The sequence below is a fragment of the Eurosta solidaginis genome, chromosome 4, assembly GCF_040869045.1.
Source record: "Eurosta solidaginis isolate ZX-2024a chromosome 4, ASM4086904v1, whole genome shotgun sequence".
Taxonomy (NCBI): domain Eukaryota; kingdom Metazoa; phylum Arthropoda; class Insecta; order Diptera; family Tephritidae; genus Eurosta; species Eurosta solidaginis.
The window spans coordinates 168,202,495-168,320,418 of NC_090322.1; the positions used below are offsets into that span (position 1 = coordinate 168,202,495).

The following is a 117,924-nucleotide window of genomic DNA, read 5'->3' on the forward strand; positions in this document are numbered from 1 at the left end:
ACGGTTGCAGCTTAAGCTATTCTCTTCCAGGTTTTCTACTGCTTTGGTTACGGCTAATATTTCCGCTTGGAAAACGCTACAGTAATCCGGCAGCCTGTAGGATCTGTTTATTTCCGGATCAGCACAGTATACCGCAGACCCTACTCCTTCCACTACTTTGGAACCATCTGTGTACACATGTATCGCCCGTCCGCCATTTGAGCACCCTTGCGCCAACCGTCCACCTCTATTGTGGCCTTAATATCGCCCTCGAAGCGCAGATAGGGAATCATGTAGTCTGTTCGTCTTGTGATTGATGACGCTATGCTACTATGGCCATATGGTCGGCGCTCAAGCTGCCCCGAAGCACCGAGCCTGGTTGCGGTCGTTAACGCTTTGTTCTTTGCTACCAGGTCTACAGGTGGGATGTGCAGAATGGCATACAGTGCAGCCGTCGGGGTTGTTTTCAGGGCTCCCGTAATGCTAAGCATCGATAGTCTGCATACCCCCTCTAATTTTTTTAGGTATGTTGTTTTTTGTGTGGCTTTCCACCAAACAAGAACTCCATAGTATAGAATAGAGCTTACAACCGCTGTAAAAACCCAATGAGAAAGAGAGGGCGATAGGCCCCACCTACACCCCAGCATTCTTTTACATGCATAGAGTGCCGTTGGGGCCTTCTTGACCCTCTCCTCCACGTTGAGCTTCCATGACGGCTTACTGTCTAGGATGATTCCTAGATATTTTGTGCAAGGTTTCTCCTGTAAGGTCACCCCTCCTAACTTAGGCCTGGTCCAATTTGGGACCTTGTACCTCTTTGTAAACAAGACCATATCTGTCTTCTCCGCATTGATTTTCAACCCGACATTAGATGCCCAGGTATGAATATCCCGAAGCGCCCGATCCATCAAAGAACTAATCATTGGAGGCACTTTACACTTATGACAATTGCAACATCATCTGCGTAAGCCGTAAGTTTTACGGGTCCCTCATCGAATTGCCTGGGCAGTTGGTTGATGACCAGCGTCCACAGCAGAGGTGATAGCACCCCTCCCTGCGGCGTGCCCCTGTCCACTGATTTCTTGGCCTCCTACAAACCGTATTGTGATGTAATCTTTCTGCAATTTAACATGCAGCCGATCCATCTAATTAAGGCAGGATGTACTTTAGTGTAATTAAGACCATCCATAATCGCCCATTTTGCAACATTATTGAAAGCCCCGGTAATGTCCAAGAAGACTCCTATAGCATACTCCTTATATTCGAGGGATTTCTCTATGCTTATTACCAACCTATGCAATGCGGTGTCTACCGACTTGCCTTTGGTATACGCATGCTGTGTTCTGGAGAGCAGCTTTTCATCCACGTTGGACTTTATGTACACATCTATCAGCCTCTCGAAGGTTTTGAGCAGAAATTATGTTAAGCTATTGGGTCTATAGTCTTTGGGATACACGTGACCGATCTTCCCCGCCTTTGGTAGAAAAGCTACACGAGCAGTTCTTCAAGAGTGCGGTACATGATTCAGTCTTATGCACCCATCGAATATTATTTTAAGCCATTCCACGACCGCCCTACTTGAGACTTGTAGCATGGCCGGGAATATACCATCTGGGCCCGGCGATTTAAACTTAGAAAATGTCCTCAGTAGATCCCTGTACTCGTCCCGACACGATCCGCTTTCCGCGGTCTTTGCGAGCTTAAACATTTCTTTTACCTGTCTTCTTAGAAGACTCAGCTCATTGCTCCACCATGGCGGCTTTGCTTTTCCTCTGAATCTTCTTAGAGCAGTCATAACCGTCCTTCCGTTTGCGCGTAGTAAACGCCAAACCCGCGAGCGCTAAGTCCAGAAACCTTTACTCCCGATGAGAGGCATGGCTCCTGGATAAGCGCCACGTCAAACGAACCCTCCTCAAGGGTTAGGAGGAGTTCGCTCGACGCCACTTTACTGTGTTGGAGGTTTATCTGTAGGACTCGCAGCACCATTGAGCTGTTTGTCCCACTCCAGCACCTTCGTCTTGGCGTCGTCGTCCCCCCCCCCCCTTGCCCTTTTGGTTTAGAGTATTCGAGGCCCCCTTCAGCCTCTCGTGACTCTTGTGCCGGGTGTTCCTCTGTGCGAGTCACAGCACCATTTAGCGGTTGGTCCTCTTCTAGCACCTTCGTGGTGACGTCGGGGACCTCCACCTGTCTTTTTCATCTTAGGCTTTTGAGGTCCTTTTCGACTTCGCCCACCTCTAGCGTCTTAGGGTTTTTATCCTCGGGACTTCTTTTCCTGAGTCGCATGTAAATTCTGCCAACGCCAAAGGACATTTTACCAAGCTGCGTGTACAAAATATCCTCCGCCTGCTTGTTTATTTGGAAGATGTAGAACTGACCATCCTCGGTAGGCCGAGATACAGTAAGTACCTTCCAATCCTGTCTCGGTATGTTCGGATTCTGATTCTGCAGAAGTCGCAGTGTATCCTCCAACTTCATTACGCATGGTATCCATACCTTAACTTTTGGTACCGTGGGGATTTGCGCTTTATCCACCACCTCAAACCGCGCGTTCGTGCCTTGCCTTTGGAGGTTTGGAACCACTTCCTCCAGCCACCGCAAGCTCGCGATGTTGTCGCACGCTATCATCTTCACACCATTATACCATCCCCCCGAATCAAAGGTTGGAAGGGGCTTACTTGGTTGTTCATGCATCATCTTAAGCATTAAGCTAATAAGCTCCGTTTCCACAGATCTCCACCTTTCAATAGTCATTTGTCCTAAAGGACTGCTACGATCAACCAGCGCCACAGTCAGTGACTGCTTTGCCACATCACTCAACTTCTCGGGAAAGCAGGAGTCTTAGTGTTATCTCCCTTTGGCACCTCCGAGAAAGCCAGAGTCTTAGCGTTAACTCCCTTTAGCGCCTCCGAGAAAGCCGGAGTCTTAGCGTTATCTCCCTTTGGCTGATCTCCTACTTCCGTAATTGGAACTTCCCTCTGACTCGCAGCTTTCGAGGTAGTTGCTACCTCGCTATTGGAACCCATCTGTCTTACAGCTTTGGGCCTACTTGTCTTGTCTATGCGAATGCCCTGCCACGCGGCTCTAGGACTGGGTCCTTTCTGCCTCTAGAAAGCAGGCTTGTCGCCTTCCGCCGAACGTTGCCTCTTCATTCTGCCTTTCGACGCTTCTTCCCCCTCGTACCGGTTGCAGAACAGAGGGTTTCTCACAGCAAACCTTTTGAACTGCCTTCGACCTACTTCTACCGCAACACTAAGGGATACTATCATCGCTAGGCCGATGCTAAGCAGTGACTTGTATGCACATCATTAAATCAATCTGTCTACCCATATGTCCATACGAGCACCGGAGAAGAGACGGACAAACACATGCATATATGTTATCTGAGATGCTCACAAAAGAAGGCAATAATTTATGCAAGTATTACTCACATATACACGCGTATATGAGAAGCTATAAACGTAGTAGCTGATAACTAACTAGTAAATTCTAGAATAGAAAATCCTAGAAATATGCAACGAGGAAACCAGACAGTATAAAAGGCAGCAACAGTAGAGGCATGACAATCAGTTTGATTTAAGAAGATATCTCGCGAGCAATAGTAGTGTTATTGTGAAGTACTTTAATAAAGGCCATTTTGCATTATTGAAAAGTGGAATTATTTATTCAACAGTTTAGTGATTCGAACGTTAGCAGAAGGTTGCAAATAAGAGGAATTGCGCTAAATTCGTTACAATATGTATATATATTGATGCGACAGCAGCTCAAGCACACTTGCTCAATAATTTCTGCTGTTTTCTTTACTGCGGCTACAATTTCCACCTCAAAGACACTGCAGTGTTCTGGCAGCACGTAGGATCTACTTATTTCTCGGTTGACACTTCCGTTAATTTGGAACCATCGGCATACACATGCATAGTGTATTTCGCTATTTCCTCATCCTTGCGCCAACCCTCCGGCTCTATTGTGGCCCCAAAGATCTCTTTCGAAGCTCTTCCGCGGGACTGTCTAGTCCGCCATAGTGCCATGACTATACGGCCAGCACTCAAACTAACCCGAAGCCTAAGCCTTGAGGCAGTTAAAAGAAATAATAATTGACTCGATTAACCTCCGAGAAGGTTTAGGCCAAGCTTCTCTCCCAATCCTCGCCGTGCTCCCTTCAATTTTCCCTACAAATTGGAGGTATGGGACTCTCACCCGTCACGGACGTGAAATTTGGTAGACATCTGTCGCTTATGATGATTGAAACGTTATCTGTATACGCCGTGAGTATGAGTAGTCCTCTAGTCCTCAAAACGCCTAAGCAATTGGTTGATGAACAGCCTCCACAGCATTGGTGATAATACGCCACCCTGTGGTGTTCCTTTGTTTTAAAATTTTGTGTCCTCGCATAGACCTCATTACGATGAAACTTTTTTACAATTTAATATGGAGCCTTATGTACTTCAACCAAGTTGACATTGATTACTCGTTTGAGATATTTTTAAAAGCTCCAGCAATATGCAAAAAAAAAAACATGTAGGGCATATTCCTGGTGTTTCAGGGTTTTCTGTATATTCATGAATACCATATGCTATGCAATACAATATCGCCTGACTTGCTCTTGGTGTAAGTAGATTGTGTTGAAGAGAATAATGCTTTATTCATATTTGATTTATATTTACATGTCAATATTCTCTCTTGTGTTTGCGGCAGAAAAGATGTCAAACTAATAGGCCTGTAGTCTCCCGGGTGTACATGACAACTTCTTCCTTCTTTCGGTTTGAAGACTACTTGAGCATTTCTCCAAGATTGCTGGACGTGGTTCAAGTTAATGCAACACTTAAATATTCAACAATCGTTATACGTGTAATCTGCAACATAGCAGGTAATGTCCCGTCTGGGCCCCACGATCTGAACTTGGCAAAATCTTTTTTCGGTATCTGTCGTCAATCCTTGTACTGCTCGCTCAGTATTTGGAGGGTAGATGTTGTTACACAACTCTTCCCCATCATCTAATGTGAGGTGTTTGTTAAGTAGCGCGACATTATCTGATCATGAAGACATAGGGATAAGTGTAGTGATATGTATTAGCACGATGAGATAGAATTTGAACGAGACAATGGTAAGTGGTTAATTTTAAAAATAATGGTCCTCTTTTCTGTACTTTGGGCCGGAATAAAAACACGGTGTGGCAACGTGCCTGCAATGTAATGTGGATTATACAATTACAACTTGTCGTCAACAGATGGCACGCGCAATTTAGTGAATAACGCAACCAATACTACCCTGCAGTCAAAAGCCAAAGTAGTCAGCAAACATTCTAGTTCATTGACTAGAATTTTGTGGGTTTATTCATACTAGGCAGCTTTTGATTAGTTCATTGACTATAATTTTGTGGTGTTATTCATACTAGTTAGTGTATGAGTAGTTAATTGACTAGAATTGTGTGGCGTTCATCATACTGGTCAGTTTTAGAATGGTTCATTGTAGAGTTGTGCTTTTTCAGAGATTCGAATCTTTCGTTCTTTTTCTGATGAACGAACAAGTTGGTCTTTTTGTTCATTTGTTTTTTTTTTTTTCAAGCAAATTTGTTCACCGCTGCTCGCCCCCGCGGAAAAAGCCCACAAGTATAGATTGGGGTGTGTATGCAGCAATGCTTTGTGTAGGTATATTTGAATGTGCATGTAGCAGTGCCACACACAAAGGTGACCACACATATCTTTAGTGTAAGTGGCATCATCGACATTCGTGCTCACTGTGAATTTCTGCGTATGTATGTATGAATTTACGTATGCATGTTCGCGAACGATATGAAAGAAAGAATAACATTAGATAAAACGAACTAAAAGAACAAATGAACTAAAAGAACAAATGAACTAAAAGAACAAATAGAACCGAAATCAAAGATCTAGTTCACTTGTTCAGTTGAGAGACCCGGTCAATTGAACAAGTTCAGAACGAAACGACCCAACTCTAGTTCATTGGCTATAATTTTGTGGTGTTATTAATACTAGTTAGTATTTAAATAATTCATTTGACTATAATTTCGTCTGTCGGCTCGAGGAAATGCGCGAGTGCTTTCTGTAGCCAATTTGCAATGCATACTTCAGTTGACAATGCTAGATATCGTCCAAATCAACGGGCACATAAACACAAGCATGACGAGTCAACCCTCACCGTTACCTCAACAGAAGTTAAAGAAGATATTGAAAAAAGCCAAGCCATCCATATCAATAGTCCCAGACGGAAGACCTATACCGATGCCAAAACACCTGTGCCATGAGGGCATCAGTAGCCTAGGACATTTTTCTACTTGTCGTTACAAGCCTATGCCTTTCCAGAATAACAGAGAAAGACCGGAAACCCAGCCAGTATCTACCGATATTATCCCTTTAGTCAGTAACGAAAACGTTTAAAGCCGTCATGATTCCCTCAATTAAATGAAATTGTTCGGTTATCCAGCCATAAGCATGACTTCCGTAAAGTGCATATCACTACCACCATTCTGAACTCCATTAACACTCATAACAGGACGGCGCTAGTGCAGCTTGGCCTGTTTTTACACAGTCAACCACTACTGGTTCGTCCCTTCTCCGTTAGATAGATAGATAATTTATTGAGGATTGCACTGCGACCTTTGGTCAGCACCTCATCCCATCCGACTTCCATGATGAACCCTAGCAGTTCTCTTGGCTTGAGGGATTTAATGTGGGAAAACGGAGATATTACTTTGTTTACTTAAGCCTCAATCTCTACAAAAAAGTGGGTTTTGTCCAATACCCAGAAAAAAAGTTGATTTTGCGCATAACGTTATTATTATAAATACGAAACTACAGGTTTGACTCACTTATTTACTTAGACTTCCCCTATTCCTGATATTTGGCATATCTTTATTAACTTTTCAATCCAAACCCTGCAATTTTTCCTACAAAAATATCATGAGTTTCAGGTCTAAGTATAATAAGAATCAGGTAAAATAACAGTTGCAATAAATATTGAAAGTGCTATAACTTCTTTGTTTATTATTTTAGTAATATGGTTTCAAAGCAACATTTTCTTGAATTTTTACGTACTTTCGTTTTAGGAAAAAAACATACATTAGGGGGGGGGGGGGGGGTAAAATTTTTTTAGCTGACCTAATCATGTGAAAACGAGTTCACAGCTTAACAGGGCATTAAACGGAAATGTGGAGCTTCTCAAGGCCAAAATAATGACATATCAATTTTAAAAATCGGTCGTCAAATAACCAAGTTACAACGAAAAAACCTTTTTGGCTGTATTTCGAAGTATCAAAACAAATTTAAAAACATTTTTCGAAACCCTCTCAACATAATCTTCAAATTTAGGGGCGGACATTAGCAACTTTTTTTTTTGCATGGGGACCAACCCAGTCTACTGACTAGTATGTCAATTGGTATGATATTGGTGTATATAATAACTAGTATGCCATCTGGTATAATGATGGCGCAAAGGCTGACTAGTATGTTAATTGGTATGAGTCTGATGGGTATGCTGACTAGTATGTCATCTGGTATGATGTTGGTGTATATAATGACTAGTTTGTCATTTGGTATGATGCTGATGCAGAGGCTGACAATTGATATTTCGTAGGACATCGCCGTGTTAAAAATACCAGTTGGTAATATGGAAAAAAGACAGAACTCATACTAGTATAGTTTTTTGGCAAACTAGTATTCTTCTAGTATACAACTAGTTGGTTTGACTGCAGGGTATTGCGCGCTAGAGTTTATGGAAAATTTCCGGTGAAGTACTTTGTTATTGAAAGAATTACCAAAGCTATGTTGATACCAGGGATGTAACGGAAGTGAGTTTAACGAAACCGGAATCGGAGCTTACAAAATTTATTTATATTCTGATTAAACAGGGTTCAAAGTACATGCATATATGTAACTGTCTCTGTTAAAATCTGTTAGCTCTCAATACGTAAAAAAAAAACGTACCGAAAAGAAGTTTTGTTTACATATTTTCGGTTTTGACGAGCCAAATTAAAAGAAAAAAGTTTTCACGGAACAACCAAATACATGTGTACTTGTTTAAGTTCCCAATAAATAATATATGTTTTCAAACTCATTATTTCTGCTGATTGGCTTCCGTTATACATCCGATTCCAAGCATTCCAAACGGAAGTCCAAATCAATCGGAAACACCGGCGATTCGTAATCAGTACAGTTACATCCCTTTTTAATACTAAATGAACCGACTTCGACCGATATTTTGCTGAACCGACCGTTTGATTTTTAAAATATAAATTGGATTTTTACAAACAACTAACAGCTTCAATAGGGTGGAGGGTTTGAGAAGGTTATTTTGAAAAGATGGTTTGCGTCAGCGAGCACCTAAATTTCGCATTTCAGGCTTTCATCTAAATCTAAGGTGTTCCGGTTCAGACCTGGACATCTAATGTCGGGTTGAAAGTCAATGCGGAGAAGACGGATATGGTATTGTTTACAAGGTACCCGGTTAGTTCGGTTACGGGTCTGCTCATGTTTTTTTTTTTGGATTAAAATGCTGAGTTATGTTTCCAGACCTCATCATTTTCGTCCGGGAGTTGTGAAAGGTAATTTCTATATATAGAAGGTAATACAATGAGGGAATATATCATCAAACTATAACACTTGCCCCTTTAGTTCTTCTAGACCAGTCTGCTATTCATTTAATTTGCGATCCACCTTTTAAGACTAGACCCTCCTTCATCTAGCATTGTGTATTTTAATTATGAAATTAGAGAAGTTGATGATAGAATTGAGTGAAGCCACAATTTATTCGGTTTTAGTTGTACCAGGGCTCCTGCTTAAAATCGATTATTCGAATTTCTGATTTGTCTAGTAGCAACTTTTGCATTCACTGAAAATCGACTAGCTAGTATTCGATTTCATCATACTCGACTAACTATCAGCCGGCAGTGGCGTAACTATACCATCTGGGGCAGTGGCAACGTCACGTCACGTTGTACCAGTTTAATTTTAGTAAGCTTCGAGATTTTCAGCGTACTCAATTACACGTTGTATATGTCCCACTAATGGCCATAGAGCTACTCTCTTAGGCAAGAGAACGGTCTGTAAACCATGCTAGTCCAATGCGGAAACCTGAATGCATTTGCAGTGAAATTAAAATATCAATTAAATTTCAATAAGATATTTATTAAGAAATATTTTTTTCGAGATTTCTGTTCCGCAAAAGTGTCTTTAACATCATTCGATGTCTTTTGTCATAGAGTTTCTTAAGTAGGGTTTTATCAATTTTAGTTTTGAAAATTATCGTTCAGCACTAGCCGTGGTCACAGGAATTGTTAAAAATAACAGTAATGCAGTGCATACTCCAGGAAAGCTGCAAGACATAAAATAATTTCAATAAATCAGCGAGGTCTCTAATACACGACGATTTTTCTATTTCATCTCTGAAAGTGGGTCAAAAACTGAGAATTTCTCTGGCAAATGATTCAGACATGTCATTTATTATATTTCAACAAATTCTAGAGCTTTTTTTAAAAGACCAATGCCATTTAAAAATTTTAAAGTGGAAGGCTGCAAAACACTGGAATTTGAAACAATTTCATTCATTGGAATAAAATGCGATTTCAGTTGGTTTATAATAATATCCAATACTCGATAAAATATGTTCACTTTGAACAAACTTTGCGGATCCTAGAGACACTCATCTTCGCGAAGCTCATCTAAATGGCGTTTTACCATCTCCTCGCGAGTTTTAAAAAAATTCAGGAATGATGGACTATTTTTCTGCTACACTATTCGCTTTCAGTTTTAAACTTCCAAATTCATGTCGATACCTTTCCAATTCTTCTAGACAATTTTTTAAACGTTTAAGGCATTTGAAAGTAGGATCTTGCAATGGAAAACCAATAACATAACAAAATTGTAATTTTCGATCTTCTTTTTGATTGAAACAGCTTCATTTTTTTTTAATCTAATATGCATTTTAAGAGAATGTTTTCGTTTGCGCTTTTTGGACCACAACAAACCGAGCTTTTAAAGCAAAAACAAGTAATGGTGTCTAAGTTCGGGTGTAACCGAACATTATATACTCAGCGTGAGCTTCAATTGTACACATCATTTCAGATAAATTACTATTCTACATAACACGTGGCACCGCCCGTTTAAAAAAAATGTCTCCCCATTTCCTCATACAATAAAACTTTATAAGTGAAATATCATTGATTCAAAACTATTGTTTGCTAAGTTATAGCGTATTATTCTAGTCTACGAATCTTTTAAACTTGTTTTATATCTAAGTTGCCGTGGTCTTTAACCGATCCCGTCCATTTTTACTAGAAATATTTTCTGCTATAGGGAAAATTTGTGTACCAAATTTTTTTACGATCCTTTAATTTTTCTTCGAGTTATTACTCCCGAAACATAGAAAATTTCTTAGTCATAAAAGGGGCGGTGCCACACCCATTTTCAAAAATTTTAGTGTTTTCCAATTTAATGTTATAATTCACTTTAGAAAGTAAAATTGACACAAAGCTTTTTTTCGCTAAGTTATAGCTTATTATTTTCGTCTACGACCCTTTTAAAAATCTTTTATATAAAAGTGGGCGTGGCCTTTAATCGATCTCGTCCATTTTTTCTAGAAATATTTCCTGCTATAGGGAAAATTTGTGTACCAACTCACAAGAAAAAAATTTCAATTCAAAAATGTTGTTTATTTTATAAATATCTTGAAATATTTGACAAAATATGCACCGCTTTGACAATAGCGGTGGGAAAAACCGGTGATGAACGAGTTTCTACCGTCATGTCAGCAGGGTTGTTTTATGCCCGGCCGCTATATTACGTTACGGCGAACTTCACCATCTTCTTAGTTTCCACATAATTACTTTTACATTGCAATATTTTTGACAGCGTACTCTACCGCTATGTAACGGCCGCTATGTAACGGCCGCTATATAGCGGCACCGCTTTCGAGGAAACCAATCCTTTAGTCATAAAAGGGGCCAGGCCAACGACCATTTTTTAAAATTTGAAGTTTTTCCTATTTATTATTATAAATACATTTGGGAAATGAAATACCATTGATATAAAGCTCTTTTTGGAAAAGATATAGCTTATTTTATTCGTCCACGACCCTTTTAAAAATCTTTTATATAAAAGTGGACGTGGTCCTTAACCGATTTCGTTAATTTTTCTTCAAAGCAATCCTTATAGTAAAGGCAACTTCTCTGCCGAATTTTGTTACGAACGGTTTACCGATTTTTGATTTAAGATTAATTATGTTTAAAATTTTTTTTTTAATTTTTATTAAGAGTCTCAATATCAGCACACACGTCAAATTTCAACATTCTAGGTGTATTATTTACTAAATAATCAGGCTTTTTGTTTTTCCAAAATGTTATATATATAAAAAGTGGGCGTGGTTATCTTCCGATTTCGCTCATTTTCAATACCAATATATTCTGAGTCCAGATAAGCTCGTGTACCAAATTTGGTGAAAATATATCAATATTTACTCAAGTTATCGTGTTAACGGACAGACGGACGGACGGACATGGCTCAACCAAATTTTTTTTCGATACTGATGATTTTGATATATGGAAGTCTATATATATCTCGATTTCTTTACACCTGTACAACCAACCGTTACCCAATCAAAGTTAATATACTCTGTGTGCAAAGCACTCTGAGTATAATGACATCACAACGTCCTGTCCATCTAGTACGGTTTAATTTTTTTAATATAATTGACTTTCTTTATTAGAAATAAAAAATATTCCGTCTTTTGATACTATGCCCCTATGTGTTATGGTCTTTACTTGTCTCACTTTGGATTTTAAGCAGAACTATAAAAATATACTTTTCAAATAAAATAAAATTCTCAGGTATAATGTAAAAAATATTTTTGAGTTCGTGGTCTGCCACCATGATTCAATCAGAAGAGGTTTGCTCGACAGACGAATTTTTTGACAATTGCAGCCATTTTGCTCCCAAATCGAATTGACATTCGTTAACTGTGTTGTTTCTTTGCAATTTTTCGGAAAATATTAGTAGTAGAAATAGGAAGCAATCAGTTTACAAATCCCCGATAAGTACTGAAGTGCATAATTCCTTAGAACATTTATTTTAATTTTATGATGAATTTATTAACTATGCCATGATTAGCGTGGCTGAACATAGGTAATTTTTTGAAAAGTACGGACATCAAGGAATCGTGCACTTTCGTAAACCTATGAACAGACGAAACCTAAACCACTTCACAATTCATCGTTCAACGTCAAAAACTCGACTAGTAAATCAATTTACGTAAAAATGTAATTAGTAAATATCGGAGATGCCAAAACGATATGTACTCATTGAGCATGTTAACTTATTCATTCCGTATGTTCGGAAAATTCGTCCCCATTTAAGAATTTGGGGAATCGGTTTATATTTGGAATATTATGTAGTATATACTTATTTGAGGTAGTATGAAACGAACGTGTTCCGAATATTCTAAATTAACGGAAGACTTCCATGAATACTCAACGTAAAGGAGCTTTCCGAAATTTCAGAGTAAAAAGGTGAATACTCCCTGTGTAGCAGGACCGCATAAAAGCTGAACTCTTCTGTCAAAGTCAAGACCGGAATATAAAGTTCTAAGACAATAAGCCATTTTCTTTTACATTTTTTTTTTGGCAGATCATGTCGGCTGCCTTTTCAATATAGTCCTATCTCAAAACATTTTTCAAAAGCTTCCTATTTCATGATTTGTCACAAAAACGCCCTATATTAGAATTAGATTGAAGAACGCCTCAGAATGCTTTTCATTAACTCCCCCTTATGACAAAATGCAATAAACTTATGCTCATATAGGGAGTTTTTGAAACAAATTGTGATAGTGTATTTTTGAATAAAATTCTAAATCAACATAGCTCTTTATAAATTCATGAAATATTTAGTAGAAAATGAATTATTTCCTCCAAAACCTGTTGCCATTTACAAATTTATTATCACTACTAATATACTACTAAAGATACTTTTCTACTACAATTTTCGCTAAAGGGGATTGAATTATTACCCGTTTTCCTTACTTCGTAAAAGCAACCCGTCCAGATTTTTCAATTTGGGAGTGTCACAGTTCTGCCGTCATTGAAGAACAAACCTTTAGTAATTGAATCATGGTCTGCCACCTACTGTTACGCCACTGACTGGCGGTTTCATAAATACAATTTTTATATTAAAAAAAAAAAAATTTATTCCAGAAATTAAATTTTTTGTTATAAAAGTGAAAAAAATTTGCTACGAATTTAGTTGCGTGAAACGTGCAAATAAGTGCAACATGGTGTGGAACTTCTTTTCTAGTTCCGAAGTAGCCAAAGAAGCAAATTGCAAAATAGGTATATGAGCTACAGATGGCTTAGAATAACTCGGAAACATCTTTACAAATAGCAGAATTCATTTAAAATTACAAAGAAATCACGAATAGAAATATGTCAGTAATCGAAAATAAACAACTATTGTTAATCGACTAATCGCTTATCAAGAGCCCCAAGTTCTACGTATATTAAATATATTTAAAACGAACCATACTGATGATTGACTAGTGCCAGACATGTATGTGTTTTAGCAAGGAGTTGGACGAATTCACTATGACTCGAGTTTTATCCAAACAAGGGCTGTTATATCAGGGCCCGTATTACGTGTTACGATCGTTGATCGAAACTCATTTTTTAAATCACAATAGCTCTGAAATGGTGGATCGGATTAATGGCATATACGAATTAGTGAAAAATAGTACTCGTTAGTATATAACTTATTATAATTTTTAGAAATAGTTTGACAGGTGCATAGTTATCCCTTGAGTGAAAATGGTTTTCAGTCATTGATCTTAGCACGTAATACGGGCCCAGTATAACCCTGATTGATCGATCATGAATGAATGTACCGACTAAATTATTCTGAAATATTGTTGCGAAGTCTGCAGATATCTCTTCATATAGTTTCCTTTTATTGCCGTTTTTTCCAAAGCTTAGTAATGAACCGAATGTGAAATACTGACTATTAACCAAAATTCAACGATCGCTTGGTACCTAATTCTTACCTATGTGAGTTCTTTCAACTTGTTGTTTTTTTGTAACAATTGTTTTGTTGTTTCAGCAATATATTTAATATGCCTTCATTGCATACAACAAACGTACATATCTACATTAGGGTGGCCCTTATTTTCCAAAGTGTTCCGATTCTCGATCTCAGCCCCTAGAAATATGCGAATAGGCTAAAAACTAGAATATACAAAGCTTTAGGTCAATCGAAAAAGGTTTAGATGTGGCGCAAAGAGCTTGAATTCCTGAAAAATTACGAATTTTTACTATTTCTTAAATTTGGTCAACCCTACTTCATTTGTTATGGGTGAAACGTAATTTATCGTGTCATTGGTAAGTTCTAGAGATATTTGGCTTTCAAATAAATCTAAAACAATAAAAATTGGTCAAATAATAATAAAGTAAAGTAATAAAGTATAGTAAAGTATAAAATAAATTAAGCCTTAAACACCGTGTCATTACTTCAAGAATGTATATATAATGAGTAGTTTGTTTCAAATATTTTATTATAAATTTTTTTGAAAATACATTTTTAAAACATATACATATATATAGCAGAGCTCACAGAGTATATTAACTTTGATTGGATAACGGTTGGTTGTACAGGTATAAAGGAATCGAGATAGATATAGACTTCCATATATCAAAATCATCAGTATCGAAAAAAATTTGATTGAGCCATGTCCGTCCGTCCGTCTGTCCGTTAACACGATAACTTGAGTAAATTTTGAGGTATCTTGACGAAATTTGGTATATAGATTCCTGGGCACTCATCTCAGATCGCTATTTAAAATGAACGATATCGGACCATAACCACGCCCACTTTTTCGATATCGAAAATTTCGAAAAATCGAAAAAGTGCGATAATTCATTGCCAAAGGCGGTTAAAGCGATGAAACTTGGTAGATGGGTTAACGTTATAACGCAGAATAGAAAATTAGGAAGATTTTGGACAATGGACGTGGCACCGCCCACTTTTACAAGAAGGTAATTTAAAAGTTTTGCAAGCTGTGATTTGGCAGTCGTTGAAGATATCATGATGAAATTTGGCAGGAACGTTACTACTATTACTATATATGTGCTAAATAAAAATTAGCAAAATTGAATTTTTAATTCAAATTTTAACAAAAAATTTAATATCTTTACTGTATATAAGTAAATTAAGTCAAAATTCAACTCCAGTAATGATATGATGCAACAAAATACAAAAATAAAAGAAATTTTCAAAATGGGTGTGGCTCCGCCCATTTTCATTTAGTTTGTCTAGAATACTTTTAATGCCATAGATTCTATGACAGTAACTGTTCTCTGTGAAAATGGGCGAAATCGGTGGAAGCCACGCCCAGTTTTTATACACAGTCCACCGTCTGTCCTTCCACTCGGCCGTTAACACAATAACTTGAGCAAAAACCGATATATCTTTACTAAACTTAGCCCACGTACTTATCTGAACTCACTTTATCTTGGTATAAAAAATGGCCGAAATTCGACCATAACCACGCCCACTTTATCGATATCGAAAATTACGAAAAATGAAAAAAATGCCATAATTCTATACCAAATACGAAAAAAGGGATGAAACATGGTAACTGGATTGGTTTATTGACACAAAATATAACTTTGGAAAAAACTTTGTAAAATGGGTGAGGCACCTACCATATTAAGTAGAAGAAAATGAAAAAGTTCTACAAGGCGAAATCAACAGCCCTTGGAATCTTGGCAGGAATACTGTTAGTGGTATTGCATATATAAATAAATTAGCAGTACCCGACAGATGATTTTCTGGATCACCTGGTCCACATTTTGGTCGATATCGCGAGAACGCCTTCACATATACATCTAAGGGCAACTCGCTTTTAAAACCCTCATTAATACCTTTAATTTGATATCCATATCGTACAAACACATTCTAGAGCCACCCCTGGCCCACCCTAATGGCGATATCTCGAAAAGGCGTCCACCTATAGACCTAATGCCCACTCCCTCTTAAAATGCTCAGTAACACCTTTCGTTTGATACCCATATCGTACAAACATTCTAGAGTCACCCCTGGCCCACCCTAAGGCGATATCTCGAAAAGGCGTCCACCTATAGACCTAATGTCCACTTCCTCTAAAAATGCTCAGTAACACCTTTCGTTTGATACCCATATCGTACAAACATTCTAGAGTCACCCCTGGCCCACCCTAATGGCGATATCTCGAAAAGGCGTCCACCTATAGACCTAATGCCCACTCCCTCTTAAAATGCTCAGTAACACCTTTCGTTTGATACCCATATCGCACAAACATTCTAGAGTCACCCCTGGCCCACCCTAATGGCGATATCTCGAAAAGGCGTCCACCTATAGACCTAATTCCCACTCCCTCTTAAAATGCTCAGTAACACCTTTCGTTTGATACCCATATCGTACAAACATTCTAGAGTCACCCTTGGTCCACCTTTATGGCGATATCTCCAAAAGGCGTCCACCTATAGAACTAAGGATTACTCCCTTTCTAAAGTACTCATTACCACCTTTCATATGATACCCATATCGTACAAACACATTCTAGAGTCACCTTGGCCCACCCTAATGGCGATATCTCGAAAAGGCGTCCACCTATAGAGCTAATGCCCACTCCCTCTTAAAATGCTCGGTAACACCTTTCGTTTGATACCCATATCGTACAAACATTCTAGAGTCACCCTTGTCCACCTTTATGGCGATATCTCGAAAAGGCGTCCACCTATAGAACTAAGGATTACTCCCGTTTACAATACTCATTACCACCTTTCATTTGATACCCATATCGTACAAACACATTCTAGAGTCACTCCTGGCCCACCCTAATGGCGATATCTCGAAAAGGCGTCCACCTATAGAACTAAGGATTACTCCCGTTTAAAATACTCATTACCACCTTTCATTTGATACCCATATCGTACAAACACATTCTAGAGTCACCTTGGCCCACCCTAATGGCGATATCTCGAAAAGGCGTCCACCTATAGAGCTAATGCCCACTCCCTCTTAAAATGCTCGGTAACACCTTTCGTTTGATACCCATATCGTACAAACATTCTAGAGTCACCCTTGTCCACCTTTATGGCGATATCTCGAAAAGGCGTCCACCTATAGAACTAAGGATTACTCCCGTTTAAAATACTCATTACCACCTTTCATTTGATACCCATATCGTACAAACACATCCTAGAGTCACCCCTGGCCCACCCTAATGACGATATCTCGAAAAGGCGTCCACCTATAGACCTCATGCCCACTCCCTCTTAAAATGCTCAGTAACACCTTTCGTTTGATACCCATATCGTACAAACATTCTAGAGTCACCCTTGGTCCACCTTTATGGCGATATCTCGAAAAGGCGTCCACCTATAGAACTAAGGATTACTCCCTTTTAAAATACTCATTACCATCTTTCATTTGATACCCATATCATACAAACACATTCTAGAATCACCCCTGGCCCACCCTAATGTCGATATCTCGAAAAGGCGTCCACCTATAGACCTCATGCCCACTCCCTCTTAAAATGCTCAGTAACACCTTTCGTTTGATACCCATATCGTACAAACATTCTAGAGTCACCCTTGGTCCACCTTTATGGCGATATCTCGAAAAGGCGTCCACCTATAGAACTAAGGATTACTCCCTTTTAAAATACTCATTACCATCTTTCATTTGATACCCATATCATACAAACACATTCTAGAGACACCCCTGGTCCCCCTTTATGGCGATATCTCGAAACGTCGTCCACCTATGGAACTAAGGATCACTCCTTTTCAAAATACTCATTAACAGCTTTCATTTGATACCCATATCGTACAAACATATTCTAGAGTCACCCCTGGTTCACCTTTATGGCGATTTCTCGAAAAGGCGTTCACCTATAGAACTAAAGCCCATTCCCTTTTAAAATACTCATTACCACCTTTCATTTGATACCCATATCGTACAAACACATTCTAGAGTCACCCCTGGTCCACCTTAATGGCGATATCTCGAAAAGGCGTCCACCGATAGACCTAAGGCCCACTCCCTTTTAAAATGCTCAGTAACACCTTTCATTTGATACCCATATCGTACAAACAAATTCTAGAGTCAGCCCTGGTCCACCTTTATGGCGATATCCCTAAATGGCGTCCATCCATAGAACTATGGCCTACTCTCTCTTAAAATACTCTTTAATACCTTCCATTTGATACACATGTCATACAACCACATTCCAGGGTTACCCTAGGTTCATTTTCCTACATGGTGATTTTCCTTATTTTGTATCTATAGCTCTCAACTGAGTATGTAATGTTCGGTTACACCCGAACTTAGCCTTCCTTACTTGTTTGTACTCAGTTACAAATTGTAAAAAATATTATTTTTCTTGTTCGTCATTTGTAAGTATTCTATTATATTCTTCCAAGCTTTACTCCCCGTTCTGCTGTGTCGTTAACTTCTTTTATATTTATAACAGTATTCTTAGCATTTTTATAGATGCATGTGTCCCCCCAGTATAGTGGATTTACCTCCAGAAATTGAGATGATATCCCAAACCGACCAAAAAAATCACTTGTATTTCCTGTTAAAAAATCGTGTAGTTCTTTTTCTATGAATTTATTGATTTCACTGGGCCTTAAGTGTAACCTCTTTAAATTTTCTGTTTCCTTGTCGCAGTTGTCTATGCTTTTGATTTTTTCCACAATCTTTTTCTTCGTGGTACAAGAGACGTCATCATCGAACAATGCCAATGCAATACATTATTCAGACAGGTACCTTAGGTGGTTACAAAACTTTTTTATTGCAATGTCAGATATTTTTTTATTAACATTTCTGTATTTATAAATTTCTTTAATAAAAGATAAGTATCTCTCAATGAGGATTGGTACAGTAAAACCAAAGCATGACATAGAATTGTATAATAAACGCGCATATACTTGCTATCGAATTCTCTTCATACTCCGTTAGTTTAAACTGTTCCCGAAATAAATAGATTTTTAAGCAATACAATGCCTTAGACATCCACCGAGCATGATGAGTGGGCTTTGGTACAAGAAACTTTATGCCATCACTAGCTCCTAGACATATAGACTTTAATTCCAATAATCCCCTATAGTCATCTCTTACTATTTTATTTTTCAACTATTCCTTAGAGGGGTTTTTAAAATAGTATCTCTGCTATCGCTTAAAAGTAATTTCAATTTGTTATTTTGTAGCAAATCTCTAAAACTATTTTTGTCGATGTTTTTGCAATTTTCTTGAAATCGCCGAAATAAGTGAACGTCCTTACTAGTATTTACTGGAAAATAACTCTCAGTACAACTTCATAAATATGATGACGACAAGGTAGATACAAAAGTTTTCGCTCAAGTTTTCTTCTAATAACGTTGCAGCTCTTTTTATAACGCCTGTGTTAACCGATGTCGTATCAAAACATCAAGCCACAATATCATCCTTCAGATCCCATTCAAATAACAGTTCATACAACGTATCAGCTATTTCCGAGCCTGTTGCAGGATATGATTTTAGAGCTCCTATTAACTTCTCACCATTCCTGTAAGTAACAACAACTGGAAGTCGTCTCACTTTTTCACGACCTGTTATTTCTGGAAGTGGTTTTCCATCCAATGGAAAGTGCCGCAATTTGTCTATTTAAAAAAACTTACTACTCAAAATTTGTTCATTCAGGAGCTGTATAGTTTTAATAAGAAAACGTCAAAGAAATTTTTTGTAGTTGTTTGCAATTTTAAAATATATATTTTCATTTCTATATACTTTTTTTTAAGTTTCTTGCGACATGCTTGTTGCAAGAACAAGTTGCAGTGCAGGCTTAAATTTGTTGTGGCATCACGCAGTAAATTTTCGTAGGGTTTAGAAATATGGAAGCCTGAAACACGAACTTGTAAAAAGTCATACATTTTCAGGAGTTCAAGCCCTTTGCGCCAACTCTAAATCTTTTTTCATTGACCTACAATTTTGTAGATATATATTCGTTTTTGAGATATTCGCATATTTTTAGGGGGTGAGATCAAGAATCCAAACAGTTGTTTTCCCTCCATACAACGAAGGGCCACCCTAATCTACATATGTACATGTAACTGTTCTGAAGTGAACTTTCCAAGTGAATTGCGTTGATGTGAAAGACACCGGCAACTTTCCAGCGCTCAAAGTTTGTCAGTCAAATTCGGCTCTAGATTGCGCTCAAGTGCGCCAAATTATTGTGTCAATCCGGAAAATAATTGTTAAATAATTTTTAATGTTAATTCATTTGTTAGTGTTAATTATATTTGTTCAAAAATTGTGTTTTTAATATTATTGTAAAAATATAAACATATATAAGAGATATTGTGTTAAAAGGACATTTTTATTTCGATTTGATTCAAAAAGTTGGGTGAAAGTGGAATTTATAACAACTCAATGTAAGTAAAAAGAAATTTTTTAATTTGAAAAAATAATATTAAAATATTATTAGTGCTGAACTTATTTCAGAATGGTTTTTTTTTTTAATCTAACCTCCAAATGCCGTTAAGTTTTTCTTTTGTTTTATATTAAGTTTTAATGCTAGGGGATTATCTAACCTCAAAATATTACCACACTCCACAAAACTCGCCCATGTGACATTGCTCATATTTCCCTAATTAAATATTTTTAGGATGCGTTTTCGACCGATCGTCTCCCTAATTCGTGCTGTGCTATTTATTTCTTAAAGTTTTTTTTTAACAATTTTAAAAATGCGCTGTCATGTTTCTGGGCAGAAAGTTTTTAAATCAGCCAATAAAGCCGTGTGATTTGTGCTTCAAAAACTTATGCCAATTGGCATCAAGTCTTTCTCTACCTCTTTTCCTGAAGGCAGTGCAGGAGATCTCGCTTTCTTTTGCTGCTGAATTTGTATATCAATAGAAACATTTTCTGCATCATAGCATTTTTATAAAACGAAGAGGGGAATTTGGATCCGAAATTAAAATATACACTTACTGAAATAATTCTACGTTCGGAAATTGTTCATGCCTACTATATTTTTTTTTTTTTTTCAAATTGTTAGATTACGATGATTTGATGTATTTGAAAAATAAAATTTTGTATGGAAAATCTTCAAGTCCAAGGTGTGCAAATGAAAATATCTAATATCAATGCTGCGGGCCATTTTTTTTTCTCAACGGAATATCACAGAGAGTAAAATTTTGCGTATGTGGTTTTCCTTGCATGCAAAAATGTGCTCAAGAACAATTTTTTTTTGCACGGTTTTTTTAACAATTTTAAAAATAGAAATTTATTTCACATAAATAAAAAAATCTTAAAGAGTTTTTAATTACAAGCAAATTGGTGTTTGAATTGTCAAAATCGGTGGAGCCTATCGGCTGCTAAGGCCCGCTAATACTCGCGATCTTCTCGACTTTCAATTCAGTCGCTGCATTGGCAATATTCTATACATTTCGGGGGTTTTTACTTGTGGTTTTGCGGACATTTTGGCTTGTGCTCCAGAAGAAATCGTAAGCTCTATATAAAACAGCAATGAAGCGAGAGAGAAGCTTGCGAGCCTTACGAGTAATTCTAGATTCGAGAATCTCGCGAGAAATCTCTTCTCGAACATGTTCGAGAAATCATTAGCTCTATTTAAAAACAGAATACATACATACTTTCGAAAATACTTTGAAATCGAAAGCTTACATTTTGGCACTCTTAAGCGCTGTACGCAGATCAAAAGCAAACATTCAAGAAAAATTTTGCATTTTTCTTGAGCATGAAAATAGCAGTAGGCACAAAATGTTGACATTTCACGATGCATGGCAATTTATACATGAATACCGCTTTTATACAAATAAAACAAAATTTATAAAACTTTTTGATACCATATCCGCCCACAGCCAAGCTCACGATCCGACACTGCGATATACATACATACATACATACGTCATTGGTAACACGGGTCAGCGACCATGATTCCAATGCATTATCAGAGCAACTAATTTAAGAGGCTTATAGAATCAATTTTTTTCGTTGATGACAGCAAGTACTTCGTCTTGTTCTATTTCACCGCAAGGTCTTACCTTTCGTCTTTTTAGCCAGGTTATAGAAGGCACGGTGGTAGTTTCTCTCTTCACCTCCTCTGCCGGATCGTCTTCGCTGGCGTTAGCAAAACAGTACTTGGCAGCGAAGTCTCTTTCCCACACATGACTACGACTTTTATTGTTCCGCTCTTCTTGACCAGAATCCATCGTATTTCCTGTAGGACATTAATGCAGGCAGCCGGTAGGTTAGGACAGTCAATAAAGACCTCACATAGACCGTAATACGGCAAGTGGTACTTGAAAAGTGTTCGGATATTCGAAGTATATAGCCTTAAATCATATTCCTTATAGGTTTGCCAAGGCGCATAATAAAATAATTGTCGAGTGGTCCTAAATGTAGCGGACAGGCATCTGTTTATATGCATAAAGGGAACCGAGATAGACGCCCTCCTGCAAGCGCACTTCTGGCTGGAAAGAAGTTGCAAACCTCAATTACCTCATATCACATCTAGCTTGTTCGCTTTCCCTAGAGAACACTAACCAGCACGACCACAACAAAAGCACTCTTTTCCTAGCACATCAGTTTCATTTTCCTACTTTAACTTTTTGTCCGTGCCATTTCGGTAAGACTCTGCCAAATCGAGTCAGCGGCTTTCCTACTATCTAGCCTTCCCTTTTGAAGTCTTCTTATTTGACCTCTCATTCTATTCTTCAAATTCTATTTATTGCCAGCTCGCCACATCCCTGACTGGCCCCACCATAATATTATTTCCAATTTCCCTTTCCAGTTCATCTAACAACACAATTTTTTATTTTCTCTCCTCACCTGCTTCTCTCATAATCTCCTCTCCTTAAATCTTCAGTTCAACCATTGTTCCTTTCCATCTCTGCCTGCGCAGTCATATCCTCTGCACATTTATTAATTATTCGACTCATTTATTTCTTTCGCTTTAGGGCAAAAACCCTATTTCTCCCGTTAGAAAATGTGCGCAAAAAACAATCACCTACCTTGTCTACATCTAGTAGCACCGCTTTCTGCATTGTTGTCGTATTGCTATTATTTCCAACTTTACTTACACACACTTCTGCTCATCCCATTTGTGGCACCGATCAATTTCAATGTCGAGATGGAAGTTGCATCTTACAGGAGAAGATGTGTGATGGACGTCGCGACTGTCCCGATAACTCGGACGAAGTGGATTGTGGTAAGATACCTCATAGATTTGATTTCCTCAGAGGGTCTTTTTATCGACTAACCAAATATTTGCAGAAAAGGAAATGTGCCACAAGCCGAATTGGTTTCAATGTGCCAAACCCAATGGACCCTGTTTGGCGTCGGAGCTTATTTGTAATGGCGTCGAAAATTGTCCAGGTGGTGAAGATGAATTAGACTGTGTGATTTCGTCGTCTCGTGCTTCGAAGTGGATGAGTGTTAGCAGTGGTAGGATGGCTTCGAAAAGTACAGACGTCGGCACAGGCGGCTGGCATGAGACAAAACGCAATTGTAGCGCATACGAGTATAGCTGTCGCACCGATCATACTTGTATACCGTTAGATTTTATGTGCGATGGTAAGAGTGATTGTCATGATCGTTCCGATGAGTTGGATGGTTGCGAAGGCGCGAAGATCAGCTGTCCGGGGTTTTTCTGCAATAATAAAAAATGCTTGCAAAGCAAGAAATGGATTTGTGATGGCGTGGATGATTGTGGTGATGGCAGTGATGAGCACAGATGCGGTGAGTAACTAGAAGATTTATTGTGCTAGGACCGATTTTATTTAATCTAATATTTCCAGGCGTCAATTGCACATTGGAGCAGGGCAAGTTCCTTTGTCACGACAATTCGAGTTGTCTCTCCCTAGATTCGGCCTGCAATGGTAAAAAAGAATGTGCCGATGACAGTGATGAATCTCATCAGTGTAGTTCCTCGATTAATAGTTGTAGCACAAAAGTATGCCCACCAGCATCGACGTGTAAAATGTTACCAGATCGGGGTGCTGAATGTATTTGCCCCGCAGGTTATCGTATGTCCATGTTGGAGAATGCCTGTAGGGATATCGACGAATGTGTGGAAATTTATGGACTATGCTCGCATGGTTGCCAGAATACTCGTGGTTCATATCGTTGTACTTGCGATGTAGGTTACGTTCTGAGGGCTGATAATAGCACTTGTGAGGCGTATGGTGGTGATCCGCTTCTGCTCTACACCACTCAAATAGCTGTTATGGGGGTGCATTTACGTAATAAACTGGTCTATACAGTGGCAAAGAATTTAACCAAAGTTATTGGTGTTGCCTTTGATGGGAAAAATATCTATTGGACGAATATACAAAATGAAGCGGAAAGTATTGTGAAGGCAAATGCTGATGGCACAAATCCGGAAATATTGCTTACATCCGGCTTGGATGCACCCGAAGATATGGCTGTCGATTGGTTAACGGGTAAGTTGTTATAAAAATTATTTTTTGAGTTTGTATGGTGGTATCCCAAGACACTGTCACGCGGATCTCCTGTCTCAGATGAATACTTGTGAACTGGACTGTGTAGAATTTTGAGTTCCGCTGACCACCTGTGGTCTACATGTGGGGCTTGAGTCAGCTATGCACACGCTGGGAAAACACTACCTCTTACTGGATAGCGCATTCGTTCTGATCGGAAGTGGATGGCAGGGGGCCACCGAAACAATTTGTTTTCACTAACACTCATTTATCCTCGGCTATTCCGGCTATAGCGGTTATCTGTCCAATGGAAGCCCTTGCGATGCATCGCAATGTACTGGCACACCTTTTCTGCTGCAGCAGCATGAACGCTAACGAGGTGGAATCTTAGAGTTACTCCATCTTATATTGTCCAACTAAAACTAGGCGAAAGTACTTGGGTTTCGACTTACGAATATATCAGAGTTTTTTATCCCAGATCGACATAAGTTTCCTTGATTTGAATGATGAATGATATTCACCAAATAGGCACTTAAAGGTCGGTCAGCTATCGTTTAATGTCGAAGGAGCGCAGAAGTCCTTGAAATGGGTCCTATCTCTCAACACGCCCTCATTTTGACTAATAACACATGGGAAGATTTGATTTTCGTACTTTAGAGTTCCCAGAATTCTGCAGTCTTCAGTGATACGAAAGTTATTTGAAGGGATACCTCATGATGTAGTTGCAATCTTCCTAGGACGGAAGCTTACGGCACTTCTTTGATTTGAATGATGGGCAAATAAGCACTTAAAAGGTCGGTCAGCTATCGTTTGATGCCGAAGGAACGCAGAAGTGTTTGAAACGGGGTCCTCTCTCAGCACATGCGAGGATTTATTTGTATTACTTCAGAGTTCCCAGAAGTCTGTAGTCTTCAGTGATACGAAAGTCATTTGAATACGATACATCATGGTCTAGTTGCAATCTGTCTAGAGCGGAGGAAAGCGAATGCCGTATTAGAATTAAAAAACTTGAAAGCCCGTCAGAACTCTCGAAAAATTGTATTCAAGGGTATTGAACCTGGTAACCTTTCCAAATATTTAAACTCAACAGGTTGGATTAAGTGCCACATGATTTTCACCCTATTCGTCACTCATTTACCGACAGTTATCAGTGGGTGTTGGTTGACCGTTTATCCTCTTTTCCGTCTGGGTGAATGTACTTCAAGGGCTCAGATTTGTGGATGTTATTGAAGGTCCGCCTGAACATTCATTTGCTAGCTATTTTCATTATACCTCCATTATGAAGATGCCGTTCAGAGTCGGCGTAAAACGTGTAGATCCCGTCCTGCCATTTTGTAGGAAAAATAAAAATAGCATGTGGTTGCGCTGATTCGCTAGGCTAGGAACTTCACCCAGGAGACTGGGTTGGCTTAAAATGATCGTGCCGACTGGTGCAAGTATCCATTTACCCAAAATTTTTTGTTTAAAGTGGGAGGTAGGAATCCTTACAAGTAAATCATGCACTAAAGTTCATAACTTGGTTTAGTTCTGTACACCATTGTCAACATGGTAAGCACCTGAAGAGTTTCTACTTCAAATTTTCCAAAGACCTTCCTATCTACACTAATCAATGCCGTCCCTGACTGCTAGCCATACATATGGGCAGATATGTTGTCAGACTTATGGAGTGTTGAGAGAAGACCTTTGACTGCTAAGTCCGTTATGTCTAAAATGGTAGTTAAATGTTCGACTTTCGCTTGATTTAATAAGTCCTACAGTAAATAAAGGACGGAGCCTAAATAAGAAATTGCAATTTCCCAGAAAGTCCTTTCTATTAACTCCACTTTCGGTTTATACAAAACTTTTTGGTTCTCCATAGGAAATATATACTTCTCTGACAATACAATGCACCACATTGCCGTCTGCTCAAATGAAGGACTCTACTGCACCGCACTTATCACAGTTGACGTACATCAACCGCGAGGTGTCGCACTTTGGCCACAGCGCGGACAAATGTTCTGGACGGATTGGGGTATTAAACCGATGATTGCGCGTGCCTCCATGGATGGCAGCAACTCACTAACGCTAGTTACGGAAAACATACATTGGCCCAACGGAATTGCATTGGATATGCACAATGAACGCATCTATTGGGTTGACGCTAAATTGGCCACAATGGAAAGTACACGACCTGATGGCACCGATCGTCGACGAATACTCGAAGGTATAATGAAACATCCATATGGTCTGGATATATTTGAAGAGAATATCTATTGGTCTGATTGGGGCACGAAGAGTGTGCATAAATGTCATAAATTTACTGGTAAAGGACATCAGATTGTGACTAAGGATCGCACGATCTATGCAGTACATATTTATCATACAGCGAAGCAACCGAAAATTGATCATGCGTGCATGCGTATGCGTTGCTCTCACTTATGCTTGCTCAGCGAGGGGGGGCGGTCTACATGTGCTTGTCCCGATGGTATGCAATTGGGTGCGGATCGTATGCGTTGTATTAAGACACATAAAAAACAGAGGCTTTTTATTGCTTTGAAAAATTCATTGCTAGAAATGGATCATACGAAATTTGGACGGCATACGATCTTGCAAACGCATCATCTGCCGATTTATATAAGTCAAATGGCGTATAATAATGTTAATGGCAAATTGATCATAGCTGATAATATACAACGTACGATTTTTGAGTATGATCTACTCACGGCTCATATTTCAGTGTTGACACGAGATAATATTGGTAATATAACGTCGATTGAGTTTGGTGAGTATTGCAAAATTTAAGAAAATATTAATTATATTTAAATTTATATCTTTCCATCATTGCCATCGCCCCCAGATTACCTCTCACACAATATATACTGGACAGATGCGGAACGCCATGTGGTAGAAGTTTACTCACTGCAGACAAGTCATCGCGCTATAGTAAGCTTTTTCGCTGGTTTAGAAGTACCTATTGCGCTCGCTATCATACCTGAGGACGGGTAAGCTTATCAAAACATTAATTAATGATCCTTTCCAAATAAATATTTCATCTTCCCCTTTTTCTTAGCATTATGTTTGTTGCACTGCGCACACGCAAATATGTACACATCGATCAGCTGCCACTCTGCGGCAATGGACCGCACACTCACGCTTTTGAGGATGAACTGGGCGATGATGACTTCCATTTTGCAATCGATTATGAAACTAAAACTCTTTATTGGTCTGACACCGAGCTTGGTCGCATCTCTTTTACCGATTATCGCAACCTCCAGGATTATACGTTCCGTAAACGTCTCAAGCGTCCTTATGCCCTCGCGCTGATCGAAGATGATCTTTTTTGGTCAGAGTTGCACTCCTCAACTATATATTGGACTCATAAAAATAATATGGGCACTGTGAAACGTGTTGAAATTCAAATAGCTCAACCCACTTATGCGCATATATTACCTGCACGCATTCCCCTCACGGCCAGTCGACCAGTTTCGCTTCTAGAGCATCCCTGTCAACATGAGAATGGTGGTTGTTCACATATTTGCGTAACGGTTGCACAGTTTAGCAAAGCGTGTTTATGCCCGGCAGGACTTGTTTTCCGTGATATGACCAATACTACCTGCATTGAGTCGTTGGATTGCGAATTCCGTTGCCGCTCAGGTGAGTGTTTGACGCAATCGCGTCGCTGCAATGGACGTAAAGATTGTCCGGATGGCTCTGATGAATTGGGTTGCGATCCGGCTAGCACGAAGCGTCACAAAGTTATATGTGCGATTGGAGAGTTCATGTGTCATGATTCGACACAATGTGTTAAGAAAAGTTTGCGCTGCGATGGACGCAAGGACTGTCATGATGGTTCGGATGAGACACACTGCGTCAAATTCGGTTTGTATTTTGGTTGATTTTGTAAATGCGTCTTTAATTTATGTACCACATGAATTTCCTTTTTAGACAAAGATAAACGTTGTCACAGTCATCAGCATGCCTGCGATAACGGTAACTGCGTAGATATGAGTGTCGTTTGCGATGGCTCTGACGACTGTGGTGATCATTCGGATGAAACGAACTGTAAATCTAATGTTAAGGAGACCACGGGCGATTTGCCCGTTTGCGCAGCGGATATGTTTCAATGCAACACGGGTACATGCATCGCACAAAGCTGGGAATGCGATGGGAAGCTAGATTGTACGGACGGTTCAGATGAGCACGAAAAATGTGGTAAGTATAGCTTGGATTCTAAAGAGGAGGACGGGCTGGTGTGGAAGTGTTTCTATTTTCAGAACACACCCATCGAACTGAAAAAATTATGTTTGCCCTATATAGATAGTTTTTGGGGAGTATTATCGATGTAGATGATCCTTTGCCGAATATAAATCGGGTACGTTCCGGTAACAAGCACTAATAAGGTACTAGCCCAACCATCTCGGGACTGATTTAATATGACTACATTGAACCTTCTAGACCATCCCTCCTCCCACCTCCTAAGTCCATGAGGAACGTGGGGTCGCCAGAGCATCGCCGGTCAAATATGCTTATTATGCATGCATATTTGTAACCGGATTCGCCTCCCGTGGGTGATGTTAACAATTGGGTTGCGGAAGCTATGAATTGCGCTTATAGACCCCTTGAATCCAGAAATTTTGAGTGCAAGTTAGTAGTGGGCGTGTGGCAGAGTGTACGAAGAGTATAGGAATAGAAAGAAGAACGAGAAGAAAAGGGATCAGAGGGTAATTTAAATGTAGGCACGCTATTTTTCGGCAGGATAACGTGTGTTTGGCATGCTGGTCAAATCTGGCAGTTAAGCCTTTCAAAAAACAGACTGTATTCCAAAGAGGTGATCCGCATGACAACCGCTCGAACACATATGTTTGGAGGCTAGGACTTTAATAGCGGCTTGACTGCCCAAGTACAGAGAAAACTTCCCCACTCATGGTGCACCGGATAGCATCCGTCCACCCCATCCTTATTAATGGCGACATCAGAAAATAAAGAAGGTGCGATGCTTGGGAATCCTAAATTTCCCGCGCCCCTGACAGGTTGCGGTATGTGCTGGATGCATATTACTTAGGTGGTATTGGTGAGAGCTCCTAGGCCCTTTATTTCAAAACTGTTGCATCTGGTGGATTTTCGTGTCAATGGAAAAATGAACAGCTGCTCCTGCAATATCCTAGGTAGTCCATTCAGTGTTCAGTAACGTGCTTAGTTGCTCATAATCATTCTTTTTAACATCTTCCAATTTGAAGTCTATCTTTCAATAAAGGTCTGAACTAGACTATGGATTACCTAAATTGTAGACCACTCTGTATTTTGCGTATCTTTTAAAGCTTCTCGAAAACATTTCATTACGCATTTTCAATATACGACAGTTTTAGAGTTTCTTAGATATTGTTAGCTGCCCTATCGTATTTCCGACCAATAGATTAAAGTTATTTTCACGTTTCAATGCAAACAAAAAAAAGAGAGGTAATCAGCAGAAGCCATGCTCTTGTTATTCGAACTCTGAACGGTCGGATCTATTTGGACAGGCTTTGATAAAGTTCTTAGGTGGCATTTCTGACTTCACGACAGCATCAAATGTCACCGAAAGCTGGTTTTATGTGACTATAGTTCCTCCTGAGATATTTTTGTATATTGGACCCAAAAAACTCGAAACTAATAGTTCTTTCTTTTAATTTGCTCTATCCCCCTAGGAACCAAAGAATGTCCCACCGATATGCATAAATGTATGCTCCGCCAGTGTATTGATCGACGTCTGGTATGCGATGGCAACAATGACTGCGGCGACTATTCAGATGAAATTAATTGTGACTTCACCACGGGCAAGCAACGCAATCTAACCTGCAGCGCCTCAGATCATACCATGTACCAATGTCGGAGCGATCCAAGTATTTGTCTAGAGTTGAGTGCACGTTGCAATGGTACAGCCGAATGTCCACGCGGTGAGGATGAGGAAAAATGTGGTGTGGTATGCAGTATTTATGAATTTCAATGCGAATCAAACAACGAATGCATACGTAAGGAATTCCGTTGCGATCGCGATAATGATTGTGCTGATGGTTCAGATGAAAAGAATTGTGAACATTACAAAAATACCACAATATCTACCGGCATAACCAAGTCCAAACTAAATGAACGAGCTTGTGGACCGAATATGTTCGATTGCAAGGATGGCCAATGTGTGGAAATGTCTCGTGTATGTAATAATTTCGAAGATTGTGACAGTGGCGCCGATGAGGGACCACTCTGTGAAACAGCATGTAGTCCGGCAACAAGTCGACGAATTTGTATGCATAAATGTCGTCCCACGCCAATTGGTGCCGTATGCTCATGCTTTCCAGGCTATTATTTGGATACAGATCAGCGTACGTGCATAGATGTGAATGAATGCGAGGAGAGTGAGCCGTGTGCTCAAATATGTGAGAATACACATGGTTCGTATCGTTGTCAATGTTATCCAGATTTTATGCTGCGTCCCGATAAGACTACTTGCAAGTCCATTGAAAGTCAATCGGCTTTAATGTTTTCCACCTACAATGAAGTGCGTAGCATGACTGAGCAACCGATAACATTGCGTGTCGCATGGGCTGTTAATGATACGAAGATTGCAGGTTTTGATTTGAATATACGTAAAAGGGAGGCTTACTTTACTACGGATGTCGAGAATGTGTTGTATAAGGTGGATATGGAGAAGGGTGAGGTGATAGCTGGTTTACGTGTGCAGACTCCCACTAAAGTGGCCGTCGACTGGATTACAGGTAGGTCAAATATTTGCGTAACTTTGAACTTTTTTCTAAGTACACCTTTTCCAATTGTAATTGGGAAAGCAAAAGCATTTTAGAAAAGTGCGACTCAAACAAAGGCAACTTTACCAGAAACCAATAATTGTTGGCATTTTGAGAAGAGTTTCGCCGGCCTCTTTTCGGTAACAACCGATACCTAAAAGCTATTCTACTATTATCGGCCTATTACGATATAAAGCCCTTATCGTCGAGTCATCAGCTCCTTATAGGTTTCTTTGTTTTTGTTAGCGACGGTTAACAGAAGGTCATCCTAATCATTATTTTAGATTGAAGTTTTTTCGGTACCATTTCATAATAGCCATCGTTAACAAATCGATAACACGTCAATAAAAACTTGGTAACACATCAATAACAAATCGATAAAAAAATCGACAACCTTTCGTTAATAAATTTAATTTTCGATGACAAATTTTTTGACAATTTTTTGAAAACAAGTCGATAAATTTATGATAACAAATCGATAAAGCTGATAGCAAAATGATATCACGACGACAAATCTATAGATAATATATCGCTATTTTTTGGATAAATAACCGATGACAAATATACAATTTTTTAAAAGCAATTCCATAACTTTATCATAACAAATATATAACGCTGATATAAAAATGATGACATCACGACAGCAAATCGATATATTTTAGGTAATATATCGATAATTTTTCGATAAATAACAAATAACTTTTTGATAATAAATCGATAACCTTTTGTTAACGTATCGAAAGCTATTTGGTAACATATCGATAACTTTTCGATTACTTTCTGATAACATATCGATAAGTAATGGATAATTGCTTGATAGCAAGTCGATAACTAGTCGAAAAAAATCTATATCCTTTGTTTTCGGTAACATGTCGCTTATTTACTTCATAACTCAAAAAACACAATTTTCCAGGAGAACCATTCAAAGATTTTAACTGCCATATGTTGCGCATATAAAGGCATATTTACATTTTTATAGCACGTGGTAAATTTTTAACTGATCACAAAGATTTTTTTATACTACATAGATCATGATATTGGGTACGTTTATATGTTATTAACTCAAAAGTCATGTTTCTTGAGTTATGACAATATTGAAGTAAATGAGCGATATGTATGTGTATATAACTCTTCAATAACAAATGTTGTTGTTGTTGTAGCAGTGCTTCGCCCCACCTAATAGGTGCGACCAATCACAAATTGTTATCAATATCCTCTAATGGGAGTCCAAGCAAACTTGCTGTTTCAACAGGGGTAGACCATAATGAAAGGGGTGTTAGAGGCGTTGGTTCCACATTACAATTAAAGAGATGGTTGGTATCATGTGGGGACACAATAACAAATCGATAACTTGTTTGCACCTCGTCGATAACACACCGATAACCAACCTTTCCTTGCCTTTCGGTTTTCTTACCTTGGCTTGCCTTGCGTTGTTCAAACATTATGCTACAGTGTAGTGACTACACTTACGCTTACACTCTATATTCCCTCATATAGAATATAACTTGCAAAGAATACGCTAAGATGTCAGGGGCTAGGACTTATAGTATAACTCCGTCCTCTTGACAAATACTAGAAGTCTTCTAGGACCTAGCTTAATTGATGCCTCGATATCTGGCTCTACTGCCCCTAATAGCTAGAGCCTTGATCTGGCGAGCGCAGTACACGAACGCAGAAGCTCAGAAATATTTTAGGAATATTTGTCAGCTGTTCCGAAATAGACTTGTCCTTTTCTGAAATACAGTTGGAAAAAGTGTAGTACTGAACCTCCCTAGTGCGTACATGCATAAAGTTCAGTTCGGCACGTACTTAATCTGTTCACGAATATATGTAGTATATTATTATGTACATTTTCTTTTCCAGATAACGTTTATGTCATTACCCGCGCCGCTCAATACGGCATACACGTTTGTTCATTCCATGCGAAAATGTGTGGACGCATAGTTACATCACTTCCCCGCGACACCATACGAACACTGGCCATAGATGCACTAAAGCGACGCCTCTTCTATGTTACTGTACGCTCGCACTCCTTCAACTTACCCCTTTCAGAGGTGAACATGGTTCACTTAGATGGTAAAAAACGTGAGACGTTGTTAGTTAAACAGGGTGGCTACATCACGGCTTTGGCTTGTGATCCCTACAAGCGTCAACTGTACTTTGTCGATATGCATACGAAAACATTACAAGTGATGGATTATAAAACGAAGACGAAGCCTATACCGCGCACCATAATACAAAAGGGTAATGTAGTAATGCATCCATCCGGTCTAACGATTTATGAAAATCAGGCGTTCATTGTGAATATTGGCTCTAAGGAAGCTATTAATTGCCAACTATTTGGTGCACGTGATTGCAAAGCTTTCAACTTGAATATTCTAAATGCGGAAGATGTAGTTGTAGATGGCGCCACACGTCAACCGCTGGCAACAAATCCATGCGATATGGCCAAATGTCATGGTATGTGCGTGCAAGCTGATTATGGTTACGAGTGTATGTGTGGCGATGTGATTGTGAACGAAAATGTACATTGTCCGAAGAGCACACATAATGAGATTTTGTCCAGTGCTATTCAGCAGATTGATGAATATGAGTCTACTTCACATGCTGCAATTACAACCATTTTGGTTCTCATATTTTTGATAATGCTTTGCGCCGGTGTTGGGTACTTTTACTTACGTCGTGTGTCCCAAGGTCATGGCAATTTCAATATAAACCTGCATTTCCAGAATCCGTTATCTTCATTCAACAACGCTACCAAGTCTATGGGGAGCACGCAGCAACAAAGTGGCATCAGCAGCACAACCGCCACTTTTGATGGAGACACAAATAGCGGAAGAAGTAGCGACAATATCGTGGCAGGAATCGAGAGGAGGAAATATGTTCCGCCGATTTATAGATTTTTGCCAAGCACGGGGCGGGGTTCGTTGTCGGGTGCGGAAGTTCTTCTCGAAGCGTCAGCGGTAAGTTTTGCGAAGTTATACTTGATATCTCATTCCTCACTATCTACCAACAAAGTGAGCCAGTGTTCTCAGTTCTGAACGGATCCCAGCGGACAATTGACTTGAATATACCACCCAAAGTAATGGAATCTTAAAATAGGTAGATTGACGACCTTTTAGCCTTCCAAAAAGATCTACCTACCTGGGAAGTTTGCTCGGAAAAGACGCGAATGTCGTGATTTGTTGGATGGTTAAAACCGTATCAATAATAGCGTGTGTTTCTAGTTATCGAGCCTTTGTCTCATCCTCAACTCACTGTAGCTTTCGGAAACTGCTTTCGCTGCATTGCTTGTCTCCTATTGCAATGGAGCATTATTCGCTATAACAAGTGTTTCTTGATGGACGTCGGCATATAATCAGTTTTGCAGTGGTGGTATAGAGCGCGCCAAAGATATGATCCTACCATTCATCGCTGAGTTTACTTGTGCTCTCGAAGTGAAGGCGTTTGAGTGGGGTTTCGGTAAGCGCTTTCTGACACAATCGGGTGTGGGTGAATCTTGTTTAGAATGAAGTTAAAGCCTATTATTTGATATGACCAACCAAAAAGTCGATCAGCTTCAACCTAACTACCCCTAGCGGGTTAGTGAGCTAAGAATATTCGCGCGGTAGTCATGTCCGTCATAAGAAGCGACTAAAATCCATACACCTAGAAGGTTCGACATGGTCTTATCAAATCGTTCCCGACATGGTCATGCTAATTTCCGGAAAGAACTTGTCAATATTCGGCAAAGGACCATTATCATCGATAATACTCCCCAAAACCTTCGAGGAGTGTCTATCGCTACAAGAAGAAAAATATCAGCCTAAGTCCCCTAGATGAGGTTTCAATGTAGAATCTCAATTTTCAGACTATGAGGCAAAATACATCTTGTTTGCTCATTCTGGAGTTGAAGTTACAAGGCTTAACTTTTATATAATTTCGGAGGCAGTTCTCATATGCGTTCCAAACGCTCATAGAATGAGTTCGTTCTACATTACCCTTGTCTTCCGTCGCAGTATAAACGTAGATCAATGAAATGTTGAATAACCTTGCCTCCTTCCTCCGGCATTTCTTTTTTTTAGGTGCAAACAAAAAATAGCTCAGACGAGCTGCACTTTAAGTATACTCAGGTTGTATGTATAGCCTTTTTAAAATGTTTCCTCATAATAAACTTTTTTACAGCCGCCCGACCAAACAGAGCGGTTGGCGCCAACTGAACGGACATCCCAAGAATTGGTGGAGTCAGAATTTCTATACACCACCAGTAGTACAATCCGAGTTCATGATGATGATGATGTTGCCGGATCGAAATTTGCCACCTAGATAATCTTTAAAACCCTATAAACATTAAAAATTATTTTTGTAATTAGATAATTAATATCTTTGCATGTATGTAATTATATATTTTCTGTATTTATAAATGTGAATATGTATGCAAATAAGAGATGTAATTTATATGTACGTATGTTAGTATTAGGTGTTAAGAAGGGTATTTTGTAATTATTTAATTTAAGAACATCAGTTCGAAATAAGCAGTAAATTTATATATATTAATATATGTATGTACATATTTATGCATTTGCGAATAGGTCGATTGATTGGTTGGTTGATTGGTTGCTTTAAAATAATTAATATGTACATAGATCCTCAAGGCCACAATGCTAAATTGTATATTGTATGTACTTCTGTCACTACTGTTATGTTGTTTCTAAAATAAAATAAAAGAATAATTATCATAACAGTGTTCTATATTGAAAGAGAAGGACCACTGTAAAGCTGGTCGAAGATGCCAACGCAAACCAGAGCAGCTCAAGATTTTCCCCGACCAAGGGCTGTCATTTCAGTGTAACCCCATTTAATTTGTTGCTGGTTTTTCGCTTTACTTGTTGTTGTTGTTTGGTGGTGTTGTTGTTGTTTGGTGGTGTTGTTGTTGTAGCAGTGCTTTTCCACAACCAATAGGTGCGATCACTCACAAATCGGACCAAAGAGTTAAAGGCGTTGGTTTCACATTGCAACTGAAAAGATGATTGACGTCATGTGTACCCATTACACTGGGTATGTCGAGATTGATGCTGGGTAAGTAAAAGTTCAAGTTATTACTCATATTATTAGAGTGACTCACGTCTCCCTGGGGAGGTTGTTTTCCTCAACTGCGAGGTTTGGGTATTTTTGTTTGAGAGCTAAGTTCACCGGGCAATCTTTGGCATAGGAGTTTGACGACTTTTCGTTGATTTCTCTGAGAACCTTTTTGTGCTCTTTTTCTTCATACGGCTGACGTCTTGAGTAATGAATAACTCCATTTTATTTGTTGCATCCCTTCCACAAATTGCTGATCCATTTCATTGTTTCCAATTCTTATATGTCTTTGAACCAGATAATGGATACTTCATGAGTGTCGGTGGCATGTCTAGCTTCTTTTTTTTTTGCCAATAATTATCCAGTCCTTTTCTCCAAGCAATTCTTAAAAATATGGCTGAGGGTAAAAATTACGTAAAAATCTCTAGAAAATACTAGTACGTCTTAGATTGATTTGTACCAAGATAGATTGCTTTTGACTCGATTATACCTTTCATTAAATCATTCCTACTTGGAAGGATAGTATTGGAGTTGCTCGAAAAATTCAACTTGTATGACCTTGACTCCATGAGTCACAGTGCTTATGTACAGAGTGTATGCAAGTCGATCGGAAGTGGGTTTATAATGGGATCTAAAGCCGCCAGTTACTACAAGCTCCCCGGTGACATAAACGCACGCAGGGCGCAAGCTTGTTGTAGGCCGGTGAGACAAGTTTTTCCGAAGATCCTCCTACCGCATTATAGAGTCATACGTCAGTATAAGTGACACCACTGCTTCATGCAGCAATAGTATCATATTGGACTTGAGACCCTATTTCATGCTGAGCATAGATTTACAAGCATACAAAGAAAAACAGGCTTTCCACACCCGCTGTTTCATACGCGGTTTTCTTGTAATCGGTTTTAAAAATGTAACCGGTTCCAAAAAAGAAAACCTGTTTCAAAATGGTAACCGGTTCCAAAATGGAAAAAATAACTCCATCCTTTTGGCCTAGTCAAAAAAATGGGCCTGTAGACCAATTATACTGCTAAGCGGAATATCATCCTATAAACGCTGCCCGTTCGAAAACGTTCTATCTCATAACATTTTCGAAAAACTTCCTATCTCTGGATTTTTTTCATAAACGCTCTCTTTCAGTCAAACTGTATTGAATGTATGCTGAGAAAGCGTATTTTAAAACAAGTTATGAGATGGGACAGTTTTCAACCAAATTCTGATATTAGCCGTTCTTCAAACAAATTCTGAAATAACGCGTTCTATGTTGAGATAGGGAGATATTCCACTTACCAGTCAAAATACAAATGAGAAAGAACCAAAGTGGCAACCGATTTCGGGATTTTAATTCGAAAACTTCTTTTAACATATCGAAGTAGCTTAATTCAAAGGTGCAAAAACTGAAGTTAAATATGCATGAATTTAATATAATTTTATTTTATGTATATAAATATTTTTTACTTAATATATTTAACAATTTTTTTTAATAATTTCTTATTATAGAAAGGTTTAATTTCTATACGTACTAAAATAAATGTTTAATAATATTTTCAAATTAGTTTACAAATGATAAAAATCAATACAAATCGATGATGATTTTTATGGGTGTGACCGTATTCTATATTCTATATTATCAGAGCTCTGATATCGGATTCAATATACTTTACGCCAATCTTATCGTCTATAAATTAACTAATATTGACTATCTTACTAAAGTTAAAGCAACCATAAAATTTCACACTGATTTAATAAGTCGTTGACGACTCTCAAACATCGTACTCGTACTCCTCACATCAGCAGCGCCCACCATAAACGATGAATCGCTACCCTGCTTCACCAACATGGACAAACATTCACGGAATGCTTGTAAAAATTCGCCGGCATTTTCTTTATTGAAACACATTGGGGGCTTTAGTTTGATTACATTGTCATTGGGGCCATCTGACGAGACGAGCAACTTATGTAAAGTCTTCATACGATTCACAATCCAATGAGCCGATTTAGTATCGGGTTCACGCGTTTCACGATTCTTCACCAATTCCACACCAATAAATAGACCCAATCCACGTACATCGCCAATAATTTTGAATTCCACACTCAGTTCATGACACTTTTTCAATAAATATTCTCCAACAATGCGGGCGTTTTCTTGCAGACTTTCCTCTTCGATGACACGCATCACTGCATTAGCAATAGCGCAAGAGACCGGATTACCACCATATGTATTAAAATATGCAACACCCGTTGCATAAAAGGCATCCGCAATGGCTGGTGTGGTCACAACAGCACCCACTGGATGTCCATTACCCATTGGTTTTGCAACCGTAACAATATCGGGCACTACCTCCTGTGTTTCAAAAGCCCAATAATGTGTACCAACACGTCCAAAACCGACTTGCACTTCATCGGCTATTGTAACACCACCAGCTGCATGTACAGCATCATAGACCGCCTGGAAGTATCCAGGTGGTGGTATAATTTGACCACCACAACTTTGTAAACTCTCAGCAATGAAAGCAGCTACACCTTTACCCTGCGCCTGCAACTGTTTGCATGCTTCCACAATGGGTGCGCTATAGATTCCAGCCATATTGGCGCCGGGATGATCTTTGTCTGTGAACTTTCCGCGATACACATCAGGGCAGGGTGCAACGTGAACGTAGTGAGGTTTGGGTTCGCCACCAGGTTGATTGAATTTGTATGGTGAGACCTCCATGACAGCTGTCAAATGACCATGATAGGCGCTAGAAGAAAGAGATAAAAGCAATTTAGTATAAATAATGGTGAGTTTAACAGATTTTCTAAAACTTACTGGTCCAATGTGATGATATCTTGTCGCTTAGTATAGTTGCGTGCCAAACGCAAAGCCAAATCATTCGCTTCCGAGCCAGAGTTAACAAAGAAGCAAACTGACAAATCGCCGGGCATTTTACTGGTTAATGTTTTAGCGCATTGTACAAGCTCGTCATGCAGAAAACGATTGTTGGTGGAAATTGTTGCCATTTGTAGACTTCCGGCGCGCACCACTTTCGGATGGCAATGACCCACTAAAATGAGACAAAAAATAGAGCAAATGTTAGTAAATTGATTGACTACTATTAAACCACTACCAAAAACGAAGTGACTGCGGACTAACAAAATTGAAAGTGGTAGATAGTAAGAGAGTTTCAAGGAGCGCAACCCTTTTAAGGGGCTGTTAGCGCAATTTATGCCTTCTAAAGCCCAAGTGTAAACCTCTCTGCCCGTGGCGAATCTTGTTTACTTATCAGTCGATGTTCTGGCCATCCCAAATTCCTCAAGGGGGTTGGATGACCTAGAAAGCTCAACGTAGAAATACTAAATCGTTTCCCTAATAGTCGGGCTAGTACCTTAATGGTGCTATTTTCTGGAGCATACCGGACTAAAACTCCTTACCGCTAAAAGGTGAAGGAAGAAGGTAGAGGTTGCGAAGGGGCTTCTCGATAAAAATTCAAGGGATAAAAATGAACTACGGAAAAGATGGCACAGCTAGAATATTTGGATGCTACTATATTTGACATTTGCTTTCTGAACACTTGCCTTGTAAACTGAACAAGGGCTATTTAAAGGAAAAAACACTTAAACGCATTTCGTCTGTGACGAAGGTTTCACTATGCATCTGTAGCTAAAACTCTTTAGCCTGCCTCTATTAAAATTTAAGCCCATCTTACTTCACTCAAAAAGTCTCCTATTAATGGAAGCACTGTCCTAGTCTGGAGCTAGTACACTAACAAAACTTTTCGAGACTAATTGTGGTGAGGTTCTTCTCAGGAAGTGGCTGAAAAAGAGATGGGATGAACAGAAATGAGGCATTATCGCTCTAGACTGACGGTTCAAAAATGGACTGGGCATGGAAGCTGGTTTTTGAGCGGTTTAAGGTCTCGCTTTCATCCCGTATCCTTGACTTGGTTAGACTTTTCCAAGCGAAATTGTTAGGTATAAAGACGGCCAAAGGACTAATGTCCAAGGCGAAGGGTTTTGTATTTATCCAAGAGCCTACCAACACTCATAGCCTTTTGTTTTATCCATCTCGTCAACCAAGGACATCAGCAAGAAGATAATTCTCAGTTACAGGAGAATTGAAGGTCAGACAAGCTTGCAAAGGCTGGAAGCATTCGATACGAGATGCATCATCCACTCAGATCTATCAAAAGAAACATATATAAATGATTTCAGAAAATAGCGATTTGTAACTGGCAGTGTTGGGAAGCTTGTAGGACAACCAAAAACACATGGCCGGCTTACGATAGAAAAAGAACAGTGGAACTGCAAGTTGCTGAAAGAAAGAAATCTTTAGAATTACTAGGAGCGTGTATGTAGGAAATGGGTTTGCAGTAAACTGAACATCTCACTGAGGTCTGCAAAAGGAGGCATTCAAGTCGATCTACGAAAGACTTTACCACTCACTATCGATAAAATGATTTTACTAAGATGACTGATGGGGTGACATTCGCAGTTAAGATGGAACGACTTGGAAGGTTAGGTGTGAACAAATTAATTAGTACGGAATTGCAGTCGGGGTAGGAAACTAAAAGTGTTCGCTTCCGGTCGGATTTGCTTTTTTTAACGACTAATAACTGTCGCTGCCTAAGCAGAACTTTATCTTCTTTTTCTTCCCGAATGTTTTGGGGAGTTTTAACGATCCAAACAATAGCAGCCTTAAGGTACTAGCCCCACCATCGCGGAAACGATTGACCACGTTGAACCTCCTTTGTCAAACAACCCGCTTCCTCTGTGAGGACCTTGGAGTCCTCAGAGCCTCGTCTGCTAAAAAAACAGGATTCCCCATGGTTAGGTGATGTTGCCAATTGGGTTGGGAAAGCTATAAAATATGATGGCAGTACCCTGTCGTTATTGCTGTTGCAGTATTTCGCCCTATTCAGTAGGTGCGACCACTCAAAGGATTGTCAAACAAGTCCAAATAATATCAACAGAGTTTTACCATAAGGAAGTTAATGTTAAGGTTTTGGTTTCATATTAAAATTGAACAGATAGTTATTTAAGGTTTGACAAAAACAACAACAAAAATCAAAAGAAGAATGATTCAAGAAGGCGTGTCATACTTTTGATTGACTTCAACATTACAACAACTCGCCAGAACGAGTAATATTTCTCGATAGACATTGCTATATGTACACCAATCACTCCAAGGCAATCTATTACAGCTCTGATTCTGGGATTACTTTTGCTAACATTTTATTCTTCTCATCGCATAAAATCACCAAGACCCTGAAACCTTTCGCCGGAGAAATACAAACAAGTATTCTCAGCAACTTTAAAAACTACATGTTGGCAATGTGGTCGGTCACCACAAATAGAGAGCTCTGATATCTTTTCCTTGTCAGTTTCACTCAAGTTGATCAAGCTACACTGCTCAAAGCCCAAAATATTAAATAAATCAACCCAAATAAAGTAAGTCCAAGTGAACTTAATTTCTATTGAACAGCTCGTCCAATCGCTTATATCAATATGCTTCAATACCTAATATTAATACAGTACTTTTCCAAGCACTTGCTAAGAAAACAATAAAATATATTGTCTGATAACGTTAGTCAAGCAAAACCAATGAAGCTCAACAACAAAAGCTAAAAGAGAACGTCCGCCACTTTGAAGTGATCGTTTGGTCACTCAAATGCTCGGATCGCATCAAAAACAAACAGCATACTTTCCTCAATACCATTGCTATTCTAACTTTTTGTTTTCAAAAAGAATTTATTTTTAGCAAAGTTTATTCTTAGGCAGGGTGTCAGCTGATCATAAACCACATGCGGAAAACTACAGTCCCTCATTTTCTCAAGCACACCATTCTATTTGTGTATATGTATATGTACGTATGTACATACATACACAGATATTTATAAATGATTTTGTTGTTAAACGATTGACACCGTCCCCCTTTTTCGTCTGAGCATAGCGATCATTGGTTTGCCTATAGTACGTAACCATCGAGAGATCAGCGATCACGTGCTTTTGAAGTGTGCTTACCCTGCAGTCGTGCCAACTAGTTTCTACCTACATACGTCAAAACTAATATAATGCAAGGAGCAAGTAATCAACTTTTTTCATATACATACATAAAAAAATAATATTTTTAATATGAGAATGTTTTAGAACCTAGACGATGTCAACGAAAGGGCCGACGAGTTAGCAAAGAAAAATACAGCTCCCTATGAATAGACGGTAGACAGCCCAATACGCACGGGGCTGCAAATTTAACAGCAACTCGAGGCGTCCGTTATTTTATAACACAAGTTCTGGTAACTTATTGTGTTTTCCCGTTTGATCTTCAAACAAATGCTGGTAACACTACGGACGTATTCAGGACACCTAACCTAGGAGATGTCCTATTTCGATAAAAAAAAGATCCGATATTCCCTTGAGGTGGTAACACAGTCAACTCAGCATGCTAGTTAAGGTAGAAAGGATGGTCCGTAATGACCTCACATAGTGTGAATGTGCCCAATGTGTTACTAGAAGTTTGTTCGACGGACAAAGTGGAAACCCCGTTCTAGAATCAATACCTATGTATGTTATAAATTACTCTGTTCTCTTGCCAAATAACAGAAGCTTTCTAGAATCTACCCTTTTTACATCTTCGTGATCTGTAAGCTGTGTCACTCATAATAGCTGGCGGACACAGGTCGTACTCAACCGTTCTTTCCTGCAACCGCACTTTCTACCAGTGCTCTCACTGATGAGTGTGATTTTACAAACAATTTTGATTCAATAATTAGGACCCGTCCTTCAAGTGTTGGATACCGCTATGTTATTATAACAATAAGGTATGTAGTCAACCTCTCCCGAGATATTGAGTCTCCTTGCGTTTTCGTAGTATACTAAATAAAATTAAAAGAGAAGTTAAGGGATAGTTAGCTACCGACTATGGAGGTGATCGTGCTGTTGTATGATGGGCATCTTGGAACCCACATCGATTTGATGAATGGCTCCTCTAAATAGTAGTAAAACTTTCGAAGAAGTCAAGGTTGAACTCAAACACAGTGAGATAGTTATAGTCATATTGGGGTGGAAAGGAAAAACTATATTAAGTAGTAACGTTAAACCACTGAAGCGGAAAAATTAGCAATATACTTGCCCCATTTGATGTCATGAACCAAGAGTTGGGAAGAGCTATTCATCTTGACTGAATGTTTAGCCAGAGAAATTTGGTAGACAAGCTCAGTGTTGTTAATAAACGGGAAAGGGAGCATAGAAAAGAACTGACTAAAATAAGTGAGACCCACTATTTAGGCATGGATTCGAAACCGAGTCTTCTGTCATTAATACCACTCCAGTCGAACCATATTAAACACCCCAGCGGGTTAGGGGGTCAGAATATTCCCGCGGTAGGTATGCCCGTCGTAAGAGGCGACTAAAATACCAGATTCCAGGGGCTGTGTAGCGCAACCCTTCAGGTTGCCAGCGCAATATATAGCTTCTCCAAACCCAATTGTCAACCTCACCTATCCGCGGCGAATCCTGTTTCACTAGCAGACGAAGCTCTGGCGACCCCAAGCTCCTCATCTAACTTGGGGTGGAGAGGGAGGGGATGGCCTGAAGGTTTAATGTGGCCACATAAATCGTTCTCGAGATGGTCGGGCTAGCACCTTAATGGTGCTGTTATACCGGAGCGTACCGGATCAGTATCCGGCAAAACACCATTACATCGATAACACTCCCCAAAGCCTTCGGGGAGCAACAACAACTACAACAACAACAACCATATTAAACAACAACCTCACTGGGAGCTTAGCCACCGACTAACAGCAAGCCTATTTTTATTGCTTGCTGTGTTAGTGCTTCATGGAATCATCAAGACAGCAACAAAAGCAGGCCTGCTATGTCATTGCTTCATGGAATTGCTATCAAGATAGCAGCAAAATATGTCTGCTGTTCCAATTTTATCGTTGAATGCAAAACAGAAAATTGATTCTATAAACAGCGTAGATACCAACTCCACAATAGAAGTGCGAAAGATTTAATAAATGGGTTATCATCATCCATTAATAGACACTTAACCGCCTTAGCAACCTTGGCCGTTTCGTAAAAAGTAACTCGCGCTTGTTAAAAGCACCGAGGGAGATGAAGTCTCTGTAAGCTTTACGCAGATATGAAGATAGTGCAATGCATAAAAGCCCAAGGGCTTCACTGGCTAGGTCATGTTATAAGAATGGTCAAATACGGGGGGACCTCCACTGAGTTGGGAGAGACAGGTGGATGAAGATAAGATATCCCTTGCTGCTGAAGCCCACCTCACTGTATATTTTGAGCTGCAACTCCTTGGGTGTGATATGGGAGTTCCTTTCCGCTTCTACTTTCGACGCGCTTCATATTACTGGACTGGTAGAACTATCATAGTTCGGACTACAATTAGAATCGGGACAAATGTTTCTAGGTTTAAGCTCTCAAACTTTAAGATTTTAATCATGAGCGAGCGGCGCCCTCTTTCACACTAGCTCAATTTTGTTTAGTTGTAGTCTGATATTATTTCTGACTAGTGTGATATTCTGCTGCAGGGTACAAACACATGAATTGGACTCTCGTGTTTTGCATTGCACCTTATCGTCTGCTGACTGTACCGCTTACGTAGTGTTGTTAGTACTATTGTGATAATATAGTAAGGCTATTGAAAACATGTGAACATCTCGTGTCGAAATATACAGCTGATAACCCACAAGCAAATATAACGCGAACTGTATACATATACATACATATATAGGAATATTAGGCTGACCTAACCAAAGTCGGTATCTTTTTCTATAGGATTTATAAAACTTGCTCCCGTCAAGAAGAAATTTAAATATGTTTCAGGATTCACATAAAGTGGATCAATTCAAAAATAACAGTCAAATATTCCATATTTTTTAGATAGTTTGGTTTAAGAACGACTTTTTTTCATATTTTTGGAAGATAGATAGAATTCTTGATAGACTTTGATTTCTAAGATATTACTAGAAAGCTCTTTTCATCAATCTGCCAAAGTCAATCCATTTTCATCCCAAATTTTCACAAGCCATGCAAATTCCAATACTCATGGTATGAATCCGCTGAAAATTAGCATACTTTTAGTGAAGCACCCTAATGTTCATGTAGTATAATTCTTTACTTCGTTAGTGAATGTTTATTTTTAAATTAGATTATGCAGTTGTTTATTTTTCAATAAACAACTAAGTATAACAAATGGCATAATCAGTTACTGCTGACTATTTGAAACGTGATGGAAAATTCTATGAATTATCTCGTCCTAAATACTATTTGTATAATATGGCACTTGAATAAAACAAACTTGAATTTGCTTGGAAAATAATATATAGCAGTGTAAAAAGTTAGACTAGTTTGAGACTAGTCGCTGGAGATCAAACGAGTTTTCAAATGTTTCCGTTTGTATGAGCACTAAAGCTTATCACGATGTATGTAAAAAAAGTTTAAAATGTGCCCCCGGGTTTTGAACACTTGCCTCAAGAAGAGTTCAAATAATATAAAAAAATATTCTCGGCACCCTGTAAATGCAGCGAGATTTGGATTTTTTCGATGTTTTGTATATCTAATTTTCCATTTTTCTTTTGCAGTTTGGTTAACTGGCGAAAGGTAATAATTAATTTGTTCAGATACTGAGAATGGAATGATATCTGCACCTTTTCTGACTTTATGCTTATTTTTTTGTTTTTCATATATGGCCCGCATAAAGGGTGCCGGTTTTACTAAGCCATCGATAAAAGCCGAACGTGTCCAGATAGCTTAATGGTTTCTTCGGAGGAATTGGGCCCTGAGTAAATGCCTTTCCAACAATTTATCAGTCATTGAAATTGGTTATCAAATAACCAACATCTAAAAAAAACAACTAATTTCGCTGTTTTTACAGGGTGTGTTTCAGTTTTTGAAATCTGCAGTAACTATTCGAATCTCGGCGGACATTTTCAAGATCAAGTCTTGTTCCACACTTTTTAACAACACATTACAGTGCTTCCCTTTCATCTACTGCTAAATATACGGGTAGTTAGTAGACTTCCTTGACCCAAGCTCTTTAAATCATTTATATAACACGGCCTAGCCTGCAAAGTTATTCGCTGCATCATATTCATGTATACGTAAATATAACGCAGCACATCATTAAATTTTCTGACACGATTCCGATCAAAACATCAGGTAAGGCGTGATTCAAGATTTTTATGCTCCGGTAAAGGACTGTACTTTTCATCTGCCTCCTCAGTCCAAAGTAGCACCTGCTGTCAAAAGTATTTCTCCGTAGAATTTCTTGGCTATCTGCCAAAGCGCGAGTACGAGTCTTTCATTATTAATAGAAAGTACTTTGTTTTTACCTTGTTACCCCGAGAGCCATTTTATGCCCCAAATTTTTTCAGGCAGCCAGCCAGATATGCTGCAAAAATTATTCTCTCCAGCAACAGGTAAGGAAATCGCTTTCTCTGAAGTTTCCCTACTATATTTCCGTGGAGCTTAAATTTAGGCATAGCAGCATACAAACAACTTCTGTTCTCGCTGTCCAAAGCTGCTTTGAAGTTTACAAATAGGTTGGCATTCGATTCGTCTGTTCTCCGTATCATGCAAAACTGATCGGTAATCGATTCACCAGCCCTAAGGCTGCACTGATAAGGCCCAATTAGTTTTTCGAGTTTAGGCTTCAACGTTTTGGGTTGACGGAACGTATATTCAGGGATTGGAGTATCGAGTTCGTTATCATCACGTCAGTTGTTTGTTTGAGCGCGCTGCAGCCCTATAATGTCCTATCTTGGTTGTCACAAGGTAATGCTGCAATTGTTTTGTTGTAAAATACTTGTGTTCCGTCTGCCTTCGATCATGACGTGATCAATTGCGTTTCGTGTTCACTGATAAGACCTTGATATATCTTTACAAATGGTGTTTTTTAAAATAATGCCCTTTTCTAAAATACGAAAGTTGTGGAAATAGTTCTATGTTGCTTCTAATACGATATTATCCCCTTTTCCGATAGTTCCAAAACCTCCATAAATATCTGCATTGGAAATATTAACTGCCTTTTTAAGATAGCTCTGAACCAGGCGAAAAGTCGAAATAGTTTAGCTGCTACTTTTCTGCATTACCGGCCTTCGGTCGCTCTTTAACACAAAATATACCTAGATCGGTCTAACACCGGCTAAAAAGCATTTCCGCCTAGAAACCTTTTCATAAGTGTATACAGTAGGTTGGGTCAAATTTATTGTTGAAAAGGCACATCCAGTTTCTGAATCTACGGTAATATTGTCCATGGGACCATACGTCTGAAATGAATTTCGAGCCACCCTCATTTTGTTAGAAAATTTTATATCCCAATCCCAATATTCAAATAAAATACATGAAAATAAATGTCAAATTGGGATTCGAATTGGGGTATAAACTTTTCTAACAAAATTAGGGAGGCTCGAAATTCATGTCAGACCTATGGTCCCATGGACAATATTACTCAGTATGACCCGCCCTAGTGTACAGGCTATTAATATTTCGCATTCCCCAAAATTTCCCTCTGGCATGTTTAATACGAATTGAGTCAAATATAAATTGTTTGTCATTGTCTAAATATACTTTGATGAATCTATGGCGAAAAAATTCCCTCGGTGGAACTACTTTCCTGCAAATTGGGTTACCTACATACATATGTACATATATGCTATTGAGTTTACGTATGGGAAAGGCTAGGGACGGGACCTACATGTTTTATGGCTACTCTACAACGGCATCCGAAAGTCAGATGATTTTTCACTGAAAGGATTTTCATAGCAGAAATGCACGGAGTGTTTACCAAATCACTGCCGAAGGCCGACCCCGCTTAGAAAAGTAATTGTATAACTGAAAAAACTTGTTTCTAAATTTTCGATGTTGCTTTTCCCGGTGCATGAACCCAGGATCTTCGGTGTGATAGGCGGAGCACACTACCACCACACCACGGCGGCCGTATATATGTTTCGCTTTATCATTTTATATGCTAACAGTAACACTCAAAAATTTTTAGCTGTAACATAAACAATTTGCTATGTACTTAATTTTAGCTTTCAAGGTGATGTAATAAAATTCATATTATTTTTAGCACACGTGTTCAATGTACATACATACATATGTAATACATACATACATATGTGCATGCTAATGTGTCGTGGAAGTCCTGGAATCAAACCGAAACCGTAACCACTTGAAACAGTTTAAGGCCGGAATGGGCTCTTCTTGTCTTTGTCAAAACACGGCAACTCTTCACTAATTTTTACACAATTTCCATGTAAGGTATTGAATATTTAATCCTGCTTCATGTCTCATAATCGAATTCTGGACTGGCACCAATTTCTGAATAATGGGATCTGCCCTACGAAGACATTGCGTCCCATAAATGAAAGCCAAGCATTTGCTCAGACTCGATTTTCTAGATATGGGAACTGAACTGAACTTATGACAAAGAGCGAACCATATAGCCCGTTTACTTCTGCCGTACATTTTACACCCACGTACAGAAGTTAACTATTTTAGGTGTCCAGATGAACTCTCGTACCTCGACGTAAACTAAATTATGAACATACTAGATAAATGAGAACATTCTAATTGGTTCGTAACCTAAAGCTCGGAATCAAATAATTATTATAATATTCCGTGATAAGAGAAATTTGCTACGATGGGTAATAATAAGGCACATAAATTTTGCGGATAATCTTTATCTTTATAATAAAATCCTTCCTCTTTTTAACAAATTACGCATTTAATCTTACGTTATAAAAGTTGTATCTCGCTAATACGTTTTTCTCTGTTGAGCAGTTTTAGATATAGGCGCCTAAAAAACCAATGCTTTTAGAACACTTGGCAAAAAAAAAAAAACCGTACGTTATGCGGTTGTGCCACTTGTGCTGGTTGGACTGGATTCGGATATGGTTGGAAAAGGTTTTCAAACCACTGCCGGAGGGGAACCACGCAATAGAAGGATATCTAAAGTATATGGATGTAAGTTGTCGTGTCGCTCTTTTCTTTTCCACAGGTTGACTTATACACATGGTTTTTTTCACAACAAATGTCGGGAAGTGGACCAGAGGCCAACCTTTAATAAATAAAATCGTTAACGGCACGATTTTTTTGAAATTCGGTATATGGGTATTTCCGTAACTAGCTCATTATCTAAGGAAATTTTCTTTCCGGAAATTGGAACAGGGACCGACCTATCTTAATATATATACATATTTCATATGTACGTGTGTTTGTGATTGAACTCCTCCTAAGCGACTGAAGCGGTTTTGATGAAATTTTGAGAATGCTTAATATTTACATTTTGGTCCATTCTATTTCTTATTTTTCAGGGAAGAGCACCAGGGCCGACTCATTCAAAACAAAAAAATGTATGGTTGATTTGCTCGAAATATGGTACATGCGTATTCCTTGACTAGCTTATTATTTATGAAGCTTGTATATCCGGAAATCGAACCACAGACCACAGAATGGGTCAATCTTAATACAAAATCAGTTGGTAACCACATAACACAAGATCGTAGATGGTTTGTAAATGGATTTTAGTTTCATATGTTAACCCATTTCCTATATATAGACCAAAATATGGACCAGGGTTCTATTATGTTTTCACATTATGGGTAACAAAATACGAAAAGCTTTAGGTATAAAAGAGAAAAAAGGAAAATAAAAGATAAAAGTGGTAATGGGGAGAGACAAAGGGAAGAGGATGATAATAGATAGAGGGTGAAGGTGAGGGAGAGGAAATAAATTGGGAGTAGGAAGGTGGGAAATGGAGATAGGAATGGAAAAAAGGCGTGGGGAAAATAGAAAATGGTGAAGCAAGAGAAGGGAGGGAGAAGAAGAAAAATAGAGGAAGTTGAAGAAGGAGAGTAGGAATAAAAGAGAGTAAAATCAAGAAAGTCAAAGGTAGAAGATACGAAGGAAAGACAAGGGTCGCAGGGAGCAATATTATCGGGCAGGAGAATGTCGCAATCATGTATCTATATCTCAAGCAGGACAAAGTCTGCTGGGTACTCTAGTATTCTATAAAAGAGTATCGCCCTCAAATTCATTACAAACACTTGGTGAAAAGTTGTAATTTGTATTTTTCCCAAACCAAGGACCGTATTGTTCCATAAGTTCCGTGACCGTATGTCAAAGTCATGCACCAGTCATGCTATATTACAGGGATGCACCTTAACGTTAAGCTAATCGTTTATCAAAAAATTTCCACCGTTTCCGTTGAAACACTTCGAAATATTATCGATAAAGAAATTATCAAAATAAATTGTATCTCGTTTTTAACTGAAACGAAAAGCTTTCGTTAACGTTAAAAACGTTAACAAAAACGTGATACTTTATGTTTGAATTGTGCTGGCAATGCTATAGCAATGGTGAAGCCGTAAGGTGGCAACAACGAGCGCACATACACACACAAACTCTATGTAATTTGTTTGTGTAATTCGTTGGTGGTAATGTCAAAAATACTTTGAGAAATGTTCGTACTGTCAAAATTCATGAGAAAAGTTGCAATCAGCTTGGCTAATGCTTTCACCTTTAATGACTCCGCCATCAATCAGCTTTGCCAGCATAGTTTGAAATTAATAATCAACATAAACGATTTGATTTCGTTTTGATATGGCAGAAAACGAAACGAAATCATTTCGTTAATTTGACGATCTTAACGTTAATAAACGAAACGAAATGACTTCGTTTCGTTTATTAACGTTGATTATCGTAACGAAATGATATCGTTTCGTTGGTTAAGCATGCCTGCTATATTACATCAATCCGACATTCGTGCCATTCCATATACATTGTTATTAGAAAACAGTTCGTGATCAAGGCACGTATGCGACGATACAGAGCCAGATCCAAAACATATTATATCGGTTTGATTTCTTGGTATTATTGTACATTGAATGCTCATAAAACCTTTTTACACTTGAGGGTCATTGGTCCTCGAATAACGCATTGATCTTCACGTGATCCACACGCGATCATAAAGCACACACTGAGGTCAGCCACTTATAGATGTAGGTCGGACGTTAGAAATATTTATACATATGTATATACATGACAAACAAATATCATGACTGATAAAGCGCATGTATGTAAATCAGCGCTCCCCATTTAGTTGAATAATTATTGGCGCCACTTCACACGTATTATTATTCTCTTTCGTCTTTATTCGTATTTACTTGTCGCCACGGTTGCTACAAGATGTTTTCATTTGGGACCAAAATTCATCGAAAAAATCCCAAAGAAATGGACCAAATTTTTGTTTATACTCAGTTGAGCAGAGCTCACAGAGTATATTAAGTTTGATTGGATAACGGTTGGTTGTACATATATAAAGGAATCGAGATAGATATAGACTTCCATATATCAAAATAATCAGGATCGAAAAAAAATTTGATTGAGCCATGTCCGTCCGTCCGTCCGTCCGTCCGTCCGTCCGTCCGTTAACACGATAACTTGAGTAAATTTCGAGGTAACTTGATGAAATTTGGTACGTAGGTTCCTGAGCACTCATCTCAGATCGCTATTTAAAATGAACGATATCGGACTATAACCACGCCCACTTTTTCGATATCGAAAATTTCGTAAAACCGAAAAAGTGCGATAATTCATTACCAAAGACAGATAAAGCGACGAAACTTGGTAGATGAGTTGAATTTATGACGCAGAATAGAAAATTAGTAAAATTTTGGACAATGGGCGTGGCACCGCCCACTTTTAAAAGAAGGTAATTTATAATTTTTGCAAGCTGTAATTTGTCAGTCGTTGAAGATATCATGATGAAATTTGGCAGGGACGTTACTCCTATTACTTTATGTACGCCTAATAAAAATTAGCAAAATCGGAGAAGGACCACGCCCACTTTTAAAAAAAAATTTTTTTTTAAGTAAAATTTTAACAAAAAATATAATATCTTTACAGTATATAAGTAAATTATGTCAACATTCAACTCCAGTAATGACATGGTGCAACAAAATACAAAAATAAAAGAAAATTTCAAAATGGGCGTGGCTCCGCCCTTTTTCATTTAATTTGTCTAGGATACTTTTAACGCCATAAGTCGAACAAAAATTAACCAATCCTTTTTAAATTTGGTAGGGGCATAGATTTTATGATGTTAACTCTTTTCTGTGAAAACGGGCGAAATCGGTTGATGCCACGCCCAGTTTTTATACACAGTCGTCCGTCTGTCCTTCCGCATGGCCGTTAACACGATAACTTGAGTAAATTTTGAGGTAACTTGATAAAATTTGGTATGTAGGTTCCTGAGCACTCATCTCAGATCACTATTTAAAATGAACAATATCGGACTATAACCACGCCCACTTTTTCGATATCGAAAATTTCGTAAAACCGAAAAAGTGCGATAATTCATTACCAAAGACAGATAAAGGGACGAAACTTGGTAGATGAGTTGAACTTATGACGCAGGCGAGAAAATTAGTAAAATTTTGGACAATGGGCGTGGCACCGCCCACTTTTAAAAGAAGATAATTTAAAAAAAAAAATTTTTTTAAAGTAAAATTTTAACAAAAAATTTAATATCTTTACAGTATATAAGTAAATTATGTCAACATTCAACTCCAGTAATGACATGGTGCAACAAAATACAAAAATAAAAGAAAATTTCAAAATGGGCGTGGCTCCGCCCTTTTTCATTTAATTTGTCTAGGATACTTTTAACGCCATAAGTCGAACAAAAATTAACCAATCCTTTTGAAATTTGGTAGGGGCATAGATTTTATGATGTTAACTGTTTTCTGTGAAAACGGGCGAAATCGGTTTATGCCACGCCCAGTTTTTATACACAGTCGTTCTTCCGCATGGCCGTTAACACGATAAGTTGAGCAAAAATCGACATATCTTTAATGAACTTAGTTCACCTACTTACTTGAACTCACTTTATTTTGGTATGAAAAATGAACGAAATCCGACAATGACCACGCCCACTTTTTCGATATCGAAAATTACGAAAAATGAAAAAAATGCCATAATTCTATACCAAATACGAAAAAAGGGATGAAACATGGTGAGGTAATTGGATTGGTTTATTGACACGAAATATAACTTTAGAAAAAACTTTATAAAATGGTTGTGACACCTACCATATTAAGTAGAAGAAAATGAAAAAGTTCCGCAGGGCGAAATAAAAAACCCTTAAAATCTTGGCAGGTATTACATATATAAATAAATTAGCGGTATCCAACAGATGATGTTCTGTGTCACCCTGGTCCACATTTTGGTCGCGATCTGGAAAACGCCTTCACATATACAACTACCACCACTCCCTTTTAAAACTCTCATTAATACCTTTAATTTGATACCCATATCGTACAAACACATTCTAGAGTCACCCTGGTCCACCTTTATGGCGATATTTCGAAACGGCGTCCACCTATAGAACTAAGGCCCACTCCCTTTTAAAATACTCATTAACACCTTTCTTTTGATACCCATATTGTACAAACAAATTCTAGGGTCACCCCTGGTCCACCTTTATGGCGATATCTCGAAACGGCGTACACCTATGGAACTAAGGATTACTCCCTTTTAAAATACTCATTAACACCTTTCTTTTGATACCCATATTGTACAAACAAATTCTAGGGTCACCCCTGGTCCACCTTTATGGCGGTATCTCGAAACGGCGTCCACCTATGGAACTAAGGATTACTCCCTTTTAAAATACTCATTAACACCTTTCATTTGATACCCATATCGTACAAACGCATTCTAGAGTCACCCTGGTCCACCTTTATAGCGATATCTCGAAAAGGCGACCACCTATACAACAACCACCACTCCCTTTTAAAGCCCTCATTAATACCTTTAATTTGATACCCATATCGTACAAACACATTCTAGAGTCACCCATGGTCCACCTTTATGGCGATATTTCGAAACGGCGTCCACCTATATAACTAAGGCCCACTCCCTTTTAAAATACTCATTAACACCATTCGTTTGATGCCCATATTGTACAAACAAATTCTAGGGTCACCCCTGGTCCACCTTTGTGGCGATATCTCGAAACGGCGTCCACCTATGGAACTAAGGATTACTCCCTTTTAAAATACTCATTAACACCTTTCTTTTGATACCCATATTGTACAAACAAATTCTAGGGTCACCCCTGGTCCACCTTTATGGCGATATCTCGAAACTGCGTCCACCTATGGAACTAAGAATAACTCCCTTTTAAAATACTCATTAACACCTTTCATTTGATGCCCGTATCGTACAAACGCATTTTAGAGTCACCCCTGGTCCACCTTTATGGCGATATCTCGAAAAGGCGACCACCTATACAACTACCACCTATCCCTTTTAAAACCCTCATTAATACCTTTAATTTGATACCCATATCGTACAAACAAATTCTAGGGTCACACCTGGTCCACCTTTATGGCGATATCTCGAAACGGCGTCCACCTATGGAACTAAGGATTACTCCCTTTTAAAATACTCATTAACATCTTTCGTTTGATACCCATATTGTACAAACGCATTCTAGGGTCACACCTGGTCCACCTTTATGGCGATATCTCGAAACGGCGTCCACCTGTGGAACTAAGCATCACTCCCTTTTAAAATACTCATTAACACCTTTCTTTTGATACCAATATTGTACAAACAAATTCTAGGGTCACACCTGGTCCACCTTTGTGGCGATATCTCGAAACGGCATCTACCTGTGGAACTAAGGATTACTCCCTTTTAAAATACTCATTAACGCCTTTCATTTGATACCCATATCGTACAAACGCATTCTAGAGTCACCCCTGGTCCACCTTTATGGCGATATCTCGAAAAGGCGACCACCTATGGAACTAAGGATTACTTCCTTTTAAAATACTCGTTAACACCTTTCTTTTGATACCCATATTGTACAAACAAATTCTAGGGTCACCCCTGGTCCACCTTTATGGCGGTATCTCGAAACGGCGTCCACCTATGGAACTAAGGATTACTTCCTTTTAAAATACTCGTTAACACCTTTCTTTTGATACCCATATTGTACAAACAAATTCTAGGGTCACCCCTGGTCCACCTTTATGGCGGTATCTCGAAACGGCGTCCACCTATGGAACTAAGGATTACTCCCTTTTAAAATAATCATTAACACCTTTCATTTGATACCCATATCGTACAAACGCATTCTAGAGTCAACCTGATCCACCTTTATGGCTATATCTCAAAAAGGCGACCACTTATACAACTACCACCACTCTCTTTTAAAACCCTCATTAATACCTTTAATTTGATACCCATATCGTACAAACAAATTCTAGGGTCACCCCTGGTCCACCTTTATGGCGATATCTCGAAACGGCGTCCACCTATGGAACTAAGGGTTACTCCCTTTTAAAATACTCATTAACACCTTTCATTTGATACCCATATCGTACAAACGCATTCTAGAGTCAACCTGATCCACCTTTATGGCTATATCCCTAAATGGCTTCCACCTATAGAACTATGGCCCACTCCCTCATAAAATACTCTTTAATGCCTTTCATTTGATACAAATGTCATAAAAACACATTCCAGGGTTTCCCTCGGTTCATTTTCCTACATGGTCATTTTCCCTTATGTTGTCACCATAGCTCTCAACTGAGTATGTAATGTTCGGTTACACCCGAACTTAACCTTCCTTACTTGTTTTAATTAGCTTACAAACAATTCGGCTATTCCCGAATGTGTCGAATTCTTTGTAAAATTTTTGATTTCAGGTTGTGGTAAAGTACAAAGTCGCACACACTTTCATTCTAACAAAAAGCCTTATATAAATAATTGTTTTCACGAAAAACGTCAGCGCAAACCCGTGCCGCAAGCCAGATGTCGGAAGGGTTGCACATTTGGCGAATGCCGACGCACCCGTGGAATACACCGAAAGGGTAAAAATTCAGAGCTTTATAAATGGCATACGGGACGTCGAAACGAAGCGAGCCACATACGCAAACCCAAAGCCAACATTTGCAGAAATGGTATCACATGCATTGACTCAGGAAACTGCCTCACTATTGAGTAAAACAGCATACAAAGCTCATCGTGTGGAAGTGGAAAGACCGGATTGGGTAGACACAATTTTGGAAGCACTGAAGGGATCACAACAGAAGAATGCCGGAGTTATTAAATGTTTCAAGTGCGGCAAGCCAGGTCATATTGCACGACATTGCAGCACCGGTCCCAATAGCTCCAACAATGTGGGTGGCCGCAAACGCAGAGCAGAAGGTGATGAGCAAATCTCCAAGACCACTCAATCGTTAAACTAAATAGAGTCAGCCGCAAGGGGCGACAGCTGGCTCCCTCAATTGAATGCCCCATAATCTCTATCTCGCAGATTGGAAGAAGATCGAGCAATCTTACTGTCGGAGGGCATGTGGATGTAAAGGAACGTTTACTAACTGTAGATACGGGTGCATCCCATTCCATCATTCGATCAGATTTAGTCAACAAGAAGATAAGACCATTGCTTGGAGCAAAATTACGTACAGCCACGGGAGAGGACACCCAGGTACTTGGTGAAGTAGAATGTGAAGTAGCGATTGGGAACGTCACGGTACTACACAATTTTATAGTGGCAGGTATTGTTGATGAAATCATAATTGGAGTGGACTTCTTAATCAACCAAGGCATCAAGATCGATATGCAAAGCAAGACGATGCGATATAAGAACATGGATGTGCCACTTAATTTCGGCTACGAGAGAGGCTACCAGCAGTAAACGAGTGCTGGTGGAAGAGAGTCAGCAAATACCACCAAAATCAGAAGCAGTCATCTGGGCAAAGGTTGATGGAGATTGTGGGACAAACAAATTGTGGGTTGTCGAAGCAGCAAATAAATCAGCACTGAACATACTTGTAGGAAAAATCCTTGCTATGACAAAACAAGATGGACGTATTCCGCTAAGAATACTCAATGAGTTCAAGTCACCATTCCACTTGACCAAAGGAGCTATTTTGGGAAGATGCCAAGAGGCCGAAATAGTTATTAACTGTGAACAGCTCCAGGAACACGTTTCATCTAGTAATACTGATCTTTCAAATGACATCACGGCATGGACGCAGGGGCTAGAGGAAGCCTATCAGAGTAAGGCAAAACAACTGCTCCTAAATTACGCGAACATATTTGACCAGGATGGTTCCAAACCAGGCCGCACCAATGTTGTGAAACATCAAATTGACACGGGAGATGCGAGGCCGATCCGTCAAGCTCCACGTAGTGTTCCACTGGCAAAGCGGGAAGTTGTTAGTCAAATTGTACAAGAAATGAGCGACAGCGGCGTCATCGAACCATCAGCTAGTCCATGGAGCTCACCGGTAGTACTTGTAAAGAAGAAGGATGGAAAAATGAGGTTTTGCGTGGACTACCGGAAGTTGAATGACGTTACGAAAAAGGATAGCTACCCATTGCCAAGAATTGACGACACTATGGACTCGCTATCTGGTACGAAATGGTTTTCCACACTGGACTTGAAAAGCGGCTATTGGCAAGTTGAGGTGAAGGAGGAAGATAAAGAGGAAACAGCCTTCAGTGTTGGTGATGGTCTGTGGCAATTTACAGTGATGCCTTTTGGACTTTGTAATGCACCAGCTACCTTTGAGAGACTCATGGACCAGGTACTGAAAGGACTACATTGAAAAACATGCTTGGTGTACCTGGACGACATCATCGTATTGGGCAAGAACTTTGATGAACATCTTAAGAACTTGGAGGAAGTTTTCCAGAGAATAGCTGGCGCTTGTCTGAATTTAAGTCCCAAAAAGTGTGCGCTGTTTAAAAAGGAGGTCAATTATTTGGGTCACAAGGTAACGACAGAGGGCATCTGCACTGCGAACGAAAAAATAGAGGCTGTAAAGGATTGGCCAAGACCACAGAACTTACATGAATTGAGAAGTTTCCTTGGGCTGTGCACATATTACCGCCGATTCGTACCAAATCCGTTTACCAGTGCACCCTCGCTTCAATTTTCCCATCTATAGCCTAGATTCAGTAAATACGGGTTTTGAAATGTATTGAATCTAGCCACAGTCCTCAGATTTACTATTGAAAAGTTAAAAGCATGAACTGTGTAGTAATGGTCGAATTTCCATTTGACGAGGTACGAGAAATTAGTTATTATTAACAATGTTATTATTAAAGTTTCTGGGGTTCTGCTCTCCAACGGGAATAATTTGGCACAAAGCGTTTATAGCAGATCTACGTTGAGCATTTGTTAAGTTATCGCTTTCCAAAAATATCCCCTGGATTAAGATACTTAGTATTCTAAATTATATACACTGACATTTTTTAAATATCCAATATTTTGATATAATCATTGCATCTAAAATTACTCATATTGATGGAATAATATCAGCAGACTAAATTTTTCTGATTGAACTCTTTAGCGCAGGTTGGAAATATATAGAAACTTTTAATTCTGTAACTGGTGTTGAATTTGACGGTTGTATAGCAGAAATGCTATTAACTTCCAGATACAAAAATGGAAAATATAAATAGAAATATAAGAACATAATAGCCTTGGAATTCCTAAAACTCATCAATTTGTTTTGTGCTGTGTGGGAAAAATTTAAAAACTCTCATTCCCTGTCGAAGCATGTCGCATAACTTGAACATAAAACAGTGGTAAGTGCACTTAATTAGTGCACAAATTAGTCTCATTAATTTATTAATTTTCAATATAAGAATGTCTTCATAAGTGGACAACTCTGTCAAATTACCTTGAGATGTGCGTGCATTTGCAACAACTTTTTTTAAGCTCAAACAGTGACAAACGTCTATCACGAAAAGTTTTTGATAAACGATCGAAATATCTAACCACCAAAACTTTTCTAAACTATCTGCTAGGTGAAGTGCCATTGTTCTGCTACATTTTATTGACATCAATTTTTTTGTCAGAAATCCATTGAGTTAAATTATAAATTATATATGGGGTTAATGAAGGTGTGAAAAATTTTGTGGACAGGGTTGAACATTTTTTCCTCAGTGAAAACAAACAATCTTGATCACAGCCTAAAAAGGACCAAAATTGGAAAAAAGGGACCAGCGGACCAAATGGCGTTGCAAAGGACCATTTTTGGTCCAAATGGACCAAAAGTGGCAACCGTGGTTGTCGTTGAACAAACAGAGTAGCAACATCAGGGCTGATTACATTCACGACAACGGTGTAGCCGCCACATACATATGTCATATTATTTTTACACATGCCCTTCAAAAAATGCGACCCTCCATAAATAGTGTAAGGAATACTCCTATAGGAGTATAGGAGTGTTCCAAAACTAATCTGTATTCATACAAAAAATGTGCTCCTATTAACATTGCGATGTCCTAGGAGAGGAGTAGGTGATCCCACTCTCGCCCACTTTGTTTGTGAGTATTCCATAGAGTAAATACGTGAGAGTACTTTCCAAAGTACTTTTACTCCATAGAGCACCCACAGAGGATCATATGCCAAAGTACTAAAGAGGAATTGTGTCGGAAAGAATTATCGGAGTGAATTTAATTTAAAATGAAAGTAAATGAAGAGGGGCAATACAACTTTTATATTTTATACTACGAATATTCTTATGTTATTTAGCATTTGCGTGAATAAAGAAACTAACATTTCTCTATACTATAGTATGTATACATAAATCCCGTGCGAAGTGCATTTTATCAGAGTTGCCATAGTAAAATTTTATTATCAGTTATTTGTATGCAATATTTTAATTTTGGCAACTCTGTTCGATCGTAATCGTGTAGTGATCACGGGCGTTATAAAACGAGCAATGATCGGCTGATGGTGGTCCGCAAACGCATTCCAAAGGAGTGTTGTTAGAGTACTCCAACATGAAGAAAATGGAACACGTAATCCAACAATTTTTGCAGGGTGTTCTTATTCTTAATCATCGGTCTAAACACCCGCGCTGTTAGTTCTGCTTACTCCAAGCTGGAAAAAGAAGCGGTAAAGATGGGTTTGATGGTGAATGAGGACAAAACGAAGTACCTGCTGTCATCGAGCAAAGAGTCAACGCATATGCGCCTTGGCAAACACGCTACTGTTGGCAGCCATAATTTCGAAATAGTAAAAGACTTCGTTTATTTGGGAACCAGCATCAACACTAGCAACAACATCAGCACTGAAATCCAGCGAAGAATCTATCTTGCCAATAAATGCTACTTTGGACTAGGTAGGCAATTGAAAAGTAAAGTCCTCTCTCGGCGAACGAAAATCATACTCTACAAGTCACTTATCGTACCCGTCCTGCTATATGGGGCAGAAGCATGGACCATGACAACAGCAGATGAAGCGGCTTTGGGAGTGTTCGAGAGAAAAGTTCTTCGAAAGATTTATGGACCTCTACGCGTTGGCGATGGCGAGTACCGAAGAAGATTTAATGATGAGCTGTACGAGCTATACGCAGACATCAACATAGTCCAGCGAATTAAAACGCAGCGGCTGCGCTGGCTAGGCCATGTTATGCGAATGAAAGATGATGCTCCGGCCAAGAAAGTGTTTCTATCGGAACCCGCCTATGGAAGCAGAGGTAGAGGGCGGCCCCCACTCCGTTGGAAGGACCAGGTGGAAAACGATTTAAACTCCCTTGGTGTGACCAATTGGCGCCGGTTGGCGGAGCGAAGGAGCGACTGGCGCGCCTTGTTGGACGGCCATAACCGTTTAGACGGTTAAGCGCCAATTAAGTAAGTAAGTAAGTTCTTATGAGTGTCGTTGTTTTCGGCGCGACAGAGCAGCACGACAATCAATCACGAAAGCTGTTGTAGCCAGATTAAACCTAATTCTAGGAGGACACATGTAACCTTATAAATGCCTTATAAAGTGTGTAAACGTATAAATTTATCTAGTGCGTAACCGAGCTGTCAAATTTTGTATGAAAATCATTTACACAATTTGTATAAATTTACACGCACATTTCATTAGGGGGACTCATGATAGCATATAAACTTATAAGGTGTAAAATTATATCCATTTACACACGCGGTTATATGAACGCACCTAGTAATACCTTTGATAAACTTGATTGTTTTTCAGCTGTATTATTTCCAAAAAAATTTTTTTGATTGTTATACAAATTAAAAAATACCAAGATTAAGTGAAAAATCAAAACCGTAATCAGCTGTTTATCGTTACGACGGCAAACCAAAACCCATTTGGTTGGCTACGATACGGTTACGACCTCCATTGATTCCCATAAGGTTGGTCGAATCAGCTGTTATAAGGTTACCGATACGGTTACCGATAAAGCACCAATGTTTCCAGCTTTATTATGGTTGTGGTCTGTAGACGTCGTGTTGAATGTGAACAGTCCTAGTGGGTGAGGCTATTGTTTATTTGCGCATTTGCGAAAAGATATTTTGTAAACAAACGCTCATGCGCTGCGCAGAATCTTTTAATGGTTTCATGTTAACAATTTATTTTGTTTAAATTTTTCCTTACACTCAAGCAATAAAGTAGTATTTATATGGCATATTTACGAATTGCTTTTTACTGTTAACAAACATGCGTGCCTATGCTCAACTAAACCAATACCAATAAGATGATTTTAGTTTTACTCACACAGCCACATTTTGAATTTTGGGAACCCCTGATGTAAATTGTTGATCAAGTGGACTTGTGTACGGCACATGTTTTTAAGTTCCATGTACATATGTACATACGTATGTATCTGCTGATTAAATTTCGCGTTGTTATGATCTCCGATTTTAGTTAATATTTAAACTGCTGACAATTTACGGTTTGTTTTTATACTCAGCTGGGCAGAGCTCACAGAGTATATTAACTTTGTTCGCATAACGGCAATCCGTAACGGCATAAACTAATCGAGATAGGTATAGACTTCTATATATCAAAATGATCTGGACGAAAAAAGAAATTAATTTAGCCATGTCCGTCCGTCCGTCCGTAAACACGATAACTTGATTAAATTTTGAGGTATCTTGACGAAATTTGGTATGTAGGTTCCTGGGAGCTCATCTCAGATCGCTATTTAAAATGAACGAAATCGGACTGCAACCGCGCCCACTTTTTCGATATCTAAAATTTCGGAAAACAGAAAAAGTGCGATAATTCATTACCAAAGACGGATAAAGCGATGAAACTTGGTAGGTTGGGTTGACCTTATGACGCAGAATAGAAAACTAGTAAAATTTTGAATAATGGGCGTGGCACCGCTCACTTTTAAAATAAGGTAATTTAAAAGTTTTGCAAGCTATGATTTGGCAGTCGTTGAAGATATCATGATGAAATTTGGCAGAAACGTTACTCCTATTACTATTTATGTGCTAAAGAAAAATTTGCAAAATCGGATGACGAACACGCCCACTTTAAAAAAAAAATTTTTTAAGTCAAATTTTATCAAAAAATTTGATATCTTTACAGTATATAAGTAAATTATGCCAACATTAACTCCAGTAATGATATGGTGTAACAAAATACAAAAATAAAAGAAAATTTCAAAATGGGCGTGGCTTCGCCCTTTTTCATTTAATTAGCCTAGAATACTTTTAATGTCATAAGTCGAACAAAAATTTACCAATCCTTGTGAAATTTGGTAGGGGCATAGATTCTATGACGATAACTGTTTTCTGTGAAAATGCGCGAAATCGGTTGAAGCCACGCCCAGTTTTTATACACAGTCGACTGTCTGTCCTTCCGCTCGGCCCTTAACACGATAACTTGAGCAAAAATCGATATATCTTTACTAAACTCATTTCACGCAATTATCTGAACTCACTTTATATTGGTATAAAAAATGGCCGAAATCCTGCTATGACCACGCCCACTTTTTCGATATCGAAAATTACGAAAAATGAAAAAAATGCCATAAATCTACATCAAATATGAAAAAAGGGATGAAACATGGTAATTGGATTGGTTTATTGACGCAAAATATAACTTTAGAAAAAACTTTGTAAAATGGGTGTGACACCTACCATATTAAGTAGAAGAACATGAAAAAGTTATGCAGGGCGAAATCAGAAGGCCTTGGCATCTTGACAAGAATACTGTTCGTGGTATTACATATATAAATAAATTATCGGTAACCAACAGATGATGTTCTGGGTCACCCTGGCCCACATTTTGGTCGATATTACGAAAACGCCTTCACATATACAACTAAGGCCCACTCCCTTTTAAAACCCTCATTAATACCTTTACTTTGCTACCCATATCGTACAAACGCATTCTAGAGTCACCCCTGGTCCACCTTTATGGCGATATCTCGAAAAGGCGACCACCTATACAACAACCACCACTCCCTTTTAAAACGCTCATTAATACCTTTAATTTGATACCCATATCGTACAAACACATTCTAGAGTCACCCCTGGTCCACCTTTCTGGCGATATTTCGAAACGACGTCCACCTATAGAACTAAGGCCCACTCCCTTTCAAAATACTCATTAACACCTTTCTTTTGATACCCATATTGTACAAACAAATTCTAGGGTCACCCCTGGTCCACCTTTATGGCGATATCTCGAAACGGCGTCCACCTATGAACTAAGGATCACTCCCTTTTAAAATACTCATTAACACCTTTCATTTGATACCCATATCGTTCAAACGCATTCTAGAGTCACCCCTGGTCCACCTTTATGGCGATATCTCGAAAAGGCGACCACCTATACAACAACCACACTCCCTTTTAAAACCCTCATTAATACCTTTAATTTGATACCCATATCGTACAAACATATTCTAGAGTCACCCCTGGTCCACCTTTATGGCGATATTTCGTAACGGCGTCCACCTAGAGAACTAAGGCCCACTCCATTTTAAAATACTCATTAACACCATTCGTTTGATGCCCATATTGTACAAACAAATTCTAGGGTCCCCCTGGTCCACCTTTGTGGCGATATCTCGAAACGGCGTCCACCTATGGAACTAAGGATTACTCCCTTTTAAAATACTCATTAACACCTTTTTTTTTGATACCCATATTGTACAAACAAATTCTAGGGTCACCCCTGCTCCACCTTTATGGCGATATCTCGAAACGGCGCCCACCTATGGAACTAAGGATTACTCCCTTTTAAAATACTCATTAACACCTTTCATTTGATACCCATATCGTACAAACGCATTCTAGAGTCACCCCTGGTACACCTTTATGGCGATATCTCGAAAAGGCGACCACCTATACAACTACCACCACTCCCTTTTAAAACCCTCATTAATACCTTTAATTTGATACCCATATCGTACAAACAAATTCTAGGGTCACACCTGGTCCACCTTTATGGCGATATCTCGAAACGGCGTCCACCTGTGGAACTAAGGATCACTCCCTTTTAAAATACTCATTAACACCTTTCTTTTGATACCCATATTGTACAAACAAATTCTATGGTCACCCCTGGTCCACCTTTATGGCGATATCTCGAAACGGCGTCCACCTGTGGAACTAAGGATTACTCCCTTTTAAAATACTCATTAACACTTTTCATTTGATACCCATATCGTACAAACGCATTCTAGAGTCACCCCTGGTCCACCTTTATGGCGATATCTCGAAAAGGCGACCACCTATACAACTACCACCACTCCCTTTTAAAACCCTCATTAATACCTTTAATTTGATACCCATATCGTACAAACAAATTCTAGGGTCACACCTGGTCCACCTTTATGGCGATATCTCGAAACGGCGTCCACCTGTGGAACTAAGGATCACTCCCTTTTAAAATACTCATTAATACCTTTCATTTGATACCCATATCGTACTAACGCATTCTAGAGTCAACCCTGATCCACCGTTATGGCTATATCCCTAAATGGCGTCCACCTATAGAACTATGGCCCACTCCCTCATAAAATACTCTTTAATGCCTTTCATTTGATACACATGTCATACAAACACATTCCAGGGTTTCCCTCGGTTCATTTTCCTACATGGTTATTTTCCCTTATGTTGTCACCATAGCTCTCAACTGAGTATGTAATGTTCGGTTACACCCGAACTTAACCTTCCTTACTTGTTTTTAAATTGACTAATAGTGCAGCAAAATTGTTTTATGTAGTCAGAGCCGTCAACATACATACTGTAACGAATGTTAGCAGCACTGAGCGATGCTATCGTCTCTAAGCCGATGCTAAGCAGTGACGTGAATTCACATGCATAGATCAATCATTGTGTAACTACATAAACGAAAAAATAATTGCGTCTACACATATGTACCATGTACGTATACGAGCAACGGAGAGTCAATGCACAAACACATGCATATATCTGAGATACTCCTATAAGTATGCAATGGGAAAAACTATAAAATTGTGCAATTGTAGTTACAGCTGAGAAGTTTGAGAACTGCTGGACTAATAGATTCCGGAAGCGCCTAGAAGATGCGAAAATTGAAATCAAAGAGTGTAAAAGGCGGCAATTGTAGAGGCGCTGGAATTCAGTTTGATTTGAGTTGTCAAGCAGGTTCGATTAAGACGATATCTAGCGAGCAATAGCAGTATTATTTTGAAAGGAGTTTCATTTGAGCTATCAATCAGTTTGGTTATTAAGCAAGCTATTCGTTGCAAAGTTTGAGTGTTATTGTGAAGTACTTTAATAAAGGCCATTTTGCATTATTAAATATTGGAGTTACTTATTCAACAGTTTAGTGATTCGAACTCAGCAGAAGATTGCAAATAAGGGGAATTAAGTAAAATCGTTACAATTGGTGTCAGAAGAGGAATTGTTGAATAAATTCCGAAGATTGGGAATACAACTTGGAAATGGCAAAGTTCAGTGAATTGAAGATCCAGCAACTGAAAAAGGAGTTGGAGAACCGTGGATTAAATACAACCGGCAATAAGGTCGAACTTCAAGCACGGCTACGAGAGGTAATAGAGTCGCAAGGAATTGATGTGGACGAGTTTGTCTTTTATCCTGATGGGGACGAAGCAACAACAAAAATTGAAGAGAAAATCGAAACATCGCAGACAGTTACGAGCACAGACTTGAACATGATATTGGCTGCAATAACTGCTCAACCATCGACAGTGACATCTCAGCTGGAATCGCAGGAGACAAGTTTAACATCGAAGATGGAAGTACAGAAGACATATATGGCATCCCAACTGGAATCACAGGAGGCACGCAATCAGAAATGTCGTCACAAATGTCATCTCAACTGGAATCGCAAGAAACACGCATAACATCTAAGATTGAAGCACAGGAGACGCGTATTTCCGAAATGTCGGCACAAATTTCAGCACAGATATCATCTCAGATCTCCACACAACTAGAAGAGCAGGAAGTCCGTATATCATCGAAACTGGAAGCGGATATGGAAGAAAAACTAACCCAGTTTCATGAAGGCTTCAGTGGTCGACAGGATAAAATAGAGGCAGAGATGGATGCTTTGAAAGATAGGATCCAGGAACTAAATTAAATCGCCCAGCTGTTTCAACGAGTAATCCAAAGGTAAAAACACCATCCTTTGACGGGTCTGTTCCTTTCCAGGTCTTTAAGCTACAGTTTGAGAAGACCGCGGCAGTGAACAACTGGAATGCGGAAGATAAAGTTGCTGCACTCTTCGTAGCATTGAAAGGACCAGCTGCCAAAATCTTACAGACTATTCCAGAGTACGAACGGAACAGTTATGACACATTGATGGCTGCTGTAGAACGACGTTATGGAAGCGAGCATAGAAAACAGATATTCCAAATTGAGTTGCAAACCCGCTACCAAAAAGCAAATGTGACATTGCAGGAGTTTGCTTCAGATATTGAAAGATTGGCTCATCTTGCAAATGCGGACGCACACGTGGAATACACTGAAAGGGTAAAAATCTAGAGCTTCATAAATGGTATACGGGATGTGGAAACGAAACGGGCTACATATGCGAACTAACATTTGCTGAAACGGTATCGCGTGCACTGACTCAGGAAACAGCGTCACTTTTGAGTAAGCCAGCGTACAAAGCTCATCGCGTGGAAGTGGAAAGGCCAAACTGGGTAGACACAATTTTAGAAGCATTGAAGGGTACGCAGCAGAAGAATAATGATGCAGTCAAATGCTTTAAGTGTGGAAAGCCAGGGCATATTGCGCGTTATTGCAACACCAACCTTAACAGTTCCAATAATGTGGGTGGTCGTAAACGCAGAACAGAAGGAGGTGAGCAAATCTCCAAGACCACTCAATCGTTAAACTAAATCGAGTCAGCCGCAAGGGGCTGGAGCTGGCTCCCGCAATTGAATGCCCCATAATCTCTATCTCGCAGATTGGAAGAAGATCGAGCAATCTTACTGTTGGAGGACATGTGGATGGAAAGGAACATTTACTGACTGTAGATACGGGTGCATCTCATTCCATCATTCTAGCGGATTTAGTCAACAAAAAGATAAGACCATTGCTTGGAGCAAGATTACGTACAGCCACGGGAGAAGACACCCAGGTAATTGGAGAAGTAGAATGTGAAGTAGCAATTGGGAATGTCACGGTATTACACAATTTTATAGTGTAAGGTATTGTTGATGAAATCATAATTGGAGTGGACTTCTTAATCAACCGAGGCAACAAAATCGATATGCAAAGTAAAACTATGCGATATAAGAACATGGATGTGCCACTTAATTTCGGCTACGAGAGAGGCTACAGTAGTAAACGAGTGCGGGTGGAAGAGAGTAAGCAAATACCACCAAAATCAGAAGCAGTCATCTGGGCAAAGGTTGATGGAGATTGTGGGACAAACAAATTGTGGGTTGTCGAAGCAGCAAACAAATCAGCACCGAACATACTTGTAGGAAAAACCTTGGCTATGACAAAACAAGATGGACGTATTCCGGTAAGAGTACTCGATGAGTTCAAGTCACCACTCCAACTGACCAAAGGAGCTATTTTGGGAAGATGCCAAGAGGCTGAAGTAATTATTAACTGTGAACAGCTCCAGAAACACATTTCATCTAGTAATACTGATCTTTCAAATGATAGAGGAAGATTATCAGAGTAAGGCAAAGCAACTGCTCCTAAAGTACGCAAACATATTTGACCAGGATGGTTCCAAACCAGGCCGCACCAAAGTTGTGAAACATCAAATTGACACTGGATATGCGAGGCCGATCCGTCAAGCTCCACGTAGTGTTCCACTGGCGAAGCGGGAAGTTGTAAGTCAAATTGTACAAGAAATGAGCGACAGCGGCGTCATCGAACCATCAGCTAGTCCATGGAGCTCACCGGTAGTACTTGTAAAGAAGAAGGATGGAAAATTGAGGTTTTGCGTGGACTACCGGAAGTTGAATGACGTTACGAAAAAGGATAGCTACCCATTGCCAAGAATTGACGACACTCTGGACTTGCTATCTGGTACGGAATGGTTTTCCACACTGGACTTGAAAAGCGGCTACTGGCAAGTGGAGGTGAAGGAGGAAGACAAAGAGAAAACAGCCTTCAGCGTCGGAGATGGTCTTTGGCAATTTACAGTAATGCCCTTTGGACTATGTAATGCACCAGCTACTTTCGAGAGACTCATGGATCAGGTATTGAAAGGACTCCATTGGAAAACATGCTTGGTGTACCTGGACGACATCATCGTATTGGGCAAGAACTCTGATGAACATCTTAAAAACTTAGATGAAGTTTTCCAGAGAATAGCTGGCGCTGGTCTGAAATAAAGTACCAAAAAGACTGCGCTGTTTAAAAAGGAAGTAAATTATTTGGGTCACAAGGTAACGACAGAAGGTATCCGTACAGCGAATGAAAAGATAGAGGCAGTAAAGGATTGGCCAAGACCACTGAACCTGCATGAATTGAGAAGTTTCCTTGGGCTATGCACATACTACCGCCGATTTGTACCAAATTTTTCCAGCGTAGCCCATAGCCTCCATGAGCTTACAAGAAAAAACAAAGCTTTTGAATGGAATAAGGAGCAAGAAGTGGCTTTCCAAACATTGAAGGAGCGTTTGTGCACAGCCCCAATGTTAGCATATCCGATTCCAGGAGCAACATTTATTCTAGATACAGACGCGAGTGGATATGCTATAGGAGGCGTTTTATCACAACTGGTCGATGGACAGGAGAAGGTAGTTGCATATTACAGCCGTTCGATTGGAAAACCAGAGAGGAACTACTGTGTTACGCGGAGAGAGCTGTTGGCATCGGTAGAGTGCATTAAATATTTTCACAAATACCTCTACGGCCAGCGATTCCGTGTCAGGACAGATCACGCAGCGTTGAAATGGCTTCTGCAGTTCCGTAATCCAGAAAGACAATTGGCACGGTGGATCGAGCGACTACAAAGCTATGACTTTTCCATTGAGCATCGAAAAGGTAGTACCCATGGAAATGCCGATGCAATGTCACGAAGACCATGTAGTTTGGAATGCAAGCACTGTTCAAAGGCCGAGGCTAAAGAAGACATTATAGATGTCCGGCTAATGACTATAACGTGTACGGATGAATGGGACAAGAAACAACTAAGAAAGTGTCAGCTAGAAGATACAGATCTGCCACATGTTATGCAAGGGCTCGAACGAAACGAAAGACCAAGCAGAGAGGAGATGTCAGCAGAGAGTCCCATTGCGAAGTCATATTGGGCACAGCGGAACAGTTTAGAATTGATATCCGGTTGCTTGCATCGAGTATGGGAGAGTGAGGATGGTCAATGCAAGAAGAAACTGATAGTTGTCCCCAGAAAGAGGATTGCTGACGTGCTCAGCGAGCTACACAATGGTCCAAGTGGAGGTCATCCTGGAATCACGAAGACACTCGAGAAAATTAAGCAGAGATTCTATTGGGTTGGTTGCCGTCAGTCGGTCACCGAGTGGATTGCCAACTGCGAGGTACGCAACAGAGCAAAAGGGCCCAAAACCTGAAGTCATGGCCAGATGAAGCAGTATATTTCAGGTGCACCATTTGAAAGGATCGCCATGGATGTCGCAGGTCCATTTCCTACTAGCAACCGCGGAAACAAATACGTACTGGTGGTTATGGATTATTTCAGTAAATGTCCAGACGTATACCCAATCCCAAACCAAGAAGCAGAAACAGTAGCAGAAGTGGTTAAAAACGAATGGGTTGCAAGGTATGGTGTACCAATGGAGTTACATTCTGACCAAGGCAGGAATTTTGAATCAGCTGTGTTCCAAGAAATGTGCAAGAAGTTGGGCATTCGAAAAACACGGACAACTGCATTGCATCCTCAGTCCGATGGTATGGTGGAACGTTTCAATAGAACATTGGAGGAGCATTTAAGGAAAGTAGTCGGCAGTACATGACACAACGGGCCAAACTCCCGCAAAGGTAATTTTTGGCAATGACCTTCGACTGATAGATGCCGATGCGGAGAGGAATGTCAAGAAATCCACTGGTGTCTTGGAAGAAGAGCTGAGAGAGATACACGATCTGGTAAGGCAACGAGCAAAGATTATGAGTGACAAGATGAAAGCGAGGTACGATAAAGCAATTAATTCGGAAGGGTTTCAGGAAGGAGATTTGGTGCTGCTATACAACCCACAACGAAAAAAAGGTTTGTCTCCGAAATTGCAGTGTAACTGGGAAGGCCTATACAAAGTTGTAAAACGGATCAACTATGTAGTGTACCGCATACAAACCACTACCAAACCACGAACCAAAATGAAAGTAAGAAAGAGTATAAAAGGCGGCAATTGTAGAGGCGCTGGAATTCAGTTTGATTTGAGTTGTCAAGCAGTTTCGATTAAGACGATATCTAGCGAGCAATCGCAGTATTATTTTGAAAGGAGTTTCATTTGAGCTATCAATCAGTTTGGTTATTAAGCAAGCTATTCGTTGCAAAGTTTGAGTGTTATTGTGAAGTACTTTAATAAAGGCCATTTTGCATTATTAAATATTGGAGTTACTTATTCAACAGTTTAGTGATTCGAACTCAGCAGAAGATTGCAAATAAGGGGAATTGCAAGTAAAATCGTTACAATACATTGCCCACTGATAAGGAAATGTTTATGTTCTACTTATTTAGTTGGTCTCATCTAGTCACACTAATTTGTCCATCATCATAAAAGAAGCGTTATAAACTATCTAAGTTCATTATTGTAATTACTTTGCACTCAGATAGATTGCATACGTCAAATACGTTCACATTTCTTATTTTTAGTTTATCATTGAAAATTTTTTTAAATAAATTTATTTTTTACAAATTAAGCGTTAAATGCGTGAACTATTTTTCATGTTGCGTAAATTGGTTTTGATTAAAGTGAACTCAACCTTATCACTAATATTATTGTTGTTCTTGATGTCAGTAGAAAGTATATATGTATTCATATACATATACATATACGAGAAAGAAGGTCTGCATATACTATTTACATAGGTAATTGAGTAAACAAATGGAATATAGGGGCTTGTCGCTGATGGAACGTTGTATATGGCCGGCCTCTGAGTGTGTCATATAGAAAGAAGTTTTATATTTCATTTTAGCTTTTTTGTTTTAGCAAATTGTACCTATCAGCCGCATCTATTTCTATGTAGTTGGCTATGAAAACGCTTTCCATCTTCTATATCACAGGGCCGTTTTCATCATATTCAGTTAAGTAAGACTTTTTTTTACACTTTTTTCTAGCACTTAAATGAGACGCGAAGCTTCAGTCAGCAATGCTCACCTAGAAAACTAAAATTTCGATAACTTGTACATATGTATGCACATAGATAAGTGAGAGCTGAAGATGGTAAAAACGGCCCTTAGTCAAAGTTTTAGTAATGGGTCTATTATGAGCAAATAGCAATGGCAATTTTTCTTTGTTAATTAAATTCGTCTGTCTTTTATTTTCGATAATTCGGAAAAACTTTGATTTTTTTGTTTAAGAGTTTTCGGATTTTTTTTGAGTGTGCAGTTTTGTAGCCGAGTCAATTTTAGTCCGACAAGGCACAATTTATAAGTCTCTCAAAATTCGCATTAATTTTTCACAATTTTTTTCCCAAGGGTAATTTTTGAATGTTTATGGCCTCGGCTATTAATATGAGAGAGAAATGAATTTTATCTGCACAATCGGATTAGTTTCTGTGTAATATCTATTTATGGATGGAACTATTGTCCCCCACCCGATTAAGACGAAGTAAGAATAATAACAACCAGATTAAAAACCCACAAACAAACGGCGGGCGCTGATGGATTGCCTGCGAAGCTATTCAAATATGGGGGTGAGGAACTGGTAAGACGCATGCACCAGATTATTTGCAAAGTATGGTCGGACGAGTGCAAGCCTGACGATTGGAATATAAGTGTTCTTTGCCCAGTCCACAAGAAGGGGGACCATACCCAACTATCGCGGAATCACCCTTTTAAGTCGCATAAATAAATAAATAAATAAGGTCCTGTCAAGCGTATTGTGCAAAAGATTAAAGCACGCCATGAGTTAGCTTATCAGTGCGGTTCAGACTTGGTAAATATATCATCGATCAGATTTTCCCCATCCTAAATCTGGGAAAAACCCACGAAAATAGAATTGATGTACATCGCCTGTTGTTGTTGTTGTTGTCGCGATAAAGACACTTCCTGAAGATTTTAGATAGTGTTATCGTGGTGGGTGGTCCTTTGCCGGATATAGATCCGATACGTTCCGGTAACAAGCACCATTAAAGTACAAGTCCGACCTTCTCTGAAACGATTTAATGTGACCACATGGGACCTACTAGATAGCGCCATGAAATATTGGACCAGCAAACTATCTGATTCCCTCCCTGCGTTTCGGTGGGGCTCTTAGAGCCACAAGAGACCTGGAAGGTTATCGTAAGGGCGCTCAAATGGGGTATTTTTCAAGCGTAAGTAGTAGCCAAATCAAATAGAAACACTGGAGGAAAAAAGATTGAACTGCAGCCGCGTCAATTTTTATATTGACAGCCTAGTAGCAGTGACACAGATATCAGATCTAGGGGTAATAAGTAGCACAAGTCCTTGAAAGAGAATAGAGTTATTTTATAACAATGACCTTGTACAATAGGGGTTTTCAGTTTGGTCATAGAGCTTTGGTAACACTATGGCCCCATTCAGTCTATTTGCGTTCCTCACGGACGTGCCGTTTAACTTGACTTAACCTATGCTCTACTGAGAGACTTTTTAGTACTGTGCACGCACCGCTCAGGGGCTCCTATTGAACCATTCCGTGAACTTCGCTGCTGGGTGGATGAAAAGGAATGATTATATAAGGGATAGGAGTGTTTTGCGGTTACGGCAACAAACAAAAAAAAATAGGTTATCTTTTTATAAGGCATCTGAGACCGCTCAACCTTTAAATGCATATGAAAAATACTAGGACTTGCTGTAATATAAGATAGTTAAGCAAAAGTTATTTGTGGAATGTGCCTCTCAAAAGTGTTCAAATATTTTCTTTTACACATATGTACATATAATCGTTCCTACATTGCAAGGATAAAAATAACTACATATAACAAAAATTCCCTTTCCAATGCTTTTTTCCCGCCTATGTCGTATTGCTTTTGTTTTTTTCGCACAATCATTGCGGTTTTTGACCTTTGTTTATTTGTAATGGAATCTGCCTATCATTGCATATGTGATACATGTGAATGCTGTGTGCGTCATATCCTAAAAAGCAACAAAAAGTCGCATTTAATACTCCGTATGAACATGAAATATTTAACAAAAGATTAAAAATAATGTTTGAAAAGCAAAAGACAACACTGTCCGATCGAAACAGACCATCGAAGAACTCAAGATAACAGTACTCATTATACCATGTTACATTAGGGTGGTTACAAGGTATATGGTGAATTTTAATTTTTGTTCTATCTTTCGGGGCACCCTCCCAAAATATGCAAATAGATCAGAAAATGATTATTGCAAAGTTTCAGGCCAATCCGATAATGTTAACACGTGCCTCATTGAGGTTAAAGTTAGGAAAAACGGCGATGTTTCAGAAAAAATTTTAGTGTTTCGTCAATAAAAGCGAGACCATTTATGCCAGGAACTTCACTCGTACATCATTCGATAGGTAATTTTATTTGTATTAATTTTTAATATTATTATAAAACGGTTATTTTTAGCAGTATTTGGCATTTTTCCGATCATCTTAATCTTAATGCGGCCACCCTGATCGGATAAATGCCAAATACTGCTAAAAATAACCGTTTTATAAAAATATTATTAAGATCAAAATTAATTCAAATAAAATTCCCTATCGAATGATATACGAGTGAAGTTCCTGGCATAAATGGTTTCGCTTTTACTGGCACGTGTTAACATTATCGGATTGGCCTGAAACCTTGCAATAATCATTTTCTGATCTATTTGCATATTTTGGGAGGGTGCCCCGAAAGATAGAACAAAAATTAAAATTCACCATATATCTTGTAACCACTCTAATGTCACATGTCCGTATGTACATATGTATGTATGAATGCACGTGTGTGCCTGCAACTGTGAAAATAAATATTGATCTACAGCTGTGTAGTCCGCGATCTCGATTAATACCTGCTGACTTTAGCGGAAAATACCCAAATTTAAATTGTGACATATGTATATGCATTACAGTTAACATAACGAAATGTACAGTGAAATATTGTGTAGGCTGGCCACTAAAACAACAAGCAATGTGTATAAAGGTATTGTTGTTTCTTAAGAGCGCTCCGGGTGTATTTCTGCCATGAAAAGCTCTCAGTGAAAACTCATCTGCCTTGCAGATGCCGTTCGGAGTCGGCATAAAACATGTAGGTCCCCTCCGGCCAATTTGTAGGGAAAATTAAGAGGAGGACGACGCAAATTGGAAGAGAAGTTCGGCCTTAGATCTCTTCGGAGGTTATCGCGCCTTACATTTATTTTTTTTTTTTTTCTTAAGATTGCAGACTTTACTAATATTTTCAGTTGTTAAGAAGAACAATTGCTTTTGTTAAAACCCTAAATAGCTCTAGAGATTGATATCATGACGTACCCCAGCGGGTTAAGGGGCTTAGAATATAATCACGGTAGGTACATATGCCTGTCGTAAGAGGCGACTAAAATACCAAATTGATTCAAGAGGTTGTGTAGCGCAACCCCTCTCAAGGGGTTACCAGCGCAATATATAGCTTCTCTAACCCAATTGTCAACCGCACCTACTAGTGGCGAATTCTGTTTCATTAACAGCCGAGGCTTTGGCGACCCCGAACTCCTGATGGATCTAGGGGTGGGAGGGCGTAATGGCATACAAGGTTTCATGTAGTCATACCAAATCGTTCCCGAGATGGTCGGACTAGTTCCTTTATGGTGATTGTTACCGCTACAACAACAACAACATATCGACGTCTTTAAGTTAAATTGTGTTACTTACTAGCTCAGTTCAAGAGTATGGCCAGTCCGCAAGCATTTCAGATATACCAACTATAATAAATATAATGTAAAATGTATTACACAACTAGCTATCACCCGCTACTTTGTGGGCGTGGAACTTTGAAAGAAAAAATCCTTTACTTATATTTATACTCAGTTGAGCAGAGCTCACAGAGTATATTAACTTTGATTGCATAACGGTTGGTTGTACAGGTATAAAGGAATCGAGATAGATATAGACTTCCATATATCAAAATCATCAGTATCGAAAAAAAATTCGATTGAGCCGTGTCCGTCCGTCTGTCCGTTAACACGATAACTTGAGTAAATTTTGAGGTATCTTGATGAAATTTGGTATGTAGGTTTCTGGGCACTCATCTCAGATCGCTATTTAAAATGAACGATATCGGACAATAACCACGCCCACTTTTTCGATATCGAAAATTTCGAAAAATCGAAAAAGTGCGATAATTCATTACCAAATACGCATTAAGCGATGAAACTTGGTGGGTGAGTTGAGCTTATGATGCAGAATAGAAAACTAGTAAAATTTTGGACAACGGGCGTGGCACCGCCCACTTTTAAATGAAGGTAATTTAGAAGTTTTGCAAGCTGTAATTTGGCAGTAGTTGAAGATATCATGATGAAATTTGGCAGGAACGTTACTCTTATTACTTTATGTCTGCCTAATAAAAATTAGCAAAATCGGAGAACGACCACGCCCACTTTTTAAAAAAAAATTTTTTTTAATTCCAATTTTAAAAGAAAAGTTAATATCTTTACAGCATATAAGTAAATTATGTCAACATTCAACTCCAGTAATGATATGGTGCAACAAAATACAAAAATAAAAGAAAATTTGAAAATGGGCGTGGCTCCGCCCTTTTTCATTTAATTTGTCTAGGATGCTTTTGATGCCATAGGTTGAACTGGCCGGTCCATGAGGACCTCACATAGACTGATTGAGTCCCATAAGTCGAACAAAAATTAACCAATCCTTGTGAAATTTGGTGGAGGCTTAGCTTCTAGGACGATAACTGTATTCTGTGAAAAAGGGCGAAATCGGTTGAAGCCACGCCCAGTTTTTATACATATTCGACCGTCTGTCCTTCCGCTCTGCCGTTAACACGATAACTTGAGCAAAAATTGATATATCTTTACTAAACTCAGTTCAGGTACTTATCTGATCTCACTTTGTATTGGTGTAAAAAATGGCCGAAATCCGACTATGACCACGCCCACTTTTTCGATATCGAAAATTACGAAAAATGAAAAAAATGCCATAATTATATACTAAATACGAAAAAAGGGATGAAACATGGTAATTGTGTTGGTCTATTGACGCAAAATATAACTTTAGAAAAAACTTGGTAAAATGGGTGTGACACCTATCATATTAAGTAGAAGAAAATGAAAAAGTTTTGCAGGGCGAAATCAAAAGCCCTTGGAATCTTGGAAGGAATACTGTACGTGGTATTACATATATAAATAAATTAGCGGTACCCGACAGATGATGTTCTGGATCACCCTGGTCCACATTTTGGTAGATATCTCGAAAACGCCTTCACATATACAACTAAGGGCCACTCCCTTTTAAAACCCTCATTAATACCTTTAATTTGATACCCATATCGTACAAACACATTCTAGAGTCACCCCTGGTCCACGTTTATGGCGATATCTCGAAAAGGCGTCCACATATAGAACTAAGGCCCACTCCTTTTTAAAATACTCATTAACACCTTTCATTTGATACCCATATCGCACAAATAAATTCTAGAGTCACCCCCGGTCCACCTTTATGTCGATATCTCGAAAAGGCGTCCACCTATAGAACTAAGGCCCACGCCTTTTTAAAATACTCATTAACACCTTTCATTTGATACCCATATCGTACAAATAAATTCTAGAGTCACCCCTGGTCCACCTTTATGTCGATATCTCGAAAAGGCGTCCACCTATAGAACTAAGGCCCACGCCTTTTTAAAATACTCATTAACACCTTTCATTTGATACCCATATCGTACAAAAAATTTCTAGAGTCACCCCTGGCCCACCTTTATGGCGATATCTCGAAAAGGCGGCCACCTATAGAACTAAGGCCCACTCCCTTTTAAAATACTCTTTAACACCTTTCATTTGATACCCATATCGTATAAACAAATTCTAGAGTCACCCCTGGTCCACCTTTATGTCGATATCTCGAAAGGGCGTCCACCTATAGAACTAAGGCCCGCGCCCTTTTAAAATACTCATTAACACCTTTCATTTGATACCCATATCGTACAAACAAATTCTAGAGTCAGCCCTGGCCCACCTTTATGGCGATATCTCGAAAAGGCATCCACCTATAGAACCAAGGCCCACTCCCTTTTAAAATACTCATTAACACCTTTCATTTGATACCCATATCGTACAAACAAATTCTAGAGTCACCCTGGTCTAGCTTTATGGAGATATCTCAAAAAGGCGTCCACCTATAGAACCAAGGCCCACTCCCTTTTAAAATACTCATTAACACCTTTCATTTGATACCCATATCGTACAAACAAATTCTAGAGTCACCCTGGTCCACCTTTATGGCGATATCTCGAAAAGGCGTCCACCTATAGAACTAAGGCCCACACCCTTTTAAAATACTCATTAGCACCTTTCATTTGATACCCATATTGTACAAACGCATTCTAGAGTCACCCCTGGTCCACGTTTATGGCGATATCCCGAAAAGGCGTCCACCCATAGAACAAAGGCCCACTCCCTTTTAAAACACTTATTACACTTTTCGTTTGACACCCATGTTGTACAAACGCATTCTAGACTCAACCCTGGTCCACTTTTATAACGATATTCCGAAAAGGCGTCCACCTATAGAACTAAGGCCCACTCCCTTCTAAAATACTCATTAGCACCTTTCATTTGATACCCATATAGTACAAACAAATTCTAGAGTCACCCCTGATCCACTTTTATGGCGATATCTCGAAAAGGCGTCCACCTATAGAACTAAGACCCACGCCCTTTTAAAATACTCATTAACACATTTCATTTGATACCCATATCGTACAAACAAATTCTCGCGTCAGGCCTGGTCCACCTTTATGGCGATATCCCTAAATGGCGTCCATCTATAGATCTGTGGCCCACTTCCTCTTAAAATACTCTTTAATACCTTCCATTTGATACACATGTCATACAAACAAATTCCAGGGTTACCCTAGGTTCCTTTTACAACATGGTGATTTCCCTTACTTTGTCTCCACAGCTCTCAACTGAGTATGTAATGTTCGGTTACACCCGAACTTAGCCATCCTTACTTGTTTTTGGTTGCCTTTAACCATTTATACCTACATATATTAAACATTGCAAACTACAAAGAAATTTTCGAGCCTAGTTACCAGTGGGCAAGGCACATCTAGAAATTGTGCCCTGCTTATGGTATAAATATGTCGGAACGACATTTTAAAGAAAGTTTGTAGATTTCTTCTTTACCTAGATTGAAATAATACAAAAATGTGATACGGCTAGGATCTTAAGTTTTTGTGATCAAAATACAATCCTGTTCGTTCTTCAATTGTACGCCACTGCATTACCGAGTGATTTTGTTGGCGGATAAGAAATTTGAGTAATATCGGATCTTCCTCCGCGGTACTAAATAGCGACCTCTTTTATAGTTTTATTCCAAAAGTATCCTGAAGTTTAAGTTAGACCTCGGATGATGCAACAGTGAAAATTGCACTTAATTATAATCAGTGGCATATAGACAAAAATTTTAAAAACTGCTGATTTGGTTTCAAGGGGTCCAAGGAGAACCCCTCCTATCATGTTTTCTGAAATATCTTCAATGTACAGACATCGGCCTGTTTGAATTTTATTATATGATATTAAAGCTACTCATCCCTTATACATTTATAGCCCTTTTGTTTTTGTTTTGCCCTTTGAAGATAAAAAAACTGCATAGCACTCCCTTATCCCCTCAGATATACATAAATTTGATTCATACGAAAGTGCCTTAATTTCATATGATAGTGCAAAGAAAAAGCACGTCCCTATGAAGCTAATGCACTTCGGTATGATATTCAAATTGAAATAACAAATTGATACCAACAAATTTTTCCAAAATATTGCAGCACTGAGAAAAATTTTAATTTTAAATTTATTCATTAAAGGGACCATCAAAATTCTTTAAACATTTCAAATAATTTATTTTTTTTTTTTTCATTTTAAAAAGTTTCAGTGTATATATAATTATGTATGTATGTATATGTATTGTGATTTGCACTTCAATATAAAAAATTTGAACAGTCCTGATTATATGTATGTAAAGATAAGCAAGTTTGCTTGAGAAGCATTAAAAATAATTCAAAACAACAATTCAAACTTCAGAGGCCTTACATTTTACAATATATAAAAAATTTACTTCCGAAAATTGGAAGATCTACTAAAATAGTCAATTCTTCTTCCGAGGAACAAATAATTAGTTAGACACTTGGGGGACCTAAGGTTCTTAGTAAAGGTAACGCTTACTATTTTGAAGCATATTTTGTGGTTGGTTTTAATTAGGTCAAAATTCCTGACATCAAAAACTGCCTTAAGCTGACCCGCTGTTCAGTTGAGATAACAGGTGTTTCTATGCTGACTCAAAGCCGATAAAGCAGTTTATGGTCAAAACCCATGCAGAAATTTCGTGTTTATTTATTTCACAACTCGTTTACATGTTTCCGGTTGTTTCACAGGCTGTAGCAGTATTTTTTGATGAGACACCAGTTGGCAAACGAAAATAAATTGCCAACATGTTAGCAAATGAAATTTTAATGCCAAATTTGCCATATCTTTAGGCAATTGCCGTTTTCACTAACTCGCCAATTTAATGGTCACTTTTTAGTCAAAACGGACGTCAAACGCATTTGACGTTGTATGATCAGCAGTTTTTATTGATATGACCGAGTTTGTAGTCAAATTTGGCATAGTGACAGCCAGGCATTACGTTGTCATAATTACAACTCACGCTTTCTGAAGTACAATTGTTTACCTCAAAATAATTACGGTTTCGGAAGTACATTTGAAGTACATTCTCAAGTATACTGCCTAAAGCACTTTTGAAAAAAGTGTAGTCATTTAAAATTTATAAATCTAAATATTTATTTTAATTCGGTAAAAACTTACCATGTGCCACATTGTTGATGCAGTCCAAGTAACGGTTTCCACCCTCATCAAACATATACTGTCCCTGACCTCGTACAATTTTTAAGGGATCTGAACGATAGAATAGTTGACATGCTTGGCTGTTGATATCCAAAATGTTTTTATTCCGAACAGTGAGTCCATTTAGTGAAAAATGCATATGCGATGAAAGGAATAAAAAAATTGTTTATGCAAAAAAAAAAAAATGTATTCAAGAGTGGGCCATATAATTTAAATAAACCATTTTTTCCAGGCTCAACCCCTCAGACGGTAATTGCTAGGTGAAAAATATCACATATAAATTTTGGTCCCCATCGGAAACGGTTAAGGCGTGTTGAACAGTGATCCAAACTCAGATTATCTTATGAAAACTCAATATATTAATATATGAACTTTCTTTACTTTTCGAAACCAAAATTTATATGCGATATCGCCAAATTCACCGCCGTCCATAACAAAAAGGCAGTAAAGTTCACTTACTGCTTTTTAGAAATATTAATGCCCATCAATTATTTACTCATTACCTAACCAAATACTAATTTAAAACTTACATTCACGGAAAAACAGGTTTTTGAATTTGTTGCTTACACGAAATATTTTGAATTTTCCCATCAAAAATTCAATTTTATCTGATTTTACTTTTTACATTTTACTGCCTTCTTGCTATGGACGGCAGTATAGTAGACCAAAAAACTTAATATTAATTTTTCGTGTCTCAATAAAGAAATCGTAACTTTGGGCTCTTGGAGACACCGTTTCTAATCGGACGAGGCTTGATATGTGACATTTTTGACCTACAAAGGTGTTACCGCCTGAAGGTGTAAGACTTGAAAAAATACATTATTTTTTATAAGGACCACCTTTTTATACATAGTGTTCTCAAGAAAAGTCTGTTCTTAAGCATCTACATTAAGTTAATATTCAGTCTGCGATGAGTTATTTTTATTGTACTGAAGCATCCGCATTATTATTCGTTAGATACTATTTTTTCAGATTTTTATTTATTATTATTATATTTTTTATTGTTTGCTCTTCTTATTGCTGCCAATAATTGATGGATTTGATGGATTATCCCGGACGAATAAAAACAATCAAAAAAATTAATATTCACCAGGTAAATAAAAAATAATAATAGTAATAATACTATTAAATCTCATATTTGAACCTACACCGTATTCAATGTGACATTCCTCGTGTTCCAATGACGCTCTCAGCTGAGTATGTAATGTTCGGTTACACACTAACTTAGTACCTTACTTGTTTTATTTCATTCACATTTTACGTTAAATCTTTTCAGGGGCCTAAATTTCAAATAAAGCTCTTAGATTAAATACAAATTGAGCTACCTGGACAACTCGTAGTAATTTCTGTAAAGCAAATTAAACTACACAGAACTAGCTTCCATCTAGATCATTTGACGACAATACAAACTAAAGCTTTTAACTTTTCAGTTTTACACGGGGATATCTTTGGCGGTGACAGTTTTGGTCCAGTTTCTTACTTTACAACTCGTTCCATAAAAGACAGTTAAAAGAAGGCATCATTTTGGATACGCAATAGACATAGTATGTTCTGTTCGGTTTCTACTTTCTTTTTAAACGGTTTTATTTAGCTTGACTTGACAGGCCGGCCGGCACGAATTTTGTAATTAAAATTTAAATAACTTTCCGATAAGCTACAACCTTCAAACTTGGAATATAGTTCAGATCCCGATTACAATGCATTAATAACAAAAAAACTCCGATAGTTGGCGCATGGATCGAGATATTCAAAAAAACCGTATTTGTGGTCCGATTTGGCTCATATTTTGAACACATACATGAATAGAAAGCGACAATAGAAAAAAATCGCCGCCAGATGGCGCAAGGATAAAGATCTTAAAAAAATCGTACTTGTGGTCCGATTTGGCTCATATTTGGAACAAATATTACATATAGTCCGGTAGAAGTGACATCAAAATACTTTGGAGTTCGAGGACTTAGATTGGAACAAATTGTCCTTGTAATAATGAGTCACTAAATGAACTAAATAGAATAAGAAATAATAGGTAATTAAGACTAAAAACTTGAAAATAGAATAATAAAGAAGAATTTTTAAGTTAAACGGTTTTATTGAAAACAATATCTACATTAAGTAATAATAATACTAAAAGCTAGAAAATAATTACGAAGGTCCTAGGTACTAGTCATCACACTCGTCATCAATCAAGGGCGTTGATCAGACAATTTAATAAAACGTCGGGTGCGTGAAATTTCTAAAAATGTGAGGCGCAGCATAACCTGATTAAGGTTCAGTTGGTCTTACTTATGACTATCAAAAAAAATTTGACGCGCCCAACGCTTTTATCTAATTGTCTGATCAACGCACTAGATTGATGAGGAGTGTGATGACTAGTACCTAGGACCTTCGTAATTATTTTCTAGCTTTTAGTATTATTATTACTTAATGTAAGTATTGTTTTGAATAACACCGTTTAACTTAAACATTCTTTTTTAATTATTTTATTTTAAAACACGATCACTATTTAGCTATCAACAGCGTACGATCGATTTACGATTCCAAAGCTCATAAACTGAACACCTTGTTTACATTTTTTTGTTAAGGTGTTGATTATTGAACACCCCTTTTCAATGCAGGTGCAGCTACCTCAGTAGTCGATTCATCAATTTCCCTGTCGATGTCCAGTACTGTAAACAAGAGACTCAGATTTATGGTAGTCGGTCGTCTAGCAGAGGTCGGGCAATGGGTCCTTCGTTCCTACTTTGGTTGATCAGAGAAAGCAAGTGGTTCGTTGAGGACCACTAGGAAGTAGTCTGGTTGGACGAATGTAGCGCCACCTGTCACTGGCAATGGACAGAAATGTCTCCGATTGGAAGTGTGGAAAATTCCCACGCACAGGGCGTGTCCTAACCTAATGCAACAAAAGGAAATAATAATATTATACCAAATTACTGTACTTATTATACAAAAAATCGGTAGATGAATTTTTAATTAAGCTTAAAAGTGTTCGTCCAGAAAATTCTTTACAAAAATTTTAGAATTTTTTTTTTTGGTTTGTTTATTTTTTTCTGTTTTCTTCATTTTACTTCATGTAAACAATAAATAGAAATTCCGGACGAATGGCCAGCCTGTTTCTAAAAGTTATTCATCTATAGGGAGTGTCTTTATCACTTCAATGATTCAAAAGCAAAGATAAGCAAAAATGAAATTAACGGTCAATTTTATTTGAAATTTTAAGTTTTTACACAAAGGTTTCTTGATTCATACCAACACAGTTCAATGGACGCTTAAAGCTGTTTGGAAAATTCAACGAATTTTTTTGAACATTTCAAACTTTCCAGTAAAAAAAATTTTAATTATAACTACATATGTATGTATGTATATTAGACTGGGTCGATTTATTAACCTATTTCGCGCCATGGATTTTTCGATAGGATTTGGGCTCAGGAAAAAAAGTTCCACCACGCATACCCAAACAAATTATTTTTGAGCCTTTTTGGTTAAACAAAAATATAAAAATTATGTAAAATCAAATAAAATTGACATAGAATTATGATGAAATTACTTGAAATTGAATTGAAAAATTGGGTTTTCCACACCACCCGGAAGGTCCCCGTTGGCGCGCTACCGAAGTTAGTTTTGGGAGCTCGGTGCCCCAGTAGGCCTATATCACCCATATTTCAATAGTGTCATAATTCAAAAAAAATGAACTTTTGGTTAAAAACGAAGAAATTTGTTAAAGCAATTTAACCTATTTCACGTCACCCGTTTAATTTTATATAAATACATATCTAATATGTAAGTGTGACACAAAACAAAAATTTCTAATAGAATAGAGGATACCTTCATAAAAAATAAAATAAAAATATAAAAAAATTATGTAGTGAGAAAGAAGGCAGAGTTTACTAAAGAAATGTTTAATTAAAGAAAAAAAAATAAAGTACTTAAATAGCAAAAAAATTAAGTGAAGTGAACAAACAGTTCCATATAAAAACGCAATAAGTGCACTTAGACTTTTTCCGGGTTTTAATGTGATCATTGTGGAAATATGAAGATTGTAATGTTTGGATATTTAATGTTGGGATACCCATTGAGATATATGTACGTAATTAATTTGTATTAATTTGTAAACACTCCATTTCATGGTCATACATCTACCATAAAATATCGTCTGTGAACAATATAATACTAAGATATAATAAAGCAGAATAAATTAGAAATAAAAGAAAAACAAACAAAAACATTGAAATTATTCACGCAAACATATTTACTAAAATAAAATTGATTTCATAACTTTAAGCGACATAAACAAATTAGGGTTATGTGATCTAAGCATCCGATTAATGGATATATAATCCAACAAACTTAGCCTAATAATATATACAGTGGATAATATACTTCCTATGCAATACGGCCGCCATGATTCCGGTTGCCGTTTTCACCTAAAATCAAAGGACGTTTTTTTTTTCGTTTAATATACAACGTGAAATTTTCCGATTCAATCAAGTTGCATTTAAATAATAATAAACGTAGTTGAAATAAAAGATAATATAATAAAATAAAATAAGAAATATCAAAATAAATTAGCATAAAAGACAATATACAAATTTTGCGTTATATCTTTGTAGCAAATTTATTTATTTTTTGTTCACTATAAGACGTGCTATATCTAAAATGAGCATAAAATCTGGAAATGCAAAAAACATTTGGGTCAAATTTGCAATTAATTTTTATAAATAAATAAATTTAGTGAGTTTGAGCAAAAGTTGACTCATTATTTCTGATTTCATTTTTTTTAAAGCAACTAAAATGAAAAACAAAGAATCTGTTAAATAAAGACCTATGCTTTTACGTGTAAGTAAAATTTGTTCAAAAAAATAGGCCGGTTAAGTTATTACTTCTTTTTAAAGTTTTTTTGTGCGCTAACAATTATTTAAGAACAATTTTTTAAGGATTTTGGTACAGACCAATATAGGTAATTGGCAACAATGGGAAACAATATTTTATTTGAACTGAAATGAGTGAAGCATTAGTTCTCTCACCGTTTGGCGGGTACGAATATATAGTTATGTAGAGATGAAACATTTGAGCAACGCGACAATGCCGCATTTGGAGCTTTGTACTCAGGGGGGTTTGTGGACATAATGCGCCCTACAGATGGCAATTTCGATAGTTGCACAGATATTCGAATTTACAAAAAACTTTTTCTATTATTATAAACAAATAGAGTAATGTATTTAATTAGCGAGCTTTGCTCATATTGCTTTATACAATGGTTTTTGTAATTGATATTAGAGAAAAATTGTAAGTTTACAAACGGCGATGGTTACTAGGACATGTTTCTGAATTTCACTTCGTCATCAGCTAGCTTTTCGGGAGCTGAGCATTGAACTCGAATATCCAACATTCATATCAGTGCAAAGGTAGATGCCTTTAGCTGCTGAGCCATATGAATGTCCCGTTGTTCGCTGTACAATTGGTCTCTAAGAGTTGCCTTTTTGTTTATATTCCTTTTGATCACCATGTAGGCACATACACTCTGTATGTAGTTTTTTCCTAATGGTGTGGATATGATTTTTAGGCGCGCTTTTTGAAAGCTTAGTAACATTTGTTCGGAGTTTTACAAAATTTTTTCTTTTTTTTTTTTTTTTTTGGTTGTACAGCGAACAACGGGACATTCATATGGCTCAGCAGCTAAAGGCATCTACCTTTGCACTGATATGAATGTTGGAGATTCGAGTTCAATGCTCAGCTCCCGAAAAGCTAGCTGATGACGAAGTGAAATTCAGAAACATGTCCTAGTAACCACCGCCGTTTGTAAACTTACAATTTTTCTCTAATATTAATTACAAAAACCATTGTATAAAGCAATATGAGCAAAGCTCGCTAATTAAATACATATTATCATATTGATATAATAGTAACAGCGGAAGCATTAAAAAAAAAAAAATAACAAATACTGTAAAAATCCGAACAAATGTTACTAAGCTTTCAAAAAGCGCGCCTAGAAATCATATCCACACCATTAGGAATAAACTACATACAGAGTGTATGTGCCTACATGGTGATCAAAAGGAATATAAACAAAAAGGCAACTCTTAGAGACCAATTGTACAGCGAACAACGGGACATTCATATGGCTCAGCAGCTAAAGGCATCTACCTTTGCACTGATATGAATGTTGGATATTCGAGTTCAATGCTCAGTTCCCGAAAAGCTAGCTGATGACGAAGTGAAATTCAGAAACATGTCCTAGTAACCATCGCCGTTTGTAAACTTACAATTTTTCTCTAATATCAATTACAAAAACCATTGTATAAAGCAATATGAGCAAAGCTCGCTAACTAAATACATATGATCATATTGATATAATAGTAGAAGCGGAAGTATTAAAAAAAAAAAAAAAAAAAAAAACAAATACTGTAAAAATCCGAACAAATGTTACTAAGCTTTCAAAAGCGCGCCTAAAAATCATATCCACACCATTAGAAATAAACTACATACAGAGTGTATGTGCCTACATGGTGATCAAAAGGAATATAAACAAAACGCGCGCCTAGAAATCATATCCACACTATTAGGAATAAACTACATACAGAGTGTATGTGCCTACATGGTGATCAAAAGGAATATAAACAAAAAGGCAACTCTTAGAGACCAATTGTACAGCGAACAACGGGACATTCATATGGCTTAGCAGCTAAAAGGCATCTGCCTTTGCACTGATATGAATGTTGGAGATTCGAGTTCAACGCTCAGCTCCCGAAAAGCTAGCTGATGACGAAGTGAAATTCAGAAACATGTCCTAGTAACCATCGCCGTTTGTAAACTTACAATTTTTCTCTAATATCAATTACAAATAGAGTAATATTTGTTAACAAAAATAGGCCTATGCACTGCGGCTGATCAATACGAATCGATTCATATAACTTTTATATGATTTTACGTATGCTAAGTATGCGAAACAGCCTGTCAATTGATTGTGTGGAAATTTTGTTAGCGTATTAATATATAGATACATATATGTATAAGCACTAGATAACTGACGCTACTGCTGCTCAATGGGCAAAATCGCCTAAGTACATATATGCAATTCAATTGTCTGCTTTGGAATTGGTAACCATCTTATTTCAGTGAAACTGGAACTATATACATACATTATGTCATCTACTCTTCTGCTGGGCATGTACAAAATGCTCATTGAGAAGGATACATAACGGTGTCAACAAGTATTTGTTTTCTCACATTGGCGTAGCCCTTTTGGCGCCCACCAAAGACCTTGACAGTGCAATTGTCATAGCAACAACCTTGGCAATGAATCAGTTGTGAGCAAAAGCTCACAAGTGGTTGCGATGAATATGCAATTAAGTAAAAGCGTAAAAGCACTTAAGTAATTGTTTGTGTATGTATGTATGGAGGTGAGCACTGCACGATATTCCTAGCAAAAAAATATGTAAGCGATTATGTGAAACAAAGAATTCGCCGGCAAAGGTGCTTGCTTCGATGTCTGTTAAAGCTAGCAATTGCCCTTTAGGGAGGTCAATAACTATTAATACAAATAAGCTAGTTACTATCGAACTAGCGTTTTATATTTCATATTAAACATATATTTGATAAATATGTTATCTACAAAAACGAAAGCTACAAGCTTTGAGGACAACAACAACAACAGAAGCCTCGACTTGAAGTATAACATCCTTTCCTATACTTTCTATTGCGTAAACTCTATAGCATATAGGCAAGGGAATTACATTTGGGTCAACTCCGTATAAACATGCAAACATATTCATTCAGAGGACAACTTTTTGGAGTTCGAAATACTTGATCTATATCTACTAAAGATTTTTTACCATGTTGAAAACTACAGAAAGTGCCAATAAACCAATTAGTTCCAAAGTGGAGATTTGTATTTAGTTCGGAACTACAGAAAAGGTATTGCAGAGGGAACAGTATCCGCCGCCTACGGCATCACCGTGTTAAATTCTCCAGTTGAAAACATGAAAAAGAGATAGAAGGCGAATTAGTAGTGATTTCGAATGCACAAGAAGCGCCGCAGTTTTGAACTAGATTTTTCCTATAGGGAGGGTAATTGAAACTATTGAGTTTAATATTGCACACCTAGATAAAAGCAGTGTTCAACTACAAAAATTGCAATGATTAGTTGAGGTATTAGTAAAAATATTATTAGTAAAGTTCGGTAGATATTGAATTTTGAATTGGGAAGCTCGGACGTACTCATAATTTCGAAATTTAAGATTTTTGAGTTAGCTCCCTATTGATCTACATAGGTTTGCGATATTATAAGCCATAGGATAAATTCATTCTTCAGTATTATCGAAGTATTGTTTTAGGTGTACTAGGCACATCATATAAACCACGCACATAGGTAGATTTTCAAGTTTTAGGCGGCCAAAAATATTTGATTGCCTATATCTTCTTAAAACTGTTTAATAAATGAAAAATTATAATAATTTGTGTAATTAATCGGTTATGTTAAAAAAAATAGATATTACACTGTGTAACACTGAAAAATACCTGCACAGTGAGACTATCTTTCATGTTGTACAGCAACAAGGGTGTATCAAACCCTCTATCTAACCCCTATCTGCAAGTATCTGCAGCTAAATTTAATGCAATTGGCAAGCTAATTGTGCCAAGTACCATGTTCAAAACTAATTTTCACTTGGACGGACTTGGAAACATAACAAAACTGGTTTTGAACACCAAAAATTAAAAAAACAAAAAAAAAAATTTTTTAACATCCTAAATAAAATAGGTTCTTTATCAATTTATAACTTTTAAAAATCACAAACACCATTAATAATGTTAGTATTTACCTGAAATATCAGAATCCATCACAATTACTCAATACAATTGTCTTAAAACTTAAAAGAATCACGTTAAAACATGCGATTTCCATAGGTTAAAAAAACCATAACACGCGTTTCAGAAATAGCTAAATTCCGATTACTTGACAGCTAACGCCTGATATGCGATGGACGGGAAGGGGTAGAATTATTGTTCCCCTGTCTATTCTTAAGCTGTGGAGTGATTTTTTTGTAATTGTGGCAACTTTGAGAAATTCAATTATGGCCGCCTAAATGTCTAAAATCTACCTATGTGCCACGCCTTATGATACAAATATTACAAAACCAATGAGAGTCAAATGATGTTTAAAAAAAATTTTTATTATCATATATTGTTTTTCTTTAGAGTTGTGCTTTTTCGTTCATTTCAGAGATTCGGTTCTTCCGTTCTTCTTCTGATGAACGAACGAGTTGTTCTTTTTTTTCATCTGTTGCTTTTTTTTCAACCAAATTTGTTCACTGCTGCTCACACCCACGAAAAAAGTCAACAAGTAAAGATGGGGGTGTGTATGCAGCAATGCCAACAACAGCCAAGGAAAGGGTTTTCCTTGAAGAAAAAATTAATCTATTTGTCTAAAAGAAGAAATCACGTAAAATATGGAAAGCGTCAGCGGAGAACATTATTATAATGAATTATCCCTAAGAAGATTCTGGACGAAATATATTGAATAGGTGAATATATTCACACGTTATTAAAGTGGACGACCACGAGAGGCCACTGAACGTGTTAATAAGAATATCGCCAGGATAGCCCCTTTGAATACATTTAAAATTGCTCCAGAGACTTTCGCGGCATTAAAGGATGGTATAGACACGAAAACTATAACATTGTTGGTCCGCCGTCACTTGAGGTAAAATAATTAGAGGGTCCCTGAATAAAACTTATTTTGCACTCATAAGAAAATTTGATTCATAACCAATCGTTTCCTGTTCAATTTATGTTTTTGTAATACCAGTTAGCGTGCAGGATCGCTTTTTTGTGGTGGAAAGTGGGTTCTTTTTTTGGCCATGGGCCATCAAATTATTTTTTCTCCAGAGTACACTGTGCCGTTGCTATTCTAGTTTTCATGTTTATATTATTCTTCAATTCCGCGGAAGTTTCTGGAGTAGTTTTAAATGTATTCAGAAGAGCCATTATGACGATATTCCTATCAACGCGTACATTGGGGTCTCGTGGTCGTCCACTTCGAAAATGAGAGGATAAAGTCACCTATTCAATATATTTCGTCCATAATCTTTTTAAGGATATTTCATTGTGATGTATTCCGCCTACGATTTCCAAATTTTGCGTGATTTGTCTTTCGTAGACAATTATGTATGTTAATTTTTTCTTCAAGGATAAAACTATTACTTTTATGAAACATTTTTGCTTTTACTCAAACTGCTAGGAACTCTATTTTTCTTTATTTTAAAAATTTTTATTAGAAGCCACGAACACCATAACGGCTAAGAGCAACCCAGACCCCTACAACTTTTTGGTGTGACGTTCGAATATAGTATCTGCTTCAATACAAATGCATCCGATATTGCCTACTATGCACAAAGATGCAAAATCCTCAGATCGTCGCACCGGAGAAAGTTGCAAGGCTGCCAAATTTGCCACTTATAACGGCCACGAAATGTCTTTTTAAGACGTCTGAATACCAAGGCATCCTAGAAGACAATTGATTGATGTAGTTGCGCCTCCAAGGTAAATAAGACGGCATCTACGTAATGCCTATGACGAGATCTGTGGTCACTTCCGAAGGATATGCGCGTTACTCTTCCCCAACTTCAATCTCTGTAAATGTCGCCAGCCTGGTGTATAGCACAAATCATCTATTCGACTGTAATGTGGAACAAAAATTTGTAATAGCAACTTTTTTTGGGAAAACCATATTGAAACTGCTCGTTTCCTTGGACCTCCGTTAGAGGATTTTATTAAACGTTTCTTGAGTGTACTAGCGTATTAACCCAGGCGAGGGACTCTGCATGTTATCAAAACAAAATTGGATTTTCTCACTTAACGTCAAACATCATTAACATCGCCCAACTGGACTAGGTGAATCGTCCAGCTGCGAAGACCTGCAACATCTCTAATGATGGAAGTAATGTGGATGCTGGTATGCGCTAATTATGGCAATGCGTGGCTAAATCATCCAAATTTAAACAAAATATATACATATATGTACATATATAACCGAACTAAACATATGCATATGAATTTTTCGATTGATTTTATTTTTATATTTTATCTGGCATTGTAAAAGTCGAATACGCCAAAATTTCTGTTTGTCTCGTTTGGTTTGACATTTCCGCAAAGGTTTTGAGAGAGCTTTTAAAATTTTTGTACAAATCAAAAACCATTACGGCCGCCGAGAAGAGAGAATGGTTTTACCTTCCTATATTTTTATCATGCCACGCCTCATTTCGTGTTTTTTTAGTGAAATTTTAGATTTTTACAGCATTTTAATTTTTTTAACACTTTTTTTTACTCTAATCACTTTTATTAGAAAAGCCTATTCATATGAATCCTTTAAGAAGCAATGTATTAAAAAATAATAATTGTCCTTACCCAATATGTTTGTTTCTTAGTTTGATGGTGTCCGATTTTGACAGTTTTTCACTCATCGTCGACTCCAATTGCTCGCGTGTAAAAGCCATTTTTTTTAACTTTCAAGAATTACGAGAATCACAACAAAATATTAAATCACTTTATTTTATACACGATAAAAATTTTGTGGATCTAACCCGTCGCGTGCGCAGTTTGTCAACAACTGATTTGATTGTCGTTGCACTGATGCTTGTCGTTCCTTAAATCGCGTTTAGCTTTTACGCTGTTAAGGTTACGTACACGCTTTCGTATGTACTTTATGATTCCGGCTGATATATGTATGTATTAGAATGATGCTCCTATTCTTATTCTTTGTCTTCGACTACTGCTCTTGCCGCTGAAGCTCAGCTGTTTACGTTTGATTGTTGGCAGTGAATGACGAATACAGTGGGTATGACCAACGTTTTTATATGTGACTCGCTCCACGGTCGACAAAAGATGGGTAGGTAGGCAGGCCCGGCTCGAGAGCAGAACGATTGATAGGCGACCAGCGTTAAGGCAAACACAGGCAACCAAGCAATCATAAACACAAACAGCCATGCGGACAGGCCCGGTTAGCGCGGTTTATTATGAGCGATATATACAATGTACAATGAAACGTAATGACTAGCAACATACATATGTACATACGTACTTACATAGGTACAGAACGGGCATTCGTTTGTTTAGAAGATAGCACTGTTGTTAATTCTGTCGTTAAGGCATTCTGCTTGCACATTGATTTACGCGCCATATCCATCGAATCACACCCCACCACTTTAGTATTTCCTTATTCGAGCTTCAAAGTACGGGCATGATGCCTAATGGCGTTGTTGACTGCTGTTTTACATTTTTGATGTCAGTGCTCTTAGGTGAGATACTTAATTCTACGACAAATCTATTATTGCTCGGATTTATGTTTTTTATGATGGTTGTCCAAGTACCAGATCCCTAATGTGAACAAATTAAGTATTCCCTGAGTACCTACTGATAAGCAGCGGCAATGAAATGTTTATTCACAAATAAACTACTAATAAAGATGTAAAGTGTGCTACCTGAGTATTAACTTGAACTGGCTGACATATGGACAGCATTTTTTTAGGGGATTTGGGTAATGGGGTTTATTTTGAACAACACTAAAAAAGTCAAAGCCGGTTCGTAATTCAAAAAATTTTTAAATTTTAAAGAGCAGCAAAAAACTAATATTTTGCGTTAGAATACAATTTTTTTTTTTTTTTTGAAGTACTGAAAAAAAGTCACTAATCCTGATTTTTATGGTTATAAGTCTCAAAGAAAAAGAGCGAAATTTTGAGACCCTCTCCCTTTGCAACCTATCCGTATTTCGGTAGTTCCTTTTCACCAGTTAATGTTTCCTACAATCCACCTTCGAGGATATTGGAGATATCAAGTTTTTCGAGTGGAAACCCTCATGGGAAAAGCCCCACACATCTTAAGAGTTTATAAAACGTTTTCGACAGATGCATGTATTTTAAAATTTAATATTTTAAAATCTGTTGTTGATTCTTTCATCTGGACAAAAGGTGGCAAATTATCTTGATAGTCCAGCCAGATTCAGCGCAGAGCTGGGTAAATTCAATTCCGTTACATTACCCATTACATTCCTCAGTAATTAGAAAAAATAATCAATTCCTTTCCTCCACAGCAAAGGAATTGATTACAATTGAATTCCTCAAAACAAAATACAAAAAGTGATTTTGTTTCCTTGACGCTCGAGTACAAAAAATTTTTTGTTTGTAATTGAAAACGAAAAAAATACTTTACGCAATGTAATTTCTTGCCCAGTACTTTCGAAAGCAATGGGAAATGTAATCGAAATTTCTTTCAATTATATTACAAGGAATGGAAAAAGTACCTTCGAATTTCCCATTCCATTACACAAAGGAATTGCGAAAGTAATTGAAAAACTACCCTGCAAAAATCGCATGGAGTAATCGCTATGGACCAAACGAGTGCTCCAAAAATTAGCCACAATTCTTACAAAAAATGTGGTCCAATTAACATTGCGATGTCCTAGGCCTGGACGATATACTGCAGCTCAGCATTACATCAGAATAATCCATGGAGTACCCAGTATGACACAATTAAAATTGCGATGTCCTAGGACTCGACCATATACTCCAGCTCAGCATTACATCAGAGTAATCCATGGAGTACTCCAGTATGACACAAGTGGATCACATGATCCAACGATTTTTGCAGGGCAAAAGTTACTCTGTGTATAAGAACTTAGTCCGGGTCACACTTTTCATTATTTCATCCGATTTTTCTTGTGAGTGGTAACTGAAGGCATTTGAAAACACCAATGAATATCGAATCATTATCCTCTTAAATTTCCCGGCTAAGTAAGGGTATCTCTCCGCTGGGGATGGCTATAGCGTTATACTTTTTTAATTTTCTTTGATACATTCAGCGGGCATAACGCAAACACTGCTAATGTACCGAAAAGCTTTTTTCACGTATTCTTGATCTTTTCATCCATCCATAGTTGCCCCTCTGAACCATATTGTAATAAATAATATTAGAGCCATCAATGACAAAGAGGCGTCCGTATAAAACCTCCGAAGCTTTTAAAGCTCCTTTATATTTAAAAGTTTGCGTAAAAATCATGCATCGTTTCACCTTCTTCTTTGAAAAGTTTATTTGTCAAATATGTAGAAGGTTCACCCTTTCCCCTTTGTATAAAAAGATGGACTGCAAATTATCTGAACCTAGCCGACCAAATCCACGGCCACTCTCTTTTGCGACGTGGAATATTGAACGTTCACTTCGGTGGTGTTGCGATACCGATTGTCATTCATACCAAAGATCTGAGGGGTAACATTCGGTCACACCCTCACCTTCAAGGCGTATGCTATCGAAGATGTATCTAAAGTACAAAGCTGCAACAAAATCCTCAAGTCGCATGCCAGTAGCACTTGGGGAAAAGATGAAGAAACGTTCTTAGCCACGTACAAAGCAATTGGCCGGCCGGTCAACAGCAAATCTAAAGTACGGTGATACAATCTTTCGCGAGGCGAGGAGAAATGAATTGCACTTCTGCTTTAAAAAAATTTCTTATGGTCGAAGGAGTTACTATGGCCTCATAAAGTCACAGCTTGAATCGCAAAAAAATATTTTTTACACTAAGAATTTTTCAATTACTTTTGCAATTCCTTTGAGGAATGGGAAATTATTAATTACTTTTGGCATTCCTTGTAAAGTAATTGGAAAATTTTCAATTACATTTGCAATTCCTTTCGAAAGTATTGGGGCAGAAATTAAATTTGAGCAAAAAAATTGCTTGTACTCGAGCCTCAAAAAAACGATGGTTTTTTTTTTTTTTGAGGAATTGAAGTGTAATCAATTCCTTTGCTGTGGAGGAAAGGAACTGATTACTTTCCTCAAGTGCATGTAATGGGGAATTGATGGTAATTGAATACCTAAAGTAATCATTACTACCCAGCTCTGCTTAGATGTTTGTTCCTCAAACACAAAAAAGTGACCCTTTTTCCCATATACCCTGGTAAATTAAATGCATGTTTTTCTTTGAAGTTTTTTTTCTTATTTTATTTTATTTTTTATGTTTATATATTTGTTTTATTTTATTTTCAAGATTTTTATTGAATTCTTTTTGCTTTTTTAAATTTTGGTAGCTTTCGGGTTTATTTTTTTGGGGATCCTTTGCTTGTGGTATTTTTAAACAATATTATTTATTCGATATTTAATATGTATGTAATCGTAGTATGAGTACATAAATACTCTATAATATTAAAAGTGAATGCATTGTATGTAACTATAGTTAATTTTACATTGGTTATTTATTTCTGGCAATTTTAATAATTTAATTGCAAATCAAAGATGGATTTGTGGCTATCAAGTAAATTATATATTTTTTTTCTCGAAGCAAGCAGTTTTATGCGTATCTATTGTTGTTTATTTCAATGAAACTTATTTGTTCACATTCAGTGTATGTTGTAATAGAAATCCTATAATTTTTTATTTCTTGCATTATTTTAGTTTTTGATGTTGTGATGGTTTTGGATAAATTGCTGATTTGTTGCTATTAATTTGGTTTTGGAATACTTAAAATAAGCAGAGTTTATGGACTGTTTTGTTATTATACATTCACATTGCGCAATAAACTCGATTTAAAGGGCAGCTTTGGAGTTTAGCAGTACTGGGCCATTAGGACGAGTTTATGGTGCAATGTTAATGTAATATTAAGCGGTTTCACAATTACTGTAAGTTGTTTTCAATTGTTTATTGCACCACTAATTTCTACAAGCAACAGCATTTTTGCGGACAGTCTGAAAGCACCCTACTGTAATTTCCCGAATATTTGTATAGAACATTTTAGTCATCAAGTGATTTCGACACTCCTAAGTACTTAGTTCATACCGAAAGAATAGGAAAAATGTCATTTTCGTATGAGATCTTTTGCTTTAATATAACCCACAAAATAAACTTCTTATAAAATTTTATAATGGGTACTATACTACATTTTTTACGTTTATTCTTAAAAATGGAAATGTTTTCAGGGAATCCATGTGATTTCATGATTCCAATATACTGTCGTCCATATCAAAAAGGCAGTACTACAACTAAAGACCCTAAACGAATTCTTCAAATACGGTCCCGATTTGATCCCAACATGTTTTCTTAAAAAATGTGCGGAATACATTTGCCAGCCCTTTACTGATCTGTTTAACCTCTCTTTAAAAAATGGCATTTTCCCGACGGCTTGGAAGGAATCTTTTCTTATCCCCCTCCATAAAAAAGGAAGCAAGTCGTGAAAACTATCTTGGAATAGCAAAGCTCTCCGCTATCCCTATGCTTTTCGAAGCAATCGTTACTAATCACCTTACATTTTCGATTTCTACATTGATAGATAGTTCTCAGCATGGCTTTTGTAGAGCCAAATCAACCACAACCAATTTGCTTGAATTTACAACTCACGTCTTTAATGGGTTTAGAAACAATCATCATACCGACGTTATATACACTGATTTCAGCAAAGCATTCGACAAAGTACGCCACACATTACTTGTTTATAAACTCAAATTGCTGGTTTTCAACTCGCTGGATCTCCTCCTATCTTTGCGGTAGAACTCAAAGAGTCATTTTTAAAATTATTTGTTCAAATGTCATCGATGTTCCCTCCGGTGTGCCTCAGGGCAGCCATCTCGGTCCTATTCTGTTTTTGATCTTTATAAACGATGTTTCCACAACTATAAAATATTCTAAAATTTTAATGTATTCCGACGAGGTAAAACTTTTTAAGTCATACGCGTCGGTTGAAGAACGTTATGTACTCCAGGCGGATTTAAATCGTTTAGTTACTTGGTGTAATGCGAATTTTATGCCTCTCAACATAGAAAAATGTAAATCCATGTCTTTTTCACGTGGAAACATACAGCCAGCTTCCTACACAATCAATGGCCAAACTTGATGTTTTTGCCGACTTGGGAGTTACAATGAATTGCAAACTTAGTTTCAACCCTCATATTAATGCCACAGCCAATAAAGCGAAAGGAGTTTTAGCATTTGTGAAAAGATGGGCAAAAGAGTTTAGTGATCCTTACGTTACAAAAACCATTTTCACATCATTGGTGAGGCCGATATTAGAATATGGATCGATAATTTGGAATCCGCGTTATCAAGTTCATGTGAATAGACAAGAATCAATTCAAAAACAGTTTTTACTTTTCGCCTTGATAAATCTTCAATGGGACTCTCCGTATAATCTTCCTCCTTACACTAATCGATTAAAACTAATAAATCTTCCTACCCTTGCAAGTCGTAGAGAAATGCTAGGTGTACTATTAATGGCTAGACTTTTAAATGGATCGATTTCAAGCACATTTCTTTTGAACTAAGTAAACTTGAATGTTCCATGTCGAGTTTCAAGGCATTATAAACCTATAAATCTTAAACATTATAACTCTCACTCGAGAATAATTAATGTTTCGGACTCGCTCTTTGCCATAAAAAAGACGGTTCTATCTTCTCTTAATAATTAAAAAATTATATTTATACTTTTAATCTATTGTATTTTATGAATCTATATTTCTCAGCTGATGAGTTTCTCTGTAGCTGAGCGGTTTTAGATCTCAAACTGGATTAGCCTGGTTTCATCGGGCCACTTGAGGGCAGTGCACTGCCACAACGTCCGAAAAAAAAAAAAACCCACTTACTGCCTTTAAGGAATTTTAATGCCAATAAATTTCTGTGATTACAATTTACTCATAACTAAATAAATACACATTTAAAATTCATAATGAATATGAAATCATTATCCTCTTGAAGTTCCCAGCTAAGTAAGGTCGTAAGTTTGAAGTTTACTTGAAAAATCTTAAATTTCCTAAATAAAATTTTCTTTGATTATACTTTTTACACTTTACTGCCTTTTTGATATGGACGGCTGTATATGTGTCTGGGTATTTCATATTGAGTTGCAACCATTCCGCCCCCAGGGCATTAGCCCTGAAATTATTGCACGCTGTTATTAGTATAATTAAATTATAGTTTTGCATTTTGTTGCACAATTTTAAATGTTTTCTATTGGGAATGCGCCAATGAAGGGAAGTGTATGTAACTTATTCAAAAAAGCACCCTGAAGTTTAACAATAATAAAAACCTACGTATTGAAATGCAGCACGTATACTAAAGGGGTCCGCCCTTAAAAATCAAACGAACGATATTTTTGAGTTGTATCCTTTTTTCAACCGTTTAAACAGTTACACTACGGTCAAAGATATCAACTGAACATTTTGGTTCCTATGTGAGAGCTTCGAGTGCGATAGTTTTTGTCTTGATATCTTCATAGAGTAATCTGAACTTTAACCTACACGATACACATCTTAACTTTCACCAATCGCAACCAAATTGTATGTATATGGGGTATTCCATCCCATTTCGACCAATTTTGAACCCGACCCCTTTAGAATTGGCTGAAAGTTTTTCTTCTTTTTCTAGCTTACGAAAGACGTTTTTCAGAAGTTTTTCAAATTTTTTCATCCAACTCAAAAAAAGTTATGAATTTAAAAAAAAAACACCGTTTTTGTTTTCAAAATGCTATAACTTTTTCAAAAGTTGACCGTTTGTGATCTTTTTTTTTTAATTTGTTTTTAAATGTACTTTTCGGAAAAAATTCAAAAAAATTTTTAGTTTTTTTTTTTAGTAATTTTTCAGTTTTTCGAGATTTTTCGAATTTCGCCCTTTTTTCTCATAAAAAACTTCAATCAATTCTGCAATCATCCCCACTAATCCCGGAGTGGGCCGAGGATTTTTTTTTTTTTGTTGATTTAATTGAAAAAAAAAACTTTAAAATTTTTTTTGTATTTTTTCCGAAGAGTACATTTAAAAACATATTAAAAAAAAAAAATGATCCCAAACGGTCAATTTTTGAAAAAGTTATAGCATTTTGAAAAAAAACACCGTTTTCCAACTCAAAATAAGTTTTAAATATTTTGAAAAAAACTGTTTTTTTTAAATGCTATAATTTTTCAAAAATTGACCGTCTGGGATCATTTTTTTTAAATATGTTTTTAAATGTACTTTTCGGAAAAAATACAAAAAAAATTTTAGTCTTTTTTTCAATTAAATAAAAAAAAAAAAAAATCTCGGCTCACTCCGGGATTAGTGGGGATGATTACAGAATTGATTTAAGTTTTTTACGAGAAAAAAAAAGGGCAAAATTCGAAAAATCTTGAAAAACTGAAAAATTACAAAAAAAACGTTAACAATTTTTTTGAATTTTTTCCGAAAAGTACATTTAAAACAAATTAAAAAAAAAAAAAGATCCCAAACGGTCAATTTTTGAAAAAGATAGCATTTTGAAAACAAAAACGGTGTTGTTTTAAAAATTCATAACTTTTTTTGACTTGGATGAAAAAATTTGAAAAACTTCTGAATAAAGTCTTTCGTAAGCTAGAAAAAGAAGAAAAACTTTCAGCCAATTTTAAAGGGGTCGGGTTCAAAATTGGTCGAAATGGGATGGAATACCCCATATGTATTGACTTTCTGCGGCTATAGTTTATCGAGTTTATCATTCACCCGAAATAGTTATCGTTTTTCGATCTACCATAGAGAAATTTAAACCGTCTCCAATTGGGTTCAAAATCAATATCATATATACTTAAGGACCACACTAATGTGCAAACACCTGTGAACAAAAAAAAAAACAGTATTAACAGATGTTGCAATTATCTTTTTTATTTATTTATTTTGGTTTATTTAAAAAAAAATATTATGAATTGAATAACAAAATTTATATAAAAAATATAAAATGCATTCTTTCTATATTGAAAAAAATCGGCCATTGGAACAAATTTTCAAAAATCTGCAAAACTTTAAATTGACTCCATCCCTATTCTCTTGTGAACTCAAAAATTAATCTTCCCCGTAAACAGAAATTTTGTTCACAAAATATGTAAATCATAAAGTTTACGTGAGAAACGGCCCTTCAGTCCGTATTTCAGAATATGTAGTTGGATTTCTGAAATTATCAATTTGATTTAATAAAAGATAGTCTGACTTCAGAATATGTTAATATGTTCTCTTCCAATTGGCGTCGTGCTCCTATTTTTTTTTCCCTACAAATTGACGGGATGGGACCTACTTGTTTAATGCCGACTCCGAACGGCATCTGCACGGCAGATGAGTTTTCACTGACAGCTTTTCATGGAAAAAATACAATCGGAGTGCTTGCCAAACAGTGCCGAGGGGCGACCCCGCTTAGAAAAATGTTCCTCTAATTGAAAAAACTTGTTTCTAAAGTTTTTGATGTTGCTTTTTCCGGGGCGTGAACCCAGGATCTTCGGTGTGGTAGGCGGAGCACACTACCATCACACCACAGCGGCCACCATATATGTGTATTAGGGTGGGTCAAATTTATTGTTGAAAAGGCACATCCAGTTTCTGAATCTATGGGTCATACTGAGTAATATTGCCCATGGGACCATAGGTCTGAAATGAATTTCGAGCCTCCCTAATTTTGTTAGAAAATATTTTTTTATAGAAATTTTCATTATTATTTTTATTAGAAAATATTTTGGACTATTTAAAAATTGAATTTGCAATATGGAACAGTAAAATATTCGCCGCTATAGGGCGCTTTCCTCCTATTTTTCGCATTTTATCACTTGTTTTTGGGGAAAATAGAATAACTTGTTGCAAAAATCGACGAATAATTTACTTTTCCATATTGCAAATTCAATATTTAAATAGCCCAAAATATTTTCTAACAAAAATAATAATAAAAATTAAAAAAAAAAACATATTTTCTAACAAAATTAGGGAGGCTCGAAATTCATTTCAGACCTATGGTCCCATGGACAATATTACTCAGTATGTAGATTCAGAAACTGGATGTGCACTTGAAGTTTTTTCCCCATACAATTTGACCCGCCCTAATATGTATATATATTAAATAACAAATTTCAAAAAAAGTTATTCTCCAACTGTCATATCTGGCATTGCTATTGCACCTGCATAGTAGATGCAAAGGTGCAATCCAACGCCTGTTAGCTTTTGTGTCGTCCATTTTTCCTCCATTTATTGGAGCCGTTGCTCCGAAGCAAAGGAGCCTTGCACTGGCAGGACAAGCAAATTTACCTTTACGACATTATTGAATTAAATGCTGCAGTTTTCATGCGCTTCTTTAAAAATAACGAAGACTTCAAATGGAAAAAGGCGTTAGCAAACAACCTATGATTTCTGAAATCCATTTTGTATATTCTCAAATATAATTATATTTTCTTAAATACAATTACCTATTCTGAAAATCAATTGGAGTTTCCTGAAATGCAAATAACTATTCAGAAATCTAATCGATTTTTTCTGAAACATTATTGTCACTTTCCGATTTCAATCTGGAAGAGGAAGTGAGACGACTTTTCAGAATGAAAAAGATATAAGAAAAGCATGCATCTGTGAAGCTTAAGCTACTAGTACGAACTTCGGCGAAAGACGAATGGTTTTAAGTCGAATGTAAGTTTCAGTAACAGCGAATACAGCGAACTGTTAACCTTTACTGTTGATGTTTCCGACATGGTAAGAGTATCCAGACATCCCTTGTCAATTTTGATTTCAAGGCAACCCGTTTTCGGCGATGTGCCATCTTAAGTGTTCAATTTCGTTTTCGAAAGAGCACTGAAGATGGCAAAACGCTGAAACCGGTTTGTTTCCAAAAAAGATATGACAAGATATGACGCAAGATTTTCATAAAATATTTCTAGCCTGCTTACTCATTTCCAAGGTCTCTGTTCTTTAAACGGTAACAGCGATTAAACGTCCCAGCAGGATGCTGAATACCAGCTACGACTTGATAAATATTTTTTTTTTGTTCACAGGTGTGTCTTTAGTTTTTTTTTTTTTAATTTTCTGCTATTGCCTTATTGTTTTTTGTTTTTTTAACCTATTTCCCCACTGTGCTTGCCTTTTTAAATTTATGTTAATGTCAATATTTTATGAATTTGTTTCTTTCAAAACTACTATTTGCATTTAATGTACAGCTTTAAAAATTTTCTTCATTACATATGTATGCTTAGCTTTAATTATTTTTATTTTTTTTTTTGAACATTTTATGCATTTACATATGTAGTTGTTAGTGTTGCGTTCCTTTCTTCTAATTGGAACCAATTTCAGATGATTTATTTAAATACGGATTGGCAATCATTACCGAAAATGAATATTTTCACACCACCATATTTGCGATATTTCTACTTAATTACCGAATATTTGCTATTTGATATGAGCAATGCAAATTGCACCCCAGTTGTAAGCAGTTGTATATTATAAACACACCACACCATTACTTAGTTATGCACAAATGAGCTGAAAAAGCATTGAACTCAATGAAGTCTTCTCTGGAAACAAATCCTCAAAGATATTAGCTAACTATTTATGCGTAAAGTTGAACTTCCGACCAACATACTGGACGCAGACTCAGGGGTAACTTTCCGTTAATCGATATCTAAACAGAACGTAAACCAAATGATAAGTTTTCCTTTTCATAACACGTGTCGACCGCAATATTCGATAAAAACTGTTGGATACATATACAACAATCGAATTGTATAAGCCTGAGTTGACATAGTTGGCATAGTCATAACGCCTTAGTCATAACCATATTTTCACTTATCCATATTATTGGTGCCTTAACCTAAAAATCGTGAAAATTTCATAAAAATGAAGATATAGGGTTCTTATTATTTTTATTTAACTTTGTGTTTAAGTTACTTTGAACTTTGTAATTTTAATATGTTTTATCAATATTTTAATTTTTAATATTGATTTTTTTATTTTAAAAAATTTTCATTATGTTTCAATTTTTACATCAAGAAGATACAATCTATGTGAATATTGATTAAATATTAATAAAAAATAATAAAGCATACTACACCCATATCCATATAAAACATCTGATCCCACCAACTTTATGCAAATCAATTTTTACGTTCCAATGAAGCGTGATCCAGATACGGATATAGATTTAAAATGCAAATGCAACATTAATGTGATCCATATGGAATGTAATAGGTCAAAGATGCCATACCATAACGCCCTAGCCATAACTATACCATATCCGAGCAATTTATTATTGGTTTTTCGCCACAACCTTAACTACAAATGTTTTGTAAGTGAATTTTGTGACCTTTTGGATATTTTATTTTAGTTTTAGCTACTTTTCGACTCACTGACTTATTAACTGTGTAATTTCTTAGTAATTTTTTGAATTTTCTTCTTATAAAATTATAACACTTTTAGGTTAAGGCACAACAACCGATACCAATAGATACGGTTAAGTAAAAATATGGTTATGACTAAAGGGCCAATTAATGGTGACTTATAACCATAAAACCATAACCAGATAAATCAGCTGAACGAACCTACCTTTTGGAAATCAATGTAATCGATTAATGGTGCCATACCATAACGCTAACGGCATAACCATACCATAGCCAACCATTTGGTTTTTGGTTTCTCGCCATATCCATAACCTAAAAATATTTGAATTGGTGAATTTAATAACTTTTTGTAGATTTTATTCATTGTTCTGAATACGTTAAGACAAAGAGACTTATTTTTTGTGGAATATGTTTGTAATTTTTTGCGTTTTCTTCATTTTTTGAAATTAAACGATTTTTAGATTAAGCACCATTAATCGATCAGATTGGAGATGGTTATGGATATAGGTATGATTACGACTATGGCGTTAGGGTTAAGGAAGTTTAATTGGCCCTTAAGGAAAATATTTTGGTGGCTTCAACACCATTCCTGAACACTTTTTAAAATACGAAAACTCAAATACACACATAAAGATACGGAAACCAGAACGCTGTAGTTGAGTATTCAATATCGAATGAATGAAGTATCGAACCGACGAGTGTCGACTATCGGAAAGCTAACGCGGTATACCAACACATGTTGCATCTGTTTCAAAACGTCACATGTCAGTAAAACTTTGATGAGAGCCCTATATCAAACTATGATGCCTGAGCACGCCCTATCTTTATAAAAGCATACCAAAGCAAAGCACTTTATAGTAATTTCTTTCAAAAACGCTATATAAATAATGAATTCAATACATATCCAACTGAATAAGGCTTGCTTTAAACCAATTTTAATCTAGGACGTTTTCGAAACAAATTGAAATAATCAGGGGTCTCATGGAATCCTATTGTTGTCGGAATCGGATTTGAAACCAATAAATATTTCAGCCATGAATTATGAAATTTTCACTTTTATATTCAAATTAGTTTTATAGGCCAAAAATAAATATAATTCAATCACCAAAACATCATTTAATTTCAATTTCTTGGTGGAATCACAAACGCCGTATTTTCAATTTCATAAAAACCACGTTTCATTTTCTTTCGGAAACGCCATATCTCAGAATTCATTTGACGAACGCCCTACCCCAGAGTTCATTTTCCATAAACGCCGTATAGCAGCTTAAAATTTTATTAAATGAATGATTTTGAAACTAATTCTGGGATTGGACGTTATTTTATGAAATTCTTAAATATGACGTATTTGAAAATAATTCTATGGTAGGTCGTCCCTCAGATAAACTCTGCTATAGGTCGTTTTTCAATAACTTGCTAATATAGGGCGTTTTAGCAACTGTAGCCTAGATAAGGTGATATTTCACCCAGTAGCCAATTTACGTCACCCTATTGCGAGTATCGATCGGAATAGAATCGAGTAAGTATTTGTCGATTCCATCTTTTCCATTTAATTTTGTTTCTATGCAATCTTTGAATCATTATATCTTATACATAACAGATTTTTATATTTTTTTAACTTTTCGATGTATAAAATATATTTTTATAAAGATAATCGGTTATCGCTCAGCAGTGGACTATCTACTGCAATCGACACTCACAATAGGGGGGAGGGGTGACTATTTATCGAGTGATTTACTTAAAATTTATGTATTTGTATAAATATACATAGCATATGTTTGTATTTATATTTATATACTTATGTTTATATTGCATATATGCTGTAATATAAATAACATATTTATTTTATGTACATATGTATATATAGAATTATTTTTTTCGTAGCTATTTACTTATGTATGTATATATTTCGAGTTCATTAACCTCATTAAAATCTTACATGTATGTGTGTATAATATTTAATTTCAAATATTTCTTGTTAATTTTGCTGTTTTTTTTTTACTTTCTCTAAAATGTTTGCATATTTTATTTTAATTCTGTTTTTTTTTCTATTTAAAACTTTATACATGCATGTTTGCGCAATTATTTTGTTTTTAATAGATTACAAGTTTCTTATGGCATGTGCTACTTTTCTTCAATAGAAAGCTTACTACGAAATTCATACATATGTACATGCATATTTTGCAAGATTAAAAGTTTTATTTTTAAAACTGTTTTTATTATTAGTATTTTTAAGTTTCCATGAAAACACATACATTTATTTATTTATATTTTTTTTATATGCATTTATTTACAAATATAAAACTTATAATGTATGTATGTGAATCAGAGTTGGGGAAAAATGCATAAACTTTTCAATGCGTTAGCATTTGAATGCTAATGTAAAAAACGAACATTAATATAAATGGAAAAATTTAATGCATTAAATTTGAAAATTTATAATTATGTCTAGAGTGTCTCTACAATATTGAAATGCTATCATTGCTTTGCAATTTATTAAATATAAACTATGGAGTTTTGAGTTGCGTATTTGCCATGGCGTAGCAAATGCATAGCCGTATACATTTTGGCTTTTTGTGTAAAAATACTACACCAGTTTGCAAATACTACACCAGTTTGCCTAATATGGGCAGTTCATAATCAGGTGCAATCGTTGCATAGCATATTTCGATTGCAAACCCTTTATAAGGGATTTCAGAATATTGTGCAAATGGTCTAGCATCTTTGCATTGCAAACTTGTGTGACATATTTTTTACAATAAACAAAATACACAGCTATGCATTTGTTGCGTCATGGCAAATACGCAACATCAAAAACCGTAGTTTATTTTTTCAATGTTGAATAGCAAATCAACAATTTTCAAAACCAAACAAAATATGGAAAGAAAGAATTGAAAACGAAAATAAAAAGATGATACAAAAATTTTAAGGACTACCTTTATATAAATGGACCAAAAAATAGAAGGCAATTTTTCCTTTAATACAGACATAGTCTTGTTGAATTTTGACTAAAAAACTTTAACAATAGCTCTTGTAAAATGGGACTTAAAACTATAAAGGTGGGCGCAATCTTTCAATTTAAGGCAACCCATGTACTTGGGATTAACTAATTGATTATTTAAAATTTAAGCACGCACTCTAGCGACATTTTTTTGATCAAATGTTGCATTGTCACCGGGTTCTGAGCCACGGCCCAAGTTTCAAGTTTTTAGCTCACCGGCAAGTTACTCAAAAATCGATCGCAAGATTCCCCTCGTTTTTCAGGGATTTGTAGTTATCTCAATTAGCATGCCTCCTAGCGGAAGTTTGTTTTCTATAAATTGTATTGTCACCGGGCCTCGAGCTATGTGCTAAAAGTCTCTAGGTAACCGGAAAGGTAGTTAAAAATGGATTGAAAAATTACCAAACTAAAATTAATTTTCGTAATATCTCGATCCATGCGTCACCTAGCGGATTTTTTTTGATAAAATATTGCATTGTCACCGGGTTCTGACCCACGGCCCAAGTTTCAAGTTTCTAGCTCACCGGCAAGTTACTCAAAAATCGATCGCAAGATTCCCCTCGTTTTTCAGGGATTTTTGTTTATCTTGATTCGTCTGCCACCTGGCGGCATTTTGTTTCCCACGAATTGTAGTGCCATCGACTCGCAAACTATGTGCTAAGTTTCAAGTCTCTGGATTACCGAGAAGTTAGTTAAAAGTCGATCGCAAAATTTCCATTTTAAAATTAATTTTCTGTATATCCCGATCCGTGCCCCACCTAGCGGATTTTTTTTTTACTTGCATTGTAATGTCTCTCAGATCTGAACTATGTTTTAAGTATCAAGTGTCTAGCTCAACGGGAAGTTACCGAAAAAAAATTTTCCGTGGGTCAAAAATTCGTATGGAAATGAGGGGACAAACATGAAAGCGACTTAATATAAAGGTAAAAAAATGGTTGTTTACGATCCGTAGCATTGTGGATAAAACAAGTGTAATATCTTATCTGTCAACTGCCTTGATGCACAGTGATTTTTTTTTACTTGTTATACAGTTTCCATTAAAAACCATTACCATTTTCCATTACTTTAATAATTTTTAGTGTCGAAAGGTGATGCTACCAAACAGTTTACTGCTATTTGACCGATTAATTTACCACAGTTGAGGAGTAATGTGCAAAAAGGGATCAAGGATGGAAGATCGCTTTTTGCGTAAAACAGCTCAAGACGAAGAATAGACCCAGATTAATGCCCACACCAATTTTGTTTTTTTTTTTTATATCTCTGAAACTGACTTCGTCACATCGCAAAATGTAAAGCTCTCTGCTAGTTTTTTGCTTTGTTCATAAAAAAAAATTAATTACTCACACTCCCATATAGTGTGTCTCCCCATATAAGCTATATAAACGTGTCCCGATTTCGTTGAAATATATTTTACTTTTTTTACATATCAAGTGGAGCATACAAAAATTTCTTTGACGTTCCCAGATTATATGAGTAGTTCCAGATCAAAGCGCAATAGGTGCACACACAATTTTTTTCTGATTTTGATTTTATATTCTCCTTCCCAATATTAAAAAATTGTATTTGTACTAAGACATTACATTTTTGATTGCATTTTCTCAATTTTCTCGAACCTGTTCGATTTTAATTATTGCGTTTTGATTTGAAGCTCCATATAAATGAAATATACTATATACAAAAAAAATGTATATCACCTCAAATGTTTAAACCACGAAAATCTCAAAACGTAATTTTCAAAGAACTTAATTTCTCAATGTCTTGATCGGGCAAAAAGCAATTATAGAGCTTTTCCCCGCGGAGTCAAAGCGTGGTCATAAATTTTAAGTTTAGCAGTCACTTATATATTACATTATGGTGGAAACGAAAGTTTCGAAGTTCAAAAATTAAATAAAACCTACTATTATAGAACACTTCTCTCGGCCTTACAGATAGCTTCCAATCCGCATTTTTGTTGTTCGTATTGTTCAAGAATTTCAACATGTCTGTGTCAAAAGACTTACATAGGTGAAGAACCACGCGAATCCCGACTCTTGCTCAGGCAGATAGGGCTAATTCTGTACCTCATCTCAGACCTTATTACGTTTAGAGCGGTGGCTATGCTATGAATTTTATAAGATCGGGGCGAATGAGTGTGAAACATCAATTAGTAAGAAAGTTTCGTGCTCTGAAATGCTTATTCCCCCTGATGGACGTAAGAACAGTTTTTTCGTTGCGTTTTATAGTTTTGGACGGAGCTCACATGGTTGACAATACTTTTCTTAGCTAAAGCAAAAACTAAAGGACCTTAGGTTAGCGTTGTAAAAGCATATAGAATAATCTTATTAGGAGAAGCGAAATAAAGCCATATTGACTTTATCGCACTTAACCAACAAAATTGTTTCATTAGAAAAATACATAACCAAAATGAATGCATTGAACTTTTCCAGTAGCATTATATTACAAATTTAATAAAACGAAATTTGCAATAATTAAATTTTTTTTTCAAACGTTAATGCTTTCGAATTATATTAATACCTAGTAAATGACACTACTTTAATTTCTTGTATTTTTTCTCTCCCCCCTAATACGGTTTCAGCATTAGTATAAGTGTATAAACTATTATACAAAAAACTAACGAAATACAAGAAAATTACAACCTAGTATTAGTTTGAAAATATTGTGCCAAATACACAGCTATAATAAAATTGTTTGTGAAATAAGGGAACCAGGGGGACTATTCACTCTCTGTGAGTTTTAAAGTGTACAGAAGAAATTTTGATTCTGTAAAGTAAAACTGTGAACAAGAAAACTCACTGATAAAAACGTTTGATAAACATTTTCTCACTGACATGACTTTTACATTCAGCGCTCATTCAGCAAAACAATGTGCACAATACTTTACAGAATCGCATGAAAATTTAAATTGTAAATTTTGTGTGCAAATAAGTTTTCAATAAGTGTACGTTTTTCAGTTTTTCACAGTTAGAGAATTGACCCACAAAAGAAAAAAAAATTGCAAAAATAAATTTTTAAAGTAATTTATTGATATGTCAAAATAATTCTTTTTTGTGGGAATATTGGTCTCGCTTTTCTTGTTCTTGTAATTTGATATTCCGAAAAGATAAAGTTGTGTCATATAAGTATAAACAGCAAGTTTTTGAGGAAATGTGCATTGCAATTTTCCATTTACATTGAATTTGAAAAATTTGATGTATTAAGCTTTTACATTAGCTCAATGCTTTAATGGAACATTTATACATTTATCCCATCTCTGATATGAATATATTTGTTTTACAGATTAGTGTGCATACTTCAAATAAGCTTAGAATAATTGAAAACAGGGCATATGTACATATGTATGTGCGCAGAGGGTGCAAATAAACAATACATTTGTTTCGTGGACGAGATGTCCCAGTGCACAAGCACAATAATAATTTACTAAGGCAATAATAATTCACATACATACCTGGGCCTGGAAATCTAATGTCGGGTTGTCAGCCAACGCAGAGAAGACAGACATGGTCATGTTTACTAAGAGGTATAAAATCCCAAAGTGGACCAGGCCGAAGTTAGGAGGGGTGATCCTGTAGGAGAAACCTTTTACAAAATGTCTAGGAATCATTCTAGGCAATAAGTTATCGGTGAAACTCAATGTGGAGGTTAGATTGAAGAAGTCATCGACGGCACTTTATGCATGTAAACGAATGCTGGGTTGTACGTGGATTTTATCGTCCTCTCCCTGATTGGGTACTCACAGCGATTATAAAGCCTATCGTATACTATGGAGTCCTTGTTTCGTGGACAGCCACACAAAAACGAGCCATCCTCAAAAAATTAATAGGGATATGCAGGCTTTCAATGCTTAGCATTGCGGGTGCCCTGAAAACATCCCAGACGGCTGCACTTCAAAATAGTGGAAGAAGTAGGGTCTGCGGTATACTGTGATGATCCAGAAATGAACAGAGTCTGCAAGCTGCCAGATCACTGGGTGTTTTTCAGGCGGAAGTTGTAGCCGTAACCAAATCAGTAGAAACACTGAAAAAAATAGATTAAACTGCAGTCGTGTCAATTTTTATATTGACAGCCAAGCAGCAATTAAGGTAATAATCTCGCGATCTAAAACTGTGTAAGAGTGGATGCAATCCCTGAAAGGAATAGGGACAGGGAGAAGCATACATCTATATTCTGTCGGTCCCAGGGCCTATGGGAATAGATGGGAATGATAAAGTGGAGGAACTAGCTTAAAAAAAGGCACATCCCTCGAAGCTTGCTCCGTAGACGTCCCAATTAGATTGGGCCAGATTAAGAGAAGGCGAGAAGTGCATATGCTGACATTTGTAGACTTTACTAGCGTTATTTCTTTCTGTCTGGGTCAAATTATGGACCAAAAATTTTCTCGAAATTTTACATTATTTCGTATTCGAATTTCAGTATAAAATTGCTTCGATGTTCTTTGAAGTTTAGAAGGATTAAAAGTGTCTGGCTAATCAAAGCCACTATGGAAAGTGTGTAGCAATGAGACTAGTGGCTTCTTATATCGTGACGAAGACCATATATGAAAATCAGTCTTTATAAAATGACGAAAGAAAGGTCTATTTTTCTGCAACATTTATGCACGATATCTGTTAAAGCCACTATGGCTCAAGTTTTATAATAGACCAACGATCCTGCTTCAGTTGGAAGTATGCACTGACGAAATTTCAACTTTTATAAAATGACGAAGGTCTGGCAGTCACGGGCTCTTGCTCTATGAGGATAAATTTGCAGGGAAATATTATTTGGAATGGGCCGGAATATGATACATTTTATAATTCCGGTGAAAAAGGTATGAAAGCTATAACTTTTTTTACATACGTGTAAATTTTTTAGCTTAACTATTTCTACGTACACACATTAGGGTGGGTCGATTTGTATGGACGAAAGTTAACCGATATCGCGCCATCGATTTTTCGATAAGATTTGGGCTCAGGAAAAAAAAGTTCCACTACGCATACATAAAAAATTTTCATATGTAACCCTGTCCGACCCAAAAATGTCTGATAAAAACGTTGTCGATAACAGTCTTTTGAAAAAATAAAAAAGGTTTTTAGCGGATATTTTTGGGTCGGAAAGGGTATACATGAAAATTTTACAATCAAATGAAAAGTTTTTTAGTAGGTCATGAAAAAAAAACCTTAAAAATCAAAGTCGCAAAAAAGTAAAAAAATTAAATTTGGCAGGCTCGAAAATTATTTGTTTGGGTATGCGTAATAGAACTTTTTTTCCTGAGCCCAAATGCTATCGAAAAATCGATGGCGTGATACCGGCTAATAACTCGACCCAGTCTAACACACATACTATGTACATTTGAACCTTATTTTGGCTGTTATTCTGAAAGAGCCTTATCTCAGGAAACTGTTGAAAAACGACGGGTCAGAAAAAGCTTGAAGAACACTATTTCTCAACATTTAAAAAAACGCTGTATCCTAGGATCATAATCAATAACGCCCTATTCTAGAATTAGGTTAAAGAATGTGCCATCTCAGAACTGGTTTCGAAAACGCACTATCTCAGCTGAAAAACTGTTGAATTGAGCTGAACTACAGTATTTATGAAAAATACTCTGAGATAAGCGTTCTTCAACCAAATTCTGAGATACATATAGAGTTTTTAAAACAAATGCTCATATATGGCGCCCTTCAATGAAATTGTAAAATAAGGCGCTGTTGAAAATGGTTTTGGTTCTGGGATAGGCATGTCTTGAGTGTAGTTCTGAGACAAGGCGCTTTTGATCTGGTATCCGAGATAGAATGATATTTCACTCAGCCGTCGATTTGCAATTAATTTCAAAGAAAACATGAATTTTTTTTTCAGTTTAAGTACTTGTAGATATATAATAACACAACACCCAATAAAGTTACATTATTCGTAAAATTACAATACCAATATTTGCATTTGCATCTACTTTAAACGAATTGTGAATATTTAAATAAATATATAGTATACATAAATATGTATGTCTAGACTAAATATGTATATAACATATATTTTAATTTTAATTAATTGTAAACTTGTAAAGAATGAGGTAATTTTTCTGTTTTCTTTTTTTTTTTTAAATAGCTTAATTAATAGTGTAAATATATTAATTTTGTCTGTATATATTTTAATGTATAAATATGTATATAAATATGGGGACTTTTTGCCAAAAAATTCTACAAATACTGAGTAGAAAAGGAAGTCCGCAATAAAGAATGATTGATTTAGTAAAATAACGAAGGTGGATATACTTGAAAAAGCCTTTGGAAAAGGTTAGGGATACAGAGCAGGGTTCGAAATAATTTTTATAAAATTTTTTTTTTTTTTTTTTAAATTACATTTTATTGCGATCGAAGGGAAGGGGTATTTTTCGCTTACTTGATTGTAGGGAAATTGTGAATATTTATACATTGGATAAAACAAAGGAAACTAATTCATATTATTTCCAATTTTCAGTAGTTCATATCGTCGCTAGCGCTGGTAAATGCTGGAAAATCAACTTTTTATTGAAAATCCTAGTAGAATAGGAAACATTTCCCGCTGAACATGGTTAGAATAACAGTAGACAGCTTTTACCGCGGCGAATTTAATATGATTTTTTCCACTGTAGTTTTAGATGCTTGTTCTTTATATTTTTGCGTATTTAATTTTTATTTTTTTTTTATATTTATGTATGTATGTATGTATTTTTAAACTAACAATATCTGTTATAATATAATCACAACTACAACACATGCAATTTAAGATTTTTTTTGCATTTCGTAAAACAATTATCGCTTGCATTGGTTTTCGCTTGACAGCTGTAATTTTTTTTCACATCTCAACGGCGGAGGGAAGTTTGCACTATCGGCTGCCGGATCGAAAACGTGCTATATAAGCAGTGAGGTAAAAACCCCTTAACTCTATATATAGAATACAAAGTAAATTTTGACAGATTACTGTAGAAAAGAAATGTTCGAAAATCGGGGTTTTTCGAAACGTCGGCTGTGATATGGCCATCTTCCACAAAGCCAATATTTATCAATTTCGTCAATTAAATTCTTGAAGAAAAAATCTTCTATAAATTTAGTAACTGAAACTTTGCAAACCAAATTTTAAAACCTTTTCGAAAAAATTGGAAAATTCGAGAAAGTTTTATGAAAATTTCGAACTTTTGATTTTGAGTTTACTGAATTTTTTTTTTTTTAGTATGCAGTTCAATTTTGGTCGAACAAAATACAAGTCACTTGTCTCTCGAAATACGCATTGGTTTTTGAGATTTTTTTTCCGAAGAGGGTTTTAGATTTTCTTCTATATAAAAATTAAACTATGTATTCTTCGTATGGAACAAAATTAAAAAACACCCTTCTCATGCTATTAATTGTACTTTGTTTTACTAAAATTGATTGGGCTACAAAACTGCATCCCCAAAGAAATTTTGAAAACGTTAATTAAGAAGTTCCAAATATTCGCAAAATTTTCTCGAGTTTTCAAATTTTTTCGAAAACTTTTTGCGAGAGTAGTTTGCATAGTTTAATTTACAAAAATTATACAAGTTTTCTTCTGAAATAATCAAAATTAAAAAAAAAAAAAAATATATATATATACATATATATAATTGATGACATAGCAACTTTAATAGAATTGATTTGGAGTCCAAAGTAGGGCTGGTTAATAGCAATGGTTTATATGTCATGCGAAACTTAACGTATGAAAAGGTAGTACACTTAAAGTTAATTAATAAATGGTATGACAATGAGTTAGTCAACATGAATAAATATAAATTAGAACTGATATTAGAGAAAAATTGTAAGTTTACAAACGGCGATGGTTACTAGGACATGTTTCTGAATTTCACTTCTTCATCAGCTAGCTTTTCGGGAGCTGAGCGTTGAACTCGAATCTCCAACATTCATATCAGTACAAGCCTTTAGCTGCTAAGCCATATGAATGTCCCATTGTTCGCTGTACAATTGGTCTCTAAGAGTTGCCTTTTTGTTTATATTCCTTTTGATCACCATGTAGGCACATACTCTGTATGTAGTTTATTCCTAATGGTGTGGATATGATTTTTAGGCGCGCTTTTGAAAGCTTAGTAACATTTGTTCGGATTTTTACAGTATTTGTTTTTAATACTTCCGCTGTTACTATTATATCAATATGATCATATGTATTTAATTAGCGAGCTTTGCTCATATTGCTTGTACAGCGAACAACGGGACATTCATATGGCTTAGCAGCTAAGGGCTTGCACTGATATGAATGTTGGAGATTCGAGTTCAACGCTCAGCTCCCGAAAAGCTAGCTGATGAAGAAGTGAAATTCAGAAACATGTCCTAGTAACCATCGCCGTTTGTAAACTTACAATTTTTCTCTAATATCAATTACAAAAACCATTGTATAAAGCAATATGAGCAAAGCTCGCTAAATTAATACATATGATCATATTGATATAATAGTGACAGCGGAAGTATTAAAAACAAATACTGTAAAAATCCGAACAAATGTTACTAAGCTTTCAAAAGCGCGCCTAAAAATCATATCCACACCATTAGGAATAAACTACATACAGAGTGTATGTGCCTACATGGTGATCAAAAGGAATATAAACAAAAAGGCAACTCTTAGAGACCAATTGTACAGCGAACAACGGGACATTCATATGGCTCAGCAGCTAAAGACATCTACCTTTACACTGATATGAATGTTGGAGATTCGAGTTCAACGCTCAGCTCCCGAAAAGCTAGCTGATGACGAAGTGAAATTCAGAAACATGTCCTAGTAACCATCGCCGTTTGTAAACTTACAATTTTTCTCTAATATCAATTACAAAAACCATTGTATAAAGCAATATGAGCAAAGCTCGCTAATTAAATACATATGATCATATTGATATAATAGTGACAGCGGAAGTATTAAAAACAAATACTGTAAAAATCCGAACAAATGTTACTAAGCTTTCAAAAGCGCGCCTAAAAATCATATCCACACCATTAGGAATAAACTACATACAGAGTGTATGTGCCTACATGGTGATCAAAAGGAATATAAACAAAAAGGCAACTCTTAGAGACCAATTGTACAGCGAACAACGGGACATTCATATGGCTTAGCAGCTAAAGGCTTGCACTGATATGAATGTTGGAGATTCGAGTTCAACGCTTAATTCCCGAAAAGCTAGCTGATGAAGAAGTGAAATTCAGAAACATGTCCTAGTAACCATCGCCGTTTGTAAACTTACAATTTTTCTCTAATATCAATTACAAAAACCATTGTATAAAGCAATATGAGCAAAGCTCGCTAATTAAATACATATGATTATAAATTAGAACTTTATAAACTAGCTCAAATATCCGGAGAATGGGATGAGTATAGAAACATAAAAAAAGAATATAACAAGCTGGAAAAAATTAAGCATATGGAGCATAACATACAGATTAATAGTAAAGATAGTAAAGCGATGTGGAAATATTTGAAATTCGCAATAAGTAGGGTTAATGAAGACTCTTCTTTCAAGAAAATTTTGATAAACCGTACAGCATATATGAATGAATCTGAAATTGCTAACAATCTAAATAAATATTTTGTTGATAGCATTGAGCATATCTGCAATAATATAGAAGAATTTTATACAGAAGTAAATTTTCCTATTCGGTTAAATGGGATTTTCAAATTTGTAAAAGTTAGTACAGATGACGTCATCAAATTTGTCATGACGTTTAAATCTAAGCGAGGTGGTAAAAAGCTGTTATCAGATGGTGTTCTTAAAGACATGACATCATATCTGGGATACTTCTATGCGCAAATCATAAATGAAAGTTTAAGTAGTGGCATAGTTCCGGGTATTTGGAAAACTTCTACCTTTGTGCCAATCGAAAAAGTTAATAACACAATAAAAGCAGAGGAGTTACGTCCGATAAATACACTGGCCAGTGATGAAAAGATTTTAGAACTTGAGGTAAAAAACCAGTTGGTTCAATACTTGGAAGAAAAAAATATACTCATACCTCAACAATCAGGATTTAGAAAAAAACATTCCTGTGAAACAGCTTTGAATATGGTTTTAGCTGAATGGAAAGAAGAACTTAATAATAAAAAGGCGATAATAGCAGTTTTCATTGATCTTAAAAGAGCCTTCGAAACTATAGATAAAAAAATATTATTGGTAAAATTGGAAGGAATTGGTATTAGAGATGTTGAACTGGATTGGTTTAAAGATTTCTTAACAAATCGCAAACAAAGAACAGTAATTGGTTCGATAATATCAGAAGAAGTGGATGTTAAGATTGGCCTATCCCAAGGCTCTGTTCTTGCACCAATTTTATTCAACATTTATATTAATGATATAAATTCTGCTTTGAAATTCAGCTCCATAAAACTTTTCGCTGATGATGCTCTAATTTCTATAAATGGCAAAAATGAAAATGATATAAGAATCAAGTTACAAAGTGACTCAACGCACTTTATATCTGGCTGTGTACAAACAGACTTAAAATTAATATAGAAAAAACTAAATACATGCTTATTTCAAGAAAAAACATTGCTAATTTTGAAACTATTACAATAAATAATATTGAAATAGAAAAAGTAAATACGATTAAATATTTGGGTGTTCAGATTGATTGCAAATTAAAATTTGATGCCCATGTTGACTATTCAGTAAGTAAAATAGCAAAAAAATTATGGTTTATTCAAAGAACCTGTAAAAACTTAAGTAATTATTACAAAGTAAAGGTTTATAGATCCATATTTGAGCCTTACTTTATTTATTGCTCAACAATATTTTTTATTATGAAAGATTCGCAAATTGATATGTTCAAAAAATGCAAAATAAAGCAATGCGCTTTATTTTAAGCAAACGTTATGATACTCCTATAAAAGACATGCTTCTAAGTTTAAATTGGATGAGCGTTAAACAACAAATATTCTTTAACACAATGAAATTTATTTATAATATAAAGCACGGAATTTTGCCAGAGTATCTCAGAACATTTAATTACGAGGTCCATGATATAAATACAAGGCAGAGAAATAATTTTAAATTGCCAAATTATAAAACAGAATCGGAACAAAATAGTCTTTTTTACAAAGGGTTGAAATACTTCAACGAACTACCTGAATATATAAAAAATTGTGATAGAAACTTATTTAGC

General features: G+C 36.9%; 2 protein-coding genes across 6 annotated transcripts; one reads left to right on the forward strand and one right to left on the reverse strand.

Moving 5' to 3' along the window:
• Positions 1-20,172: 20,172 nt before the first annotated feature.
• yl (Putative vitellogenin receptor yl) lies at positions 20,173-35,930 on the forward strand. 3 transcript variants are annotated; one of them, XM_067783701.1, is made up of 13 exons: positions 20,173-20,428; positions 22,973-23,223; positions 23,289-23,753; positions 23,813-24,457; positions 26,313-27,215; positions 27,291-27,435; positions 27,504-28,312; positions 28,379-28,645; positions 30,118-31,182; positions 33,073-33,874; positions 33,939-34,172; positions 35,274-35,321; positions 35,374-35,930. In XM_067783701.1, coding segments are annotated over exons 1-13 (5,781 nt in total). In that variant the 5' UTR covers positions 20,173-20,426; the 3' UTR covers positions 35,519-35,930. The 3 variants fall into 3 exon arrangements, with proteins under 3 accessions (XP_067639802.1, XP_067639800.1, XP_067639801.1); XM_067783699.1 differs by having other exon boundaries at positions 33,073-34,172; XM_067783700.1 differs by lacking the exon at positions 35,274-35,321 and having other exon boundaries at positions 20,174-20,428; positions 33,073-34,172.
• Positions 35,931-37,678: 1,748 nt separating this feature from the next.
• LOC137250598 (alanine--glyoxylate aminotransferase 2-like) lies at positions 37,679-92,507 on the reverse strand. 3 transcript variants are annotated; one of them, XM_067783702.1, is made up of 4 exons: positions 92,090-92,506; positions 80,651-80,769; positions 39,074-39,308; positions 37,679-39,005 (listed from the first exon to the last, which is right to left on the reverse strand). In XM_067783702.1, exons 1-4 carry the CDS (start codon positions 92,176-92,178, stop codon positions 37,997-37,999), a joined length of 1,452 nt encoding a protein of 483 aa, XP_067639803.1. In that variant the 5' UTR covers positions 92,179-92,506; the 3' UTR covers positions 37,679-37,996. The 3 variants fall into 3 exon arrangements, with proteins under 3 accessions (XP_067639803.1, XP_067639805.1, XP_067639804.1); XM_067783704.1 differs by lacking the exon at positions 80,651-80,769 and having other exon boundaries at positions 92,090-92,507; XM_067783703.1 differs by lacking the exons at positions 80,651-80,769; positions 92,090-92,506 and adding an exon at positions 61,811-62,250.
• Positions 92,508-117,924: the final 25,417 nt, after the last annotated feature.

Excerpts from the sequence above, each read along its gene's own strand:
- yl (XM_067783699.1), top strand. Across the intron at positions 23,754-23,812 it reads CAGTGATGAGCACAGATGCG|GCGTCAATTGCACATTGGAG; the intron begins GTGAGTAACTAG and ends TAATATTTCCAG. Across the intron at positions 31,183-33,072 it reads GGCCGTCGACTGGATTACAG|ATAACGTTTATGTCATTACC; the intron begins GTAGGTCAAATA and ends TTTCTTTTCCAG.
- LOC137250598 (XM_067783702.1), bottom strand. The coding sequence starts at position 92,178 with ATGGCTTTTACACGCGAGCAATTGGAGTCGACGATGAGTGAAAAACTG. Across the intron at positions 39,309-80,650 it reads CATCAACAATGTGGCACATG|TGGGTCATTGCCATCCGAAA; the intron begins GTAAGTTTTTAC and ends GTCTCATTTTAG. Across the intron at positions 39,006-39,073 it reads GATATCATCACATTGGACCA|CGCCTATCATGGTCATTTGA; the intron begins GTAAGTTTTAGA and ends TCTTTCTTCTAG.